This window comes from Phyllobates terribilis, unplaced genomic scaffold (assembly GCF_046119375.1).
Source record: "Phyllobates terribilis strain yellow unplaced genomic scaffold, ASM4611937v1 Scaffold_11__3_contigs__length_659146591, whole genome shotgun sequence".
Classification (NCBI taxonomy): domain Eukaryota; kingdom Metazoa; phylum Chordata; class Amphibia; order Anura; family Dendrobatidae; genus Phyllobates; species Phyllobates terribilis.
In genome coordinates, this window is record NW_027362771.1 from 342803250 (window position 1) to 342920312 (window position 117063).

The window sequence follows — 117063 nt, forward strand, 5'->3', positions numbered from 1 at the left end:
CCGCATCACTGGATCTGTACATGCAGAATCCAAGCGTTTCAATGTGCGGATGGTACCCGGGTGTGGAGGACAGGAGACTCTCCTCCGGACCCGGGTACCATAGAACCTGTGGAAAAAAGAATAAAATAAAAAATAAATATTATATTTACCTTCTGATGGCCCCCAGTCTCCTTGTCTTCCCTTGCCGGAGGCTCGCGGTGGACTGAAGGACCTGAGCTGACGTCATTTAGTCATGTGACGGCAAGTCTTTCAGTGTACCGTGATCTGCCGGCAGCCAGAACGGAGCGAAGCAAGACTCCGGGGGCCATCGGAAGGTAAGTATAGATTTATTTTTTATTTTTTACCATTCTTTTACGGTCACACTATATAAATCCATGCCGGTTGCATGGATTTATATAGTGTGACCAAGTTGTCAAGCACTTTCCAAGTGATGCTAAAATCGGTTGGAAAGCGCTTGTCAACCCGCATGCAGAAATGCATGTGAAGAACGCTTCACATCCGCATGTCCCTGGCAGGAAAAACGCATGTACAATCCGCATGCGTTTTTTCTGCCAGGGACATGCAGAAATGCTCAGGAAAAAATCCGGAGCATTTCTGCATCGTGGGCACATAGCCTAAGCGTCAACATATTTGACATTTCTGTAATGATGAGAGCGCTCCTAAATTACTGGGTCCATGTCTGCATAAGCATGAGCTGGGCACAATGTATGTGCACTACAACGAGCTTGGCAATACAACAGGGTATCATTTCCAAAATGGTGTCACTTGAGGGGGCTTCTACTCCTTTAGCACTTAGGGTCTCTGTACTGTATATGGAGTCCGCAATCTATTCTATGATAATTTGTTCTCCAAGAGTCAAATAGCACTCCGTACCTCCCGAGTCTTGCCATGGGGCTAAGCAATACTGTACAGCCACATATGGAATATTGCCACGATCAGCAGAAATTGTGTGACAAATTTTCCCCATGTGTAAATGTAAAATATGGGGCTAAAAGTTAAACTAAATTTTTTTGGTAAAAATGTAATAATTTTTTCTTCACTGCCCAATGGTATAAAATTCTGTGACACACGTGTGGTGTTAATATGATCACTGCACCCTTAGATGAATTCATTGAGAGGTGTAGTTTGTAAAATGGGGTAATTTATGGAAGGTTCTGCTGTTCTGGCACCTCAGAGGCTTTTCCAATGGGTCATGGCATCTGCAAACCATAACAGTAAAAATCTACACTAAAATATGGCTCTCCTTCCCTTCTGAGCTTTTTACTGTGCCTGAAAAGTAGCTCCCGATTACATGTAGGGTATTGGCGCACTCAAGAGAAATTGCACAACAAAATGTGAGGTCCATTTTTCCAATTAGCCCTTATAAAAATTAAAAACATGGGGCTAAAACAACATTTTAGTGGCAAAGATGTAATTATTCTTACTTCACCACCCAATGGTGTAAAATTCTGTGAGGCACATGTGGTGTCAATATGCTGACTGCTCCAATAGATTAATTCATTGGGAGGTGTAGTTTTGTAAAATGGGGTCACTTATGGGGGGTTCTGTTGTTGTGGCACCAGAGGGGCTCTGCAAATGTGACATGGCACCCTCAAACCATAGCAGCAAAATCTGAACTCCTTCCCTTAGCTTTCTACTGTGCCTCAAAAGTAGTTTTCGACCAAATATGGGGTATTGGCGTACTCAGGAGAAATTGAGTAACAAAATGTACAGTTCCTTTTTTTCCTATTCCCCTTTTTTAAAAATTAAAAATGTGGGGCTAAAGCAACATTTTAGTGGAAAAAATGGTAATTTTAAATTGACTCATCTCAATGTTATACAATTTTGTGAATCGCCTGAAGGTTAAAAATGCTCAATACACCCCTAGATGAATTCCTCAAAAGTTGAAGTTTCCAAAATGGTGTCACTTGTGCAGGATTTCCACTGTTTAGCCACATCAGGGGCTCTCCGAACACTAAATCTAAATCAAGGTGTGGCTCATAACGTACTGGAAGGATAAATGAAACCAGCAATGAACACAATGACGAAAAAGCTTAATAGCCACAACTGAAGACGTGAGTTCTAACAGTGATTAGTGTGGCTGTGGCTCCCTCCCCCACATACAGAGACAGGAGGTCACAGTATAAGCATTTATAAACCTTCATTGCATTCATCAATAAATATCATGTAGGCGGAAATACTCTTTAAGGCTGTTTCATCTGTAGGGAGATCTATAGAATGATTAAATACAGTAAGAGCATTAATTTATACCAATGGATTATGAGGAGCAATAAAAAAAGAGATTTATACCAGAGATTACTGCACATGAAGCAGTAAGAGGATTTCAAAGATGGGGGTTATATAGATAGAAGATACATCCTCTCAACTGAATATGCCCTGCTTACAGAAATATTAACACAAAGAGATAAGTGAAGGAGGGAGGGGGGTCTGCAGCTATTCTTCTTATGCAAGAAGGTTATAGTATTGGCGCCGCGTAGGTAAAAATACTAAAGGGAGGAAAATGGGAGTTAACAAATTTTACCTGTAGGATACAAATAGTTGTGGGTCTATTTGTGTTCTGGGTACAAAACTGCTAGAAATACCATAAAAGCTCACCAGGAAAGATCTCTCTGCAGATTAATATCTCATTTACTATATACAGATTTTTCATAGATGAATGTTCTCAATTAAGTCACATCTTTTATTTTTTATCGCACCAGTGATGTTGGTTCCTATGGTTGTAATTCAATGGCACGCACAGATGTCCAGTGTTGTTAAGCTGATCTGACTCTCAGGCTATGCTACTGGATCTTTTCTGTGATGACTGTAAACTTTGAGATCCACATATTCTCTACCGTACAGTAACTCACATGTTTGTATAGTGTGGATCAAAAAGCCCCAGACTCAGCACTCTAAGGTACCTGCCTATGGGCCACCCTGTGTTGCAGAGCGACTATTGCTCATGGGCATGAGAAATTGATAGTTGATGCATTAAATATTGTGCTGTAGCCACCACTTCATGGCTCAATTTTACATCAAAACATTTCAGAGAGCTACAAGACCGATGACCATAGAACCATGCCTCAGATGATCACATTGGAGAAATCAGAAACCATATTAACAAACATATTAAGATGTTTTGTAAATCAGTATAACATATTAGATTTCCAGTTCCAAGAGTAAAAAGACTTTCTACGTGAACTTAAACGGAAAGTACTGTAGCTGTCAGCAGGATTTACCCCTGTAAGTTAATAATAGAGGCGCATGTATCTTTTAACGCAAATTACGTAAATACAGCGCATGCGCGGCAACAGACTTTAACTTCAGGCATGCGCATGATAAGGGGAGAGACTAAACATCGCAGAGTGAAAGGCTCTTGGACTAGTTATGGTAATTAGTATATGTGTTGCCATGAGATTAGATATTTTTGCATAAATCCTTGGGATGATAGAAATGAATATTAAGAGACACATGCAGTGCTGTTAAGGAAATTAAATTTGCAGCAAAATTATTCAACGCACATTGAATATTCTTCATTATACTCTGGGATCCCACTAGGATCCAGGAGCAAAATAAATTTGGGATGTGAAAAAAAAATGTAATACTCAACTTGCTGCTTACCTGTCATGCCGCCGCAGTCCGCCGCTCCATCCAGCCTCTTCTGGTTTTCGGTATGCAGAGTGGGTATCTGCACTATGCATGGGGGCTTCCAGCACTGAGTGGGTCTCTAATGTAACTGCGCACATCATGACATCACAAGGCCAGAACATGCCCGCAATATGTATGACAGGCCCTTTGCAATTCAGCAAAATGTTTTTTTGGGGGGGGGGTGATCGTGCTGACAGATTCCCATTAAATATATATAATACACTGTATGATATTAATAGTAGTTGTAGTGCACTCAAAATGCAATAAAGAATTGCATTGTGTGTAGCCCCACAGACACATTGAAAAATTCACTGTACACTCTATGAAGAATGAAGAATCAGCTGACATATGACCGGTTCAGTGCGGGCTCACCACCGGAGCCCTCACTGAACCAGGAGTTACAGCCTACTAATACGTCCCAGGCTGTAAAGTGGTTAAGAAAGTATTCTCATCATTGACTTAGCAGCAACGTTTCGCCATACTTGGGGTTTTTTAAGCTGTCAATATGAAAAGAAAATATAGCAATTAATAGGCATCCTGTGAATGTTGGTTACATATATAAAAATAAATAGAACTATATACATATGTTACAGAGGCGTAGCTAGGGGGTTAAGCTCAGGGGGCTGTACATCTGAGTGAGCCCCTAACCGGGTATCCATGTGTACAACTACAGTGGTGCACCCTAATCATAGGTATAAGGAACCTCAGCAGATGACTATGCTGTTACTGAAAATCTCTATACAAAGATTAACACTGATATTACCGCCATATAGTGACCATATAGTGGTAGATACCAGTGCTGCAGAACACATAAGAGATCACAGTACAGCATGATGCCCCCCACAGCTCCCACATACACAGTATGTTGGGCCCACAGCTCCCTATACACAGCATGATGGGTCCCACAGTAACCCCCTCCCACTGTATGACAGCACCAAGTAGCCCACCCACACACTGTAGCCCCCCTATGGTATAATGGTTTCCAGTAGTCCCCCCACACTGTAAGATGGCACCCAGTAGTCCCTCAACACTGTATGCATGGCCCCCTGTAGTCCCCCTACACTGTATACATGGCCCCCAGTTGTCACCCCACACTGTATGCTTGGCTCCCAGTATTCCAGTAGACCCCCTACACTGTAAGCATGGCCCCCCACACTGTATGCATGGCCTCGAGTATTCCAGTAGCCCTCCACACAGCATGCATGGCCCCCAGTAGCCCCACCAACACTGTGCATAGCTCCCAATAGCCCCCCACACACTGTATGCATGGCCCCCATTATTCCAGTACTTTCCCATACTATATGGGAAATATATGCACTATATGCATGGCCCCCAGTAGACCCTCTCCACACTGTATGCACGGCCCCAAGTAGTCCCCCACTCTATATGCATAATCCATGGCCCCCAGTAGACACCCGCACTGTATGCAGGGCCCCTAGTAGCCCCCCCAACATTGTATGCATGGTTCCACAGTAGCCCACCCACAATGTATACATGGCCCCCCAGTAGCCCTTCACACTGTATGGACATCAGTATTCCAGTAGACCCCGACACTGCATGCAGGGCCCTCAGTAGCCTCCCTCACTTTGTATGCATGGCCCTCAGTAGCCCCCCACACTGAACGCATGGCCCCCAGTAGGCCCCCACACTGTACACATGACCCTGAGTAGCCTCCCACACTGTACGCATGGCCCCAGTAGACCCCCACACTGTATGCATGACCCTTAGAAGCCCCCCACACTGTATGCATGGCCCCCAGTAGCCCCCCATGCGGTATCCTGGCCCCCCGTATTCCAGTGGCACACTCACACTGTATGCATGGCCCCCAGTAGCCCCACCAACCTGTATGCATGGCCCCCAGTTTTCCTGTAGCCCCCCCCACACTGTATGCAAGGCCCCCAGTAGTCCCCCCATGAGCACTATTAAAATAAAATAAAAACATCTTATATTCACCTAACCATGGATCCTGAGGAGTCCATCGGTAGACAGGACCGAGGCGTGGGCAGAGCAACGAGATGATGTCATTGCGGCGGGAGACGCAGAGTCCCCGGCATGATGAGGTCATCATGCCACCCTGAGCCCTGTCTCATCCGTGTCTCTCCCTGCTTTTATGTAGACCGCAAACTTAAATTGACCTGCGGTCTACAGATTGTGGAGGCTGAGCGATAGTGCAGGGAGATTGTCTCTCCCTGCTCTACCGCAGAGTTCAACTGTATCGGCGCGCTGAACATGCTGATACAGTTTAGAGCAGCTGTAGCCCCGGGTGGGTCCCTGTGAGTGCGGGGCTTGTGTCGACCACACACTCGGCCCCACCAGTAGCTACGCTACTGCATATGTACAAATTTACAATCACCCAGAAACAATTATAGTCTGAGCACAGAAGCGACCTATCAATTTAAAAGCATATTTTATTAGAACACAAGTAAAATGTAAAGATAAAAAAGCTTTTTTATCTTTATATTTTTGATGGTTCGCTTCTGTGCTCAGACTATAATTGTTTCTGGGTGATTGTTGAGACATTTTGTATGAAGTGCCATTTCTCTGAAATTTGAGTAAGGACTTTTTTTGATTAAAGAAATATGTACAAATTTACAATAAATACATGATGCCAGACAATGAAAGTACAATTCCAGGCAATGTCCCTGTCTTAGATAATGGCAGTCTAGTGAGAATGAAAACTATTACAATGTAGTATTATAAAGCATATAGATGAATAGCAGAATAACCTTCATAGCATATACAGAATGAAAATACAGACTGAAAGAATACATGGGAAGGTAATGGATACAGGAAAGATGAGGATAATCATTTACAGAATACAACCAAAACAAAAAGTGCAGCAAAAAAATACTGCAAAAATTAGCAAACATAATAGACTGCTATATAGCGACACTACACCAGCCATAATGAATATGGTATAATTAGTTCAGATAAGAGGAGCCTACTGAAAGCGCAAGATTAGAGAGTTACAATAAAACACATGTTGAAGCCTTTTAACTTGTTGCAACAGATTCTACAGAGTGCACACTGGAACTAAGGGGCCTAGGCCTCCACCAAACATCACAGAAGACACAATGTAGTCTCACGGGTAACTTTCTGCTAGAATTTGCCAAACCCAGATTCATCCATCACACACTGTCACATAGTTGAATGTAATTCATCCCTCAAGAGAGCACGTTTCCACAGCTCTAGAGTCCAGTGGCGGCGGCTTTACAAATCTCCATCTGATATTGGGCATTGTGCTTGGTGATGTAAGGCTGACACATGCAGATATGCAGCCATGGAAACTCATGCTATGACTCTCCCGGTGCACATTTTCTGTGCTGACACCAGAGGAGGTTTGCAACTCTGCAGTTATTAAGTTAGCAGAGCGTTGGTTACTTTTATGTACAATACACATTTGCAATCGGCGATCCCGCTCTGTAACTTTACGTTGTCTGCCATTCTATGGCAGAGTTGCTGTGGTGCCTAAACACTTCCACTATTCAATAATACCACTCGCAGTTCATTGCAGAATATTCAGGAGGTAAGAAATGTAGTGAACTGACTTACAATAGTCGCCTCTTATTATGGTAGCACGCTCAAATTCACTGAGCTCTCTAGAAAGAGCGATTTTTTTAAGAAATGTTTATAAGGGCAGACTGCATGACTAGGGCCTGAGACTTTATACACTTTTGACAATGGGACTGAATCAAAAACCTCAATTCAACAAATAAAAGATGTGTCAATACAGTTTATATAATAACAAACTCGGTTTTAAATTTTCTTTATTCTTCACATAAAAAGTCACCTCATCAATGTAATTTTCTTTTGGACCAAGTTTTTACATTCCAAATAATTATCATGGCACCCAGAGTTAAGTTATCTACCCTGGTAACAGAACAAAGGAAAATCTAGTGAGATATTAAATATTTGTATTGAAAAAATAAATAATAAAAAAGACACTGGGCATCAGCTCTTAATAAAGAAAAGGAGAATATTTAATTTTCAAGAAACAATTACGCGTTTCGGGGGACAGTGTCCTCCAAAACACATAATAGTTTGGAGACCATTAAATATTCTACTTATCTTTATTGAGCTCTGGAGCCTTTTTTGTATTATATGTTTATTTTTTATACAAATATTCAACATTCCACATTTACAAAAGCTTCAGAATGACCGATCTGAAGGCTTAAATCCCGCATTGACCTACTGGTTTTTGCTAAATTCTGATGTGATTTCAGCACACAAAACGGTTGTGGCACATCACAACCCGACAAGGTGAGAACTTTTCTTTCTAATTTTTGTCAGTAGCTCTGACATTTTTACACCAGGTGGTGCTCTGCTTTTTTTTTTTTTTTACATATTATTAATTATACATCATAAAGGAGAGTCTTTGTCTTCCTGAAAGGGATATTAAGGAGTCACAAGGCATTGCATTTTTTTTTCAATTGAGGCCTTATCACCCAGAAATTGGGCTGCACCGATGGACAGGTCCATGGCAAAAGGTGTCATTTGGCTCTTGGAATCAGTATAACATTATAATAAGCACAAAGCCAATTTTGCTAAACCAGATATTGGATAGCCAGACAAAAGACAGTGCAATATATGAAAATTTCTGCCAAATAGTCTCCCTTCACCGATATTTAATCAGCAACTCACTAGTCGGTACTGTGCAAAATATGATCGCTTATGTCTTGTATATTTTAAAGGGTCACAATAGTTTCAACAAAGTTTGCATAACTCAATAGTACAAACGAAAGAAACATCATAATACATAGTAACAGAGAAATATTCTTCTCCCACTCCCCCTTCCTCTTAAGCTCATCATTCACTCTGAACACAGCTCAAATCCATCTTGTTCAAAACTAGACCAAATGCTTGATCACTGAGCGATCAGATTACAGTTGCGTATTCAAGTCTTTAGAGAGTGGAGTGGGGAAAGGAGCAGTGGCACAAACACCAAAATTGTGCTGTTGCATTCTAGTAGGTGTTTAATCTCATCTCAGTGCTGGATTTACATTAACACTGCTTAGTACTGCTGTATAATGTCCTCCATTTGGCTGCTGCTTCTGGACATGTGCGTGTGTGCTGTGTATAGTAGACATCATAGCAGCTAATCTCAATTCCAAATTTAGAGTTAACTGAAAATTAGAGATGAAACCTGTAGATGGGAAAACTAGTGAAAATTCTGGCAGCCAGGTACCACTCCAGGGTGGTGTCCGGCAGTAGCTGCTGACCCCAGGGGTCAGGTTAGCTGACACTAAATAGGGCTCCGTTCAGATTCAGCAGATACAGTCCAGGATCACTGACACAGACACTTAGAAAGGGGAATGTTCAGATACTGGCCACTCCGGGACAAGGGGACTTCGGGAACAGGACTGGCCACACCAGGATCAGGGGACAGGAACATCAGGGACAGGGTTGGCTGCACCAGAATCAGGGGACAATGTTCAGACACCAGCCGCTCTGGAACAAGGGAACGAGGGCTCAGGCACTGGCCTCTCCAGGACCAGAGGACTAGGGTTCAGGAAATGGCCGCTCCGGGACAAGGGGACGAGGGTTCTGGAAATGGCCGCTGCAGGACAAGGTTATGAGGGTTCAGACACTGGCCACTCCAGGACCATGGATTTGGGTACAGAACTCTGGCTACATCGGGACCAGGGAACTACAGACTCAGGCCACACTGGGACCAGGGGACTATAGACTCAGACCACACTGGGACCCGGGGACCTCACAACTCACTAGCAGTACACCTTACTAACTAATGATTAAACACATTGCTTGGCGACTCCCTAGGGGAGAGGGAGTCTTTTAAACAAGATGCCTCCCAGCTATTGGCTGGGAGCCATCTTGCAGGTGTACTACTTATGCTAAATGCCTCTCAGCACCTAGCTGAGGGCATTTAGCATAATGTGTGCACTGCCCCTTTAAGAATGGGGAAGCTCGCGCACGAGTGTACTAGTCATGCTGCTGGAAGCAAGTGAGTAAGCCGGCGTCCTTGCATGGAGCGAGAAGGGGACACCATGCAAGGGTGTCGGGCAGCAGCGTTACAAATGGCATTCTACCTCAATAAGACAAATTTGATATCCTATCAGAAAAAAACATGGAGCAGCAGAAACAGTTTCAAAATGGTATTTATCTAGTATCATACTGTATCCAACCTGGAAAAGCTGTTGTTTCAAGCTGTTCCACTATCCAAAATATAGACAAAAATTATAGGAATGAGATGAAGGACATTTGTTCATTTAAACCATACATGTCAAACTGTGGCTCATGGGCCAAATCTGGCTTGCAGGGCGATTATATTTGGCCCGTGACACCAGAACCACCACCCCTATGTGGGGCCATTATTCTGTATGGAGGACCATGTGGGGTCCTTATTCTGTATGGAGGACTGCATGGGGCCCATTATTCTGTAAGGAGGACTGTGTCTGGCCCATTATTCTGTATACTTGTTGGCCCCTGAATTTGTCCAAGTTTTTCCATTTTGGCCCTCTGTGTGTTTGAGTTTCACATCCATGATTTAAACCCTTCGGTCTTTGGGACTCCGTCCAAAGATACACTGACATTCCTTTTTTAGGATCCTCTTGTCCCAATCTCCCCCCTTGGGCTCTCCATTATCATCACCTCTATAACACAGAAAGAAATGATCCTATTGTCACCCTGGTGAAAATCTCTCATATGTCGCACAATTGGGGTATCTCTCTTGTGTTTTATGTCTCCGAGGTGTTCCCCAATTAGTCTTCGCAGTAATCATTTTGTTTTCCCTACATAATCACAAGGGCATGGACAGGTGGCTAGGTAAATTACCCCTGTTGTCTTTCAGTTAGCAAAATCCCTCATATAGTAGTGTTTCTCAGTTGTAGTGCTAGTAAAATGTTTGGAAGTCCTTATCCAATTAAATAAGGGGCAGTCTCCACACCTGTATGTCCCACATGGTTTCCTATTCAACCACAATCCAGGTTGTGTGGGTCTTCTAGACGCACACAAGAAACAATGGACTATTGTATTGTACTGCATTTTTTGCAGAAAAACATGGTGTGCTTCCATGCCATGTAACTTCTGGGGAGTCAACCAATGGTTGCTAGAAAAGAGAATTATTCTTCTTTTCATTCAAAGTAGTTCTTATTTTCACAAATGCTGTCTTGGGGAAGAGATATGTTCTGACCATGATTATGATTAGAAAACATGCTTTGACTGGAATGGCAAAAATGATCACTTGCCTGCTTAATGCATAGTTAGCACACCCTAGACGTCAAATAAAGGTCAGATTACCAGTGCACTAACAGGATTCAGCAGAGCCCCGTGATAAAGGCGGGGGCAGCACAGCTGCAAAATACTGATGCAAACAGCCACTAACAAACCTACCAATTCATGGAGGGGGTTGTTGACTAATATTAAAGATGAACACAGATAAGGCTTGCATAGGGTGCCAGTCACACAGGTTTGTATGATGCACAGTGTCTGGCTTACAGTCTATTGATGACGCCCACACCATTAGATTATTACCAGCCTTTCATCAGTATTTTGCACCTGTGCGTCCCCTCCTTTATCAAAGGGGTCTACTGCATCCTGCTAGTGCAATGGTAATCTGAACTGGTGTTGGTAAGGCTGCTTTTTTTTCTTTTAATTTATGTCCTGAGCCATCTTTGAATTTAATGCAGGGACTCGCAAGTAGAAGCGGGGGAAAAGAAGCAAAAAAAGCATATGTGTGTTTTTGGATGTATCAGGAGTATCTAGTTAGTTAAATATCTATGCTTCATAACTCTGGTGCACAGTAATCATCTCTGTACAGTGCAGCAGAATATTTTGGTACCATAAAGACAGCGCAAAATAAAATGTAGTAACTACAGAGTGACCGACTTTGGTCCTAAGTTCACTTAATTTCACATTGATAAAGGAGAACCAGATCTGAGCATAAACCTCAGCTTTATAAAGTCACATCCTATGCAAACTGCTATGAGCACAAGTAATTATCAATTCCCCACAAACCAAGATTTAACTGTGGAAATTTTCAAGCACTGAAAATCGAAATCTTTCATCATTTTAATATTGACTTAGTTAGGTTCACAACATACTTTCCCAGATGACCTTAAAAGTGATATGAAGACATAAATGTAAAGTCTCTTAGTATTTTCACCTTGTATAATTTCTATTTCATAAAATTATTTTGAAATACAGTACAGTATGTTTGTTACATGGAGAAGAGCAGACACGATATTGTAAGACTTGTTTCTATTTTAACTGCTTTAGATAATGGTGGTCCATCCGCACAGTAAAAAATGTGGTAAAGAAACAACAAAGTTTCGATATGAGGTCAGTCTTTCACTTCTACCACGTTCACACGTTCAGTATTTGATCAGTATTTTACATCAGTATTTGTAAGCCAAGACCAGGAGTGGGTGATAAATACAGAAGTGGGGACGTGTTTCTATTATACTTTTCCTCTGATTGTTCCACTCCTGGTTTTGGCGTACAAATACTGAGGTAAAATACTGATCAAATACGCGGCTTTATAAGCTCCAAAATGTTCTGTTTTCCAGGAAGGGATCTTGGAAATGATTTCTTCTCTTCTAGCAGTCTAGTTACAGGAAAGACTTTCCCTCATACGAGGAGCACAAGTTCAGGTGCTGCATTTCTTTGATTCCACCTTCAGTAGAATTTCTTAGTGGCCGTTTTCGTTTGGCTCCTAATGAAGTAAAAAAAAAGAATTCCCAAAGTTATACAACCAAACAGATAAATACAAACATTAAGGGTATATTCCCATATTAGACATAGATAGCATATCCACAGGATACATGTCCAATAGGTGCAGCTTCTACCTCTGTGTCAAGAAAGGTCCCATGTTGCATGACCCTCTTAGTGAAGAGGTGGTTGCACATGTGCAGGTCTCTCAGTTCACTTGTATGGGAGTTCTAAAAACTGCAACGCTTATCCTTTACAAGAGACACCCCCATGTAAAACAAATGTTTGTATCAGTCTATCTTCTGTCTTCTTCCTTCTCCTTTCCCACTCTAGTAACAATAAGATATCCCATCACTTAAGGTGCCTGCACATTGCGTTCTTGCCCGTGTTCTCCGCAAGAGGGGATTCTGGTGTATGCGTCCATTGACTATAATGGTGCCAACATAGTCACCGTGTACTGTGTCTTTCATCATTTTCGGGTGTATATGCCTACTGGAGGCGGACACTCAGAAGCAGTCTACTACGTCTGAGTGTCTGCCTCCAGTAGGTGTATACGCCTGACAATGATGCACGACAGAGCACGCGGTGACTACGTTGGCACCATTATAGTCAATGATCCCGTCGGTGCATACGCCTGAATCCCAGTATGCGGGGGGGAAAGGTCGGGTTCAGACACAAGCCCTGATAGGACCACTGAACATGGGCAAGAACACTATGTGAAAAGGACCTTTCTGACCTAGAAGACATGACTGCTTGGCCCTCCATTAATTCAGTAATTTAAGAGGTGGCTTTGCTCTTGGTCTACGTCACTGATTTTCCTGCACCATGATGCTCCACAACAATCCATTGTTCGTGAGAGTACAAAATAGCTCATTCACTGGAATATTTGCTGTGTTGCAGAAGCCTGCACAGTGCGTGGCCATGTGTGGCACTATACAGGGAAAAAAATCTTAAGGTGCATTTGTATCTTTTATCTTTCATCTAAAAAATAAGTGAGGGTCCCAGAAGTGGACGCCCACTGATCATATTAATATGACATATACTGTACAAATAATATCCATATAATTAGTCAATGCAATACAAATTAACCCAAAATGTGTGTACTGTGGTTTTGGAGTAAAGGCATCTGTTTATACGATAGTACCAAGATTCATGCACTTAATATTTAGGGGTTATATTGTTTTTTTTCAGAATTTTATATTGCTAGACAAAGTACAGGCATAATCAGTGTTTGGGGGTATATTTTAGTGTGTTCAAATTTGAGTGGCGGCACAATTGATTTGGGTGGTTATTGCTGTAATATATTAGCATTTACAAATACAGTATATAGTCTCATACTACATGTGTTGCATGTTTCCACATGGATTACATTTTCGGTTAACATGCATGTATAAAATGGATCAGTCGTTGTATTTTACTGTCATATAGAACAAATTCATTAAATATATTTATATTAACTTCATATTTATATTTACATGTCTCTGTTTTATATTTTCTCTACTCAATTTTCTTGTATTAAGTTTCTCTGCTTAACAATAGAGGGTTGCCATCTTACCGCTTGTCAGGGACGACACCGGGAGATCACACAATATCCGACCGCTGCCGTCACTTTGTCAGGATTGAGCAGGGATTTGCGAGCACATGATCCAGATTACTCACTATGTAGCTATCGGCAAGCGAGCAGAAAGCGTATGGCACATACACATCCTGATTCCAATACATGGAATATGTGTATACGCCCCTGTACGGTTACTGTCGACTTCACGATAGCCCAATTATGATTATTCACTGCCACCACCAGTCGAGTTTGAACTATAATAAAGGCCTGGCCGGACGCGTGCTTTCTGGTAGCGTATATGGCTTCAGGGGAGGGAACGATTACAGGACAAAAGAAACAGAACTATTCAATTTTATATTTAATCCAAAAGGGAGGCAGTGTTTAGGAAAAATATACAAAGATTTTACAAAAGGAGACAATACAGTACATATGCAGTTACACAAAATAATAAGGATTAAAGAAGAAACTTACTACAAAGTTCGCAGAGACGACTCAGTATAGCTGGAGGAGGGGCTCCCCAATTTGATTTGAACGTTATAGAACGTGATCCTTTGCTTATAGTCTCTATACCCTCCAGGCAATGAATATGGATCAATCTTCAGTTGGATCTTTTATGCCGAGGAGGGGATCTGCCCACAAGCCCCTTGTGCTGACATCATGTGGGCTGGGCTCCACCCTTCATGTTTTTATTAAAAACTCTAACTTCTTCGATAACTCCTCACTGGTTGATCGCAGAAGCCCAAAAGCGATACCATATTTTTTATTATGAATTTACCTTTCCATAGAGACTACACATGGCATAGCTACGATCCGTTATTCTGGTACTTTTGCGCCACAGCTCTCCGGAGGGGCTCACAGCTACAGAAAAATAAGCATATTGTTCCTTGACTGACCCTGCCACTAAAAATATAGGTCCCGTTATTATCAGACATATGGAACTTGAGACATTCCATATTCCATGTTGGCGCTAGCACGACTAAAAATGTGCTCTGGGAATATTGGGAGTGTGTTTGAAGCCTAAACAAGCTTTCCTCCTCACACGGGTGTAAATTATCGCAGGCCTGCGTCAGTGGAAACTGCCCTCGCATTTTAATAGGGTTGGTAGCACCCTTACTGCTAGCATTTGCCACATCTCTTTGCATGTTAAATTTGCATAGATGCCACTGGCCAAAGTGTCAGCTCTTTTCCTTTGACAAATACTATACGGGAGGGGAGATGAAGAGGGGTCTGGGGGAAATTGTTAATATTTTATTAATATTTTTCTGACACTGCTAATTTGAGTTATGAAAAGCAGTCAAGATTATTGCATTAACGTAGTTACGTGGATTAAAACATCCACAGTCATATAACAACTCAGACTACTACAGAAGAGTGTCCTGGGCATGCTGGGTGACCTGTGCAGAGGTCATTGTGCAGGGAGGGTGCGCTGTGACCATCACCTATTGTATGGTGTGAGCCAGTATTACCTGTCTCTAGCTTTATAATGCAGGTGTTACCTTTCATTGTAATCCTGCCTGTGATGATAATGAGAACAATGCTGAAAAGTGATCACTACACAGCAGGAAGTGTCAGCGAAATAAGATGCTGAGTGGACAGTGTGAAAAACTGATGTGTTTCTAAACTTTTTTTAAAAAAAATATTGTTAAAAGAAAGGAAAATACCAGAAAGGAACAACAAAAGTGTGAAAAAATATATTTTTTTATGAAGATAAATTTCTATCAAAGCCTAACTACACTTGCCACCACTATTCCTCATAATATAAAAACAATTAAAATACCCTGCAATGGCAGAGTTGCCTCTCCAGCAGAATAGCCATACATGCCTCCTTCCTGCGGTGCTGTGCACAGCTGAGACATTGGCTATGTTTGGAATCCCCATATTAATAGACAGCAGCACATGCGCGGTCACATCTTCATTCATAAAGGCGCCAGACGGAACTCTCCATTTTCCTTACATGCAAAATAGGAAATATGCTTCTGTCCTTGCCCTTGATACCATATTAAATCTAAGAATTTCACAGACACTCTTAATACTCCTGTGACAAGTTGTTGGTCTTTTCGCTCTTTTTTTACCTTATGTGATAAGAGCCTTAGATAGCCCCCTGTCATCCTCCCTCTCTGTCTTCTTTATCCTAGTTATTTTATTCAGCGTCCTCCTTCTATTGCTGAAGTTTTTCTCCTACTATGCACCTGCAAATAACACATTTCGTGTCTCAAATTGGCCTGGTTATCTTATTATGGATATACAAATGTCTCATATACCGCTCCATTTGGCTGTGTGCACACGATGCATTTTTCATGTGTTTCCGCAGCGGAAACGCATCAAAAACGCATGGTAATCCGCACCCCATGGTCCCCAATGGCATTCCGCAATGTCAATGCACATGCTGCGGATTTTTCCACAGCGTTTCTGCAGTGCTCATAAATCCGCAGCATGTTCATTAATTTTGCGGAAGCGCAGCGGAATTGCTGCCATTGACTTGCATTGAGACGCATAGAATCCGTGTCTGTACATTTGTACAAGCGGCTTCTATGCGTCTCTATGAGCGGATGGTACCCAGGTCTGGAGGAGAGAAGACTCTCATCCAGACCTGGGTACCATTGTACCTGTAAAAAAGAAGAATAAAATAAAAAAGAAAGTTTATATTCACCTGTCCGGCGGCTTCTCTCTGCTTGCTGGCAGCGCTTCTCCTTCCAGGACCTGAGATGACGTCGCGGTCATGTGACCGCAGGCTGTCTCGCGATGTGCCGGAAACCCAGAAGAAGCCAGGACGAGCGCTGCAGCACACGCCGGGGAATCGGGGGTGAGTATAGCTTTATTTTTTTTTATTTTTACGGTCACACTGTATAAATCCACGCCGTTTGCATGGATTTATACAGTGTGACCTAGTTGTCAAGCACTTTCCAAGTGATGCTATCGCCTGGAAAGTGCTTGTCAGTCCGCATGCGGAAACACATGTGAACCCGCATGTGGATACGCATGTGAATCCGCATGTATTCTGCAGGAAAAACGCATGCACAATCTGCATGCGTTTTTACTGCCAGGGAGAAGCAGAAATGCTGCAGAAATTTTCTGCTTCATTTCTGCATCGTGGGCACATAGCTCTCCAGTGTCTGACCCCAGCTTGTCATTACTTGTATCTAATCTTGTTCCATACCTGGTACATGTTCGTAATACTATTGCTTTGCAGAATGCTCCTATGAACTTTTATATCCTGAAAACTTCCTAGCTGTAAATGATGGTAACTAAGCAGTCTATACATGTGACCGATACCAAAGCTGTTGTCACCAGGAGTTACCATACGTAGCTTATACATGGTATTCTCAGAAGGAGGGAAGTGGTATAGCATTTATATACTGTATATACAATGTCAATCAAAGGCTCAGGTCATGTGAACACCAGCAGAGTCCCCTCTGTGAGCAGGTAATTGAATATAGCCGCAATCCCCAGATAGAATAATTAGCAACTACAGTTGAAACCAGAAGTTTACATACACTATATAAAAAGACACATGTGCATGTTTTTCTCAATATCTGACATGAAATCAGAATAAACCTTTCCCGTTTTAGGTCAGTTAGGATTACCATCATTTTAATATTTGTCAAATGCCAGAATAATGAGAGAGAGAGAATGTTTTAAGGCATTTTTATTACTTACTGCAAAGTCAAAAGTTTACATACATTTCATTAGTATTTGGAACCATTGTCCTTAAACTGAATCTTGTGTACTTTCTGGGTCTGTACTATATGTTGTTGATCCAATGAATTATTACCATAGTGTGTTACCCTCACCCTGTGTTGTCTGAGTAGTATTCTGCCTATGGGGAAGGAGTGCGGGCGTTCACTGGGATGAGACCTGGTCCATGCGGTCTTTCTAAAGACAGTCTGGCCAGCAGACAAGACCCTCGTGTCTCCACAATGTCTTTTTATTATTCCATCTTTTGTAACCTTTCAAGCACTGTACTCTTTTTGTATAGTAAATCTAAAATGTAATACATTTGTTCCTTGCTGCTCTAAACTAAACTAACCACTAATATTAGATGCGGTTATTAATCAGTATGGATCGTGTACTCTTGAGTCTATACATGTGTAGGCTTTCCTGATCCTCATTTGATAAAAGGTGTGATATGGCTGAATCACTTCCTGACAATTTTTGCTCTTAAATATCAAGTCCCATCTGCGATTTCATTTTCCTAACACTCAAAAAGTCTTGATGTCTACTCAACTTGTTATTCCAGGACCATCTGTCACATTGTGTCATATTCAGTCCCATAAATACATTTCTTGCATAGAGTTATTTTCCTTTAGCTAAATAATGGCAGTAATGTTGTACTTATTAACAAATAGTTAATTTGCAGACAATTATTATTATTATTTATTCACATCACAGGTTAAGGGAACCACACAGCTTAGTGACTTCAGCTCTATATTTTGGATTTTCCATCATGGGAACATGTGTCACCTTTTCTCACTTAAGCTATTACACATATTTCTAACACCTAGCATTCTTAGCTCCTGCAAAACTGAAATTTCTCACCAATCTATTTCCTCCTGTATTTATCCCAACCTTAATCACCACTTTCAGTGATTAAACTAAATGCTGCCAATATAAGCTACTAAACCCACAGGAGTGCGGATCCAGTAACCATTCATGCTATGTCTTATGTGAACATGATACAAAACACTATGCAAAGAGTTCAAACCATATCTTAGTCATATCCAAACTAAACAACCGCAAATAAAAATAATAGTACAAAAATTATTTCCAGACATCATTGTCTATTTTAGATGATAAACAGGTTAAAAAAATAAGCATCGACTGTAGTAAAGGTGAATTTCCCTATTAGGATTAACAGCTCAGGTTTTCTCTTCAGCATAGCACTTGATAATGGCATTTATGAATGTTTCATAGGACCAGGGCAGCCACCAGGAATTTCAGGGCCCCATACTGGCAAAATTTTCTGGCCCCCTTGAGACTCCGCCCTGCTCCACCCCAGCTCCACCTCCATTCCTCAAACCTTCTTCAGTCCCACCGCCCACTCTTGGAAAAACACAACTTCTGCACCACATCCTCACCAATCACACAGTAATAGTTCCCATTGAACAGCATATCACATACATAGTCATCAGCTTTTGTTTTGGCCAAAAGATTTTTAAAGCCGCCACCACTACAAGGTAGACTCTTCTGGCTGGGCCATACTCTACTCTAACCTATTAAAAATTTCTTAAAATATCCAGTATTCTTTTTAGGTATATTTTTATTTATTTTTCTTTAAGGGAATGTGTCATATATATTTTTTAAAGTAACCAATAATATCACATACAAGGGACAAAAACCACCACACCATGACCACACCACATATTACCACCACATAGTGACTGAATAATACCACATACAAGGATTAAATACCACTACACCATGGCCAGACCACATATTACCACCACATAGTGACCGATTAATACTACATACAAGGGACAAAAACCACCACACCATGACCAGACCACATATTACCACCACATTGTCACTGAATAATACCACATACAAGGGACAAATGCTGCCACACCATGACTAGACCACATATTACCACCACATAATGACCGAATACTAAAATGCTGATCATTAATAAAAAAACACAATACTAATATTACCATAAGTGCCATTATACATGGGAACTCTATACATGGTATACAGTGTATAATGTAAGTGTACAGGTAATATAGTGATCACCAGTGACATTATACACAGAAGTTCTTTATATAGTGTCAGTGTATAGGTAATACAGTGATCACCAGTGACATTATACACAGGAGCTCTGTATATAGTGTCAGTGTACAGGTAATACAGTGATCACCAGTGTCATTATACACAGAAGCTCTGTATGTAGTGTACAGATAATGCAGTAATCACCAGTGACATTATACACAGGAGCCCTGTACATAGTATACAGTGTATAGTGTCAGTGTACAGATAACACACTGACTCAATGGTGACGTCTCTAGGTGAAGTTCTTCATCTTCGCTTTTCTCCTTCATCCAGCGCAGACCGCCATCACTTCTTCCAGCCAAGACTCGTCTTTGCATAAAATAACACACAGTTATCTAGAGCACATTCCCCAACTTCTACATTACACAGCTGAATACAGATGTGCACCCACCATTAATATATAATTTGTTATTATGCAACCCACCATTCCAAATATAAATTGTAATCCACCTCTGCACCCCCACTAACTGTAAATAGCCACTTCCCCACCTAATATATAAATTAATTAGCACCTGTAATCTTTCCTCTAATTTATTACCAGTCACACTCCTGCATTCTCAACGCCCCCTACTCTGTACCTCCTGCTCCCCCAATTCATTATGTCATGTCCGTGCTCTCCCCACCCCCACCCTCTATTCATCATCATTTACTCTCCCCCACTCCCAATTCATTATTTGCTCTCCCCCCCAACTCTCAATTCATCATTTACTTTCCCCACCAAACATTCAGCATTTGCTCTCCCTACCCCCCACTCCCAAGTCATCATGTGCTCTCCTCACCTTCCCACCCCCAGTTCATCATGTGCTCTCCCCACCCCCCACTTCCAGTTCATCATTTGCTGTAATCACCCCCCACTCCCAATTCACCATTTGCTCTCCCCACACCCAATTCACGATTTGCTCTCCCAACCCCCCCACTCCCAATTCACCATTTTCTCTCTCAACCCACCACTCCCAATTCACCAAGTGCTCTTCCCACCCTCCACTCCCAATTCTCCATGTTCTCTTCCCACCCGCCACTCCCAATTCTCCATGTGCTCACCCCCCACTCCCAATTCTCCATGTGCTCATCCCCCCACTCCCAATTCTCCATGTGCTCACCCCCCACTCCCAATTCTCCATGTGCTCATCCCCCCACTCCCAATTCTCCATTTGCTCTCCCAACCCCCCACTCCCAATTCACCATTTTCTCTCCCCACCCCCCACTCCCAATTCACCATTTGCTCTTCCCACCCTCCACTCCCAATTCTCCATGTGCTCTCCCCACCCTTCACTCCCAATTCTCAGTGTTCATCCCCCCACTCCCTATCCTCCATGTGCTCTTCCCCCTCACTCCCAATTCACCATGTGCTCTTCCCACCCTCCACTCCCAATTCTCCATGTGCTCTCCCCACCCTTCACTCCGAATTCTCAATGTCCTCAACCACCCACTCCCAATCCTCCATGTGCTCATCCCCCCACTCCCAATTCACCATGTGCTCTTCCCACCCGCCACTCCCAATTCTCCATATGCTCTTCCCACTCTCCATGTGCTCATCCCCCCCACTCCCAATCCTCCATGTTCTCCCACCCCACACTCCCAATTCTCCATGTGCTCTTCCAGACCTCCACTCCCAATTCTCCATGTGCTCACCCCCCCACTGCCAATCCTCCATGTGTTCATTCCCCCACTGCCAATCCTCCATGTGCTCATCCCTCCACTCCCAATTCACCATGTGCTCTTCTCACCCGCCACTCCAAATTCTCCATATGCTCTTCGCACCCTCCATGTGCTCATCCCCCCACTCCCAATCCTCCATGTGCTCATCCCCCCACTCCCAATCCTCCATGTGTTCATCCCCCCACTCCCAATCCTCCATGTGCTCTTCCAAACCTCCACTCCCAATTCTCCATGTGCTCATCCCCCCCACTCCCAATCCTCCATGTGCTCACCCCCACTATCAATTCTCCATTTGCTCTTTCCATCCTCCACTCCAAATTCTCCATATGCTCTTCCCACTCTCCATGTGCTCACCCCCCTCTCCCAATCCTCCATGTGCTCACCCCCCCACTCCCAATTCTCCATGTTCTCTTCCAAACCTCCACTCCCAATTCTCCATGTGCTCACCCCCCCACTCCCAATTCTCCATGTGCTCATCCCCCCACTCCCATTCTCCATGTGCTCCCACACCCCCACTGCCAATGCATCATGTGCTCTCCCCCAAGACCATTTAATTAATTCTATTTAAAAAAATAAAGTTTTCATACTTACCTCTCATGCGATCCCTGCAGCTGTACTGGAATCCTGGTGCTCTGTGCAGGCGTGTACACGATGAGTCACCACATACGCACCTTCACCAGCACGTCACTGAAGGGGAGGAGGGACTCCCTTTGAGATGCTGCACGGCCGTTCAGTCTTGACGGCTGTGAGAGCACCTGGGGTCCCTCAGTCTCAGCATTGAGGAGAGGTATGCTGCAGGCGGCGGGGCCCCGTCACACGAGCACGATACCCTGGGGCCCAGTGAGCAGTAGCACAAGAGGGGGGGCCCCGGATCGGCCCGGGCCCCTGCTCTTTGCTTCTGGTCACTGGGCCCCATACAGCAGTAAGGGCAGTAATGCCCTGATGGCGGCCCTGCATAGGACCTCCACCTATTGGGAAAATTGAATCCATTCCACCAGGTAAGGACACAAGCAGCTGCAAGCTAAGTGGAGAGAGGGCACAGTATGTGTACATTTCTCTATTTAAAGGGAATCTGTCACCAGGTTTTTTCAACCCCATCTGAGGGCACCATAATGTAGGGGCAGAGACCCTGTTTCCAGCGATGCATCACTTACTGGGCTGCTTGCCGCAGCTTTGATAAAATCAATTTTATCTACTACAGATCTACCAGTTTTTTGAATGCTGAGCTCTGTATTACCCCACCCACACCAATGATTGAAAGCTTTCTGCCTATGTATAGTGTACACAGAAAGCTGTCAATCATTGGTGGGGGTGGGGATACACAGAGCTCTTGAATTTTGAAGACTACATGGCAGCAGGTTTACAAGTCTTCTAGTGATTCTAATCCCCTGCTTATACAATGATTTTATCAAAACTACAGCAAGCAGCCCAGTAAGTGACACATTAGTGGAATCAGGGTCTCTGTCTCTACATTATGCTTTTCTTAAACTAGATGTGAAAAACCTTGTGAAAGATTTTCTTTAAATCTATTGGTAGTTATAAAAAAATCTAGCAAACTGCTGTGGCTTTTTCTTTGACTTCTGTAGACTCTAGCATAGCTGGGAAGGACAGGGTTAAATCACAGCTCTGCAGGGTCTTGATTAGATGCACCTGTAGGGTTTTGCTAAGAAGCTGAAAGTAGCTTAATGGTGTGGCAGTCTCCTGAGGGATTGTCAGTCTGCTAGATGTTGAGCAGAGTTGAGCGTGCTATTGGTGAGTAGCCTGCCAAAATGTGAGTTGTAGCTGAGAGAGAGACAGATATGCTGGGGGCTCCCTCTAAATGGAGACTGTGCTAAACAGTCTGTTTGTGAGAGCCACACATAAAGAGAGCCACAAATTCTCCATTCAGTTTGCATCTCTTTGCAGCCAACTCTACTGACAAACTAAACTGGAAAACCCACATCTTTTGGACATTGAAAAAAGCACTTCAAGGCTTGTTTTGAATATGGTATATATCCAAACTTCAATCTTAAAGATATGGTCTCAAAAATGGACCACTAGAGTTCTACTTAAAGGGAACCTGTCATGTAAGAAAAACACTATTAACCTGCAGCTATGGGGTTAATTTGCTGCTTAATAGCGTTCTGAAGCTGCCTGACGCCTTCGCTGATAGCCCTGCTGCCGGGAGGAAGTTAACTTTAATCTTTCCAGCAGCCTTGGGTTTCCAGTCATAGGGGTAGGGCGGCACGACTTCAGTCAGTGCATAGGGAGCGGCGACTGTAACCGTACCCCTGTCACTGACTGACAGCCGGCTGTAATTAACCCCATCTCTACAGGTTAATAGTGTTTTTTTTACATGACAGGTTCCCTTTAACTGAACACTAGTGGCTAATCACAAGTGGCTATAACACAAATTTTAAAATGGGGCCAAACTATTACAGTCTGAAATATCCTCATTTGCAATTCCCCAGTGATAAAAGATAATGACTCCTTAAACAATCGAGGAAACACAATCAGGATATTTTGACAAATTTAGATGGTCATTATAAAACAAAATAATTGATATGATTTGAAATGACGAGCAGTCATGAGATGGGCCGGGACTTTCTCATTCCAGTCTCCTGAGAAACATGACTTATACTTAACAAGACCTGTGCCCAGTAGATTACAAAACTTTACAGAATATAAATATTTCATTACAAGCACAACAAGCAGTTGCTTAAAAAAATGTTTTCATTTTTTTTTACTGTAATCAAACCCTTTACAAGTGGATGAGGTTTGATAAAAGACAGAAAATGTTATATTCTGGTGTAAAGGGCAACATGAGGGGTCAAGCAATAATAATGATAATATTTCTAACAGTCAAACAAACATTACTAAAATTAATAAATAATCATTAAACATTCCTATCTATGTCATTCCTTAGGTGGAGCTTTACTTTAATTACTGTTAATTGTGCTAAAGGGAAGTAGTTAACATAGAGTCTCAAATTAAACTGGGATGGATGAAAGGGAGGGAGCAGGAAATGTTCTCTCTCCAGATGGAACCCCTAAATAAAGCACCATCTGTGACCAGAATATATTAATGACAGCACTGGCAGGTGTCTATGCTAAACAGTCGCTAACTTATCACTTTGTACAGATTGTTTCAGGGATCCAACAAGATGTGTGTTATTGACAGGGCTATACCGCAATCTTTCTGGCCAACAGACAGGCACATTTCCTGTGTGGCATCACAGAATGGTATAGAATGGAACAGTCTGTCATCGGGAGAAAAACAGGAGCATGTGGTATGATAAAGAAACGTAGCTATGATCGCTATGGCTTATGCTGCATGATGACCTATAGCAGATGGGTGGAGAACTGACTAAAGGCCTGATCTCTAAGTGTTTTCTCCTAAAATGGAGAAAAACAAAACTTGCCCTCTGGTAGAAAGATAATTTAATGACAAATGAAAAAGTACAGATAGAGGTATAGCATAATACAGATACTGTATCCTCATGGCTCGCAGTGTGCACGATGTGAGTATTAACAAGTCTGCAGTCACTTAGAGTCATAATAAAATGTACACTTGTCGATAAAACAGATCTATCATGTTCTCTATATGACAAGAGTTTATTTTGAAAAATATAACGTACCTCATTAAATTATCACATGCAGATCTATTACCTCTGTATTCTTCATTCGAGTAATAGTTTTTTTGCCTGTGTATAGCTTTGTTAGAAAATGCAAAGAAAACAAGGAAAGAATGCCTATACAATCTTTATTACTCCACTATTATTCCTCGTGAGGGAATCTGACTTGCATTAATAATTTGCATTAATAAAATCTTTTGAAACTAAAAATAAAGTCAACTGAAATTGTAGGCCAGATATTTTTTTTTTCATTCTCAACAAACTTTATCTAATTCTGCAACTTCAAGCTGAAACTGAACAGATTTCTTTGAAAATTCATGAGTAAATTTCCTTATAAAAGAGAAACAAATTGCAACCCCTTAAATCTATTGAAATTGCTCCTGTCCTGTAAGATTGCATTGTTATGTTACAAAAAACAACAACACACTTCTTACCTGCACATTTAAAGTAGTAAAATAAAAACACCCTGCAGAAAACTCTCCATAGTAATTCAGTACAAGGCCCTATGCATGAGGCAGCTTTCTGGGTCCAGCCTGCCTTGTCCTTATGTAGCAGATATTCGGACAATGAACATTTGTTTGGCTGAGATTACATAATCAAAACACACATTTGTATGTTGAGATCATTCTGTTATGCCGTCTGTTCTCGCTAAACTCATAGTCGAGATTATTTTCAGCAATTAAAAAACTAAAATATTATTAGAGAGAGAAGAAGAGAATAAAGAGCACAGTTGTTATCTTGGTTACAGATTTTAGAAACAAAATTGCATTCACAAATGAAGGACATTATGGCAGATGATAAATAGTCTTTTTTTATCATAAATGTCAATGAGCAACTTGTTATACATGAGAACCATAGACAGAAAAAATACCCAATAAAAATTAACTTTTAATAATTATCCTTAAAAGTGTAATCTATAGTACAAGTGAGAAAAAACTACACATATATCTCAAAAACAGGATACCATGTAAGGAGAATATAATATGAAATTAGCAATTAATTCAGACAAACTTACCCTGGATAGCACCTAATAAGATTGCTCTCCCTACCTAACAGCGGAGTGTTTTTCACCCTAAGGTTCAGATGGTGTCCCCGCTCCTCGGAGGCTGTCCCTCTCCTTTCCCTAGGTATCCCTACACAGTCAAAAGATGCCACACACATACATATAAATGGACCAATTGTAGACTATTCATGTCATAATTGACATGCTCAATATAAAAAATTACAACAATACCATATCAGTGGGGAGTGGGCAAAAATAGATATAGTTGCACAAAAAGAAGGTTTTTGATTTACAGTAGCCCACTAATATAAATAGATAGACATGTGTACCAGTCTGATACTGAACGTACTCCGAAGGATACCCCTAGACTGTCTAGTAGATCTAGGGGGCAAGGAAGGAGAGGGTTTGGTAGAAGATGGCAAAATCAAGGTTATTCAGGCCAGGGTCCATCTTTCTCCACATCACCATCTATGGGATTATCCTCTACTTCAACTCCCTCTTTGTTAGAGAACAGGGAAGCACGCTACCATTTGCGGGAAAGAATGGTGAATTACAATCGTTAGCCAATAAGATAATACCACATCGATTACATGCAGGTAATGATAGGAATGTGATAAATTTGTCCTCACACACTCTTACAGAGACTGAACGAAGGGTCTTAGGGACAGGACTGTCCTTTGTACCAACGACTCGCTTTGACCCTTTTTCGTGGGTTAAAGATATTCACCTATTCTTGAGGAAGTTGAGATGGAGAAAGTTTTTTGCACTCAATGACAAAAATAAATGTTTACAATTGGGCATCTCAATGGAGGATCTCCAGGATGTTCATCTCTTAGCTGAACTTGAAAACGAGGGCACTCGTGGATTGGGAGAGGGCCCTTTCTCGGATTTAAAACCTAAAAGAAGTAAAATGCCACCTGTAGGAGATATTGGTAGTATAGATATATTTTCGTCGTTAGTCACGGAGGAAATCAGGAGAATAAATCCAAGGGCACATAGGGTGAACCCCAATTTTACATTTGATGAACGGAGAGCATTACAGGATTTGAGTGGTGACACTTCCCTTATCATAAAACCCTCCGATAAGGGAGGGAACATAGTGCTTCTAGATTGTGATCAATATGTTTCTATGTGTATGAATATTCTTTCAGATACTATGACATATCAGGTATTACAGGGTGATCCTACATCTGCTTTTATGAGGACCTTATCTGACATTCTGCAACAAGCTAGACAAAATAATCTGATTTCATTGAGTGAACTGAATTTTCTGCTTCCAAAATTTCCTGTGATTGCAACTTTTTATGCCCTTCCTAAGGTTCATAAGGGCTATCCACCATTGAAAGGGAGGCCAATAGTTTCAGGTGTGGATGCATTGAGTCAAAACTCAAGCATCTATCTTGATCAGATGCTTAGATCTTTTGTTACAGCTCTCCCATCCTATCTGAGAGACACAACAGATTTATTAACAAAATTGGATGACATTACAGTTGATCCTGGTACTATTTTGGTTTCCATAGACGTGGAGGCATTGTATTCTAGTATCCACCATACGGCTGGTCTGATGGCAGTGGAGTCCTTTTTGAAAACAAGGGGAAACCACTTGATCCCACACAACGAATTCATTCTTCGGTTGCTTGATTATGTTCTTACGCATAATTTTTTTCTTTTTCATGGGAGATTCTACCACCAGCTTAGGGGCACAGCGATGGGGAGCCCCTGTGCCCCCACTTATGCTAATTTGCTCCTTGGCTGGTGGGAGGACAACATAGTCTTTGGGGACGAGGATGTCGTCGGGGGCCCCCACATTCAATTTTGGGGCCGATACATTGACGACATCCTCGTCCTCTGGACTGGAGATGAGGAGTCCTTCATTGGGTTCATACAGCGCCTCAATGAAAATGATTTGGGCCTTAAATTTACTTATGAGATAGGAGGTAAAAAGATTGCCTTTTTGGATGTTATAATATCAATTGATGAATCTGGCTCATTGAGATCATCTATCTTTAGAAAACCATCAGCAGCAAATAGCCTATTAAAATGGGATAGTTATCATCCGGTTCCTTTGAAACAAGGGATCCCTAAAGGCCAGTTCTTAAGATTAAGGAGAAATTGCTCCTCTACCTCTGACTATTTTCATAAGGCTAGGGACCTTAAGGACCGTTTTTCTGATCGGGACTATCCAACAAGGGTGATCAATAGAGCATTTAATCATGCCTTTAAACAGGATAGATCTAAATTACTGGTGTCTCACTCCAGGCCCGAACAGACCTCCCTTACTAGGCTAATTGGAACATATGATGATCAACATCCTAGGATTATGACAATCCTGAGAAAATATTGGGGTATCTTGAGGACAGATCCGGATGTTTCCAAATGGATTGCAGACTATCCCTCTGTCACCTTTAGGAGAGGCAGATCTGTCAAAGATCACCTAGTACATAGTCACTTTGTGCCCCCCAAGAAGGAGGGGACCTGGTTGGATAGGAGCTCTACTGGTACTTTTAGATGTGGACAGTGCACTTATTGTCGTTATGTCTCCATCTCAGATATATTTGTGAGCTCTGTAACTGGACGCACCTATAGGAACAAACATTTTGCTAATTGTAAAACAATAGGTGTCGTCTATGTATGTACGTGCACTTGCCCAAAAAGATTATGTGGGAAAAACCAGAAGACAATTTAAAGTACGTATTGGTGAACACTTAGGTGACATCCGAAACAAGCGAGATACTCCTCTAGCGAAACACGTCAATACACACCATGGAGGTGATTTAAATTCTATTACATTTCGTTCTATTGAAGTGGTGAGTCCCTCAGTGCGACAGGGGGACTGGGATAAAAGAATTCTGCAGCGGGAGTCCAGATGGATTTTCTGGCTCGAATCTCTGAATCCCGGGGGCATTAATGAACAGTTAAGCTTTTCTAGCTTTGTATAGCCTTACTGTTGTTTCAATTAGCCTTACGGATAAAAATCCTGATCAGCCTTTTTTATATATCTACAGATAGTCCCGGTGTGTGTATTCACCATACTGGTGGACTGTAATACTGTCTTAGTTACTCACACATAAGTGGATAATATGCTACCTATTCCCCCCCCTTTTCTTTGGGGATGGATGCACATCTTTTTAATTATGGTGGAATAGTCAGCTCATCTTGTGATTTTCCGGGTCTATTGTTTTGTGGTAGTGATTGTCTCTTGCATGTTCCCGTTGAACTGAGAGTAGCGGTATCCTCCATGCAGATAGTGAAACGCAGTCTGCGTTCCACCTGGTGGTTCCAGGAAGTGACGTAAAAAGCGGGAGGATACGTACTTTGCTTACGCATTCTTCGTACGATCCCTTAGCTAATACCCTGGGCTACGCAATCGGAAATGACGTATTACGTTGGGACCGGAAGTGATGTTTAACACGGTGGTACGCTAGTTTCTTAAAGCTTGCGTCTCGTAGTCAGGGTAACGCTGGGATTGATCACAGGTGAAATTAATCTCGTGGCACATGGCATTCCACAGATATATAGGGATGAATCCCACCATTGAACATGCGGTTGGACTCCGGTATACAAGGAGCTATTATGCGGGCATCTATTATGGCTCATCTCCTCTAATATTTCTTGTCCCCTGATGAGCCCCACATTGAGGAGGGGGTGAAACGCGTAGGGACGAAGGGACTAATCCTAAGGAATAACTTTACTGCTGATGATTTTACACCAGTCTGAGGGACCTTGAAAATTGATGCCTGGAGTGCTGTTACTATTTTGGGGAGTTCTGAATTGTGGATTGACTATATTCAGTTATGTATATATAAAAAAGGACATCTAATGGACACCACTCAAGGCACTGTGTGAATCTCGGATGGACTAGAGATTAAGATAAGTGTATTACTATTTCTTATTTGGTCTGACTAGTACACATTTTTACCTATTCCAGTGGGTTGGGACAAAGGGATTAATTATAACCTTATTTGCGGATGACTTTACACCAGTCTGAGGAATCTTATAATATTGATGTCTGGAATATTGCTATTATAGCTTTGGGAAATTTTGTATTGTGGATTGACTACATTTAGTCATTGTACTAAAGGCCAACTAATTGATATCATTTATGGCATTGCTTGAATCCTAGTTTGATTGGGGATGAAAATATTCTTAATATTTTTTTCGGACTTGCTCTGACTGGTACACATGTCTATCTATTTATATTAGTGGGCTACTGTAAATCAAAAACCTTCTATTTGTGCAACTATATCTATTTTTGCCCACTCCCCACTGATATGGTATTGTTGTAATTTTTTATATTGAGCATGTCAATTATGACATGAATAGTCTACAATTGGTCCATTTATATGTATGTGTGTGGCATCTTTTGACTGTGTAGGGATACCTAGGGAAAGGAGAGGGACAGCCTCCGAGGAGCGGGGACACCATCTGAACCTTAGGGTGAAAAACACTCCGCTGTTAGGTAGGGAGAGCAATCTTATTAGGTGCTATCCAGGGTAAGTTTGTCTGAATTAATTGCTAATTTCATATTATATTCTCCTTACATGGTATCCTGTTTTTGAGATATATGTGTAGTTTTTTCTCACTTGTACTATAGAGTACACTTTTAAGGATAATTATTAAAAGTTAATTTTTATTGGGTATTTTTTCTGTCTATGGTTCTCTGGTAAATATATATACCCTATTACCAATTTAGTTTGGTGAATATTTTTCTGGTTTTTCTCAACTTGTTATACATGTCAAACTCTGGCCTGCAGGGTGATTATATTTGGCCCGCGATGTCCCCCCCCCATTATACTGTATGGAGCACTATGTGGTGCCCATTATTCTGCTTGGAGGACTATGTGGGGCCCATTATACTATATGGAGGACTATGTGGTGCCCATTATTCTGCTTGGAGGACTACGTGGGGCCATTATACTGTATGGAGCACTATGTGGGGCCATGATACTGTATGGAGGACTATGTGGAGCCATTATACTGTATGGAGGACTGTATGGGGCCCATTATACTGTATGTAGGACTATGTGAGGCCCAATATACTGTATGGAGGATTATGCAGGGCCCATTGTACTGTATGGAGCACTATGTGAGGCCCATTATACTATATGGAGCACTATGTGGGGCCCATAATACTGTATTGAGGACTATGTGAGGCCCATTATACTTTATGGAGCGCTATGTGGGGCCCATTATACTGTATGGAGCACTATGTGGGGCCCATTATACTGTATGGAGCACTATGTGGGGCCCATTATACTGTATGGAGCACTATGTGGGCCTATTATACTGTATGGAGCACTATGTGGGACCATTATACTGTATGGAGCACTATGTGGGGCCCATTATACTGTATGGAGCACTATGTGGGGCCCATTATACTGTATGGAGCACTATGTGGGCTCATTATACTGTATGGATCACTGTGGGACCATTATAATGTATGGAGGACTATGTGGGGCCCATTATACTGTATGGAGGACTATGTGGGACCCATTATACTATATGGAGGACTATGTAGGGCCCATTATTCTGTATGGAGGACTATGTGGGGCCATTATACTGTATGGATGACTATGTAGGGCCTATTATAGTGTATGGGGGACTATGTAGGGCCCATTGTACTGTATAGGGGACTATGTAGGGCCCATTGTACTGTATGGAGGACTATTTGGGACCCATTATACTGTATGGAGGACTATGTGGGGCCAGTATACTGTATGGATGACTATGTGGGGCCAGTATACTGTATGGATGACTATGTAGGGCCTATTATACTGTATGGGGGACTATGTAGGGCCCATTGTACTGTATGGAGGACTATGTGGGACCCATTATACTATTTGGAGCACTATGTGGGGCCCATTATTCTGTATGGAGGATTATGTGGGGCTCATTGTACTGTATATAGGGCTCCTAATAGATATCAACTTTGGCCCGTGACTTTGTCCAAGTTTTTTATTTTGGCCATCTCTGAATTTGCGTTTAACATCCCTGTTCTAGATAGAAGGGAGAGGAGAAGAGTGGAGCTCTGCCTGTAGCTCCTCCCTCTTATTTACATAGAATCTCATCAGTACCAGCTGTCATCTCTTATCTCAGTAATGGGGAGGTCGGTCTTCACTGAATACAGATTTTACTAATGTATGCAGTTTGTATTGTAAAATCTGGTGACAGATAAGTTTTAAATTGAAAGTGGGCACCCTCCTTAAGCTATCCATTATTTACTTCAGATACTATGAAAGATATAAGGCTGTGGGCATCCCTATGAAATTCTTGTTTAAGACTGTCCATATAATAAAAAGGAAGAAGGAATTGGAGGTGTCAAATTAAAAAAAGAGGCTACTTATAATTAAAAAAAATCCCTCACCTGTAGAACATGAAAGCCACTGTGCACACACTCTGAAGAAAGAGAAAAGTCAGGAAAACTCCACTGGACAAACAGAAAGAGTGAGCATTGCTTGAGGGACATGATGATCCATGTGGACTTGCCTACAAAAAATAAACAAAAGAAACCTTTTGGTCTCCACAGAATACAAATTGCTAATTTGGGGTTTCTAAAATAATCAGGACCAATAAATGAATATTATGTTCCCTCTAGGGGTCGCACACATTAGCGTATAATATGGAGGTGTACAATGTGAGAAAACATCATATTGCACTCTGACCAATGTTATACAATGTTAATAGGCTGGGAAAGTCTATGGATATATTGGCCCCTTCCCAGACTAATAAGACAAGCCCTCAGTCTCCCCAGAAATGGCGCATCCATTAGATTTGCCAATTCTGGAGCTTAGCCTCAGCTCTTCCAGATTGCCCTGGTGCGGTGGCAACTGAGGTAATGGTTTTGGGGTTGATGTCAGCTGTGTAATGTCTGCTGACATAAAGCCCAGGGGTTAGTAATGGAGAGGTGTCTTGTCAGACACCCCCATTACTAACCCCATAGTCAAAATAAATAATGACACACACATACAAAAGTCCTTTAATTGTAAAAAGCACTCCCCAACAATTACCCTCTTTAACCCATTAGCAAAAAAAAAATCCACAGGGCCCCTGAAGTCCATAATATGGAGGTCGCACAATGGTCCCCTACTCTGCTACATCCAGAGGCTGTGATGAATCATAAATTTGCTCAATGCAGGATTCACTAAAGCATCTCAGACAGATGTCCGTCCAGCCTCTGTTTGAAGACTTCCATTGAAGAACTCACCACCTCTCGTGGCAGCCTGTTCCACTCATCGATCACCCTCACTGTCAAAGTTTTTTATAATATCTAATCAGTATCTTCTCCCTTTCAGTTTCATTCCATGGCTTCTTGTGTTTCCATGTGCACATGAGTATAAGGATGATCCCTCTTCACTGTGACACCCCATTTGTAGACAACTATTAAGTTTCCTCTTAGCCTTCTTTTTTGCAAGCTAAACATTCCCAGATCCTTTGACCGTTCCTCGTAGGACATACTTTGCAGTCCGCACACTATCCTTGTAGCTCCTCTCTGAACTTGCTCCAGTTTTTCAATGTCTTTTTTTTTTTAAATGTGGTGCCCAGAACTGAACATAGTATTCCAGATGAGGCCTGACCAAGCAGGAGTAGAGGCGGAAAATTACTTCACGTGATCTAGACTGTATGCTTCTCTTAATACATCGCAGAACTGTGTTTGCCTTTTTTGCTGCCACATCACACTGTTGACTCATGTGCAGTCTGTGATCTATTAATATACCCAAGTCTTTTTCACACGTGCTGTTGCTTACTTCTATTCCTTCCAATTTTGTAGATTTATTTTTTGTTTTTCTTGCCCAGATGGAGAATCTTGCATTTCTCCCTGTTAAATACCATTCTATTAGTCGCTGCCCATTGTTCAAGCTTTTCTAGATCCTTCTGAATCCTTTCTCTGTTTTCTCTAGTGTTAGCTATTCATCCTAGTTTTGAATCGTCTGCAAATTTGATTTGTTTACCTTCTGTTCCCTTATATAGATCATTAATAAAAATGTTGAACAACACTGGGACTAAGACAGAGCCTTGTGGTACCCCACTTGAAACACTCTTCCAATTGGATGTGAAACCATTTATTTCCACTCTTTGAGTACGATCACTGAGCCAGTTATGAATCCACATAACCGTAGCCTTATCAATCCCATACTTGATCATTTTTTTCAATAAGGATAGTATGAGATACTTTATCAAATGCTTTGCTGAAATTGAGATATATTATGTCTAAGTAATTCCAACATAGAAGTAAATTAGATTAGTTTGGCATGACTTGTTTACTACAAACCCATGCTGGCTCTGGTTAATTACTGTATTCTGTTTAATAATTAGTTCAAAGATCTTTCCTGGTATAGAAGTAAGGCTCATTGGCCTATAATTTCCTGGCTCTATCTTCTTTCCATTTTTGAAGATAGGAATAACATTTGCCCTTCTCCAATCTTCTAGAACTTCTTCTGTTCTCCAGGATTTTTCAAAGATTCTGGCTAGTGGTTCTACAATTTCCTCTGCTATCTCTTTCAGTACCCTAGGATTTAATTTGACTAGACCAGGAGAATTAAATTCAATTAAATTACAGTATTTTTTGGACTATAAGACGCACTTTTTTCCTCCAAATTTTGGGAGGAAAATGGGGGTTCGAATGAAGGTTTACCGGGGGTTTCGGTAGTGGTGGAACAGAGTCCTTTCCTCAGGAAGCCGGTGGCGGCAGAAGTGTGGTGCTGCTGTGGGTCCGGTGTCGACATTGACCAGAGCGGAGTGCATCATAGCTTTCCCGGTGACCATGTTCCTGAAGCCGTGGGCCGTCGGAGGCTGCGCGTGCTTAGATTGGGATCTCGGCCCAGCCGAGATGTCAATCTGAACATGCACCACTTCCGAGGGCCATTTGTCTGAAGCCCACGGATTTTTCCAAGCCCACGGCTTCAGGAAAAAGGCCACCGGATGTGGTGCATGAACAAATTGAGATCTTTGCTGGGTCAAGACCCCAATCTGCGCACACGCCTCCAGAGGTGGCTCACGGCTTCAGGAAAATGGCCGCCGAGAAAGCAATGATGCACTCCCCTCTGCTCACCGCCAATACCGGGCCTGCAGCATCGCCACACTTCTGCCACCACCGGCTTCCTGAGGAAGGAACCTTGCTCCACGCAGCGCATTCTGCTCTGCTTCACCGCGGACACCGGGCCCGCAGCATCGCACCACTGGGACACCCCGTTCTCCTACTCAGGGCCTGCAGCAGTGCCCCAATTCGGCTGCCGCTGGGTTCGTGAGGAAAGGTTCATGCCTCCTATGATCCTGCTCCACTGCAGCCCCCAGGTAAGATACCTTAAATTCGGACTATAAGACAGACCCCCATCTTATAACAATCTTTTTTTTCCTACTTTCCACCCCAAAATTTGGGGTGAGTCTTATGGTTCAGTGCATCTTATAGTCCAAAAAATACAGTATTTAAGTGTTCCCTCACCAACTCTTTGTTTATAGATAGTGTGGATTATTTTATTCCTTTGATAGCACCGTGAAGATCAGTTGATGTTACAATTGGTTTCTTAGAGAACATAGATACAAAATATGAATTTAAAGGTTTGGCCTTCTCAACGTCATTATTGACCACTTCCCCCTTTTCATTGTGTAAAAATCCTATGGCATCTTTGACTTTTCTTTTGCTTTTGAGATACCCCCAAAATCCTTTTTTATTGCTTCTGGTCTCCCTTGCAAGCTTCACTTCATTACTGGCTTTAGCTCTTGCCAACGCTTGCCCTGCATTCCTTTCAAACAGCATTATATTCTTCTTTAGATACACCCCTCTCTTTCCATTTAATATACAGTACAGACCAAAAGTTTGGACACACCTTCTCATTTAAAGATTTTTCTGTATTTTCATGACTATGAAAATTGTACATTCACACTGAAGGCATCAAAACTATGAATTAACACATGTGGAATTATATACTTAACAAAAAAGTGTGAAACAAATGAAAATATGTCTTATATTCTAGGTTCTTCAAAGTAGCCACCTTTTGCTTTGATGACTGCTTTGCACACTCTTGGCATTCTCTTGATGAACTTCAAGAGGTAGTCACCGGAAATGGTCTTCCAACAATCTTGAAGGAGTTCCCAGAGATGCTAAGCACTTGTTGGCCCTTTTGCCTTCACTCTGCGGTCCAGCTCACCCCAAACCATCTCGATTGGGTTCAGGTCTGGTGACTGTGGAGGCTAGGTCATCTGGCGTAGCACCCCATCACTCTCCTTCTTGGTCAAATAGCCCTTACACAGCCTGGAGGTGTTTGGGGTCATTGTCCTGTTGAAAAATAAATGATGGTCCAACTAAATACAAACTGGATGGAATAGAATGCCCCTGCAAGATGCTGTGGTAGCCATGCTGGTTCAGTATACCTTCAATTTTGAATAAATCCCCAACAGTGTCACTAGCAAAGCACCCCCACACCATCACACCTCCTCCTCAATGCTTCACGGTGGGAACCCGGCATGTAGAGTCCATCCGTTCACTTTTTCTGCGTCGCACAAAGACACGGTGGTTGGAACCAAAGATCTCAAATTTGGACTTATCAGACCAAAGCACAGATTTCCACTGGTCTAATGTCCATTCCTTGTGTTCTTTAGCCCAAACTTGTCTCTTCTGCTTGTTGCCTGTCCTTAGCAGTGGTTTCCTAGCAGCTATTTTACCATGAAGGCCTGTTGCACAAAGTCTCCTCTTAACAGTTGTTGAAGAGATGTGTCTGCTGCTAGAACTCTGTGGCATTGACCTGGTCTCTAATCTGAGCTGCTGTTAACCTGCGATTTCTGAGGCTGGTGACTCGGATAAACTTATCCTCAGAAGCAGAGGTGACTCTTCCTTTCCAGGGGCGGTCCTCATGTGAGCCAGTTTCTTTGTAGCGCTTGATGGTTTTTGCAACTGCACTTGGGGACACTTTCAAAGTTTTCCCAATTTTTCAGACTGACTGACCTTCATTTCTTAAAGTAATGATGGCCACTTGTTTTTCTTTACTTAGCTGCTTTTTTCTTGACATAATACAAATTCTAACAGTCTATTCAGTAGGACTATCAGCTGTGTATCCACCAGACTTCCGCACAACACAACTGATGATCCCAACCCCATTTATAAGGCAAGAAATCCCACTTATTAAACCTGACAGGGCACACCTGTGAAGTGAAAACCATTTCCGGTGACTACCTCTTGAAGCTCACCAAGAGAATGCCAAGAGTGTGCAAAGCAGTCATCAAAGCAAAAGGTGGCTACTTTGAAGAACCTAGAATATAAGACATATTTTCAGTTGTTTCACACTTTTTTTTGTTAAGTATATAATTCCACATGTGTTAATTCATAGTTTTGATGCCTTCAGTGTGAATGTACAATTTTCATAGTCATGAAAATACAGAAATATCTTTAAATGAGAAGGTGCGTCCAAACTTTTGGTCTGTATTGTACATTTATTTTTTCCTTTTTAACAAGTGTTTAAGTTCTGTATTCATACATACCATCCTGGTCTCTTTAAATGCTTCCAATTATTCCTTCTTTTCGGGAATGCAACTGATTGTGCAGAGAGAATTTCATTTAGCAAAATCTCCCGTCCTTCTGGAACATTTCTGTCCTTTAGAACATCCAGCCATTGGACCTTTTCTACCCTCTTTCTGAGTGCATTTAAATCTGCCTTTCTCAAGTCCAACATTAAAGTCTGAGTCCTCACAGGTCTTCCTCCTCTTGTAATCCAAAATTCGAGGACAGCATGATCGCTGCCTCCTAAATTCCCAGCCACCTTTACTTCCTCAAACTTTTCCTCCCTGTGGGTAAGAATTAGGTCCAAGAGGACAGATCCAATTGTTCTCTCTTCTAAGTTTTAAAACATAAAGTTGTCAGTGAAAGAAGATAAGAATTTTCTGGACCCATTACTTTTGCTTGAGAGAGATTCCCAACAAATATCTGGATAGTTAAAATCTCCCATGATCACTATGTCATACTTTTTGAAAACAGACATCAGTAACAGGCCATTTGCTACACATAGGATAAGGCAGCAGCATGCAGCCACTAAACACAAGAGAGGGAAAAACAAGAGAGGTGAAATGGTTTGGCACTATCAATGAAAATGGAAGGAGATCAGATGCCGCTTCTCACACAGTCAAAGCCGTAGTATATAGTGGTGCTCTGCTTAAAGTTCAACGAATGTAAAGAACAGATGATATATAATGCTATAAAGAGTTAAGCGGCTCTCACCATATGTATTAAAATGTATGCGTTTATTGAAGCCCATTAAAACATACAGGCAGTATGGGAGCTTGCAGTGTGCAGTAAGAGAATGTCTATTTTGCATGTTAATACACTTCTATGGGCCTGACTACAGTATGACGTAGGCACAATTCCTTTAAAGGGAACCTGTCACTACGAAAATGAAGTCCAATCTGCAGGCACTATGTTATAGAGCAGGGGGAGCAGAGCAGATTGATATATAGTTTTGTGAGAAAAGATTCAGTGTTTTCATCATTTGCATCTCTGCTCTTTCTGGGATTTTCAGTCCAGTGGGTGGTCCTATCAATGACTGACGGCTTTCTCTCTGGGCACACTTATACAAGCAAAGCTGTCAATCACTGATAGGACCGCCCACTGGACCAAAAATTTTCTTGGAAAGCTCAACGAGTTAAATGATTAAAACACGTTATACTGAATATTTTCCTACAAAACTATATATCAATCCGGCACACCTCCCCCTGCTCTATAACATGGTGCCTGCAGATTGGACTGGATTTTCATGGTGACAGGTTCCCTTTAAGCTCACTATAATTAGTAATCTCATAGTAAGTAACTAATAAACAGACTATATCATATAATTGTAAACAAAGTAGAAAAAAATGCAGAAAAGAGAAACATGAATTAATATAAAGAGATATTTGTATAAAATCACAATAAAACAGATAACTCATTCTTATAATTTAATTACAATGGGCCTTGCGCAATGGAATTAATAATCCAGCTTTGGCATAGAAACTTGTGATATTCTCCTCTTTCAGGTAAGTTAACTACTTTAAGTCCTAGAGAAGAAGACCGCTGCCCTTCCAAATGGAGGCAGTCAGTCACGCTGAGAAAAATCCATTGCCTTTAGACCTAGAGGACTTATCTATCACATCCCATGGCCACCAGGGTGGGGCCAGTTGGGGTCAGCTTAAAAGATGATCTTCTCTTTTCTTGGGGTACTGAAGGGTTTCCCTTGAGAGTGAGGCCCATGCCCCAAAGAGAACTGATGAATGAGATGAAACTGATGTGTCCTCATTTACTGTAAGGGTGTCTGGGCTTGGACTGGGATCTTACCCAGCTTGCCCAGAAATTTTGAAAGTATGGAAAGCATTCCACATCTTAAGCCACAGAATTTGATGGTTAGACACCAAATTGATTGAGGTCTGTGCAGAGCAGCCAGCGGCTTGCAAAGAAGCCTAGCCAACATGCCTGTCGATCTGGTCGGCCATGCCCACCAATTCATCAGTTCGGGCCTCTTAAAGAATATTTTTCTGTCAGTGAAGGCTGGGCACATGGCCGAGCCTGCTGCTTCAAAGGTGTACTTTGCAAAAGGACTTGACATGTCTGTTCATAGGACCTTTTAGAGATGCGATCTCAGAATGGAAGGGTCGTGGTTCTCAATAGCTGAGAGATCGGCGACCAGGTCACCACAAGTTCAGCTGGGAAATGATACAATATCAGAATGCGCTTCCATCTGTGAAAGCATTTGTCTGGGTGCTCCTTGTTTAGTACCCCAACAAACTCCTTATGGATGGAGAAACATTTAGATGCACAGCTGACTCTCTTGAAGAACCCCCGTCTCTGCGGAAGGAGAGAGATCAGCCTTGGTAAACCTTTAAAGATTGGCTCACTGTCTAAACAAGACTGTCAACCATCTATCTTCGCTTGACTGTCTGGTCAGAGTCCAAATCTGACCTCTGCAGAAACTGGGCCTTAGGGAATGGGTAGTCAGATAGAGAATGGATCTATGGAGTTGCGAAGACACAGGGAGACATGAAAAATTAACTCAGCCAAGGCCGCTTAGTCTGCTTATGCAATCTACCATGTTGGTGCAGGGTAGCTGATGGGTCTCATTCACTCTGAGTAGTAGCTAGAGTACCAGAGGTGGGAGCGAAGATAGGCAGAAGTTCCACGATGGCAACCTACAGTTCATTCTTGGGAGGAGGTGCTCTCTACGTGGGCTTTGGGGAACTCCTGAGGCAGCGTCGACTGAGGAAGCGAGTTATCATCTCTAAGTTCAGACATGATAGGAGATAGAGAAGGCATCGGGTTTCCTCGAGGCTAAGTCAGAGGCCCCCTCCTCTTCTCCTTATATACTGCCCCTATTGTACAAACCTTCAGCAGATTTGGTTTCCAGCATCATCTGTATGCTGATAACACCCAACTATACACACCTCTTCATCTGACATCACCCCCACTTTAATACAAAATACCAAAGATTGTCTGTCTGCTGTTTCTAACATCATGTCCTCCCTCTATCTGAAACTGAATCTCTCCAAAACTGAACTCCTTGTGTTTCCTTCCTCTACTACCCTATCTATGCCAAACTTTGCAATTTCCTTTGGTGGTGCAACCATAACTCCCAAGCAGCAAGCGCACTGTCTTGCGGTCATATTTGACACAGAACTTTCATTTATTCACTATATTCAATCACACACTCACTCGTGTCACCTGCACCTTAAAAACATCTCCAGAATCAGACCTTTTCTCACCTTTGAAACTGCAAAAACTGTTACTGTTGCTCTTACTCATTTTCGTCTGGACTACTGCAACTCTCTTCTGATCGGTCTCCTTCTAGTCAAACTTTCTTCTCTCCAATCCATCCTGAATGCAGCAGCCATGGTCGTATTTCTGTCCAGCCGCTTCACCAATGCCTCTACCCTGTGCCAGTCACTGCACTGGTTACCCATTTGCTACAGAATACAATACAAACTCATCTTTCTCACCCACAAAGCTCTCCACAGTTCTGCACCACACTATATCTCATCCCTCATTTTTGTCTGTCACCCTACACGTGCCCTCTGTTCTGCAACTGACCTAAGAATAACATCCTCCATAATCTGAACCTCGCATGTCCGTCTCCAAGACTTCTCTCGTGCTGTGTCAGTTTTCTGGAATGCACTGCCCCAAACGATCCGACCAATATCTAGCCCCCATGTTTTTAAGTGTGCTTTAAAAACACATCTGTTTACACAGGCCTATCACCTCAACTCACTAACCTAACTCTTCCTTGTTCCCTTCATCTAAACGTTAATCATAATGTGCTCCTTCCTATTAATCTGTCTGCACATCCTCCATGCACCAAATAGCAAACGTTAACTGTACCTAGACAGATCCTGGCTGGTGACCGGATCATGCAGCTTCACACAAAAACCCTTATTTATTATAATGATGGCTGTACCGTACATAACAAGAACGTTCTACCTATTGTGCCCCCCTATTTCATTATAGATTGTATCTTGCGAGCAGGACCCTCACTACTCCTGTAACTGCTGAACTATGTGTTACATTGTATTGTTTTTATTGTCTGTACATGTCCCCGCATAACTGTAAAGTGCTGCGGAGTATGTTGGCTCACAAAAGTATAGTATCAGCATTATTTACAACAGAAGTCTTACCGGACTTTTCACAAGGCTCTGCAGGCTTTTCCTAATATTGCGGAAATCGTCCTTTACCTCACTGACATTCTTTGAACTATGAGGGGTGCTGTCTGACCCCTTAGATGAAGATAGGTCTTTGGCCATTTTTTTTATGTCGTTTCTGCAAATATAGTACAGATCGTATTAATATTTGTAGCATTAAAATAATATGGAACATGGATAGTATAGAATATGCACAAGTGAATGTTTCACGACTGTATCCTTTAGTAGTAATAATGATACTTGTAAGGACTATTGCGACTTTTCATTTGTCTAGTGCTGTGAATGTTAAGGGCTTTCCTTATAATCAACTTGCCAAACTAACAATGGTCTATATTGTATTTTTTTTATTTTTTTTTAACATAAGAATGCATTAAATGTAAATAGGTGTATTGGAGAAACACCAGACATAATTTGCAATGTTTTCAGTCAGTTAAAACTAAGGAATTGCGACCTGCAATTTCCTGGTATTAAGATGGGAATTATTGTTTGTAGTTCATTAATGACTGAAATTGCACAGAATGAGTGAATAATAGGAAAGCCTGTGTAACTTATAATGTTCCACAAGGTCAACACTAAAGTCATTTTTCAATTCACTTGTGATTCTCCCCCAAGCCCTGATGTGTAGATTCATTAGTAAGAATTATTTCTACAAAACAAACCATAGATCTGATTACACACATCTAGGAGTCATTGAGGCCTGTGGGTCAAATAATGCCCAGATACTTGGAAAGGGCAATCCAGTATATGCCAAGAAAACGCTAGGGGAAAAGTCAGCGACCCAAGCATTACTATGTCAAAACAGATTATACAGATATTGCCACCAAAGCATTATTAAATGACTAACATTGTTTTTTCTTCGGGCTTACGGAACCCATGTAGATTACATTTTCATATATAATTGGGTGTCTACATTCATACATATTGTTCTGTTCTTTAAATGAACCATAGGATACTGTGCTGCAAGCAGAAGCGAGCCAGAAGGCAGAACACTATGATAATTGTGTATTACAAGTAACTACAATAAATACTAATTTATGCAACATGCAGAAGAGACGCAGAATGTTACCCAGCAAACTGAATGGTGTCTATGTAATGAACGGTATTTAACAACAGGAACTTTTAGCTGATGGCCCTAGAGTCAAAAGTTCTAATAGTTAAAGGGTACGTGTCATCAGAAAATTAAATCACCACTTCAGTGGTGTTCAGCAATGATATATAGAATATCCAGAAGATAGTTGCAAACCATATATGGTTTGATGGTAAATAAATGTCAGCCCTTGCTGGGCTTTGTGCAGCACCGACATTTCTCTACAGACGGCAGTCTTGCAGCACTCGGGACCCCCAGAATCCTGTAAGTGCTGGGATTCCAGTGCAAAGCAATAGTTCTGTCATATTTTCTGTCATAAAGACCCCCTCAAAATGACTTCAAATGTGATGTGGTCCCTAAAAAAATGGTTTTGTAAATTTTGTTGGAAAAATGAGAAATCGCTGGTCATCTTTTAACTCTTATAGCTCCCTAATAAAAAAAAATTTTGGTTCCAAAATTGTGCTGATATAAAGTAGACATGTGGGAAATGTTATTTATTAACTATTTTGGTGACATATCTCTCTTATTTAAGGGCATAAAAATTCAAATTTTGAAAATTGCAAAATTTTCACCAAATTTCCATTTTTTTCACAAATAAACGCAAGTGATATCGAATAAATTTTACCACTAGCATGAACTACAATATGTCACGAAAAAACAGTCTCAGAATCAGGGGAATCCGTTGAAGCGTTCCAGAGTAATTACCTCATAAAGTGACAGTGGTCAGAATTGTAAAAATTGGCCCGGTCATTAACTTGCAAACCACCCTCAGGGGTAAAGGGGTTAAGCGTGCATAAAAGCGCGGTTGACCACAGTTTTATGGACTTCTGAAAATAAGGACACCACTGAACAAGGAGCCAGACGGAGTCCAGAGTAACTCTGCTGCCTCATTATAGTGAATGGATCCCTCGGGAGTTTCATCTGAATTACATCATGCGGCGTCTTAGAAGGAAACCTCGATGTAAGTGTGAAAGTAGGATTTATATTTTATCTATCTTGACTTTATTTTGGATATTCTTTCCTGCTTTACAAGATGGAAGTTGAGCCAGTATGTGTTTTTTGTGATAAGTGTGTCCCTTAGGAATTTCTTTGTCTTAGAGACTTAGAGAAAACATAGGAAAGTGGAAGAAACAAAACTAAGTGAGAGACACAACTAGACTCTTCTGATGGGTGTAGACAGAATTAACTTTAGCCAATTAGATGTATTTATGCTAATGCCTGCACATATTTAGAGATAAGCTGAGCCAATTATATTGCTACAATGAATGTCCAAGAAATGTCTATATATATGAGTGACTGATGATGTAATAAAGAGAGATCTGCCCTCATGCTTAATGTATTAGCGTGGCTCTTCTGTGCACATATTTGGATTTTACATTTTAATTTGGAACAGGCACAACATCTCAAATTATGTGGCGATGAAAAAACCTGGCACAACGAACAGGGACCTGCTGGTTTAAAGGACCACTTCATCCAAATGTTTTGCTGGTGCCTAGGCAGACAGATAAATCAGAAAAGCTGCAGCAAAAGGTAAGAAGCTTTATTCTTACACCACCTGAATTTGTCCTTCTCTCTTGGTTCTGGTGTGTTTTGGGTATGTGTGTCCGCAGACTATTCAATATGTTCATTGTAAGTGGGCCTATTATTGTTAGACAAAGAACACTAAGAAGACCTTGTGTACTGTGTTGAATTCCTGTGTTGTATGTTTTATGGGGTGTGTGGATTTGGTATTTCACTGGTCATCAGTACTTGGGGTTGGATTGTAGCAATTAGTTGATTGTACCCAGTGGAGCCGGTGGTGATTGTCGGCAGCAGCCTCTTGTATTGCTAAAGAAACCTATCTGGTTCCGGCTCCTAAACGTAGGGGCTGATGGTAGTCATCTGATTATATATGTCAGGCATGGAGTGACAGTGTAGCAAACCATAGTGAGTGTGGTAAGAGTCCCCACTGGTTTTCCTCTCTAGTTCAGTATTCCTGCTTTGAAAGAAACAGAAGATGGGCAATCTGTTCGTTAAGGGTCAGATTGAGCATGGTAGAGGTGCTGTTAAAATTGGTGAAGCAGAAAAGAAAAGAAATTTGTGCAGAAAATACATAGGTTTTGTTCAGTGTCTGATTGTCCACTGGGTGGCAGATTTAATGAGTGTTTCTAGAAAGTGTATTGAAGGAACAGAGATGTTTAAATTATCCTGGCTTATTAATCCAGGCTGAGATATGGTGGAAAAGCTCTAAATCTGTAACTAGAGGCAAGTTGAAGGAAGAAAACATGGTGATAAGTTTTTGTATGTATAAATATATAATAAATATGGCGTTGATCTCCCTGCCGCTCCCAGTTTGACTCTACCCCCTTACAATGTCCCTGAAGAATGGACATGTTGTGTATGTAGGAATCAGAATCTAAATTGGGTGGAGACCTGTAATGTATGTGGTGCCCCCTGTTGGCACATAGGAATTATTAAACCTCCTACTCCTAAGACAGGATTGTACCCTTTTTATCACCCCACGATCGATGGCATGCTATAAACATACAGAGACCGGTCAAGACAGTGTTGCCCCCCCCCGGCCAGTGCCCCAAGTACTACGCCCCCATAAGTCTCAGCCATGTCCCCAATGAATATCATGCGACTAACGCCCCTTCAGGCCCTGCTCTTCCCTCCAGCTCCTCCCCTGACAACCCAAATGGATGCAGCAGTTATACATGTCTTTTGCTGCCATCTGAGACTCACTAGGACAATTACTCAGTCAAGGTGGACAACTCACCCCAACCCCTGCTTCTCACCCACAGCTTTCGCCCAGATTACTACCACCAGACCTCACACCCAAGTCTAGGGGACCCGACACTGTACAGCCCCTGGAGGGTGTGTGGTGTCCCTTAAATCCTAGTGATACGCTGGCCATGATGAGTAGAATGCCAGACCCTGAAATGTTTCCCATTCCATTTGTTAGAGAGGTAGAGAAAATTAGAAAAGCCCTCTCCTGTTGTTGGCAGGATTTAGAGGACCTGGTGTCAAAGACAAGGAGATTCCTTCTACCCCTTTGTGGCGGGGGCAATAGGATATGGTGTTTCCCTCCATGAAACCATAAAAGCAGAACCGATGCCCCCATACATGTTCGCTCAGGAAGCCGAACTCCGTGCCCTAGAAGAAGCCTGCAGACGTGCTGAAGACCAAACTGCCACCATGTTTTCACAACTATGGACCTATATGGGGAGCTCAATCTTTACTCCAAGAAATGTCTAATGTCCAAGAAATATCTTTATATATGAGTGACTGATGATGTAATAAAGAGAGATCTGCCCTGATGCTCAATGTATCAGCATGAGTCTTCTGTGCACGTATTTGGATTTTACATTTTAATTTGGAACAGGAATAATGTCTCAGAATGTCCCACATTATGTGGCGACAACATAAGTGCTCAGCCTAGAGTACAGGGTAAATGTGATCCAAAGTGTTATGTAAAATGTTTCCAATAAAAGCTTCAACTCAATCCACAAAAAAAACAAATCCCCACTCAGGCCATCATCTGTTAATGAAAATATAGGGGGCTTTCACGTTACTGGTAGCACAGAGGCTCTGGAAAAGCGCAATGGCTTCTCTCCCCCCAAAAGAAATTCAGTGAATTCTGCGCACCCAAATCCAAATGACCCCCTCCCTTCTGAGCCCCAGTGTGCCTAAACCACATATAGAGTCCACATGTTTGGCATTTCTGTTGCGATGAGAGCCCACCTAATTTACGGGGTGTGTGTCTCCAGAAGCATGAGATGGGCACAATATACAGGCACTACAATGGCAGATTTGCAGTTTTCAATAAGCAAAATCTGGAAAACACCCATGGAGTCAAATCGTTGCTACACCTGTATTTAAATTCCCAGAGGGATGTCATTTCCAAAATGGGGTCAACTTGAGGGGGGATTCGGTCTTCTAGCACTTAGGGGCTCTGTATATGGAATCTTCAAATTATTCTACTAAGATTTGTTCTCCAAGAGTCAAATAGCACTCTGTCCCTCCAGAGTCTCGCCGTGTGGCTAAGCAGTACTGTACAGCCACATATGGGTTATGGTCATGTTCAGCTGAAATTGTGTGACAAATTTTTGTGCCATTTTTAACCATTTCCCCTTGAGAAAATGTAAAATCCGGGACTAAAACTATTTTTTTGTGGTAAAAATGTAAGTAGTCTTTCTTTAGTGCCCAATGGTATAAAATTCTGTGACTCAACTGTGGTGTCAATATGATCACTGCACCCCTAGATGAATTAAGTGAGAGGTGTAGTTTGTAAAATGAGTTCACTTATGGGGGTTTTCTGCTGTTCTGGGACCTAAAGGGCTCTGGCAATGTGACATGGAACCCGCAAACTATAACAGCAAAATCTGGACTCCAATATGGCGCTTCTTCCCTTCTGAGCTTTGCACTGTGCCTCAAAAGTGGTTTTTGACCACTTCTGGGTTATTGGCGCACTCAGGAGAAATTTTATAACAAATTGTAATGTTCGTTTTCTCCTATTACCCTTTTTGAAAACTACAAACTTGGGGCCAAAGCAACATTTTAGTGGAAAAAATGGTAATATTTCATTTACTCAGCCCAATGTTATACAATTCTGTGAATAGCCTGAGGGTTAAAAATACTCATTACTCTCCTAGATGAATTCCCCGAGAGGTGTTGTTCTAAAATGAGGTCACTTGTGGGGGTTTCTGCTGGTTTGTCATGACAGGAGTTCTTCAAATATAACATGGCGTCAGCAACCAATTCCAGACAAAATGGCATCCCTAGTTTTCTACCACTTGTGGTGTATCCGTGTACTAAGGAGAAATTGTACAGCAAATTGTATGGTCCATTTTTTCCTGTTACCATTGTGAAAATAATTTTTTTTGTGTTGGAATAATGTGATTTTTTTATTTTCATGACTAAAATTCTGCAAATGTGACATGGTGTCCGCTAATGATTCTAGCCAACATTGCGTCAAATTGTGCTCCTTCTCTTCTGAGCCCTGCCATGCCCCCAACCAGTAGATTTCTACCACATATGGGGTATCCAGAGAAATTTCACAACAAATTTATTGGTCCGTTTTCTTCTGTTTCCTTTGTGAAAATGAAAAGCAACATTTTTATGGGAAAAGGTAACATTTTCATTTTTCCTTCCATATTTCTTAAATTCCTGTGAAGCACCTAAGGGGTTAATAAACTTCTGAAATGTGGTTTTGAGCACGTGGAGGGGTGCAGTTTTAAAATGATGCTTATGTAAAGTAGACATGTGGTAAATGTTATTAACTATTTTGTGTGATATAACTATAAAGGTGTAAAAATGAAAAGTTTGAAAATCGCTAAATTTTCAAGATTTTTGCCAAAATTCCAATATTTTCATAAATAAAAGCAAAAAAATATTGACCTAAATTTACCACTAACTTGAAGTACAATATATCACGAAAAAACAATCTCAGAATCAGTGGGATCCGTTGAAGCGTTCCAGAGTTATTACCACATAAAGTGACGCTGTTCAGAATTGTAAAATTTGGCCTGGTCAGGAAGATGGAAACAGGCTTAGGTAGTGAAAGGGTTAAGGTAGGTGGGATCCACAACTATCAGACATTTAGAGCAAACCCTGTAGATATGCCAGTTACAGGAATACACCTTTAAAGGCTTTCCCAACCATCACAGACAGGTTTATTTTTTTTCTAGAATGAAAAATCACCTTTGCATTACAATTTGTTGCAAATATCCCCGATCCCCGACCCCCGACCCCCCATAACCACCTGAATGGATGTTGGCGGCAGTGGGAAACACACGCAGTAGAAGACTCATGGTAGAATTAGACGGAGCTTAGCTGGATTCATTTTAGATGCAATAAAGAAATGAAACGTTGCTAATTTTTCAAAATTTTCGCCAAATTTACGATATTTTCACAAATAAACGCAAGTCATATTGAACAAATTTTACCATTATCATGAAGTACAATATGTCACGAAAAAACAGTCTCAGAATCAGGGGGATCCATTAGTGACCTCATAAAGTGACAGTGGTCACAATTGTAAAAATTGGCCCGGTAAAGAAGGTCAAAACAGGCTCTGTCGCAAAAGGGTAAAAAACATTACTGCTTATCTGAAGGCGTTAAAGCGACATTCACTCATGATTCATCAATGTTATTACAAGGTGATGAGTGATAATATGACGCCCAAAATCCAACTTGATCCCTCTGTAATCATACTCTAATTCAGAATATAGGTTCTAAAAATGGTATAACCTGTCCGAGGTGACATTACTCACTTGAGATCCTTTATCATGGAGAGAAGATCTGGCATACCATTCATGACGGTTTCAAGACTATTGTGCACCTGCGAAATAATGAGAGGAACCTTGTATCACTTTATAGCCAATATAATACATTGAAAAGGTTTATGTTTATAGACTATATTTTAGGTACTACAAACCTATTTTTGCCACCGTAATCTAACATGAACATATCGTGTGATGCAAAGTTACAAAAAAAAAAATTGGCATTTTTGTTTTTTTTATTTTACCAGTTTGCAGGAAAAATAAGAGTAAAGTGGATCATGAAAACCCTATTGATATAAACTGTGTGTGTGCTATTTCTAATTGTCTATTCAGGCAAATGAATGAAATTACAGTTAGATCCAGTAATATTTGTCCATGTCATCCGAGTGCAGTCCGATATAAGATGACTCACAGAATGGAGAAACTAAGTTCTCCATCTTCTCCGCACCTGTGATCTGATTCTCGAATGTGAGAGAATCAGATCACAGTAAACGGACACTCGGCTCACGCTCGCAGCTGAGTTTGAGCTGAGGGTTATTTGCATATAACATCCGATTCTCTCTCATTAGAGAATCATCAGACGCTACTAGCCAGCGTGAGCGAGCCCTAAAGCTGAGAGTCTGCACTTTAAGCCCATATTCATTATATAACTGTATCTTGAATATGTTTTGTTAAACTGACAAAATTTGTTTCACTGTCCAAATATTTCTGGACCTAACTGTATGTGTAGAATCCCTTTAAATATTATTCCAAATGTCATTAGTGTTCCTAGTATCAATTATGACAGTCCTTGTAGTTAAGAAAGAAATCAGAGGTATGCTTATGCTCATGTACAGGATGTACTTATTTTTTGCATACAAGAAAAAACATGGACTGATTTTCACCCATGTTCTGGATTTGATTTTCATTCATTTTTGGCCTGTATGTCCATGTTTGCTATCAGTGTGTCACCAAGTTTTGTATACAGAAAAAAAATTCCAAACTGCTTTTACCAATTAAACAGTAAAATACAGAGAGCACTCAGATGACAAATGCAGAGGCCTATCTAGGTGGGGGGTAGGCGGGTATCTATCCCTGGCGCAGCTGGCAGGGGGGCGCCGTTGGTCTGCCTAATGTGGCGGTCCGAAGTGTCACAGAAGGTGCAGCACATGCCGGCTCTCAGTGAACAATCGTACTTGCATCTTTCAGACACGAGTACAAATGAAGCTCTGATCGCCTGGTCAGAGCGACATCAGCAGCATGATCAGGTCATGTGATCACCACACTGCTGACGTCACTCGCCGGCACTGCAGAGGCATGCATTGGTGGCTCCAGAGCTGAAGACATCAAAGATTCAGTGTAACGTGGGGGTATTTAGTGTGTGGGGGAGATTTAGTGTAACGGGGGAAGATTTGAGGACAGTTTGGTGAGCAAGGAAAGGACAGGTGTAGACACAATATGGGGAGCGGGAGAAATTTGAAGACACTACACACGTGGTCAAAATTGTCGGTACCCCTCATTTAATGAAAGAAAAACCCACAATGGTCACAGAAATAACTTGAATCTGACAAAAGTAATAATAAATTAAAAATCTATGAAAATGAACAAATGAAAGTCAGACATTGCTTTTCAACCCTGCTTCCACAGAATTAAAAAAAAAATTAAACTCATGAAATAGGCCTGGACAGAAATGATGGTACTCAACTTAATATTTTGTTGAATAACCTTTTGAGGCAATCACTGCAATCAAACGATTCCTGTAACTGTCAATGAGACTTCTGCACCTCTCGACAGGTATTTTGGCCCACTCCTCATGAGCAAACTGCTCCAGTTGTCTCTTGCTTGAAGATTGCCTTTTCCAGATGGCATGTTTCAGCTCTTTCCAAAGATGCTCAATAGGATTTAGGTCAAGGCTCATAGAAGGCCACTTCAGAATAGTCCAATGTTTTTAGCTGTCTATTTTGGGTCATTATCCTGTTGCAAGATCCATGGCCTGTGACTGAGACCAAGCTTCCTGACACTGGGCAGCACATTTCTCTCTAGAATCCCTTGATAGTTTTGAGATTTCATTGTACCCTGCACAGATTCAAGACACCCTGTGCCAGATGCAGCAAAGCAGCCCCAGAACATAACAGAGCCTCCTCCATGTTTCACAGTAGGGACAATGTTCTTTTCTTGATATGCTTCATTTTTCCGTCTGTGAACATAGAGCTGATGTGCCTTGCCAAAAACTTCCATTTTTGTCTCATCTGTCCATAGGATATTCTCCCAGAAGCTTTGTGGCTTGTCAACATGTAGTTTGGCAAATTCCAGTCTGGCTTTTTTACGATTTTTTTTCAACAATAGTGTTCTCCTTGGTCGTCTCCAATGAAATCCACCTTGGATCAAAAAACGACGGATGGTGCGATCTGACACTGATGATCCTTGAGCTTGAAGTTCACCTTTAATCTCTTTAGAAGTTTTCCTGGGCTCTTTTGTTACCATTCATATTTTCTGTCTCTTTGATTTGTCATCAATTTTCCTCCTGCGGCCACATCCAGGGAGGTTGGCTACAGTCCCATGGATCTTAAATTTCTGAATAATATGTGCAACTGTAGTCACAGGAACATCAAGCTGCTTGGAGATGGTCTTATAATCTTTACCATTAACACGCTTGTCTATAATTTTCTTTCTAATCTCCTGCTTTCTCTGGTCCATGTTGAGTGTGGTACACACCATGTCACCAAACAGCACAGTGAGTATCTGTAGCCCTATATACAGGCCCACTGACTGATTACAAGATTGTAGACATCTGTGATGTTAATTAGTGGACACAACTTGATTAAACATGTTCCTTTTGTCACATTATTTTCAGGGGTACCATCATTTCTGTCCAGGCCTATTTCATGAGTTTAATTTTTTTAAAAATTCTGTGGAAGCAGAGTTGAAAAGCAATGTCTGACTTTCATTTGTTCATTTTCATAGATTTTTAATTTATTATTACTTTTGTCAGATTCAAGTTATTTCTGAGACCATTGTGTGTTTTTCTTTCATTAAAAGAGGGATACCAACAATTTTGACCACGTGTGTATATGAGGAGCAAGTGGGGAGATGTCAGGCATGAGGAAACAGTATGGGGGATGGGTGCAGACACACTGTGATGAGTGAGGGGATGGTGCAGACAGTACGGTGAGTGGGGGGTGGGTGCGGACACAGTATGGTGATTGAGGGGATTGATGTGGACACAGAATGAGGAAGATGGGTGTGAGCACAGTAGGGGGAGCAAATGGGGGAATGTATGCGGACACAGTATGGGGAGCAAGTGGGGGTATGGGTGCAGACACAGTATGAGTAGCGAGGGGAAAAATGTATGAGGACACAGTATGGGGAGCGAGGGTGATGGGATGGTTAAGGACACAATATGAGGAATCGGGGGGATGTGTGAGGGAGCAGTATGGAGAGCAAGGGGGTAAACGTATGAGGAGACAGTATGGTTAGCAGGGGAGATGTGAGAGAAGACAGTATGAGGAGGGATGTGGAAATGTGTGAGGATACTATTGAGGGGTATAGTGCGAGGAGACAGTATAGGGGGGAAAAAAGTGTGAGTAGGCACAGAAAAGAGATTGAGTAGAGTGGGGGGGTAGGATGGGGACAGTGTATGTGCAGGAAATATAGTGAGGGGCAATTATTTATTCAGGGGTTCAGCGTAGGGCAGATATTATTCAGGAGCATTTTTAATAACACTCTTATTTTTAAGGGTATTGTGTGGGGATGTGCTGCATAAGACCAAAGAAGATGGAAGTCTGCAGAGACGAGCTGTGGATGAGAAAAGTCATTATGGAGTCTGGACAAGATGAAGAAGAAAGAGAATGACTCCAATCACAATCAAAGACAATGTCATCTATGAGGTACCTGGATGTAAATTTTTTTAGTGATACTGTGGCGCCCTGCTGCACATTGGTGCCACAGATCCCAGAGGGGTGCATGGATGGAATTCTCCCCAGTGGTCTCAATACATACAGACACCTCCACCCAAGTCCACTAGATGGAGCCCTGTCAGGTATATAAATACTGGGGGGAGGAGTTCAGGAAGTCAGTCAGTGGGAAGCAGACAGTGTGACACCATGCTGCAGCTCCAGAAAAGCTGAAGTCTGTGAGGCTGAAGGCCAGGCTAGGCCCAAGCTGCGGGCTAGTCTGGCCAGTGAGAGCCTGGAGTGGGCTAGAAGGCAAGTGAGAGTTCCTGTCAGGCACAGACAGGGACAAAACTCAGAGAGTCTGCATGAGAGAGTCTGCAGACTGAGGAGAAGAAGGAGAAATGCATAGGGGGCAGAGGAGCATAACAGGCTCACCCCGAACCATATACCGGACACCGGGTCCGCACCTACAGGGATCTTTATGACCAGTAGGAACAACCGGAATCCCTGGAGAACTACAAGTTCCAGGTTAACCAACCGCTGACCACAGCAACAGAGTTAGGTACCACTAAGGCTCCAGCGACCAGGAATAGTGGGAACCAGGAGAAAACCCTACCGCCAGGTCAGGAGGTACAAGAAGGAAGCAGTAAGCAAGCCAGGCCTAGCTCCAGGCAGGCCCGAAGCTTAGAGAGTAAAAAACACAGATCAGGAGGCCTTACACCAGCTCACTGGGGAGAATCCAGAAGTGTACCCTTCGCCCTGAGTGCCCTGGACCGTACCTGCATCACCATAGGCGGATTATAATGAGGACGATCTGGGCTACCGCCCGGGGCCCTGAACCTCCAGGGGGCCCGGGACTCCGGGGTGTCTATGGACAGATTGTCCTCATTATATGTGTGGCGCTACGGCACATACCGGCAGACAGTGGCGGGGGGGGCCGCCAGACCGCTCCCCCAGCAGCGGCGCACGGCCGATGCTTCTTCCTTGGCCAGGCCAGCACTGCAGCAGTTAACTTCCCTGTGCTGGTCCGGCCGCGTCACTGCTAGGAGACATGGCCCTGTGCGCGGCCGTGTCTCCTAGCTGTGACGTCACGCAGTGCGCACCCGGCCTGCACTGCTACTTACCACCGGAGAGGAGCAGAAGCCAGGAGGACTGGAGCCGAGCCGGGGGATGGTGTGTGTGTGTGTGCAGGCAGATATCATTGTGTGATGTCTGTTTATATGTATTTTTGTGTTTCAAATGTGTTTATGCGTGTATGTATATGTCTGTATATGTTTGTGTGCGTGCTTGACTGCGTGCGGCCTCCTGCTGAGTATAGATGGCGCCGTGCGGCCTCCTGCTGCCTCTGGGGGGCGCGCCGTGCGGCCTCCCGCTGTGTATAGATGGTGCCGTGCGGCCTCCCGCTGTGTATAGATGGCGCCGTGCGGCCTCCCGCTGTGTATAGATGGCGCCGTGCGGCCTCCTGCTGTGTATAGATGGCTACGTGCGGCCTCCTGCTGTGTATAGATGGCTACGTGCGGCCTCCTGCTGTGTATAGATGGCTACGTGCGGCCTCCCGCTGTGTATAGGTGGCGCCGTGCGGCCTCCCGCTGTGTATAGATGGCGCCGTTAGGCCTCCCGCTGTGTATTGATGGTGCCGTGCGTCCTCCCGCTGTTTATAGATGGCGCAGTGCGGCCTCCCGCTGTGTATAGATGGTGCCGTGCGGCCTCCCGCTGTGTATAGATGGCACCGTGCGGCCTCCCGCTGTGTATAGATGGCACCGTGCGGCCTCCAGCTGTGTATAGATGGTGCAGTGCGGCCTCCCGCTGTGTATAGATGGTGCAGTGCGGCCTCCCGCTGTGTATAGATGGTGCCGTGCGTCCTCCTGCTGTGTAAAGATGGCGCCGTGCGGCCTCCCGCTGTGTATAGATGGTGCCGTGCGGCCTCCCGCTGTGTATAGATGGTGCTGTGCGGCCTCCCGCTGTGTATAGATGGCGCCGTGCGGCCTCCAGCTGTGTATAGATGGCTAAGTGCGGCCTCCTGCTGTGTATAGATGGCTACGTGCGGCCTCCTGCTGTGTATAGATGGCTACGTGTGCTCAATATTGAGTCATACAATTAATGTAAGGCTATGTGCCCACGTTGCAGAAATGCTCCGGATTTTTTTGAGCGTTTCTGCATCTCCCTGGCAGAAAAAACGCATGCATATTGTACATGCGGATTGTACATGCGTTTTTCCTGCCAGGGACTTGCTGATGTGAAGCATTCTTCACATGCATTTCCGCATGCGGGTTGACAAGCGCTTTCCAAGCGATTTTAGCATCACTTGGAAAGTCCTTGACAACTTGGTCACACTATATAAATCAATGCAACCGGCATGGATTTATATAGTGTGACCGTAAAAGAATGGTAAAAAGTAAATATATAATTACCTTCTGATGGCCTGCCGACGTCAGCGGTCGCGTGACCCGTCACATGACTAAATTACGTCACGGCAGGTCCTTTTCAGACCATCGCGAGCTGCCGGCAAGCCAGGACGCATCAGATAGAGACACCGGGGGCCATCAGAAGGTAAGTATAATATTTATTTTTTATTTTATTTTTTTTTTACAGGTTCTATGGTACCCGGGTCCAGAGGAGAGTTTCCTCTTCTCTAGACCTGGGTACCATCCGCACATTGGAACGCATGGATTCTGCATGTACAGATGCAGTGATGCGGATTCCATGTGTTCCAATGCAAGTCAATGGCGGCGAAAGCGCCGCGCTTCCGCAAAATAATTGGTAGTGCTGCGGATTTTTCTGCAATGATAATCCGCAGCGAAAATTTCCGCAGCATGTGCACAGAACATGCGGATTATCATTGGGGAACATGGCAGACCTTCTACCAAGCGTTTTTAAGCATTTCTGCAGCAGAATTGCCGCTGCGGAAAGGCTTAAAAAACGCATAGTGGGCACACAGCCTAAAAAAAATTATTATTAATATTGTGGCAAATTAATTTCACGTGAACTATCACATGATCTATCACAGGGGATCATGTGACATGTCACGTGATACATCAGGTGTGTGTGTGTGTGGGGGGGAGAAGCGCCTTCTAAACTGCCCGGGGCCCTTGCTACTCTTAATCCACCAGTAAAGGTATTGAAGTTTGCCCTTGTGTGTGTGCCTGTACTTCCTCTGGGACTGTCCTGCCGTCTCTCTCCTGCTTCCACCATCTTTCTACACCTTTACACTGCCCTGAGGTCTGCTCCACCTAGCTGCCCCTAACATCAGCCTCAGTGGACTGTCGCAGCGCTGGTAACCTCTTACCAGAATCCACAGGTGGCGTCACGAAAAATACCAAAAATCCCCATATAAAAGTATTCCCCTTTTGAGTGACCGCCCTGGGCCACGGACCGGGCCAGCCACCGTGATATCCTCCGGAAACCAGAGGCCCGGCTGCCGAGTACCCCACGGCCCAGGGGGCGAGTCAATACTGACTAATTCTCATTTTTATTTATGTTAGGAGCATTAAAAGGGTTGTCCAAGTTTGTGATGAGGCTGCAGTCATTCTATGTGACTGCAGACTTCTGAATTCTCATAGTGCACACTACACTCTGTCAGGATTCTCTGGGGCCAGCGATTTATATACATGCAGTCACATACCGACTAGACATGCATGGCCTCACGAAATGAAAATGAACTGAGTACGGCTGAACATGTCTAGTCGGAATGTGGCCAGAAGTATACAAATCACACACTTATGCTGACATGACAGTCCACGCTTACCATCAGCAAGGGAGAATCCTAAAAGTGTGCAGTGCATGCGCTGTGAGAATTCAGAAGGCTGCAGTCACATAGAGTAATTGCAGAGTTTCATCTCAAACCTGGACAAGCCCTTTAATTATAAAGTGAAGCACTGTAGCGTGCCAATTCTAACAGAATGTAGTATACTCTCTGTCAGGATTCAGCTCTGCTTGCTGGTTCCATCAGTCATCACATGGCCACTTTACTCATGCGATTTTCATACTTCAGGTCACTTGACTACAAGCTTCTGTTCCTGCTTCTCTCAGTTTTTCACTGAACCTTGAGGGAATTAGGAAGGGCATCTCGTCGGCACGTGACTAAGTGTACAAATTGTATATGTGCTTGAAGGGGGGGGCGCCAAACTGAATTCTTGCCCTGGGTGCCAGAAAATCTACATACACCTCTGGACACATGGTGTAGCATCCTAGTGCTATCCTTTTTTTTATGGACCCTTTCACTTAAATGAGCACATTTGATCCACAAATCAGATAAAAAAGACACATGAACAGCTCCAAAAGCTGCAATGGGCATATATTCCACCGAGAATAGAACACATACGTGAAACATGCAGTTAGCCAACATGTCATGAAAAATTTCCCTTGTATGACTAGCTGACATTTGGCCTGGGGATAACAGCATATGGATGGAAGTTTCTGAAGCTGAACAAATGGCGATCAGCTGCGTCACTATAAAAATGGGTTGTCATTGTCGCAGCCCCAATTATTGATATTAGTTTTAAAAAAAATTGGTCTAATACATGAGTATATATATCTTTTTATATAGTGTATGTAAACTTCTGATTTCAAGTGTATGTGTGTGTGTATGTGTATATATATATATATATATATATATATATATATGCACACACTGTATATGCATATATATGCCGTATTTCTGTCTCCCCTTTGAAAGCCATACCATAACCTAATTATGGCACACAGCATAGGAAATAACATGGAATGCCTATATTTCTATCTATGTGCATATGGAATATTGACAAAATGATGACCATTAATAATAAAGAAGAGTGAAAAAAACAAAAACTAATTTCAATATATATAGGGCTGTGCAAAAAATTTAGGCAGATGTGGCAAAAAAATGCTGCAAAGTAAGAATAGTTTAAAAAATAGAAATGCTAATAGTTTATTAAAGGCATATATTTCTCCATCATTTAATACCATCAGGGAGACTTCTGATTGGCTCCAAATTTGTTCTACAGCAGGATAACGATCCCAAACATAGAACCAATTGCTTTTAAAATAATCTTCATAGTAAAAAGGAACAAGGAGTCCTGGAAGTGACAATATTATCCCCACAGAGCCCTGGTCTCCATAATCAAATCTGTGTAAGATTACTTGAAGGCACAGAAGGATTTTGCGCAATCCTACACCCACAAAATATTCTCCTAGATGTTTGGAACAAACCTACCTACTGAGTTTCTTCAAAAACTGTGTACAACTGTACCTAGAAGAATTGCTGCTCTTTTCAAGACAAAGGGCGTTACCAGTGGCATAACTAGAGGCTGATGGGCCCTGGTGCAAGATTTGGACTGGGGCACCCCATCGTGATGTGTGTATATGTATGTCGCTTTACCACAACAGTCCTCCGGTGTTGCTCTCTGGTTTCAGCCCAACACAGCCTGGAGACTTCCTTCTCCAAGCCACACACTCCACAGAGCAAACTACTGACTGAGTATTTAACCCTGCTCAGCCACACCCTGAGGGGAGGTAGGTGAATGGCCTCCCACCCTCTGCCAGTCCCATAAAACCACACCCTTTAAGGGAGTTAACCCCCAGCATATAACATGCTGGCAGAAAGTTTATTGGTTTCAGTTAACACAGGCTAGCAACCTGTGTGACACATACCTCCCCTCAAATATCATACCACTGACTCTGTCACTATATATATATATATATATATATATATATATATATATATATATATATATATATATATATATATATATATATATATATATATATATATATACACTGCTCAAAAAAATAAAGGGAACACTCAAATAACACATCCTAGATCTGAATGAATGAATGAAATATTCTCATTGAATACTTTGTTCTGTACAAAGTTGAATGTGCTGACAACAAAATCACACAAAAATCATCAATGGAAATCAAATTTATTAACCAATGGAGGCCTGGATTTGGAGTCACCACCAAAATTAAAGTGGAAAAACACACTACAGACGGATCTAACTTTGATGTAATGTCCTTAAAACAAGTAAAAATGAGGGTCAGTATTGTGTGTGGCCTCCACGTGCCTGTATGACCTCCCTACAATGCCTGGGCATGCTCCTGATGATGTTGCGGATGGTCTCCTGTGGGATCTCCTCCCAGACCTGGACTAAAGCATCCGCCAACTCCTGGACAGTCTCCGGTGCAATGTGACGTTGGTGGATGGAGCGAGACATGATGTCCCAGATGTGCTCAATCGGATTCAGGTCTGGGGAACGGGCGGGCCAGTCCATAGCTTCAATGCCTTCATCTTGCAGGAACTGCTGACACACTCCAGCCACATGAGGTCTGGCATTGTCCTGCATTAGGAGGAACCCAGGGCCAACCACACCAGCATATGGTCTCACAAGGGGTCTGAGGATCTCATCTCGGTACCTAATGGCAGTTAGGCTACCTCTGGCGAGCGCATGGGGGGCTGTGCGGCCCTCCAAAGAAATGCCACCCCATATTTGCAGGCAGCAGACCGCTCTCTACGGCATCTCCAGACTCTATCACATGTGCTCAGTGTGAACCTGCTTTCATCTGTGAAGAGCACAGGGCGACATTGGCGACTTTGCCAATCCTTGTGTTCTGTGGCAAATGCAAAGAGTCCTGAACGGTGTTGGGCTGTGAGCACAACCCCCATCTGTGGACGTTGGGCCCTCATACCACCCTCATGGAGTCGGTTTTTAACCGTTTGTGCAGACACATGCACATTTGTGGCCTGCTGGATGTCATTTTGCAGGGCTCTGGCAGTGCTCCTCTTGTTCCTCCTTGCAAAAAGGCGGAGGTAGCGGTCCTGCTGCTGAGTTGTTGCCCTCCTACGGCCCCCTCCATGTCTCCTGGTGTACTGGCCTGTCTCCTGGTAGCGCCTCCAGCCTCTGGACACTACGTTGACAGACACAGCAAACCTTCTTGCCACAGCTCGCATTGATGTGCCATCCTGGATGAGCTGCACTACCTGAGCAACTTTTGTGGGTTGTAGAGTCCATCTCATGCTACCACGAGTGTGAAAGCACAGCCAACATTCAAAAGTGACCAAAACATCAGCCAGAAAGCATTGGTACTGAGATGTGGTCTGTGGTCCCCACCTGCAGAACCACTCCTTTATTGAGGGTGTCTTGATAATTGCCAATAATTTACATCTATTGTCTATTCCATTTGCACAACAGCATGTGAAATTGATTGTCAATCAGTGTTGCTTCCTAAGAGGACAGTTTGATTTCACAGAAGTTTGATTTACTTGGAGTTATATTCTGTTGTTTAAGTGTTCCTTTTATTTTTTTGAACAGTGTATATACTGTATATGATACTATCTATCTATGTATATACACACACACACACACACATGTTTTCCACCCTGGTATATATTTCCCTCATCCTGATATATATGTATATATATGCCCTCCATCTTTATATATATGTCCCTTATCATGGCCCTGTCGTGGTGTATATATATATATGTATACATGTCCTCCATCCTGGTATATATATACCTACAGCGTGCAAATGACAGAAGCGCATGATGTCACAGCCATGCGCCCCCAGTCACGTGCACGCTGACGTTAGCTGCTGGCCTCTGATTGGCTGGCAGAGTGTGTTGCTGCAATACATTTCCGAGGACGCACATCCAGCTGAAGATTGTTTTGGCGTTGGTGGGCCCCTGACCTGCATGGTCGCGACCTTTGCAACCGTGGTTGTTTTGCCCCTGGCCGTCACACCCAATACTGACTTGATTTAGATTTCTCTTTTGTCCATTCACTTCGCATTTTGTTAACTGATAAAAATAAATGCATCTATTTATAAAAGCATTCTTACTTTGCGGCATTTTTTACACACCTGCCTAAAACTTTAGCACAGTGCTGTGGGTGTAATTATTTAGTAATTATTTTTCCGTAGATACCGTACATGCCTTTGGATGACTTGCACGTATCAAGCAGAACAATACAGGAAAATGATTACACTCAAAAACATTTATCTTGCTGAAAAAAAAACAGGAACAAAAACAGAAAACCCTTTCTCTAAGCTCTTAATCCTTGAAATCATAAGCGGTTTAAGACCACAGCATCTAAGTAAATGAATGAATGAATAAGTGAATAGGAGGGGGCAGCTCATAAGCCAGTTGCAAGGAGTTTTCCTTTGCATGCAGTCTGTTGTTCTGTGTACTGATCACCTGTATATACACTGTACATATACAATTAAAGGGAACCTGTCACATTGTACATTCAGTTGGATCTCTGGACAGCATGGTGTAGAGGAGGAGAAGCTGAACAGAATGATATATACATTTGTGGGAAAGGATTTTTGTAACTTGGAATTTATTCACTGACATCCCTGGTGTTGGTTTGCATGGGAGTCCAGTGGGCGGTCCTTCCTACGCAGTGATTGACAGCCATCTCTGCATGCACAGACATACACAGACATCCAGGGGAGACTGTCAATCACAAAGTAATCAAACAGGTAGGTGGCACACCCAGTGAATAAGAGTTAGCTTGAGAAGGGAGCTCCTGTACACCAATAGTAGACAGAGAGAAGGAGCTGCACACCTAAAGGCACAGAGATGCTTCAAATAGGATTTATTGTCAGTATTTCATATCCATTGGTTACACCGCGGTAAGTACAGTATTACATTACGTTTCAGGTGAAGACCCTTCATCAGAAGTATGGACTATGTTCACTGCATATAGGTCAAGGGGATCCAGGGTGCAGGGTAGGATACCCCCCCAAAAAGGGACAACCAGGATCCAGATGGATCATGACCTTAAGTCTGATGAAGGGTCTTCAGCCGAAACGTTATGTATTACTGTACTTACCATGGTGTAACCAATGGAAATGAAATACTGACAATAAATCCTATGTGAAGCATCTCCAAGTGCTCTTAGGTGTGCAGTTCCTTCAGTTGACTATTTGTCAATCACTTATTTGTACCGCCCACTGGACTCATACAAACACCAGGGATTTCAATGAATAAAATGCTAATTTTACTGAAACTTGTCCCACAAAAATGTATATCAATGTGATCAGCTCCTCCTGCTCTATAACATCATGACTGGAGATCAGACACTATTTTCACCACGAGAGGTTCTCTTTTAGATAGTAGACCCGAGTGCTGCCTTATACTCACATGTTCCATGTTTACAGTGGTGGTCTCATTGGCTTTGGAACTGCTTAATATGTCTCTGTGTCTGACCTGCGCCTCTAAAGTCATGTTTAGTCTTGTCTTCAGTACTCTCACCTCCTCCAGCAACCGAGTCTGTCCAAAAAGTATCATCTCTAGTTCCCGCTGACTCTCTGATTCAAACTCATCCTCATCTGACCATGATGAACAACAAGAAGATGTGAGGTTATGGATAAAGAAGGCACAGAAGTAACCAATAAAAGACAGTATTCTATTGCTACTCATGGAGAGATATCGTCAGGTTGAATAGAATTCTGCAGACCAAACGCATTGTACAGTGCTCAACTAAGCTGTGCCTAAAATAATGCTCATAATATAGCAATATTATACATGTACAGTACAGACCAAAAGTTTGGACACACCTTCTCATTTAAAGATTTTTCTGTATTTTCATGACTATGAAAATTGTACATTCACACTGAAGGCATCAAAACTATGAATTAACACATGTGGAATTATATGCTTAACAAAAAAGTGTGAAACCACTGAAAATATGTCTTATATTCTAGGTTCTTCAAAGTAGCCACCTTTTGCTTTGGTGACTGCTTTGCACACTCTTGGCATTCTCTTGATGAGCTTCAAGAGGTAGTCACCGGAAATGGTTTTCACTTCACAGGTGTGCCCTGTCAGGTTTAATAAGTGGGATTTCTTGCCTTATAAATGGGGTTGGGACCATCAGTTGTGTTGTGCAGAAGTCTGGTGGATACACAGCTGATAGTCCTACTGAATAGACTGTTATAATTTGTATTATGGCAAGAAAAAAGCAGCTAAGTAAAGAAAAACGAGTGGCCATCATTACTTTAAGAAATGAAGGTGAGTCAATCCGAAAAATTGGGCAAACTTTGAAAGTGTCTCCAAGTGCAGTTGCAAAAACCATCAAGCGCTACAAAGAAACTGTCTCACATGAGGACAGCCCCAGGAAAAGAAGACCAAGAGTCACCTCTGCTTCTGAGGATAAGTTTATCCGAGTCACCAGCCTCAGAAATCGCTAGTTAACAGCAGCTCAGATTAGAGACCAGGTCAATGCCACACAGAGTTCTAGCAGCAGACACATCTCTTCAACAACTGTTAAGAGGAGACTTTGTGCAGCAGGCCTTCATGGTAAAATAGCTGCTAAGAAACCTCTGCTAAGAACAGGCAACAAGCAGAAGAGACTTGTTTGGGCTAAAGAACACAAGGAATGGACATTAGACCAGTGGAAATCTGTGCTTTGGTCTGATGAGTCCAAATTTGAGATCTTTGGTTCCAACCACTGTGTCTTTGTGCGACGCAGAAAAGGTGAACGGATGGACTCTACATGCCTGGTTCCCACCGTGAAGCATGGAGGAGGAGGTGTGATGGTGTGGGAGTACTTTGCTGGTGACACTGTTGGGGATTTATTCAATATTGAAGGCATACTGTACCAGCATGGCTACCACCGCATCTTGCAGCGGCATGCTATTCCATCCGGTTTGCGTTTAGTTGGACCATCATTTATTTTTCAACAGGACAATGACCCCAAACACACCTTCAGGCTGTGTAAGGGCTATTTGACCGAGAAGGAGAGTGATGGGGTGCTACGCCAGATGACCTGGCCTCCACAGTCACCAGACCTGAACCCAATCGAGATGGTTTGGGGTGAGCTGGACCGCAGAGTGAAGGCAAAAGGGCCAACAAGTGCTAAGCATCTCTGGGAACTCCTTCAAGATTGTTGGAAGACCATTTCCGGTGACTACCTCTTGAAGCTCATCAAGAGAATGCCAAGAGTGTGGAAAGCAGTCATCAAAGCAAAAGGTGGCTACTTTGAAGAACCTAGAATATAAGACATATTTTCAGTTGTTTCACACTTTTTTGTTAAGTATATAATTCCACATGTGTTATTTCATAGTTTTTATGCCTTCAGTGTGAATGTACAATTTTCATAGGTATGAAAATACCGAAAAATCTTTAAATGAGAAGGTGTGTCCAAACTTTTGGTCTGTACTGTATATCTTCAGATCTGCACCTGAGGGGCATACCTTCAGGTTTCTAATGGAGAAATAAAAACTAAATGTTCTATACAATAAGCTCATAGACCCCAATGCAAAATCTGCAACATGGCCCCTTACTAGCAGGGGTCTTTAATAATATTGGTTTTCTCATATGGGCTAAAGGGACTTTTTGAGTCCCCATAGTCTACAGGGCCTGGCTTTGACTGCAACCCCTGATTGTATGGTATTTGGTAGCTTCATCATGTTGCAGTCTGCATAGTCTGTTCATTTGGGGCAGGTTGAAGGAGTCTTAAAGGGTTATTCTCATTAGTGAAAGTCATCATCTATCCAAAAGTTGGAGATCTGACTGCGGAGACCCCCAGAAATACCAAAAACTGGGCTCTGAAATGATCCGTCAACTACTCCGATTGGACATTTCAGAGTACTGCTTTTGGCATTACTGGAGGTCTCAGGGATCAGATCTCCACCTCTGGAATAGGTAATAAGTTTTAATTATGGGAATAACCTATTATGGCTGCTTTGACCCTGCCCCAAATGTCAGGCCTATGTGGAGTGTAATATGATGAAGCTACCAGCAGCTGGATCACCACTGATCCTGAGAGATATGACATAGCAATGGAGAATGCGCAAACTCAAACCTTCTATGGGATTTTTCTTCTGGAAGTCTTCCATGTTCTTTTCCAGTTCCTTCTGAAATTCCTCATATTCTTTCTCATACCTTTCTCTCTCGTCCTTTGGGATCTGAGCTGCTGGTGACTTTAATGCAAAACACAAAGTAGTTTGCACAGAGACTACTCATAGATGTAACAGCTGCCAAAATGACGGCTGCCACATTACATTAATAGTGCAGTGTGCTGCAGCTGTCATGTTGGCAGATGATACTTCAGTACATGAAATTGGTCCTATTAATCATAAATTCTGATAAACTAGTACATTTCCAGAAAAAAAACATATTCATATTACCATTTTACTTTGTGACGTCTTAGGCGCATTCTACCCTAATAAATAACTTTAGTAAAATATGCCACTTTAGAATTATCTGACTACCACTTTGACACAGTCCATGCGGATTACACAGCGACTGTTCTCTGCTAAAACATATTACAAAGTTTCTATTTTATGGGAAAAAAATAAAAATGACGGTTACTCTTTAAATTCAGAGCAGGGAAATAGCATTAAATAATAGATGAGCAATATAAAAATGTTACGTTACCTCTTCCCAGGTTGTACTTAGACTGTATACCATAAAAGAGAAAACATCATGGTCATCTAAAAGAGAGAGAAAAAGAAAAAGATTAACCCCCAAAATCTTAATCCACATGGCTACAAGCATTAGTAACGTCATAATACATCTATAATTACCAATCTTCATACAATTAGTGACACCATCCTAGTCAGTGTGCTAAACATACTCATAAAACTAATGTAACAGCGCCACCTAGTGCCACAAATATCGAGATACTGAAAAGTATTGAGGAAAAAGGCAGATATGTACAGCATTATATAGAAAATACATTTTTTAGTAATGTTAAGTCATTTTGTACAAATATGACAATTTACTAATGAGAATCTTATAACACTTCAACAATGATGTTACAGTGCGCGTTAAAATAATAAGCAAGTGTAACGCCCATCAATTCACCAATGAGAAGCATAAACCAATAATGTAGTGATAATTTCTGTATGCATAACATATTAATACTGATTACCTGTATGATTTAACTATGTAAATACATATTAAGGTGCCAGCAATACTGCTCAAAATAATTATTTTTCCTCCATATACAGCTCCTGCATAGGGCTTCTCACTTTACACCCTAATAATACTGCAGCACAAATACTAAAATTATAGCTATCAATTGGTTATCTCTGAAGACAAGGAAGGTGGCTAATAAATGTTGGCATCTTACGTTTTCAAATAAATGATTTAATTATAATAAACCTTTAAACATTACATAAAAGCAAACAAATATGGCAGTATCACCTGCAAGTGCCGATGTAGCTGCAGAGATGCCGAAATATCCAGTGGATGGGATCACCATATTGGGCACCTGTGCACACTGCGCATACAGAGTGTTCCTGGGAGAAAAGCCGGTCTGTGCAAAGATCTGAAGAAAGAAAAATCAGATAATTACCAGTAAGCAATGAGATATGTGCAGAGTGTATTTGGTAACCAGTATTTCAATTACCAATGTAAGTAGTACAAGTTGATAACTAGTGGACAGAACATGAGCAGTGGCTGTATGATTGTAAACTTTCAACTCTACTGACATGTTACAAGTTTGTTACAATATAGTCACAGGCATAAAGTGCAATATAGATAATTATCATTTTCTTTCACTAGTCAAACATAACAGTGTAACTCACTCACCACTAGATGGCAGGATATGGCAGCAATGATGGCAGTAATAATTCCATCAAGAATAAGAGCTCCCCAGCCAAGCAGTATGGTTTGTGTTAGCAAACATCCAACACATCTTTATTGCTCCGTTATGTAACAGAATACTGCCGCATTACACTTGCAACATCTGCTTCTTAGAAAGTTTCAAGATCTATGACTCAGGTCTAATAAAGTGTCAGACACATAAACCAAAGGTGCTAAACAGAGCAGCCATAACAACATTTCTGGCAACTATTCGCGTTCAGTACACACAGACCTAACTGCCGCCTATGTAAGAAGGTTTAGAGGTTGGAGAATTCAATATTCAGAAGATTAGATGAAACCCTAAGCCAGACCTGTGCAAACTGGGGCCCCCAAGCCACATACACTGTGTGCACTACTGTATTATTGGGCAATTTGCATTTTTGATGATTAATTAATTAATCCAAAAGGTTAATAACCTTTAACGTGTATATTTAAGAAAGTAAAAGTGAGGTTTTGTCTTTCTAAGGCTACGTTCACACGTTCAGTATTTTCCATCAGTATTTGTTGCCAAATCCAGGAGTGGGTGATAAATACAGAAGTGGTGAGGTGTTTCTATTATACTTTTCCTCTGATTGTTCCACTCCTGGTTTTGGCTTACAAATACTGATGTAAAATACTGACCAAATTTTGAACGTGGCCTAAGGTGAATATCTATCTTATAGATTGTAAGCTCTGTGAGCAGCGCTCTCACGCCTTCTGTAACTGGTAAACTGTGTATTACTTTGTGATGTCTTTATTGTCTGTACATGTCCTTGCTTAATTTTAAAGTGCTGCGGAATATGTTGGCGCTATATAAATAAAATTATTATTATGTGTGCAGAATTATTGTGCAACAACTTACATTTTCATATCTCAATTGTTTATTTTCATCTGTTAAAGTGAGAATAACCAAACAACTCAGAATGTGCAAAACAGTGGCGTACCGCCAATGGCAGCAGACCACACCACTGCTATGGGGCCCATGGCCGGAGGGGGCCCGTGAGCCGGGAGGGTCCCAAGTAGCTTGGGAACGAGCAGGATAGGTGAGTAGGAGGTTGCGGCAGTGGAGGAGCGGAGCACACACAGTAGCCGCTGCTGCAGCTACCACGTGTGCCCGCTTCTAAAGGGACATGAATATTCCCTCTTCTCCACTCCCATGGGCGTGGAGAAGACGGAATATTCATTCTCTTTAGTAGCGGGCACGGAGGAGCGCTGAGCCCAGGCTCCTGCTGTCAGTGGCCGCCGCTAAAGAGAAAGCATATTCACGCGAGAGGAGTGAATGTGGCGGCAGCAGCAGCTCACCTTGGCTTCTGAGAGCGCGCGCGCAGCTCAGATGCCGACATGAGCTGCTGCAGACAGGACTCAGCGCTGGAGCAGAGGTGAGGAAGGAAGGTCAGTATTAGTGTTTATTGTTTTGTGTGCAGTGATTGGGGGATGAAGGGGCCACACATACCAGGATACTTGGATTGAGGAAGCCACACATGCCAGGATTGGGGGATTGAGGAGGCCACACATACCAGGATTGGGGGATTTAGGAGGCCACACATACCAGGATTGGGGGATTGAGGAGACCACACATACCAGGATTGGGGGATTGAGGAGGCCACACATACCAGGATTGGGGGATTGAGGAGGCCACACATATCAGGGATTGTGGAATTGAGGAGGCTACACATATCAGGGATTGTGGGATTGAGGTGGCCACCAATGCCAGGGATTGTGGGATTGAGGGGGCCACACATACCAGGGATTGGGGGATTGAGGAGGCTACACATACCAGGGATTGTGGGGGCCACACATACCAGGAATTGTGGGATTGAGGGGGCCACACATATGAGGATGGGGAAATTTACCAGTAGCTGCTGCATTTCCCACCCTAGGCTTATACTCAAGTCAATAGGTTTTCCCATTTTTATGTGGTAAAATTAGGGGCCTCGGCTTATATTCGGGTCGGTTTATTTAAAATATACGGTATTTTAAAATCAGTAAGTACGTGGTGCCCATCAGGGGCGGAACTACCGCCCGTGCAGCCGGTTCATTGAACGGGGGCCCCGAGGGAGAGGGGGCCCCTCCAGCCTCCAGCAGGGCCGCCATCAGGGCATGTCTGCCCTGACTCCAGTGTGGGGCCCAGCCGGTAGGGGCCCCCTTGGAGCCCCGTTGGGGGCCCCCTCTTGTGAGTCTCTCTCCTCATGGGGCCCCCGGCCCCATGCTAAGCGCCGGGTCCGGGACATCTCAGCGCTGCGCTGCGCTCCTGCGGCAGCGCCTTCATGATTCCCCTGATTTCCGGTCATGTGACGGCGCCGTCACATGGCCGGAAGTCAGGAGAACCTGGTGTCAGCGATTTGGACGAGCGCCAGGATTCTGCAGGGATCGCATGGGGGTAAGTATAACAAGTTTTGTTTTTTTCAAAATACAATTTACTAGGAGTGGGGGGAATGGGAGGTGTGTGTGTGTGTGTGTGTGTGTGTGTGAGATAAGAGATGCACATGGGGGGGGGGATGATAAAAGATGCACATGGGGTGGGGGGAGATGATAAAAGATGCACATGGGGTGGGGGGGATGAGAGAGGTGCACATGTGGGGGGAGGGGGATGAGAGAGGTGCACGTGGGGGGAGGGGGATGAGAGAGGTGCACGTGGGGGGGGGGATGATAAAAGATGCACATGGGGTGGGGGGATGAGAGAGGTGCACATGTGGGGGGGGATAAGAGATGCACATGGGGGGGAGATAAGAGATGCACATGGGGGGGAGATAAGAGATGCACATGGGGGGGAGATAAGAGATGCACATGGCGGGGATGAGAGAGGTGCACATGTGGGGGAGGGGGATGAGAGATGTGCACATGTGGGGGAGGGGGATGAGAGATGTGCACATGTGGGGGGGGTGAGAGATGCACATGGGGGGGATGAGAGAGGGGCACATGTGGGGGAGGGGGATGAGAGAGGGGCACATGTGGGGGAGGGGGATGAGAGAGGGGCACATGTGGGGGAGGGGGATGAGAGAGGGGCACATGTGGGGGAGGGGGATGAGAGATGTGCACATGGGGGGGTGGTGAGAGCTGCTCATGGGGGGGTGAGAGCTGCACATGGGGGAATTGGGAGAAAATGAGCTGCACATGGGGGAATTAGGAGTAGGGGGATAATGAGCTGCACATAATGAATGTGGGGTGGGGGAGAGTAAATGATAAATGACGATGGGGTGGGGAGAGCACGGACATGATATAATGAATTGGGGCAGGGGGTGCATGTAAATAATGAATGCGGGGAGCAGGAAGTATAGAGTAGAGGTTCTAATTAAATTATATATTAAGTGCCTATTTACAGTTAATGGGGGCACCGTGGTGGATTACAATTTATATTTGGAATGGTAGGTTGCATAATAACTAACCATATATTGATGGTGGATGCACGTCTGTATTCAGCTGCGTAATGTAGAAGTTGGGGAATGTGCTCTAGATAACTGTGTTATTTTATGCAGAGACGAGTCCTGGCTGGAAGACGTGATGGCGGTCTGTGCTGGATGAAGGAGGAAAGCGTAGCTGAAGGACTTCACCTAGAGACGTCACCAGTGAGTCAGTGCATTACATGTACACTTACACTATATACTATGTACCGGGCTCCTGTGTATAATGTCACTGGTGATCACTGTATTACCTGTACACTATATACAGAGCTCCTGTGTATAATGTCACTGGTGATAACTGTATTACCTGTACACTGACACTATATACAGAGCTCCTGTGTATAATGTCACTGGTGATCACTGTATTACCTGTACACTGACAATATATACAGAGCTCCTGTGTATAATGTCACTGGTGATCCATGTATTACCTGTACACTATATACAGAGCTCCTGTGTATAATGTCACTGGTGATCCCTGTATTACCTGTACACTATATACAGAGCTCCTGTGTATAATGTCACTGGTGATCACTGTATTACCTGTACACTGACACTATATACAGAGCTCCTGTGTATAATGTCACTGGTGATCACTAGATTACCTGGACACTTACATTATACATACCATGTATAGAGCTCCTGTGTATAATGACACTTATGGTAATATTAGTAATGTGGTGGTAATATTAGTAATGTGGTGGTAATATGTGGTCTGGTCATGGTGTGGCAGTTTTTCTCCCTTCTGTGTGGTATTATTCGGTCACTATGTTGTGGTAATATGTGGTCTGGTGATGGTGTGGCGGTATTCCCTGTATGTGGTATTATTGGTCATTTAAAAAAAAAATGTATATGACACATTCCCTTAAAGAAAACTAAATAAAAATATATCTAAAAAGAGTATTGGATATTTTAAGAAAATTTTAATAGGTTAGAGTAGGACCCGGCCAGAAGAGTCTACCTTATCGTAGTGGCAGCTTTAAAAATCTTTTGGCCAAAACAAAAGCTGTTGGCTATGTATGTGGCACCGTCACATGGCCGAACGTCAGGAGAGCCTGGTGGCAGCGACGTGGACGAGCGCCAGGATTCTGCAGGGATCGCATGGGGGTAAGTATAACAAGTTTTATTTTTCTTAAATACGATTAATTAACTAGGAGTGGGGGGGATGAGAGATGCACATGAGGGGGGGTGAGAGATGCACATGAGGGGGGGTGAGAGATGCACATGAGGGGGGGTGAGAGATGCACATGGGGGGGGATGAGAGATGCACATGGGGGGGGATGAGAGATGCACATGGGGGGGATGAGAGATGCACATGGGGGGGATGAGAGATGCACATGGGGGGGATGAGAGATGCACATGGGGGGATGAGAGATGCACATGGGGGGGATGAGAGATGCACATGGGGGGGATGAGAGATGCACATGGGGGGGATGAGAGATGCACATGGGGGGGATGAGAGATGCACATGGGGGGGGTGAGAGATGCACATGGGGGGGTGAGAGACGCACATGGGGGGGTGAGAGATGCACATGGGGGGGTGAGAGATGCACATGGGGGGTGAGAGATGCACGGGGGGGGTGAGAGATGCACGGGGGGGTGAGAGATGCATCGGGGGGGTGAGCTGCACATGGGGAGGTGAGAGATGCACATGGGGGGGTTATGTTTACATAACTTTGTTGCCTTATGAAGCGCAGGGGGGGGGGGCCCCCAAAAATTTCTTGCACAGGGGCCCACTACAGTCTGTGTCCACCCCTGGTGCCCATAATACTGCAGGACTGTGGGGTGCATTATACTATATGGGGGCAGCATTTTACCATATGGGGTGTGTAATATACTGTATGGAGGACTATGGGGAGTGCATTATATTCTATGGAGGACTATGGGAAGTTCATTATACTATATGGAGGATTATGGGGGGCGCATTATACTATATGGAGGTTTATGGGGGGAGCATTATACTATATGGAGGATTATGGGGGCGCATTATACTATATGGAAGATTATTGGTGGTGCATTATACTATATGGAAGGCTATGTGGGGCAATTATAATATTTTGAGGGCTATGTAGGGGGCCATTATACTGTATGAAAGCAATTATACAGTGTGAAGGTTTGTGTGGGGTCATTATACTGTTTGGAGGGCTGTGTGGGGGCCATAAGAGTGTATGGAGGGCTCTGTGGGGTTCACAGTTGGGGGATTATACTGTTAGGGTCACCATACTTTGCCGTAGGAGTTGAAGTGGGGTACAATAGGGTCATTATACTGTGCATGTGGAGGCTAATGTGGAGGAAAGCACCATAGGGGTATCATACTGTTTTGGGGGCACTTTTGTTGGCATCATACTTTATGGGGGCAATGAAGGAGGAATCTATGAAGGAGGTAAATTACTATGTAAAGGCTGGAAAGTTATGAGAGCTGCTCTTCTGTGACACAGACAAATATTTATTTTTTTGTAGGGGGGGGACCCAATTAGAGCTTCTGCTATGGGGCCCCATGACTTCTATGTACGCTCCTGGTGCAAAAGTACATTTCTGTCAAAATATCAGTGACCAATACATCCACCCGTCTTCAAAATACCAGTTATAAACTTTCCATCCATAGAGTCTTGTCAATTTCTTAATCTGTTGACGATCAACTTTTTGGTCAACACCAACCACAGCCTCTCGACATTGCTCAGAGAGGTGTACTGTTTTCCTTCTCTGTAAATCTCCCGTTAAGACGGGCCCACAGGTTCTCAATAGGGTATAGATCAGGTGAAGAAGGGGCCATGTTATTATTCTTTTATATTTAAGGCCCCTACTGGCAGCCAAGCAGTGGAGTCTTTTGATGCATGTGATGGAGCATTGTTCTGCATAAAAATCATGGTTTTCTTGAAAGATGCAGACTTTTTCCTGTACCACTGCTTGAAGAAAGTGTCTTCTAAAAACTGGCAGGAGCTTTGTGAGTTGATTTTAAGTTCATCTTCAACCTGAAAAGGTCCAACTAGCTTATCTTTAATACTACCAGCTTGTAGCAGTATCCCACCTCCACCTTTCTGCCATCTGAGTCATAGTGGTGGTCTGTGACCATTACTGATGCAGCCAAGGGTCCATCCATCTTGTCCGACAAGAGTCACTCCCAACTCATCGGCCCATAAAACCATTGAAAAATCTGTCATCAGATATTTCTTGGCCCAGTCTCGACATTTCATTTTCTGTGTCTATTTCAGTGGTGATTGGGTTTCAGCCTTCCTCACCTTGGCCACTGCTCTGAGCACTGAACACCTTGTACTTCTGGGCCTCCAGGGAGGTTGCAGTTCTGGAGGATAATGGCTTCCCGGTCGCTTCAAGTTTGATTCTTCTCAAATCTTCAGCAGTTAATGTACGGCTTTTTTTCTCAACACGTTTTTTGCAAAACTGTTGACTATTTGCAACAAAACTTTTGATGGTTCTGTGATCATGCCAAGATATCTTAGCAACTTCAAGAGTGCTGCATCCTTTGGTAAGATTTGTAACAATTTTTGATTTTTCAGAGTCAATTAAATCTCAATTTGGTCCATTTTTCCTAAGGAAAAGAAGATGCCTAATAATTCTGCACACGTTGATTAAAGTGTTGATATCTTCAGGCTGCACCCTCCTCATTACACAAATCACATCACCTGATCTGCTTCATTCAAAAAGCATTCTAATCTGCATAAAAATGATGATGTGGTCAAAATACTCACTTGCCTAATAATTGTGCACCTAGTATATGGCTGGTTCCTGTCCAACCAGTGGAATGGGACAACCAAAGGCAAGGGCGTAATTATCGCAGTCGCCGAGAGTGCAACCGTGACCGGCCCGCGCTGGAGAAAGGCCCACCGATGTTGGGAATTAGTCCAGCTGAATGTGCGTCCGAGGATGCACTGAGTCCCTGCACCACAATACCCACAACTGGCCAATCAGCTAACAAGTGCATGCAGGTGACACATAGCAGTGACGTTATGTGTCACCACACATGGCAGGCACACCAAAGTCAGCTGCTGGCCTCTGTGCCAGCTATACACAAAGACACCACGCGACTTGGGAGCGGGGGAAGGTGGTAATAATCTTTCTTTTTTTAAAATGTGTTAGAGAACAGCTGCAGAATGCAGAGCAATAGTACAGGATGGGCCCAGGAGCTGGGACATTATACCAGGAAGAGGCCCAGGATGAAGAACATATATTACTGGAAGGAACCAGGATGGGGACATATATTACTTGAAGGGACCCAGGATGTAGCAACTATATTACTGGAAGGGCCCAGGAAGGGGGACATATATTACTGGAAGGGGCCAAGATGTAGGAGATATAATACTAGAAGGGCCAGGATGAGGGATATATATCACTGGAAGAAGCCAGGATGGTGGGACATACAGGTGCATCTCACTAAATTAGAATATCATAAAAAAGTTAATTTATTTCAGTTCTTCAATACAAAAAGTGAAACTCATATATTATATTGAGTCATTGCAAACAGAGTGATCTATTTCAAGTGTTTATCTCTGCTAATGTTGATGATTATGGCTTACAGCCAATGAAAATACAAAAGTCATTATCTCAGTAAATTAGAATACTTTATAACAACAGCTTGAAAAATGATTTTAAAATCCGAAATGTTGGCCAACCGAAATGTATGTTCAATAGATGCCCTCAATACTTGGTCGGGACTCCTTTCGCATCAATTACTGCATCAATGCAGCGTGGCATGGAGGCGATCAGCCTGTGGCACTGCTGAGGTGTTGTGGAAGCCCAGGTTGCTTTGATAGCAGCATTCAGCTCGTCTGCATTGTTGGGTCTTGTGCCTCTCATCTTCCTCTTGACAATACCCCATAGATTCTCTATGGGGTTAAGGTCAAGCGAGTTTGCTGGCCAATCAAGCACAGTGATACTGTTGTTTTTAAACCAGGTGTTGGTACTTTTGGCAGTGTGGACAGGTGCCAAGTCCTGCTGGGGAATGAAATTTCCGTCTCCAAAAAGCTTGTCGGCAGAGGGAAGCATGAAGTGCTCTAAAATTATCGGGTAGACGGTTGCGCTGACTTTGGTCTTGATAAAACACAGTGGACCTACACCAGCAGATGACATTGCTCCCTAAACCATCACTGATTGTGGAAACTTCACACTAGACCTCAAGCAGCTTGGATTGTGTGCCTCTCCACTCTTCCTCCAGACTCTGGGACCTTGATTTCCAAATGAAATGCAAAATGTACTTTGCATTTACTAAAGCCCCCGTCACACTAAGCGAGATCGCTAGCGAAATCGCTGCTGAGTCACAAGTTTTGTGACGCAACAGCGACCTCAGTAGCGATCTCGCTAAGTTTGACACTTAGCAGGGACCAGGCCCCTGCTGTGAGATCGCTGGTCGTGTCGGAATGGTCTGGACCTTTTTTTGATCATTAAGGTCCCGCTGGGTAGCATGCATCGGTGTGTTTGACACCTTACCAACGACCTTGTTGACGACTCAGACACAGAAACACATAGGCGTGCATCGTTATACAGGTCGCTACGGGTCGCCACATCGTTGCTACGTCGTTGGGAAGATTTGACTGTTTGACATCTCACCAGCGACCACATAGCGACGCAGCAACGATCCCTGACAGGTCGTATCGTTGTCGGGATCGCTGTAGCGTCACTTAGTGTGACGGGGCCTTTAGTGTGTCAATGACTGCCTTCTGGACATCTGTCAAGTCAGCAGTCTTCCCCATGATTGTGGAGCCTACTGAAACAGACTAAGTGACCTTTTTAAATGCTTAGGAAGCCTTTGCAGGTGTTTTTTTGTTAATTATTTCAATTTACTGAGATAATGACTTTTGTGTTTTCATTGGCTGTAAGCCATATGATTGACATATTGCCATAATGTTGACATTAACAGAAATAAACACTTGAAATAGATCACTCTGTAATGACTCTATATAATATATGAGTTTCAATATTTGTATTGAAGAACTGAAATAAATTAACTTTTTGATGATATTCTAATTTAGTGAGATGCACCTGTATACAGTTATATGAAAAAGTTTGGGCACCCCTATTAATCTTAAGCTTAATGTTTTATAAAAATTGGTGTTTTTGCAACAGCTATTTCAGTTTGGTATATGTAATAACTGTTGGACACAGTAATGTTTCTGCCTTGAAATGAGGTTTATTGTACAAACAGAAAATGTGCAATCTGCATTCAAACAAAATTTGACAGGTGCATAAGTATGGGCACCCTTATCATTTTCTTGTTTTAAATACTCCTACCTACTTTTTACTGACTTACTAAAGCACTTTTTTTTGTTTTCTAACCTCATTGAGCTTTGAACTTCATAGCCAGGTGTATGCAATCATGAGAAAAGCTACTTAAAGTGGCCACTTGCAAGTTGTTCTCCTGTTTGAATCTCCTCTGAAGAGTGGCATCATTGGCTCCTCAAAACAACTGTCAAATGATCTGAAAACAAAGATTATTCAACATAGTTGTTCAGGGGAAGGATACAAAAAGCTGTCTCAGCGATTTAACCTGTCAGTTTCCACTGTGAGGAACATAGTAAGGAAATGGAAGAACACAGGGACAGTTCTTGTTAAGGCCAGACGTGGCAAGCCAAGAAAAACATCAGATAGGCAGAGAAGAAGAATGGTGAGATCAGTCAAGGACAATCCTCAGACCACCTCCAGAGTGCTGCAGCATCAACTTGCTGCAGATGGTGTCACTGTGCATCGGTCAACTATACAACGCACTTTGCACAAGGAGAAGCTGTATGGGAGAGTGATGTGAAAGAAGCCGTTTCTGCAAGCACGCCACAAACAGAGTCGGCTGAGGTATGCAAAAGCACATTTGAAGAAGCCAATTTCTTTTTGGAAGAAGGTCCTGTGGACTGATGAAACCAAGATTGAGTTGTTTGGTCATACAAAAAGGCGTTATGCATGGCGGCAAAAAAACACAGCATTCCAAGAAAAACACTTGCTACCCACAGTAAAATTTGGTGGAGGTTCCTTCATGCTTTGGGGCTGTGTGGCCAATGCCGGCACCGGGAATCTTGTTAAAGTTGAGGGACGCATGGATTCCACTCAGTATCAGCAGATTCTTGACAATAATGTTCAAGAATCAGTGACAACGTTGAAGTTACGCAGGGGATGGATCTTTCAGCAAGACAATGATCCAAAACACTGCTCCAAATCTACTCAGGCATTCATGCAGAGGAACAATTACAATGTTCTGGAATGGCCATCCCAGTCCCCAGACCTGAATATCATTGAACATCTGTGGGATCATTTGAAGAGGGCTGTCCATGCTTGGCGACCATCAAACTTAACTGAACTGGAATTGTTTTGTAAAGAGGAATGGTCAAAAATACCTTCATCCAGGAAATCATTAAAAGCTACAGGAAGCGACTAGAGGCTGTTATTTTTGCAAAAGGAGGATCTACTAAATATTAATGTCACTTTTCTGGTGAGGTGCCCATACTTATGCACCTGTCAAATTTTGTTTGAATGCAGATTGCACATTTTCTGTTAGTACAATAAACCTCATTTCAAGGCAGAAACATTACTGTGTCCAACAGTTATTACATATATCAAACTGAAATAGCTGTTGCAAAAACACCAATTTTTATAAAACATTAAGCTTAAGATTAATAGGGATGCCCAAACTTTTTCATATAACTGTATTACCTAAAGGCCTCATTATGGGGGACGTATATTACAGGAAGGGGTCAGGATGGTGGGCATATATTACTGGAAGATGCCAGGATGGGGGATATACATTACTGGAAGAGCCCAGGATGGGGGACATTATACCAGGATGGGGGATATACAGTACAGACCAAAAGTTTGGACACACCTTCTCATTTAAAGATTTTTGTGTATTTTCATGACTATGAAAATTGTACATTCACACTGGAGGCATCAAAACTATGAATTAACACATGTGGAATTATATACTTAACAAAAAAGTATGAAACAACTGAAAATATGTTTTATATTCTAGGTTCTTCAAAGTAGCCACCTTTTGCTTTGATGACTGCTTTGCACACTCTTGGCATTCTCTTGATGAGTTTCAAGAGGTAGTCACCGGAAATGGTTTTCACTTCACAGGCGTGCCCTGTCAGGTTTAATAAGTGGGATTTCTTGCCTTATAAATGGGGTTGGGACCATCAGTTGTGTTATGCAGAAGTCAGGTGGATACACAGCTGATAGTCCTACTGAATAGTCTGTTAGAATTTGTATTATGGCAAGAAAAAAGCAGCTAAGTAAAGAAAAACGAGTGGCCATCATTACTTTAAGAAATGAAGGTCAGTCAGTACGAAAAGTTGGGAAAACTTTGAAAGTGTCCCCAAGTGCAGTTGCAAAAACCATCAAACATTACAAAGAAACTGGCTCACATGAGGACCGCCCCAGGAAAGGAAGACCAAGAGTCACCTCTGCTTCTGAGGATAAGTTTATCCGAGTCACCAGCCTCAGAAATCACAGGTTAACAGCAGCTCAGATTAGAGACCAGGTCAGTGCCACACAGAGTTCTAGCAGCAGACACATCTCTTCAACAACTGTTAAGAGGAGACTTTGTGTAGCAGGCCTTCATGTTAAAATAGCTGCTAGGAAACCACTGCTAAGGACAGGCAACAAGCAGAAGAGACTTGTTTGGGCTAAAGAACACAAGGAATGGACATTAGACCAGTGGAAATCTGTGCTTTGGTCTGATGAGTCCAAATTTGAGATCTTTGGTTACAACAACTGTGTCTTTGTGCGACGCAGAAAAGGTGAACGGATGGACTCTACATGCCTGGTTCCCACCGTGAAGCATGGAGGAGGAGGTGTGATGGTGTGGGGGTGCTTTGCTGGTGACACAGTTGGGGATTTATTCAAAATTGAAGGCATACTGAACCAGCATAGCTACCACAGCATCTTGCAGCGGCATGCTATTCCATCCGGTTTGCATTTAGTTGGACCATCATTTATTTTTCAACAGGACAATGACCCCAAACACACCTCCAGGCTGTGTAAGGGCTATTTGACCAAGAAGGAGAGTGATGGGGTGCTATTTTCAGTTGTTTCATACTTTTTTGTTAAGTATATAATTCCACATGTGTTAATTCATAGTTTTGTTGCCTTCAGTGTGAATGTACAATTTTCATAGTCATGAAAATACAGAAAAATCTTTAAATGAGAAGGTGTGTCCAAACTTTTGGTCTGTACTGTATATTACTGGAAGGGCCCAGAATGGAGGACATATATTACTGGAAGAGGCCAGGATGGGGGACATATATTACTGGAAGGGACCAGAATGGGGGATATATATTACTGGAAAGGATCAGAATGGAGAACATATATTACTGAAAGAGGCCAGGATGGGGATCTTACACCAGGATGGGGGGACATATATTACTTGAAGGGGCCAGGATGGGGGACATATATTACTGGAAGAGGCCAGGATGGGGTACATATATTACTGGAAGAGGCCAGGATGGGGGACATATATTACTGGAATAAGTCAAGATGAGGACATTACACCAGGATGGGGAACACTATTACTGGAAGGACCAAGGGTGGGGACTAGTGATGAGCGAGTATGTTCGGTTAACCTTTTCGCCGAGTATACTCGGCCGAGCACCGAGTATTTATAGAATGGTCAGGCTTTAAGTTTTCGTTGCTTCGTGAACATGATTTGCAACTGTTCGACAGATTTAATACATGTGAGGAATGCTGGAAAAACAGGCATTCCTCACATGTATTAAATCAGTCAAACAGTCGCAAATCATGTTCACCGAGCGACGAAAACTTAAAGCCCGAGCATTCTATAAATACTTGGTGGTCGGCCGAGTAAACTCGGCGAAAGGGTTAACCGAACATACTCGCTCATCACTAATGGGGACATTACACAAGGATGGGGGACATATATTACTGGAAGGGGTCCAGGATGGGGAACATATAATACTGGAAGAGGCCAGAATGGGTGACATTACACCTGGATGGGGGGACATATATTACTGGAAGGGGCCCAGGATGGGGGATATATATTACTAGAAGAGCCCAGGATAAGGGACATATATTATTGGAAGGGGCCTAGGATGAAGGACATTATACCAGGATGGGGACATATATTACTGGAAGGGGCCAGGATGGAGGACAAATTTTACTGGAAGGAGCCAGGATGGGGACATGTATTACTAGAAGAGCCCATGACGGGGGACATTACACCAGGATGAAGGACATATATTACTGGAAGGGTCAGGATAGGGACAATACACCAGGATGATGGACATATATTACTGAAAAAGGCCAGGATGGGGACCTTACACCAGGATGGGAGGACATATATTACTGGAAGGGGCCAGGATGGGGGACATATATTACTGTAACGGGTCAAGATGGGGACATTACACGAGGATGGGGGTCACTATTACTGGAAGGGGCCAGGATGGGGGTCAGGATAGGGGACATTATAACAGGAAGGGGCCCAGGATGTTCGACATTATTACTGAAAGGCGCCCAGGATTGGGATCATTGTTATTGGAAGGGACACAGGGTGATGAACATTATTACTGCAAGGGGCTAAGGATGGGGGACATATATTACTGGAAGGGGATAGGATGGAGGGCATAATACCAGGAAGGGGTCAAAGATAGGTGACATTAGTACAAGATGGGGGACAACACATATGTTGCTATGAAATTTAGAAAGCTACAAGGGCTAATACATCTGACCAACTTGTAAATTGAGACCCAGGTCCAAATTTGGACCGGGGCCCATCGTAATCTAGTTTCGCCACTGCCCAAATGGCTGAGAATCAAGTGCGACGTGGCACTGCAGGGACAGCAGGATCACAGTGTGCCCCTGACTTACGCAGATGCATAAACTTGAGCCTTAGACGCAAGTCAGGTGCACACACTACATTGGAGAAGAACCAAGAGAAAGGCAGAAAGAATGTGAGAAACAGAAGAGAGTGAAAATGGTAACAAGATAAAGAGCAGGGAAGGAAAAAGAAACAAAGATAGAGACATAGATTAGGACAAAGATAGAGACCATAGAAGAGATCATAGTAAGAATTACTTCAAGCGGAAAAGAGCAGCTGTATGATTTATACATTTTATAAAACACAGTAAATGATAAGGTGTTGATTAGCTGCTACTGGTAAGAATACAACTTATAAGCCCTAATGTAACATGTATTAGCAGTAGCAGCTAATGGACAGAATTAATTCTGTTGAATATTAAAAAGAAAAATATATTATTATTATTACTACATAAAATTATCAATATTGAGCATAATTAAATTCAGGCTATTGGTTCAGCCCTCCACAATAGTCACGGTCAGGGGTGGATTAAGAGTAGCAAGGGCCCCGGGCAGTTTAGAAGGCGCGGGCCCCCCTCCACACACACACACACACACCTGATGTATCACATGTCACATGATCCCCTGTGATAGATCATGTGATAGCTCACGGGAAATTAATTTGGCACAATATTAATATATTAATTAAAATATTTTTTTTTAGGCTGTGTGCCCACTATGCGTTTTTTAAGCGTTTCTGCAGCGGCAATTCCGCTGCAGAAACACTTAAAGAACACTTGGTAGAAGGTCTGCCATGTTCCCCAATGATAATCCGCATGTGCTGTGCACATGCTACGGAAATTTCCGCTGCGGATTATCATTGTGGAAAAATCCGCAGCACTACCAATTATTTTGCGGAAGCGCGGCGTTTTCGCCACCATTGACTTGCATTGGAACGCATGGAATCCTCATCACTGGATCTGTACATGCGGAATCCATGCATTTCAATGTGTGGATGGTACCCGGGTCTGGAGAAGAGGAGACTCTCCTCCGGACCTGGGTACCATAGTACCTATAAAAAAAAGAATAAAATAAAAAATAGATATTATACTTACCTTCTGATGGCCCCCGCTGTCTTTTTCCAATGCGGTCTGGCATGCCAGCAGCTCGCGGTAGACTAAAGGACCTGTGGTGATGTCATTTAGTCATGTGATGGGTCACGCGACCGCTGACATCGGCAGGCCATCAGAACGTAAGTATATATTTATTTTTTACCATTCTTTTACGGTCACACTATATAAATACATGCCGGTTGCATGGATTTCTATAGTGTGACCAAGTTGACAAGCACTTTCCAAGTGATGCAAAAATCGCTTGGAAAGCGCTTGTCAACCCGCATGCGGAAATGCATGTGAAGAACGCTTCACATCCGCATGTCCCTGGCAGGAAAAACGCATGTACAATCCGCATGCGTTTTTTCAGCCAGGGAGATGCAGAAATGCTCAGGAAAAAATCCAGAGCATTTCTGCATTGTGGGCACATAGCCTTACATTAATTGTATGACTTAATATTGAGCACACGTAGCCATCTATACCCAGCAGGAGGCCGCACGTAGCCATCTATACACAGCAGGAGGCCGCACGGTGCCATCTATACACAGCAGGAGGCCGCACGGTGCCATCTATACCCAGCGGGAGGCCGCATGTAGCCATCTATACACAGCGGGAGGCCACACGGAGCCATCTATACACAGCAGGAGGCCGCACGTAGCCATCTATACACAGCGGGAGGCGCACGGCGTCCCCTCCAGAGACAGCAGGAGGCACAACATAGCCATCTATACACAGCAGGAGGCCTCACGTTGCCATCTATACACAACGGGAGGCCGCACGGTGCCATCTATGCACAGCAGGAGGCCGCACGTAGCCATCTATACACAGCGGGAGGCCACAAGTAGCCATCTATACACAGCGGGAGGCCGCACGGCACCATCTATACACAGCGGGAGGCCGCACGTAGCCATCTATACACAGCGGGAGGCCGCACGTAGCCATCTATACACAGCGGGAGGCCGCACGTAGCCATCTATACACAGCGGGAGGCCGCACGGCACCATCTATACACAGCGGGAGGCCGCACGGCACCATCTATACACAGCAGGGGGCCGCACTGCGCCATCTATAAACAGCGGGAGGCCGCACGGCGCCATCTATACACAGCAGGAGGCTGCACGGCGCCATCTATACACAGCGGGAGGCCGCACATAGCCATCTATACACAGCGGGAGGCCGCACTGCACCCCCCCAGAGACAGAGGGAGGCCGCACACAGTCACGCACACACACACACAAACATATACAGACATAAACATACACGCATAAACACATTTGAAACACAAAAATACATATAAACAGACATCACACAATAATATATGCCTGCACACACACACACACACTCACTTTCTCAATCACACACTCACTCACACTCACCATTCCCCAGCTCGGCTCCAGTTGTCCAGCTCCTCTCCGGTGGTAAGTAGCAGTGCAGGGCGCGCACTGCGTGACGTCACACTAGCAGACACGGCCGCGCACAGGGCCGTGTCTCCTAGCTGTGACGCGGCCGGGCCAGCACACAGGGAAGTTAGCAAGTGCAGTGCTGGCCCGGCCGAAGAAGAAGCAGCAGCCGTGCGCTGCTGCTGGGGGAGCAGTCCGGGGGCTCCCCGCCTCTGACTGCCGGTATGTGCCGCAGCGCCGCACATATTATAATGAGGGCAATCTGGCCATGGACCCCCCAGAGCCCTGGGCGGTAGCCCAGATTGCCCTCATTATAATCCGCCTATGGTCACAGTTTCTTCTCATGTAGCCCCTTGGGAAAATTAATTGCCGTTCCTGAGCTAAAAAGTTCATATGAGGAATTCAAATTTGAAATAAAAAGTAAACAGTATACTTGGGTCTGATGAGCTGGACTAACCGATTCTCTCAGCTATGGAAATTTTTAAATATTCCAATTGTAAGATTTTAAATAGTCTTTTAGTCATCATCAGTCAGGGTTGCTAACATACTCTTAATTTTTTTCTAGACAACTGAACCTAAAATAATGAAATGCCCCAGATTTATATATGAACCATTCCGCTTTTTAAACCACTCCTCCTTGTCACACACCTCTAAATAGTGCCCGGGACTCATAAAAACACAATTAAAAGGATTGTCTCCAAGTTAAAAAACATCTTACAAGAAAGATAAATAGATGCAACTTTTTTATTTTTAGTTTTTATTGAGTTTTTTTATGAATTAATTGCCACAAAATAACAGTGTCTCATAAATGCACATTCAGCTGGTCACGCTCACATATCAAATCATGGTCATGAAAAGTGCCAGAAAAATCCCCAATAAAATGTTAAAAAGATCTTGTGATTAGATTCATATTGACTGAACCGTGAGCACCAAAAATCAGACACTGTGTGCGTGATTGCAGCTAAGCATGTTTTACTTTAAAACCCTCCGGTATTTCATAGTAAACATAGTATGAAAAGCCAGCTGGGGATTATGTGTCTCCCTTGGCTTATCGCTATCCCTACCCCACTTCAGTTGACTGACAGGTCTCTCCCTATGTGTGTAGATAGGGAGAATAATTGAAATGGAAATACCCATTGAATTCTGTGTACATAGGGAGAGACCTGTCCATAAAAGGTAGCATGGCGGGGAAAAGCCAGACAGGAATTGCATCCGACTAGTCAGCATACAGTCCTCAAACAGCCTCTCACAATATGTCTTTTAGATGCGAATACATTTGAATACTGCTGAGCCGGGACTGAGGCAGAGCAGCGCGCGTCAGTCCCTGAGCCGAAATGCAGCAGGGTGATGCGGTCAGCAGAGGCAAAGGAGACGTCGGGCTGGTAAGCGCTCCATGGAGGAGCTGAAGAAGTGTGCTTTTATCTTAGATGAGGCCAGGGGAGGACACATAAAGGGGCAACGGATGACATTATAAGGCAATTGTCAGATTGTGAAAGGGCGCATAGTGTAGCTAGGGGCAGTGGGTACGATATGCAGAGAGGCCTTGTGGGGAAGATAGGGAAAGGGGCAGTTTGGGGTGATATTATGGGAGGGGCAGTGTGGGGGATTGATTATATAGAGGGACTGTGAGGGGGTAAATTATGGAGAGGGGCAGTGTGTAGCCCTTGGGATTGGTTCAGTATGGCAATGTGGCCCTTGGACCATAAAATTTTGTGCACCCCTGGTGTAAAATAAAGCTCTTTCTCTGTCTCCAGGGTCCTTCTTCCTCCTACTCCCCAAGTCAGGTCCTGTTTATACTGCGCTCATTCACCTTTTTAGTGCTTGCATAGTACAAACTATGCAAAAATTGTAAAAAAAAAATCACAGACCGTGTTTTTTTTTTTTTTTTTTTTATGAAATTACATTAGAAAAAAACACACCTGTTTTTTGCGGACTGTCTGTGTCTAAAATTGCAAATGGTTGGCTAACCAGTATTCAGAAAATGTGCAGATTGAGTTTAAATAGAAATATTTTGCTATTTTCAAACCTTGCAGGCCATTATTTGACCACTGGCAACCTAAAAGTGTGAAACCTAAGATGACCAACCCGAGTTTAGTATCTTCCAATGATTTTGGCCTAAAGTATGGGCACTTCAAAAAACTAAAAAACCTACAAAACATGAAGTCCTGAACCCAAAGAATAACATTCAATAATGTTTATTTGTTATAAGTATTAAAAAGACAAACATATTAAAAGTGGATATAGAAACAGAAACCTGCTGTGCTGAGGAGGCCCAGATGAGTAATTACGAGAAGTGTTACATTGTTGCCAAAAAGCCCAATAAAGATTTATAATAAAGTGCTACTGCAGATGGTAAAATAAATAATATACATGATTCCAACGATAATTTCTTTGAAGAAATATATATATAGGAAACAGGAGATTTCCTTTAAAAATAATTAACATCATCTAGCACTAGAGGTAAAGAAATAATCTTACAAATACTAATAAAGTGCCCTATGCATAAGACATAGTGGTCATGTAACACACAATATGCCAGTATAGTTAATATTTTTAAATGTGCTTGTTGCAAGAAAAATATAAATAAATACAAGGCAGAGCAAATTCATGATTAATACATCAAAGGGAAATGGCAGTGCTAGGAATGCAGAGTGCAGTAGATACGGCCCGACGCACGTTTTGCATCAGTGTCTTCCAGAGAGAGAGTAGTGTCAGGAGTGAAATGTGAGCTATTTATACAACCCCTGGCAAAAATTATGGAATCACGGGGCTCGGAGGATGTTCATTCAGTTGTTTAATGTTGTTGAAAAAAAGCAGATCACAGACATGGCACAAAACTAAAGTCATTTCAAATGGCAACTTTAGGGCTTTAACAAACACTAAAAGAAATCAAGATTAAAAATGTGGTACTCAGTAAGGGTAATTTTTTTCAGACCAAGCTGAGGGAAAAAATTATAGGATCACCCTGAAAATTTTCATTTCCAAAACTAACTGCATCAAATTAGATCTGCTCGTTAGTCTGCATCTGAAAAGGAGTGATCACACCTTGGAGAGCTGTTGCACCAAGTGGACTGACATGAATCATGGATCCAACAAGAGAGATATCAATTGAAACAAAGGAGAGGATTATCAAACTCTTAAAAGAAAGTAAATCATCACACAATGTTGCAAAAGATGTTGGTTGTTCACAGTCAGATGTGTCTAAACTCTGGACCAAATACAAACAACATGGGAAGGTTGTTAAAGGCAAACGTACTGGTAGACCAAGGAAGACATCAAAGTATCAAGACCGGAAACTTAAAGCAATATGTCTCCAAAACAGGAAATGCACAACAAAACAAATGAGGAATGAATGGGAGGAAACTGGAGTCAATGTCTGTGACCGAACTGTAAGAAACCGTCTAAAGGAAATAGAATTTACATACAGAAAAGCTAAACATAAGCCATCATTAACACCTAAACAAAAAAACAAGGTTACAATGGCCTAAGGAAAAGCAATCGTGAACTGTGGATGACTGTAAGAAAGTCATATTCAGTGATGAATCGCGAATTTGCATTGGGCAAGGTGATGATGCTGGAACTTTTGTTTGGTGCAGTTCCAATGAGATTTATAAAGATGACTGCATGAAGAGAACATGCAAATTTCCACAGTCATTGATGATATGGAGCTGCATGTCAGGTAAAGGGGAGATAGTTGTCTTTACATCTTCAATAAATGCCCAAGTTTACATTGATATTTTGTACAGTTTTCTTATCCCATCAATTGAAAGGTTGTTTGGGGATGATGACATCATTTGTCAAGATGATAATGCATCCTGCCATAGAACAAAAACTGTGAAAACATTCCTTGAAAGAAGACACATAAGGTCAATGTCATGGCCTGCAAACAGTCCGGATCTCAATCCAATTGAAAATCTTTGGTGGAAGTTGAAGAAAATGGTCCATGAGAAGGCTCCAACCTGCAAAGCTGATCTGGCAACAGCAATCAGAGAAAGTTGGAGCCAGATTGATGAAGAGTACTGTTTGTCACTCATTGGCCTCAGAGACTGCAAGCTGTTATTAAAGCCAGAGGTGGTGCAACAAAATACTAGTGATCTATTGGAGTGTTCTTTTGTGTGTTTGTTTTTCATGATTCCATAATTTTTTCCTCAGAATTGAGTGATTCCATAATTTTTTTCCCTCTGCTTGGTTTGAAAAAAAAAGATCCTAGTTACTTACCGGTAACGGGATTTTACAGAGCCCATGATAGCACCACCTGAGAGAGGGTATCCGCCCACCAAGGACAGGAACCTACTGAATAAAAAGGCGGTACCTCTCTTCTGCATCAGTTTTTGTTTCAGAGCATGAGAGGGCCTCCAAAAAATAGGTTAGTACATAACTACCACCTAAATATTTCTTAATAAAACACCCTAAGAAGTGCACACCATAAGTGAAAAAAGGGGAGGGAATTAATAGGGTGCTGTCATGGGCTCTGTAAAATCCCGTTACCGGTAAGTAACTAGGATCTTTTCCCCTTATCCCATGACAGCACCACCTGAGCAATTTAGAGAGATCAGACACCAGAGGGAGGGATCACCGCTTGCAACACCTTCCTCCCAAAGGACAGATCAGTAGAAGAGGAAAGGTCAAGATGGTAATGGTTGTAAAATGGGGGATGACCAAGTTGCCGCCCCTAGAGAGGCTCCCATCAAGGACAGGAACCAAAACTGATGCGGAAGAGAGGTACTGCCTTTTTATTCAGTAGGTTCCTGTCCTTGGTGGGCGGATACCTTCTCTCAGGTGGTGCTGTCATGGGAGAAGGGGAAAATTATCCTTACTGAGTACCACATTTTTTATCTTGATTTCTTTTAGTGTTTCTTAAAGCCCAAAAGTTGCCATTTGAAATGACTTTAGTTTTGTGCCATGTCTGTGATCTGCTTTTTTTCAACAACATTAAACAACTGAATGAACATCCTCCGAGCCCCGTGATTCCATAATTTTTGCCAGGGGTTGTAGTTGCACTCACCAATCGTGGGATGGTAACAGCGCTCGTGCATGTCAGGTAGGCAAAGCGGATGTCCGATGTCCGAGGTTCGGCGTCTGATGTCACCACTCCACGTCCCCATCAGACATGTCATGATGAAAACTGGGAGGCTGGAAAGACGCGTCACCTTGGAGACCCGATGCCAAGTGACATGGAAGAGCGCACACCGCGTTCAGTGAATAGAGGATGATAGAAACTACTGGAGGGTAGAAAGTGCGCGTGCATGGAAACTTGTGTAGTGTCAGTAATCATATACTGGCATATATGATAAGAAGAACCCAAAACTGGATGAGTGAAAAAGTGCAAATGTGCCAAAAGATAAGATATCAACATAAATATATTATGATCATTTATGTGATGATCATATAAAATTAAGTGAAACTGATAATCTGAACAATTCACAGATATGATAAAAAATAAAATAAAATAAAAACATTTTTTGTTTGTAGCAGTGATTAATATAGATCATGGGGAAAAAAGAAATTTTTTTTAAAATAAATAATAACTGAAGTTGAAGAATATAGGTGTAAAATAAGTCCATGTAAATGGAGGGAAGTGTGTAAAATGTAGACAATTATAGAAGAAACATAATTTATGACAAGTAGGAAAACATCACATGATCCTATATAACATAAAAAAAATATTATTTGTGAAAAAATCAGTGCGTAAAGTGCACGCCGAAACCACAGACATCTGCTTTGCCTACCTGACATGCACGAGCGCCGCTACCATCCCGCGATTGGTGAGTGCTACTATAAAGAGCTCACATCTCACTCTTGACATTACTCTCTCCCCCTCTGCAAGAAGCTAATGAGAAACACGTGTCAGGGGCCATATCTGCTGCACACAGGTTGTACTCCCAGCCCTGCCATTTCCCTTTGATGTATTAATCATGAATTTGCTATGCCTTGTATTTATTTACATTTACTGCACAAAGCACTTTTGCAAATATTAACTATACTGGCATATTGTATGTTACATGACCACTAGGTCTTATGCATAGTGCACTTTATTAGTATTTGTAAAATTATTTCTTTACCTCTAGTGGTAGTTGCTGTTACCATATATACCAGGCAGCATGGTGGCTCAGTGGTTAGCACTGCAGCCTTGCAGAGCTGGGGTCCTGAGTTCAAATCCCACCAAGAACAACATCTGCAAAGGAGTTTGTATGTTCTCCCCGTGTTGGCGTGGGTTTCCTCCGGGTTCTCCGGTTTCCTCCCACACTCCAAAGAGTGTTACTGATAGGGAATTCAGATTGTGAGCACCAATGGGGACAGTAATGATAATGTATGTAAAGCGCTGTGAAATATGTTGGCACTATATAAAAATAAAGATTATTATTATTATTACTTGAGTATAAGCCGACCCGAATATAAGCCGAGACACCTAATTTTACCATAAAAAACTGGGAAAACTTATTGACTCGAGTATAAGCCTAGGGTGGGAAATGCAACAGCTACTGGTAAATTTCCCCATCCTGGTAAGCATTGCCCTCTCATCCTCAATCCTGGTATGCATGGCCCCCTCATCCCCAAACCTGGTATGCATGGCCACCTCATCCCCATTCTCGGTATGCAAGGCCCCCTTATCCTGATATACATGGCCCCCTCATACCCAATACTGGTATGCATGGCTCCCCTATCCTGGTATACCCCCCATCACTGCACACACGAAAAAAATAAACACTTCTACTCACCTTCCTTCCCTCTGCTCCAACACCGTGTCCGTTCTGCCAGCAGCTCACCTGAGCATCTGAGCAATGCATGGCATCACTGCCATGCGCCTGACGTCCCTGCCATGCGCCCTCAGATGCTGAGGTGAGCTGCGGGGATGTTCACTCCTCTCCTCGCTGGGACTATGGGCGTGGAGAGGAGTGAATATTCATTTTCTTTAATAGCGCACACTGTCAGTCGCAGCTGCCGGCTTCCTGCTGTGGCTCAGCTACCACGTTTGCCTGCTGCTAAAGGAAATTAGTAATCACTCTTCTCCATGCCCATGGGAGTGGAGAAGAGTGAATATTCATACTCTCTAATAGTGGGCACAGAGGATCGCTGAGCCGCAGCAGGAAACCGACGGTTGCGACTGACTGTGTGTGCTCTTAAAGAAAATGAATATTCACTCCTCTCCACTCCCATGGACATGGGGAAGAATATTCATTCTCTCTAGCAGCAAGCACACGTGGTAGCTGCAGCAGCCGGCTACTGCATGTGCACCGCTCTGCCGCCGCAACCCCACCACCACCCTCCACAGCCGGAATATAGTATAATATAAGTATATACTCGAGTATATGCCGAGGGGGGCTTTTTCAGCCTAAAAAATGTGCTGAAAGTCGGCTTATCCACGAGTATATACGGGTAATTCTTTTTAAGGAAATCTCATATTTCCTATATATATATTTCTTCAAAGAAATTATTGTTGGAATCATGTATATTATTTATTTTACCATCTGCAGTAGCACTTTATTATAAATCTTTATTGGTCTTTTTGGTAGCCATGTAACACTTGTCATAATTACTCATCTGGGCCTCTTCAGCACAGCAGGTTTCTGTTTCTATCTCCACTTTTAATATGTTGGTCTCTTTAATACTTATAACAAATGAACATTATTGAATTTTTTTGTTGGGGCACAGGACTGCATTTTTTGTAGTTTTTTTCTGATTTTAGTATCGCAAGACTTATGTTAATGAGTAACAGACCACCAGTATTTCTAGATTACTAAGGACTACCATACCATTTAAAAAAAATAAAATGAAAAGATCTGTTGTTAGTGACTACTGACTGCCATAAGATATTGATGACAAAGCAGTCGTAGTTATTTTGACATTACACAGCATAATTTTTGCAGTTGTGCACACTCTACTCACTACACAGTTTTACTGGTATAATGGGATATGGTAGGTACACATGCAAAGGGAATTTCAACATTTTACCAACTATACAGTACAGACCAAAAGTTTAGACACACCTTCTCATTTAAAGATTTTTCTGTATTTTCATGAATATGAAAATTGTACATTCACACTGAAGGCATCAAAACTATGAATTAACACATGTGGAATTATATACTTAACAAAAAAGTGTGAAACAACTGAAAATATGTCTTATATTCTAGGTTCTTCAAAGTAGCCACCTTTTGCTTTGATGACTGCTTTGCACACTCTTGGCATTCTCTTGATGAGCTTCAAGAACTAGTCACCGGAAATGGTCTTCCAAGAATCTTGAAGGAGTTCCCAGAGATGCTTAGCACTTGTTGGCCCTTTTGCCTTCACTCTGCGGTCCAGCTCACCCCAAACCATCTCGATTGGGTTCAGGTCTGTCTGGTGACTGTGGAGGCCAGGTCATCGCTCTCCTTCTTGGTCAAATAGCCCTTACACAGCCTGGAGGTGTGTTTGGGGTCATTGTCCTGTTGAAAAATAAATGATGGTCCAACTAAACGCAAACCGGATGGAATAGCATGCCGCTGCAATATGCTGTGGTAGCCATGCTGGTTCAGTATGCCTTCAATTTTGAATAAATCCCCAACAGTGTCACCAGCAAAGCACCCCCACACCATCACACCTCCTCCTCCATGCTTCACGGTGGGAAACAGGCATGTAGAGTCCATCCGTTCACCTTTTCTGCGTCGCACAAAGACACGGTTGTTGGAACCAAAGATCTCAAATTTGGACTTATCAGACCAAAGCACAGATTTCCACTGGTCTAATGTCCATTCCTTGTGTTCTTTAGCCCAAACTTGTCTCTTCTGCTTGTTGCCTGTCCTTAGCAGTGGTTTCCTAGCAGCTATTTTACCATGAAGGCCTGATGCACAAAGTCTCCTCTTAACAGTTGTTGAAGAGATGTGTCTGCTGCTAGAACTCTGTGTGACATTGACCTGGTCTCTAATCTGAGCTGCTGTTAACCTGCGATTTCTGAGGCTGGTGACTCGGATAAACTTATCCTCAGAAGCAGAGGTGACTCTTGGTCTTCCTTTCCTGGAGCGGTCCTGATGTGAGCCATTTTCTTTGTAGCGCTTGATGGTTTTTGCAACTGCACTTGGGGACACTTTCAAAGTTTTCCAAATTTTTCGCACTGACTGACCTTCATTTCTTAAAGTTATGATGGCCACTCGTTTTTCTTTACTTAGTTGCTTTTTTCTTGCCATAATACAAATTCTAACAGTCTATTCAGTAGGACTATCAGATGTGTATCCACCAGACTTCTGCACAACACAACCGATGGTCCCAACCCCATTTATAAGGCAAGAAATCCCACTTATCAAAACTGACAGGGCACACCTGTGAAGTGAAAACCATTTCCGGTGACTACCTCTTGAAGCTCATCAAGAGAATGCCAAGAGTGTGCAAAGCAGTCATCAAAGCAAAAGGTGGCTACTTTGAAGAACCTAGAATATAAGACATATTTTCATTTGTTTCACACTTTTTTGTTAAGTATATAATTTCACATGTGTTAATTCATAGTTTTGATGCCTTCAGTGTGAATGTACAATTTTCATAGTCATGAAAATACAGAAAAATCTTTAAATGAGAAGGTGTGTCCAAACTTTTGGTCTGTACTGTACATCTGGTTTCATCATGAATCTAGATATACACAGTACACATACCGACAAGCAGGTTTGGACTAGTCCATAGAACAGGGGTCCTCAAACTTTTTAAACAGGGGGCCAGTTCACGGCCCCTCAGACCATTGGAGGGCCGGAATATAGTCTTTAAAAAAAACTATGAACAAATTCCTATGCACACTGCACATATCTTATTTTGAAGTAAAAAAAACAATACAGGAACAAATACAATATTTAAAATGAAGAACAAGTAAAGTTAAATCAACTGGTATTTCAATAGGTAGGTAACTGTACCCAATAGGCAGCATAGGTCCCCAATAGGCAGGTAAATGTCCCCAATAGGCTGCAAAGGTCCCCAATAGGCAGCATAGGTCCCCAATAGGCAGCATAGGTCCTCAATGGGCAGGTAAATGTTCCCAATAGGCAGGCTGTTTCCCCCTTATAATGCCCCATGCAGGCTGTTCCCCCCCTTATAATGCCCCATGCAGGATGTCACCCCCCCATATAATGCCCCATGCAGGATATCACTCCCCTGTCTTTATAATGCCCCATGCAGCATGTCACCCCCCATATAATGCCCCATGCAGCATGTCACCCCCCATATAATGCCACATGCAGGATGTCACCCCCCATATAATGCCCCATGCAGGATGTCACCTCCCCATATAATGCCCCATGCAGAATATCACTCCCCTGTCTTTATAATGCCCCATGCAGCATGTCACCCCCCCATATAATGCCCCATGCAGCATGTCACCCCCATATAATGCCCCATGCAGCATGTCACCCCCCATATAATGCCCCATGCAGCATGTCACCCCCCCATATAATGCCCCATGCAGCATGTCACCCCCCATATTATGCCCCATGTAGCATGTCACCCCCCCCCATATAATGCCCCATGCAGGATGTCACCCCCCCATATTATGCCCCATGCAGCATGTCACCCCCCCCCCATATTATGCCCCATGCAGGATGTCCCTTTCCCCCCATATCATGCCCCATGCAGGATGTCACCCCCCCATATTATACCCCATGCAGGATGTCACCCCCCCATATTATACCCCTTGCAGGATGTCACCCCCCCATGTAATGACCTATGCCTCCATACATTAAAAAAAAAAAAAAATCCAATACTCACCTCACTTCTCACTTGCTGCCGCTGCTCTACTCTGGTCTGGACTCCAGCGTCGCGGCGGCGTTGTCAGGCTCTGCGCCGCCTGTGATAGCACTCGGGAGGGCGCGGTGTAAAGACGTCACCGCACCCTCTGACCTGAGACGTCACAGGAAGCGCAGAGCATGGAAGACAGCGGATCTGCAGAGGCACAGGGAGAGGTAAGTATCCGCCTGCCGGGGCCCTGAGCAAGCGGGGGGAAGGGCGGGCAATGGCACCGCTCTCCTCTCCTCCGCCCATAGCCCGGCGGGCCGGATAAAAGTCCTCCGCGGGCCGCATGTGGCCCGCGGGCCGTAGTTTGAGGACCCCTGCCATAGCAGAACAGGAGAATCCTCCAGTGGGCCCCTGTACAGCAGTGAACCATCACCCTCTTATATGAGCAGTACTTGGCACAATACACATGAATCACTATGTACAGATAATGGCAGCATCTTATTCATTTAACAATCTACCCAGGTCATTGTTATATACATTTGTGATTGAGGATAATGTCACATTTGCATGTAGCTGAAAAGTGGGGCCCTGGAGTTTATTACTGGTGAGCCCCTGGCACCCCAGTCCAACACTGCAGACCAGTACCTGTACATATAAATGTTTGGGACACTTACTCGCAGAGTTCTTTTGTAATAGGTTATCTTTATTTTGAATGGACGAATTGTGTTCCTGAAATGTTCCACACAAGTGCCCAGTGCTTGACTCGAGCCATCCCTAAAACAAAGAAAAAAGAAAAACTACTGATCCTGGACACTTGGTATATGGTATTATATGGTACAGTAATGATTATTATATTATATGGTACAGTAATGATTCCTTCCCCCCACCTTTCTTTTTTTTTTTTACATTCAGATCACTACCTTTTCCAGGTTAATTTGGTGTTTGGCTGAATTTTTCCTTATTTAATTGTGTTGTTATATGTATTCTTTATGTTTTATACATACATTTTATGATTGTAAAGTCATTTATGTGTTTGTTTTTTATATACAAGTTTTGTAATTGTGGAGTCATTTCCCTTGTTGTTTACTATAATCATGTGAATTTCCCATTTACTAATCATGCTATTCCATTAAGGACTGACCTCTATAAAAGGTCATGATAGTCATTCTGATTGCTAGAGGCCTGATGAAGGAGTCCTATCGACTCTGAAACGCGTTGCATGAATAAACAAACTATTTTTTTTATACATTTGGATTTTCCAGTCATTGGCAATGTTAGGACACCGACCACTGCTGCGGTCTACTTTGTTAGCATTGTTGTGAAGTTAGCTGAGATCAGGATGTAAAAGTGTGTTCCAGTCATCCTGGCCAACTTCAAAACACTGCTTACATGCTCTATAGAAAAGGGCTTTTAAGCACTGCACATGTTCTGCTGTCTTGAAGTAGTGATCGATCTCCAAGGCAACAATCAAATTAAATTTAAACAAATTAAAATTAAACAAAAGAAAAGTGTTACTATCTCAAAATTACCGGAAAACAAATCTATAAAAAACAATGGGAAAGCCTGTCATAGAGCAAACAACTGTGTAGCGAGGTGGAGATTAAAGGGAAGGAGCCGCAATTTTTATTTCTGTATTAATAATTATTCATTATATAATCAATTATTTTTAATACAAAATTTAAACTCACTATTTTAACTTTTTTTTATTTTTTTATTCAATCAGTGGGGGCTGCAGTTTGCTGGTGTGTAACAACACTTACACACCTCAAATACGGCAGCCCCTGTACATAGGAGTCTGCGGTCATTGTCCGACTGCATCTTCTACACTGTGGCTGCCTCCTGCTGTGACCTGGGCACGCCCCATGGGCAGTCCAGGTCACAGCTGTGGGAGGAGATCGGAGCCATTTTTGTGAAGCTCACAACCTTATTCCCCTTCACCCTCTCTGTATTATTTCTCACCTTGGTAGGTTGTGTTAAGAACACAAAATCTACAATTGCCTTTCGGTCTATATAGAGATTGCGGCTTGTGACTCCTCTCCCGGATCAATATGGTTCATTGACTGAACTCCAAATTAACAGATAGACAGTAAAAAATAAGGGCAGTAGTAGCGATGCCATCTAAAACATTACTTCTTCACTAGAAATTAATCATTTATTTAATGGTCCACACATTTCAAGATAAATCAATGTCATCAGGATAAATCTGCATGAAGAAGGGACCAGTGCAACCCTGAAACACGTAGGCCATTCAATAAATTACTAATTTTTATTGAAATATACAGTACAGACCAAAAGTTTGGACACACCTTCTCATTTAAAGATTTTTCTGTATTTTCATGACTAGAAAATTGTACATTCACACTGAAGGCATCAAAACTATGAATTAACACATGTGGAATTATATACTTAACAAAAAAGTGTGAAACAACTGAAAATATATCTTATATTCTAGGTTCTTCAAAGTAGCCACCTTTTGTTTTGATGACTGCTTTGCACACTCTTGGCATTCTCTTGATGAGCTTCAAGAGGTAGTCACCGGAAATGGTCTTCCAAAAATCTTGAAGGAGTTCCCAGAGATGCTTAGCACTTGTTGGCCCTTTTGCCTTCACTTTACAGTCCAGCTCACCCCAAACCATCTTGATTGGGTTCAGGTCTGGTGACTGTGGAGGCCAGGTCAAATAACCCTTACACAGCCTGGATGTGTGCTTGGGGTCATTGTCCTGTTGAAAAATAAATGATGGTCCAACTAAACGCAAACCTGATGGAATAGCATGCCGCTGCAATATGCTGTGGTAGCCATGCTGGTTCAGTATGCCTTCAATTTTGAATAAATCCCCAACAGTGTCACCAGCAAAGCACCCCCACACCATCACACCTCCTCCTCCATGCTTCACGGTGGGAACCAGGCATGTAGAGTCCATCCGTTCACCTTTTCTGCGTCGCACAAACACACGGTGGTTGCAACCAAAGATCTCAAATATGGACTCATCAGACCAAAGCACAGATTTCCACTGGTCTAATGTCCATTCCTTGTGTTCTTTAGCCCAAACAAGTCTCTTCTGCTTCTTGCCTGTCCTTAGCAGTGGTTTCCTAGCAGCTATTTTACCATGAAGGCCTGCTGCACAAAGTCTCCTCTTAACAGTTGTTGAAGAGATGTGTCTGCTGCTAGAACTCTCTGTGGCATTGACCTGGTCTCTAATCTGAGCTGCTGTTAACCTGCGATTTCTGAGGCTGGTGACTCAGATAAACTTATCCTCAGAAGCAGAGGTGACTCTTGGTCTTCCTTTCCTGGGGCGGTCCTCATGTGAGCCAGTTTCTTTTCAGCGCTTGATGGTTTTTGCAACTGCACTTGGGGACACTTTCAAAGTTTGCCCAATTTTTCGGACTGACTAACCTTCATTTCTTAAAGTAATGATGGCCACTTGTTTTTCTTTACTTAGCTGCTTTTTTCTTGCCATAATACAAATTCTATCAGTCTATTCAGTAGGACTATCAGCTGTGTATCCACCTGACTTCTGCACAACACAACTGATGGTCCCAACCCCATTTATAAGGCAAGAAATCCCACTTATTAAACCTGACAGGGCACACCTGTGAAGTGAAAACCATTTCCGGTGACTACCTCTTGAAGCTCATCAAGAGAGTGCCAAGAGTGTGGAAAGCAGTCATCAAAGCAAAAGGTGGCTACTTTGAAGAACCTAGAATATAAGACATATTTTCAGTTGTTTCACACTTTTTTGTTAAGTATATAATTCCACATGTGTTAATTCATAGTTTTGATGCCTTCAGTGTGAATGTACAATTTTCATAGTCATGAAAATACAGAAAAATCTTTAAATGAGGTGTGTCCAAACTTTTGGTCTGTACTGTAAATGTTTAGAGATGGTAAAGAAATGGGGCTAGTAGTAGCTGTTCTATCTATTAATTTGGATCATTTACAAAGTCCGAGAAGACACTGTAGACAATTCTTCTATGAAGCAGGGATTGAGGTGTATTAGAGGAGCGCAACAGAGCAGATACAGAAGACAGGTTAGTTGAAGCATGCAGACACATGCAGGTGTCCTGATGAGAGAGCAGTGGTTGGTCTGGCCCCAGAATACAGTATAGGGGCTTTTTACACATAGTTAGACAAAGGAAACTACATACTGCGGAAAAAGTATTAAACATTTTAGAACAAAGCAAGCAATGATACAACATGACAATATTTATGACTATTGCGACAAAACTTATTATAATCCTATAAATCTCCATGTTCATTCGGCTAATGTCATTACTTCCATCACTGCTCTTAGCCTACTCACATAACTCTTCATACACTGACAGCCCTACTGTCCTGGTTTCTATATCAATCCAACATATACACTTTACTCACTACCATATAAAACCACTTATTAACTATCACAGTCGCCTGCAGCTATTCCAATCAGTCTTTCTGGACTCCAGCCATACTTACTAATGACACTGATATAATTTTATCCCTCCATTTTGGGGACAGCCACAACTCATTAGCTGTAAATTTAGTTGACTAGAGATTGACCAAGATGCCGGTTCCGCATATTATAGCTGACCATTCTCTTACAATTCCCCCTCTTTTACTCTTTGCAGAGTACAACTCACAGTGCTGTGATACGCAAAGAGGAATTGTAAAAAGGGCCAGCGAGGGAGTTCATCAATTCATACACTCGTGAATTGGTTTTAGAGGGATTGTCTGAATTTGGTTTGGCAGCATTAGGGTTAGATCTCTTAGGACTACGAACCCTGGAAGAAGCAGGTCTCATGAGAGGAGTGTGCTGATGTACTCGGGACTGAAGACGATACAACTCCTCAACATGATTGAGATCTTGTGTGTCTACAGCACATGAAAGAGAACTGAACACAATCCCACCTAGAATGAACGCCCAGAGTATGGGATGTGTAAAGAAATGACCTACTGCACTCTGGAATGGGGGGTTTTACCCGAGAAAAACCTGACAATATCATCCCATCAAGATATATTCAAGTCTTCATATTGTTGGATTACTTTCTGAATTCTTTCCTTGTTGTGGACGACGGTAATGAGAGCTCTCTGACTAGTCTGATTATACACCGGATGGAAATGTTCCAAAACTTTCAAGTCCTTGACCATCTGGTACAAGCCAACTCCCATAGACAGATGGGTAGGGGGTAATCTTGGGGTTCAATAAGTTACATTGTATTGTTTGACTACCATGATGACCGGCTGGTATACCCACTTTTGGTCATCAATTCTGATATTGAGAATTGGTTTGGAAGTACAATACAGAGCAGGTTGGGCTAGACCAGTGGTGGCGAACCTCTGGCACGCGTGCCACAGGGGGCTCTCAGAGCCGTCCCTGTGGTCATGCGCACCATTGGCTCAGCACCAGCGCCCTTAGGGTAGCAGCACAGTTCGGCGGTGCAGCGTACACCCTGCACGAGTGCATGATTTCCCCTCCAGTTGGGCGCACATGGAGCCGGAGCCCGCACCAGCTCCACACAGGCGGGGCAGGAGGCCAGGTGCTCCTGGGTGCACTGCAGGCAGTGGAACAGGACCTCTGAGGAGGAAGGGGCGGATGACAACTGGAGACAGGAAGAGCAGCAGGTTCCTTGGGAGATACATCCTGCAGCGCATGAAAACACTGCCTGTCAGTAACCTGCTATCTCTGCTCGTTCTTGATTCTGTAATTTATCAGTCTCTCCTCTGCCAGCTGTCTGCACTTTACTGCTCTTTATATCTGCAGTCTGGTGCCCTGCTCCTGTCTGTGGCTGCACTTAGTTTCCCCCGCCTGCTCTCTGTCGCCCCCACCTTCTCTAATGCCCCGCCTGCTCTGTCGCCCCCACCTTCTCTAATGCCCCCGCCTGCTCTTTGTCGCCCCCACCTGCTCTCTGTCTCCAGTTACCACTTATGAGAAAAAGGAGGGAGCAATAGATCAGAGTAATTTATATATCAAAAGTTTATTTTGTCAAAAGAAGTTTTTTTATAAAAGGTTATAATATAAATTTTTCATATACATAGAAACAGGACATAACTTAGTACAATGAATTGTAGGAGACCAGTGAGCTAGACTACAGTGTTGCTTCTCCCCTAAATCTAAAGTCTGAGGTATAAGATGATAAATAGTAGAAGAAATATAGTAGACTTGTGGCGCCCTGCTGCGCATTGGTGCCACAGATCCCAGAGGGGTGCATGGACGGATTCCTCCACAAGAGGCCCTCATAGCATTCACACACCTCCACCTTCCACCTCAGACCAGCAGAGGGAGCCCGTTAGGGATATAAATAGGGAAGGTGGAGCTAGGCAGCTCAGTCTGTAAGGAGTCAGTCTGGAATCTACAGCCTGGAGTATGCAGTCAGTCTGCTGCAGCCAGAGAAGTTGCCAGGTCAGTACAGACTCAGAAAGCTCAGTTAGTGAACCTAAGGCGTGCCGACGCCGTAAGAGCGGTGAAGAGTAGCGAGGCCTACTGCCAGTGTGAAGCCTAGTGAGGGCCCCGAGCGTGGCCGAAGGCAAGTGGAGTAAGCGAGCTACATAGGGGGCAGAGGAGCTTAACCAGCTCACCCCACAAGCATTTACCGGACACCGGGTCCGCGTCTGCAGGGATCCCTAAGGCCCAGCGGAAACAACCGGAACCCCTGGCTAACTACATGTCCCAGGAACACCAAAAGCTGACTGTTATACCAGGGTCAGGAGTCACGGAGGCCCAAGAGACCGGGGAGTGTGATCTCCAACAGAAGGCCCTACCACAGGTCAGCAGGTGCAAGACAGAGACCAAGTTAGGCTTAGCTCCAGGCAGGTCATAAACTTATCAGGAAAAGGCAAGAAACAGGAGGCCCCACACCTCCTCACTGGGGAGAGTCCTGATATGCACCCTTCACCCTACAGTGCCCTGGATCGTGCCTGAAACACCACCAGTAAAGGTACTGAAGTGAACTCCGGTGTGCGTGCCTATTCTTCTACCCTTCCTCTGACCCGGCTGGGTCCCCTCTGTTCTGCATCCCTTTTCCTACGCTGCCCTGAGGCCCCGCTCCACCTGTGGGGAGCTGCACCAACTAAGCTGCCTGACCACCAGCCTCAGAGGACTGTAGCAGCGCTGGTGAGTCTCACCAGACACCACGGGTGGCGTCACGAACTTTCCCCTTTCCCATACACCTTTCCCCCAATTCCTGGCTTTTAAGAGTGACCCCAGGGTACGGCCCCGGGAGCCGGCCACCACGACATCCCCCAAAACCAACAACAAGGCCCGGGCGCCGAGTCGTCCCCATCCCCTGGGCGCGTCATACTACCCTATAGTCAAATAGTATATCTTATTGGAATAATACAGATATATTATGTTCAATGGATGTCTCAAAGATATAAATGGAAAGGTATATTACCTGTAGACATTTAGGTGTAGTCTTAGATGGTTAGATTCTCTTGCTCACTTGATACCTCTCTGTCTCCCGTTGCCTGTTCTGTCGCCCCCACCTTCTCTAATGCACTGCCTGCTTTCTGTCGCCCCGCCTGCTTTCTGTTGCCCCCACCTTCTCTAATGCCCTGCCTGCGCTGTATTGCCCCATCTGTTCTCTGTTGCCTGTCTGCTCTGTTGCCCCTGCCTGCTCTCTTTCGCCTCATCTGTTCTCTGCCGCCCTGCCTGCTGTCATGCCGCCTACTCTGCCCTGCCTGCTCTGTTATGTCTGTTCTCTGTTGCCCTTGCCTGTTCTCTGATATGCCTGCTCTCTGTTGCCCCTGCCTGCTCTCTGTTGCCCCTGCCTGCTCTCTGTTGCCCATGCCTGCTCTCTGTTGCACTTGCCAGCTCTGATATGCCTGCTCTCTGTTGCTCTTGCCTGCTCTCTGATATGCCTGCTCTCTGTTGTCCCGGCCTGCTCGGATATGCCTGTGCTGTGTTGCCCCTGCCTGATCTCTGACATGCCTGCTCTCTGTTGCCCTTGCCCGCTCTGATATGCCTGCTTTCTGTTGCCCCTGCCTGCTCTCTGATATGCCTGCTCTCCCTTGCCCGCACTGATATGCCTGCTTTCTGTTGCCCCTGCCTACTCTGATATGCCTGTTCTCATTTGTCCCTGCTCCCTGTTGCCCCTGCCTGCTCTCTGATATGCCTGTTCTCTGTTGCCCCTGCCTGCTCCCTGATATGCCTGCTCTCTGTTGCCTTTGTGTGGCGCCCCTGCGGGTTCTGTCGCCACAGAAGTACTGCATCTCACCCAGAGGTGTGGTATCTCACTCTCAGGTAAGGAAGGAGTGCTGCCTGGGACCCTAACACCTGCATCCAACACTACACTACTCCAGACCGGCAGGAGGGGCAAGATGCGTCGCTCTCCTGCTGAGCCCTGTCCCTGGCTGGAGTGGGGGGAACCAAAGTAGGGGGAACCATGTAGTGGGTGTGGGTGGAGGAAGAAGTTCTGGGGAGCTCAGTAAGAAGTGATATAAAAAGGGATGGAACATTCTAGAGGAGTGGTTCCAGTCAGAGGAGAAGTGAGAGGAAGAGAGTTGGGAGCAGGAGCTCTGCTCAGGGAAGCGCGGGCCTGAGTGAGGAGGCCCAGGAGAAGGAGAGGAGGAAGGAACGGGAACAGAGAGAAGGCTCCAGGAGTGAAGAAAGGATCCCAGGGGTACGGGCAGTGCTGGAGGCCACCCGTACGCCCAAATCTACCAGGCGGTGGAGGGATCGGGTCGCAGAGGGGACGGGCCCCTAACTAGTGAGAATTACAATATTCAACTAAGTAACCGGAGGGTGCAGCATTTCAGGCGCTGCAGCCCAAAAACCACATCTAACTCACCGAAAAGGTGGCCATAGAGGACCCAGGGGACAGAGAAGATGTCGCCCGACAAGCTCCACGGTCACTGGATTGGGACACTGGGTGTGAGGTGCAGGGAGACGGCCAGAAGGAACACACAGAAGGGGGTCCCATTATGTACTCCGGAGGTACCTGAGGGTTGGCTGAGCCCCTGCCCGGTGAATGCAGCACGACGTGGGAAGTTATGATCTGCAGTTGTAACCAGGATTAAAGTGAGAACTGTGAGTAAATCCGGAAGACTGCATCCCCACTGTCTCTGTGAATTATTACTGCTGCGCCATCATCCCCTGCACTACACTGCACAACACCACGAGCACTACCTCAATATCTACAACATCTACACTGCCCTGGAGCTAAGCTCTGCCTGTGGAGAGCTGAACCAACTCTGCTGCACGAACATCAGCTCCAGAGGACCTGCTCCGCAGCGGCGGCTCTCTTTAGCCGCATACCACAGGTGGCTTCACGAACATTATACAAAAACTATAAATCATCCTGTAAATATCCCCTTTTATTGACCGCCTTGGGTCACCGCCACTGCGACATCTCCCCTAACAATGACCGGCCCAGCACTGAGTACCCCACGGCCCAGGGGGGAGAGTCAATTGCCCACTCTGATATGCCTGCTTTCTGTTGCCCCTGCCTGCTCTCTGATATGCCTGCTCTCAGCTGCCCTTGCCTGCTCTGATATGCCTGCTTTCTGTTGCCACTGCCTGCTCTCTGATATGCCTGCTCTCTGTTGCCCCCCCCCTGCTCTCTGTATGAGTTGTTTGTTCTAAACTAAAACCTCAGTATTCACATTAAATTGCTGTGTTGGCACTTTGCAATAAATAAGTGTCTTTGCGTTGCAGTTTGGGCACTCTGTCTCTAAAAGGTTCGCCATCACTGGGCTAGACCCATAGTCACACAGAGGAATGGGGAACGAAAGGTGACATACTGTTTAGTAGGAACATGGAAACACATCTCTCCATTGTTAAACTGCCAAAACAAAGGACCTCTAAGTGCTTTGAGAATTAGAGGGCAGGTTGTTTCCTCATTCTCCCAACAAGGGCGATCGGAAATGTAATTAGTAACTCCATAGGGGCACACCAGATCAGAGTGTTCTAGTCCAGATAAGGTAGGGGAAATTTTTGAAATACCTTCCGGAGTCCGAATATACCTAACGGCATTGTGTGTTTGGGTTCTAACCCACAAATTGTTGCGAACCAACCCCATATCAACCCAGTTCAAGAGGGGTGAACAGTGCCCCGGATAGGAATTAAGGCACCAAAAGCACAATGTTCCATATCAAGGTCCATGCATCCCATCCACCCAATCTTCCACCATTCTACATGTTTATTTTTAGCAAATTCAGTTATACTTGACCATGTGCGGCCCATTTCCAATGGCCAGTAACCATTGAGGACAGTTTGGAGAAGTATCGTTGCATTAGTATACATTTCTCCTTGAAAAGCAATACAAGCAAGGGCATGTTGAGTTACGTTACCAATATCTTGGATTACCTGAAACAAAGTCCTGATCTGGTTTTTAAGATAATCCATTAGACAGGCTTTGTATTTTTGGTTGTGAAATAAGGAGGCCATAGAAGGTACCGTAAATGGTGGAACATTTTTAATGAAACCGAAATGAAAATTACTTTTAGCCCAAAATATATTAATTAAATAATTTTCTTTAACTTAAATGCATATATTTTGGGCTAAAAAGAATTTTTGCAAATCAATTGATAGAAGTCTATCCATAGATGAACCTCCCATGAATGGGAATATATGTCAGCACATTTTTGTTATGCAATCTGAGAGCAGAATAATGTAGGGGCAGAGATCCTGATTCCAGCAAAATATAACTTACTGAATTGCTTGTTATAATCCTTGTTTTTTCTGTTGCAGATGTAGCAGTGGTCAGAAAGCTGATTTGTGTATAACTCCTCCCACACCACTGACTGGCCAGCAAGTGAGACCTAGTCCTCTAGTGATAATCTCCTGCTGATAAAACACTGATTGTATTGAATATACAACACACAGCCTAATAAATGACACATCCCTGGAATCTGGATCTCTTGTCCTATATTATGATACTCTCAGATTAAATGGCAAAAACCTGCTCATGTACATCTTCTGCATGTTCGGTCATGTGCAGTGCGCCTATGAAGCCAGGTAGAGTACACCCAGCTTAAGATGCGCTGTCGAATAGAGGTACGCATGCGCGAGATTTGCAGAGACCTGGCGATAACGCCCACAGTGACATGATAACATGCAAAGAGGGCTGACTAGTCTGGGGAAACTAATGTCCCATTGACTAGTCAAAGGCCTAATTAGCATAAGAAAAACAGATTACAAACACTTTTTTTAAATATGCATGTAAGTTAATAACATTATAAAGCGCTGTTTAGGCAGGGAATTTAGTAATAGATATGTGAATGCTGCTGGGCTGGAGGGCATGGAGGACCTGACAGGTTCCCTTTAAGATAAAATAAGGTTATTATGTACTTTTAATTTAAAGGGGTTGTCCGGTCACACTGTGTGACTGTAGACTTATAAATCCCCCCAGCGTACGCACTGTGTGCTGCGGGATTCGCCGGTATGAGACCCGGTAACGGGGAGTATGTATGTGTTATACATACCCCCGGCCAGGGGGCATGGCCTCGCTCTCCATACACTTGTACAGAGCACGGCTGCGCCTTCTAGTCGGACGCGCCCACTGGCCTTACACCTCACTAAGATACAAGTGTATGGAGCGAGGCGGCGCTGAATGGCCTGGGGTATGTATAATTTATACATACCCCCCGGTCTCAGGTTGAAGTGCTGGGGGGATTCATAAGTCCGTAGTCACACAGAATGACTGCAGACTTATCACTTTTGACCGGACAACCCCTTTAGGAGTAGCTTTAGATAAAGTTGCTGCTGGAGTGCAATGTGTTGGCGTTGTTGGGTTGGCCAGCGATCAGGAAGTGGTATGGCGCAGAGCAACGCTATACAGAATGTTCTCTCCGCATCAACACCAAAGTGTTCCTGGTAATTGTTGTCAGATGCTGGCAAATCAGTTTGTCAGAGACTATAAAATAATACATACTGTGTAGATACGTCACATGGTACACTGCCATTAACATAATAGCAAGAGCCACAATAACTAGGGAAAAATGGGTACTCCTCTTTCATGCAAAAATAGGAAAAACCACATGGACAATTTCTATGTATCTTCATCCATTCAGTCCAACGAAGCTGCATAGGAAAGGGCTAACAGATGTTCTTAATTCCAGGCTAGGAATATACAGTGCACTGAGTGCTGCACATATGTGCGTGGGGACATTATAACGTGGAGGGAATGGAGGGAACAGCCATATGGCGTGTTCCTGTCTCCAAGGAGGGGGCATGAAGCTGCATCTACCAAATATGTACAAATAAACAGAACGAAGAAGGAAATATTGCTGAAAAGCGACTTCTATTCTCATCATGCCGGCTGTTATTTCTGTACAATACGTGACAATGCAATTTGCTCTATTTTTATCATTTATGACTAATAAACAGTTGCACAATCTATGGCATTCGGAAAGCAGATAATGTCATTTGCCGGCTGGTAGGAAATAGAGGGAGTTACCGTTCTGAAACCATTCCAATCCTGTTTTGGAAAAAATAAAATACAGAAACGGAAACACAGGCCACAAATGCAGCTATGTAGCAGCCGCATGAAGCCACAATGCTATGCAGATGGAAAATAAGACTTGGGCCACATTTGCATCGTATAGGGAAGCTGCCGTACACACAAGAAACACAAGACGTTCACGTGACGGCGCGCCGGCCTGAAGTCAGTGCTGTAGATTTCATCTTTCAGCACGATGAAATGTCTGTAAAAATATATATCTGGGCTGCTGCATATAAGGCTATTCATGTATCAGAGGACAGACAATTCCTATATTTACACTTGTGAATAGAAGCCAGTTACATTTCTTGCTTTGACAAAATATCTCTATTTATAAAAATCCAAAAAATAATTTTCTTTCCCCTGCACTTACCGCAAGTGGTCATACTGAAGCTTGCCGTTGTTGCCCACAATGACTATAGCTGGATTATTTCCCTGGAAAAAGAAAAATATAAAATGACTCTTCAGATAGCTGGTCTATGAAATATATAAAGCAAGTGCTCTAGAGTAGCTTCAATATCTACATGACTAGCAAAATGGCAAAGCAAGAATATAATGCTAGATAAGGAGATACCAGCAGGGTGGTGTGATGGCTCAGTGGTTAGCAGCACCCACGGCTTTGCAGTACTGTCCTAAGTTTTAACCTGAGTTACCATAGCTGATAAATGTTATGATAGATCAAGGTAAAAAAGGGTCCAAATGGTCATATTCCAGGTCAAACACTGCATTTTACAGTGTCCATTTGCAATGTGTTCTATGAAAGTTCATGGCATATATGTCAAATGTATCCACAGGCCCTCGTCCACCCAACGGAGGGCAAGAGAGCATGCTTTTGGTCTTTTCTAAGCTGGCGTACAGCAGTATACCTTTTTGTGTACTGCTGTATGGAATGGTGCCATCCACTATGCTAATCCGTACAGAGACATACAGTAAAACATATTGCTTGTTTATAATGTTCTGCAACTGATCTAAGACGAACATCCTCCATAATCTGAAAATCTCACTTCCGTCTCCAAGACTTCTCTCGTGCTGCGCCAGTTTTCTGGAATGCACTACCCCAGACGATTCAATTAATACCTAGCCCCACATTTTTAAGTGTGCTTTAAAAACACATCGCTTTATACAAGCTTATCACCAAACTTCACTAACTTAACTCTTCCCTGTTAAACTATGTGTCACTCTGTAATGTGTTTATTTTCTGTACATGTCTCTGCTTAATTTTAAAGTGCTGCGGAATATGTTTTGCCCCATATAAATACAATTATTATTTATTAGCTGATAGAATATAGCATTAAATCACATTAAGCTATACTGACATAGGAGATGTGTGTATGTGCACCTGTAATACTTGAGCTTACCATAGAATCATGATCAAATGTGTCAAAAATAATTGCCACTCCATCCCAAAGATCAGCAGCGCCGAATACTGTGCCTAATTGTCCTTTTTCCCTGGTATACCAAAAGGCCTAGAAGAAACGGATCACTATATCATGTATGATGCTACAATGACATTTCATTATACATTTAAGGTTCAGGTAATTTATTTCTGGGATTTTTTTCCGGAGAAATAATTGTAGTGAAACTCTTGACATCTCATTATACAGTCATATGAAAAAGTTTGGGCACCCCTATTAATCTTAAGCTTAATGTTCTATAAAAATTGGTGTTTTTGCAACAGCTATTTCAGTTTGATATATGTAATAACTGTTGGATACAGTAATGTTTCTGCCTTGAAATGAGGTTCATTGTACTAACAGAAAATGTGCAATCTGCATTCAAACAAAATTTGACAGGTGCATAAGTATGGGCACCTCACCAGAAAAGTGACATTAATAGTTAGTAGATCCTCCTTTTGCAAAAATAACAGCCTCTAGTCGCTTCCTGTAGCTTTTAATGAGTTCCTGGATCCAGGATGAAGGTATTTTTGACCATTCCTCTTTACAAAACAATTCCAGTTCAGTTAAGTTTGATGGTCGCCGAGCATGGACAGCCCTCTTCAAATGATCCCACAGATGTTCAATGATATTCAGGTCTGGGGACTGGGATGGCCATTCCAGAACATTGTAGTTGTTCCTCTGCATGAATGCCTGAGTAGATTTGGAGCGGTGTTTTGGATCATTGTCTTGCTGAAAGATCCATCCACTTTGTAACTTCATATTTATCACTGATTCTTGAACACTATTGTCAAGAATCTGCTGATACTGAGTGGAATCCATGCGTCCCTCAACTTTAACAAGATTCCCAGTGCCAGCATTGACCACACAGCCCCAAAGCATGATGGAACCTCCACCAAATTTTACTGTGGGTAGCAAGTGTTTTTCTTGGAATGCTGTGTTTTTTTGCCACCATGCATAACGCCTTTTTGTATGACCAAATAACTCAATCTTGATTTCATCAGTCCACAGGACCTTCTTCCAAAAAGAAATTGGCTTCTCCAAATGTGCTTTTGCATACCTCAGCCAACTCTGTTTGTGGCGTGCTTGCAGAAACGGCTTCTTTCGCATCACTCTCCCATACAGCTTCTCCTTGTGCAAAGTGCCTTGTATAGTTGACCGATGCACAGTGACACCATCTGCAGCAAGTTGATGCTGCAGCTCTCTGGAGGTGGTCTGAGGATTGTCCTTGACTGATCTCACCATTCTTCTTCTCTGCCTTTCTGATGTTTTTCTTGGCCTGCCACTTCTGGCCTTAACAAGAACTGTCCCTGTGTTCTTCCATTTCCTTACTATGTTCCTCACAGTGGAAACTGACAGGTTAAATCTCTGAGACAGCTTTTTGTATGCTTCCCCTGAACAACTATGTTGAATAATCTTTGTTTTCAGATCATTTGACAGTTGTTTTGAGGAGCACATGATGCCACTCTTCAGAGGAGATTCAAACAGGAGAACAACTTGCAAGTGGCCACTTTAAGTAGCTTTTCTCATGATTGCATACACCTGGCTATAAAGTTGAAAGCTCCATGAGGTTACAAAACCAAAAAAAGTGCTTTAGTAAGTCAGTAAAAAGTAGGTAGGAGTATTTAAAACAAGAAAATGATAAGGGTGCCCATACTTATGCACCTTTCAAATTTTGTTTGAATGCAGATTGCACATTTTCTGTTAGTACAATAAACCTCATTTCAAGGCAGAAACATTACTGTGTCCAACAGTTATTACATATATCAAACTGAAATAGCTGTTGCAAAAACACCAATTTTTATAAAACATTAAGCTTAAGATTAATAGGGGTGCCCAAACTTTTTCATATGACTGTATAATTTGATTTTTTTTTAAATGACAGGCACCATTTAAGAGAAGGTGGACCAATATATAAAGTTAAATATAGTTGTTGTTTTTAAGAGGAAATAGTATTATTAATTCTAATTAGTATAAATTATAAACTACTCCTACTATTTTCATTACTATACCATTGATAGCAGGAGGGTATTAAAAACCCCAACATTATTGGTCTAAATGCAGGCTATAGACCTACAGTTACCAGCAATAATATATACTGCATGACTACAATCTAACGTCAGAAAAAATAGCATTCAATCTGATTGAAAATCTGCATTAATAGAAATATAGATTCAGTAATTTAATCAACAATGGAAAAGTGTCTTAACTACAAGAAACAGTCTTAAAGGGAATCTGCCAGTAGGATCAACCCGCCTAAGCCATCTATATGGGCTTGTAAGTCATAGGAAGTTGAATCAAAGGTACCTTGATATCTGTGATCCGATATTTAATTCCAGAAAAATATTTTTTTTCTTAATATGTAAATGAGCTGGGGGCAGGACATAGATCTCCCCAATAGTCTGCCTCCAGAGCTTATTTTAAATGAAAGGGGGTGTTACCAGTGTGAGACATGTAGATCAGGAGAGCAGACTGTCAGTCATTACATGTCTCACTGGTAACGTCCCCTTTCATTTAAAATAAGCTCTGGAGGCAGATTCTCAGGGAGTTCTGTGTCCGGCCCATAGATCTTAACAGCTCACTTATATTTTATATAATTTTATTCAATTTCTATGATGTATATGCCCAAATAGATGGCTTAGGAGGATTGATCCTACTGACTGATTTCCTTTAGGGTTCGCTCACACCACCATATACATTGGACGAGTGCCATCTGCTTTTTTTTTATGAGATAGCATTCGGACGAATGTTATTCAATGGGGCAGTTGAAATTGAATGCCACTCACCCATTCTAGTCTATGGGTGCGTGGAAAACATCGGACAGCACTCAGATGATATCTGAGTGCAGTCCAATTTCCACAGACTCATAGAATGGAGAAGATGGAGAAATTTTCTCCATCTTCTTCTCATACGAGAGAATCTGATCACACTACGATCAGAGTCTGATCAGAGTGTAATTTGCATGATCGTCCCGATTCTCTCATATGAGAGATTCTCCAGCCATCTGACCATAGCCTTAAAGTGACTGTCTATCCATTTCAGAAGTCAAAGCTTTTATGTAAGCCAGTACTTCTAAGCGGTGATTACCTGCTATTTCTTTCCCTGCATACTTGCTGCTGTGATCTGATACAGCTCATCTACAGTGAGTACAGGGGGTCTGAGGTATACTGGTCCCTCAAGTCACAATAGCAACTACAGTGGTGCTTGAACGTTTGTGAATCCTCCAGAATTTTCCATTGATCTGCATAAATTTGACCTATAACTACATCAGATTTCCACACAAGTCTTAAAAATAGAAAAAGAACCAAATCAAATTAGTCAAAAATATTAAACTTTTTAAAGAGTAATTTTTAAATAGTAAAATGATTCCAATATCTCACATCTTAGAGGCAAACGTATGTGAACCCGGAGAGTTACTCTAAAGCTTTCTTCTCCCATATACAATAGTAAAATGCTGTTTACCAGTCCCTCTGCCCCTTCATGTCCATGACCGGAGATCGTTATAGACATCTCAACTTCCCAGTGTGGAAAAGAAGAATTATTCTTAGTCCACATTGAACCTTTGCGATTTTTCAGCGATGAAACAAGGCGAACTTCATCAGGACCAGAAACCGCATCTACAAAAATACATATTATGTGACAATTTAACTGACATACTGAAAATTATTATCCTAATTCACACATTTATGCAAAAGAGCTAGTTAAAGAGAATCTGTCATCAGGATTTTATACCCCAAACTACAATACATAATCCAAAATTACTATATATAATTTCACAATAGAAACTGAATTATTGAATAGATCTCTTACACCTGTTGAGACAGATGTACTTACTTTGAAAATACATGTCAGGATGGCTGTATACATTCTAATAAAATCTTAATTTAAATAGCAAGACGATACATTAGTCCACATGCATTACTATTTGGTTATTGTTTGGCAGTCCCTTTTTTACTTTGCTGCAGGTTTTTTTTTTTATTTAGTGACAGATTTATCCCTTGTCATTTTTTATATTTGCCACATTTTAGACCAGAGAAATTGTGGCCCATATAGGGGTATGATACTAAGGGTGATAAGTTGAATATAAAGGAGAATTTGCCATTATTTCAACCAAAAAAAGTGGCTTGTGGTAGCTTGATACATGTGGGTCTCATCTAATCATTGGCTTTGGCTTCCATTGTCTTTTTAGATAAAATTATTATACATCGTACAAAATACTTTCGCCGTCTAAGAGGTTACACAAGTGGAGCTCGGTATACATACTGTAACATGTGTATTTAATACAGTCTTGTTCTGCAAAATAAAATTACCTCCATATGTCTCCCAGAAGGGTATAGTTCCATCAGGAAGGGTGACATGAGGTCCCTTGAAACTGTATTTGTACTCAAACCTGCGGTGAGCCGGCACGTCCTGTGCAAGGTAACAAGGTGCGAGGATGGACAGAAGCAAGAACCAACCAAGAAAAGACATCCGTAGGTCAATTTGGACCATCGGTAGACAATGACCACAGGAAGACCACACTAGCCACACGAGGCTGCGAGGACAAAGGAGGAGGGCTAGAATTGAAGACAACCCGGCATTTGCTGATTGGGTAAAGGACACATGGATCAGTTAGCAGAATTGGAGCAGCTGCTTATTCCCACACACGGAGGGCTAATTTGTAACCTTTAACTTTCACCTATACGCCAAGGTATAATGAATTGTAATGAATATCTTCCTATATAAACATTTCAAATATTTTAGGTACAAACTAAAAGAATTGTTTAATGTCTCAAAACTCTTTATGCAACATACCAGTGTATATATTGTGTTATTGAGCTAAAGTTAAAAAAAGCAAATACATTTTTCTGTATTTAGGTTTGCTTAATAGTGGATGAAAACAAATAGGAGTTATTTACCAAATTCAGTTAAAGTGCTAGTTTAAAGTCTCTTTTTATACACGGCTCAAAAAAAATAAAGGAAACACTAACACATCCTAGATCTGGATGAATGAAATATTCTCATTGAATACTTTGTTCTGTACAAAGTAGAATGTGCTGACAACAAAAATCACACAAAAATCATCAATGGAAATCAAATTTATTAACCAATGGAGGCCTGGATTTGGAGTCACCCCCAAAATTAAAGTGGAAAAACACACTACAGGCTGATCCAACATTGATGTAATGTCCTTAAAACAAGTCAAAATGAAGCTCAGTATTGTGTGTGGCCTCCACGTGCCAGTATGACCTCCCTACAATGACTGGGCATGCTCCTGATGAGGTTGCGGATGGTCTCCTGTGGGATCTCCTCCCAGACCTGGACTAAAGCATCCACCAACTCCTGGACAGTCTGTGGTGCAAGGTGACGTTGGTGGATGGAGCGAGACATGATGTCCCATATGTACTCAATTGGATTCAGGTCTGGGGAACGGGCGGGCCAGTCCATAGCTTCAATGCCTTCATCTGGCAGGAACTGCTGACACACTCCAGCCACATGAGGTCTGGCATTGTCCTGCATTAGGAGGAACCCAGGGCCAAACGCACCAGCATATGGTCTCACAAGGGGTCTGAGGATCTCATCTCGGTACCTAATGGCAGTCAGGCTACCTCTGGCGAGCACATGGAGGGCTGTGCAGCCCTCCAAAGAAATGCCAACCCACACAATTACTGAACCACTGCCAAACCGGTCATGTTGAAGGATGTTGCAGGCAGCAGATCGCTCTCCACGGCATCTCCAGACTCCGTCACGTCTGTCACATGTGCTCAGTGTGAACCTGCTTTCATCTGTGAAGAGCACAGGGCGCCAGTGGCAACTTTACCAATCCTGGTGTTCTGTGGCAAATGCCAAGCATCCTGCACGGTGTTGGGCTGTGAGCACAACCCCCATCTGTGGACTTCGGACCCTCATACCACCCTCATGGAGTCGGTTTCTAACCGTTTGTGCAGACACATGCACATTTGTGGCCTGCTGGAGGTCATTTTGCAGGGCTCTGGCAGTGCTCCTGTTCCTCCTTGCACAAAGGCGGAGGTAGCGGTCCTGCTGCTGGGTTGTTGCCCTCCTACGACCCCTCCACGTCTCCAGCCTCTGGACACTACGCTGACAGACACAGCAAACCTTCTTGCCACAGCTCGCATTGATGGATGAGCATCATTACATGAGCAACTTCTGTGGGTTGTAGAGTCCGTCTCATGCTACCACGAGTGTGAAAGCACAACCAACATTCAAAAGTGACCAAAACATCAGCCAGAAAGCATTGGTTCTGAGATGTGGTCTGTGGTCCCCACCTGCAGAACCACTCCTTTATTGAGGGTGTCTTGATAATTGCCAATAATTTCCATCTATTGTCTATTCCATTTGCACAACAGCATGTGAAATTGATTGTCAATCAGTGTTGCTTCCTAAGTGGACAGTTTGATTTCACAGAAGTTTGATTTACTTGGGAGTTATATTCTGTTGTTTAAGTGTTCCCTTTATTTTTTTGAGCATTGTATTATGGAATTGTATTTCAAGCTACTTTCTAATATGTCAGAATTTGACCTACTAAACCTGCAAGGAAATAAAATGCACTGATGTTCTACAGGCAAATAAAAGGAGGAAAAACAAAAAAAGATGGATGTGCGCAGATGTATATATTATATATAGTACTGTGCAAAAGTTTTAGGTAGGTTTGGAAAAAAAATGCTAGAAAGTAAAAATTCTTTAAAAAATAGAAGAGTTAATTTATTTGTATCATAGAATCATAGAATGGTAGAGTTGGAAGGGACCTCCTGGGTCATCTGGTCCAACCCCCTGCTCAAAGCAGGATTCACTAGATCATCTCAGACATATGTCTGTCCAGCCTCTGTTTGAAGACGTCCATTGAAGGGGATCTCACCACCTCTCGTGGCAGCCTGTTCCACTCATTAATCACCCTAACTGTCAAAAAATTTTTTCTAATATCTAATCTGTGTCTCCTTCCATTTAGTTTCATCCCATTGCTTCTAGTCTTTCCTTGTGCAAATGAGAATAAAGATGATCCTTCTACAATGTGACAGCCCTTGAGATATTTGTAGACAGCTATTAAGTCTCCTCTCAGTCTTCTTTTTTGCAAGCTAAACATTCCCAAATCCTGCAACCGTTCCTCATAGGACATGGTTTGCAGACCAGTCACCATTCTGGTCGCTCTTCTCTGAACTTGCTCCAGTTTGTCTATGTCTTTTTTAAAATGTGGTGCCCAAAACTGTACACAGTATTCCAGATGAGGTCTGACCAAAGAGGAGTAAAGACCGATAATGACTTCACGTGATCTAGACTGTATGCTTCTGTTAATACATCCCAGAATTGTATTTGCCTTTTTTGCTGCTGCATCACACTGTTGACTCATGTTCAGTCTATGATCTATTAGTATACCTAAGTCTTTTTCACATGTACTGTTGCTTAGCTCTATTCCTCCCATTCTGTATATGCTTTTTTCATTTTTATTGCCCAGATGTAGTACTTTGCATTTTTCCCTGTTAAAAATCATTCTGTTGGTTGCTGCCCACTGCTCCAGTTTATTTAGGTCTTTTTGAATCCTCTCTCTCTCTTCTCTAGTATTAGCTATCCCTCCTAGCTTTGTGTCATCAGCAAATTTAATCAGTTTACCCTCAATTCCTTCATCTAAATCATTGATAAAGATGTTGAACAATACAGGTCCCAGGACGGAGCCCTGTGGTACCCCACTTGAGACATTCATCCAGCTGGATGTGAAGCCATTCACAACCACCCTTTGAGTCCGATCACTAAGCCAGTTATGAATCCACCTAACAGTTGCCTGGTCCATTGCATACTTGGTCATTTTTTCAATAAGGATGGTGTGAGATACTTTGTCAAATGCTTTGCTGAAGTCAAGATATACTATATCTACAGCATTTCCCTGATCCACCCAGTCAGTGATTCTGTCATAGAAGGAAATTAAGTTAGTCTGACATGACTTGTTAGTTACAAACCCATGCTGACTCTGGTTAATCACTTCATTCTTATCCATGTACTTACATACATGTTGTTTAATAATTTGTTCAAAGATCTTTCCTGGTATAGAAGTCAGACTCACCGGCCTATAGTTCCCAGGGTCCACCTTCTTCCCCTTTTTGAAGATAGGAACAACATTTGCTCTTCTCCAGTCTTCTGGGACTTCTCCTGTTCTCCAAGAATTTTCAAAGATTATGGAGAGTGGTTCTAAAATTTCTTCTACGATCTCCTTCAGTACTCTGGGGTGTAATTCATCTGGACCTGGAGACTTGAACTCATTTATGTTAGCTAAATATTCCCTCACAATCTTTCTGTTTACAAATAATTTGGATTCCTCTATTCCTTTAAAAGGACAGTGAAGATCAGTTGATGTTACATTTTCTTTCTGAGAGAAAACAGATGCAAAATAGGAATTAAAAAGTTCGGCCTTCTCAACATCCTCTCTTACCATTTCTCCATTTTCATCCTGTAAAAATCCTATAGCATCTTTGACTTTTCTTTTACTTTTGACATACCCCCAAAATCCTTTTTTATTGCTTTTGACATCTCTTGCAAGCCTTAATTCATTGTCAGCTTTAGCTAACCTGATACGTGCCCTACAGGATCTGCAGACTGCATTATAATCTTCTTTAGATATGCCTCCCTCTTTCCATTTAATAAACATTTCATTCTTTCTTTTTAGCATGTGTTTAAGTTCTGTGTTCATCCATCCTGGTTTCCTTAAATGCTTCCCATTCTTCCTACTTTTTCAATTAAAATGCAAAGTGAATGAACAGACGAGCAATCTAAATCAGGCCAATATTTGGTTTGACCACTATTGCCTTCAAACCAGCATCAATTCTTCTAGGTACACTTGCAGAAAGTCAGGGATTTTGTAGGATTACAATCAGGTGGGTGTATAAATAAAGAATTGGACCCAGCTGCACCCATGTACTGTTCAGAGAAGTCTGCCCAGAAGTGGTCATGGAAGAACTGTGGTCAAAAGGGCATATATTCAAAATGGAAACAGGTCCAAGCGACTCAACTTTGAAAGAGAACATAGGACCGGGGTGCAGAAAAATGGCAGCAGGTGCTCTCGATTGAAACTGGCTTTAACAGAAGGCAGTTTGTTCACCAAAGAGCTGAAAAGAAGTGCAATAAATGTCTGCAGGCAAAAGTTAAGCATGGTGGAGGTTCCTTGCAAGTTTGGGGCTGTATTTCAGCAAATGGAATTGGGGAATTGGACAGGATTTAAGGTGTCCTCAATGCTGAGAAATACAGGTAGATATTTATCTACCATATAATCCCATCAGGTAGGTATCTGACTTTCTCCAAATTTATTCTACAGCAGGACACCATCATAACATCAATGATATATCAAGGTAAGTGCATATATTTCTGCATGTGGCGCTCATACTCAATATTGAATAACTCATAACATGTCTATCAATCCTGTGATTTCCATAATTCCATGACTTTTCAGTAGCGACCAATAGTTTTTGTTTCTTTTTAAAAGTATGATTACTTCTGTCTGGTTGTTGTGATGCCATTTCCCTGGTGATTGTAGTAAACAGGAAGCAAATGGTTGTCAGCTATAAGGACGAAAATTGTATTTGACATTGTTTTATCCCTTTATGTGTTAGTTTTCAAAGTTTCC

General features: G+C 42.9%; 1 protein-coding gene across 2 annotated transcripts; it reads right to left on the reverse strand.

Annotated features, from left to right (window-relative positions):
* Nucleotides 1–11614: 11614 nt before the first annotated feature.
* On the reverse strand, nt 11615–112018 carry LMAN1L (lectin, mannose binding 1 like). Of its 2 annotated transcripts, XM_073650788.1 has the most exons (13): nt 111767–112018; nt 110919–111073; nt 107421–107528; nt 106436–106497; nt 94323–94422; nt 65881–66004; nt 65110–65165; nt 64535–64652; nt 61873–62060; nt 48874–48941; nt 41509–41650; nt 32255–32376; nt 11615–12298 (listed from the first exon to the last, which is right to left on the reverse strand). In XM_073650788.1, the coding sequence occupies exons 1-13, from the start codon at nt 111945–111947 to the stop codon at nt 12262–12264; spliced, it is 1461 nt and encodes a 486-aa protein (XP_073506889.1). In that variant the 5' UTR covers nt 111948–112018; the 3' UTR covers nt 11615–12261. The 2 variants fall into 2 exon arrangements, with proteins under 2 accessions (XP_073506889.1, XP_073506890.1); XM_073650789.1 differs by lacking the exon at nt 32255–32376.
* Between the last annotated feature and the right edge of the window lie 5045 nt (nt 112019–117063).

Coding starts and splice junctions, on each gene's coding strand:
- LMAN1L (XM_073650788.1), bottom strand. CDS start 111,947: ATGGTCCAAATTGACCTACGGATGTCTTTTCTTGGTTGGTTCTTGCTT. Junction 111,074..111,766: donor CTTCTGGGAGACATATGGAG/GTAATTTTATTT, acceptor GTATTTTTGTAG/ATGCGGTTTCTGGTCCTGAT. Junction 32,377..41,508: donor AGAGCCTTGTGAAAAGTCCG/GTAAGACTTCTG, acceptor TATTTTTTGTAG/GCAAGTCCACATGGATCATC.